Source organism: Salmo trutta, chromosome 23 (assembly GCF_901001165.1).
Source record: "Salmo trutta chromosome 23, fSalTru1.1, whole genome shotgun sequence".
NCBI classification, from domain to species: domain Eukaryota; kingdom Metazoa; phylum Chordata; class Actinopteri; order Salmoniformes; family Salmonidae; genus Salmo; species Salmo trutta.
The window spans coordinates 3752443-3896621 of NC_042979.1; the positions used below are offsets into that span (position 1 = coordinate 3752443).

Sequence of the window (144179 nt, forward strand, 5' to 3'; positions counted from 1 at the left end):
AGGTGGAGGCAGTGAGAGAGGAACGGTGATGATACAAGGAACTAGCACGGCAACGACGGAAGCACGAGAAGCAGCCCCCAAATTTGTTTGGGGGGGGCACACGGGTAGATTGGCAGAGTCAGGGTGGAGACCTGAGCCAACTCCCCGTGCTTACCGTGGGGAGCATGTAAACTATCAGGCACCGTGTTATGCTTTGATGCACACTGTATCTCCAGTGCGCATTCATAGCCCGGTGCGCTCTGTGCCTGCGCCCCGCATTTGCCGTGCTAGAGTGGGCATTCAGCCAGGACGGATTGTGCCAGCTCAGTGCTCCTGCTCTCCAGTATGCCTCCTCGGCCCAGGATATCCTGCGCCAGCTCTACGCACTGTGTCGCCAGTACGCCTTCACAGCCCAGTTCGTCCTGTGCCAGCGCCCCGCACTTGCCGGGCTAAACTGAGCATCCAGCCAGGACGGGTTGTGCCAGCCATACGCTCCAGACCTCCAGTGCGCCTCCACGGCCCAGTATATCCTGCGCCAGCTCTACGCACTGTGTCGCCAGTGCGTCTTCACAGCCCATTTCGTCCTGTGCCAGCGCCCCGCACTTGCAGGGCTAAACTGAGCATCCAGCCAGGACGGGTTGTGCCAGCCCTACGCTCCAGACCTCCAGTGCGTCTCCTCAGTCCAGTGAGACCTGTTCCGGCTCCACATACGAAGCCTCCAGTGATGCTCAATGGTCCGAAGCCTCCACTGATGATCCATGGCACGAAGCCTCCAGTGATGATCCATGGCCCAGAGCCTCCAGTGATGATCCATGGCACAAAGCCTCCAGTGATGATCCATGGCCCGGAGCCTCCAGTGATAATCCATGGCACGAAGCCTCCAGTGATGATCCATGGCCCAGAGCCTGTAGGGATGATCCATGGCATGAAGCCTCTAGTGATAATCCATGGCCCGGAGCCTCCAGTAATAAGCCATGGCCCAGAGCCTCCAGTGATGATCCATGGCCCGGAGCCTCCAGTGATGATCCATGGCCCGGAGCCTCCAGTGATGATCCATGGCAAGAAGCCTCCAGTGATGATCCATGGTGCGGAACCTGTAGCGATGATCCATGGCACGGAGTCTGCAGCGAGGGTTTCAAGTCCGGAGCCTCCAGCGACAGTCCCCCAGTCCGGAGCCTCCAGCGACAGTCCCCCAGTCCGGAGCCTCCAGCGACGGTCCCCCAGTCTGGAGCCTCCAGCGGCGGTCCGCAGTCCGGAGTCTCCAGCGGGGGTTCCCAGTTCGGAGTCTCCAGCGACGATCCACGGTCCGGTGATACAAAAGCGGAGGGATCAGCTGGCGGAGCGGGGGCTACGCCCTGAACCGGAGCCGCCACCAAGATTAGATGCCCATCCGGACCCTCCCCTATAGGTTCAGGTTTGTGGCCGGGAGTCCATACCTTTGGGGAGGGGGGGCGGGGGTGGTAATGTCACGCCCTGACCTTAGAGAGCCGTGTTTTTTCTCTATTTGGTTAGGTCAGGGTGTGGGGTGGGCATTCTATGCATTCTATTTCTTTGTTTTGGCCAAGTATGGTTTCCAATTAGAGGCAGCTGTCTCTCGTTGTCTCTGATTGGGAAACATACTTAGGCAGCCTTTTTCCCACCTGTGTTTGTGGGTAGTTGTTTTCCGTTTTGTTAGTGTACCTGACGGAACTGTTTGGCTTTTCGTTTTTGTTTGAGTGTTTATGTAAATAAAAATCATGAACACGTACCACGCTGCGTTTTGGTCCACTCCTTCTGAAGAAAGTCGTTACAGCTACAGATATACTGTAAAATTATAATGAATTTAACAGGATTGTGAAAGTGCACATGATGAACTTGATGCTCACATCTGGGCACTGACGTCAGTTCAACGTCTAGTTTTTATTTACATTTGGTTGACTTGTGTGAATTAAATGTGAAATCAACAAAAATTGTCATCGGATTTGGGTAAAAAGTTGAGTTGAAAAAAAATAAATAACACATTTCCCTTGCGCTGATTACTTCTTGCAAATCCAATCATTTTCCCACATTGATTCAAAGTCATCACAGATTTTTTTGGTTGAAATGATGTGGAAACAACGTTGATTTAACCCGTTTATGCCTAGTGGGTCATTTCCAATAAATCTTGAGGGTCTTATTCTAGTGAAATGATGATCAATGCTTGGCTGCCATTTGACAATTAAAAATAATCTTGCTCTTTTGTCCATAATCTTACCATGTAGGTAGCCTACCTGCACTGTATCTGCAAGCTGATGTCTAGAGCGTGCCAAGACCAGAGTGGGCACATTAGCTGTATAACACAACATATTTTGTGACAAAACGATCCGTAGAGTTGATAATGCGATGGAAACCCATTTAACTTATTTTGTATTTGGTACATGACAATTTAAGCGCAAAATATATTTTTATGTACGCTACCTCATCACGTACAGCAGTTAATCCACAAGTCAATTTGATGGAAACACATCTCTGGTAGGAAAATTAGCATATTGTTTTTATGCAGATTTTAGAATATTCGCATGAAAATCTGTTGCCAATTGGGTGGAAACCTACAGGTAAACTTGTAGTCATGACCAAATTACCGATCAGGCACACAGGCCACATGCCCAGGTTCCCTGACCTCCAAGGGGCCCCCATTTATTTTGTTAATTACTCTCAATCAGATATCATATTAACATGGTATAAGTCATGGCAAAATGTGTAGAATTGCAGGAAATTTGCTTTTAAAATGGCAAAAATGTCTCCCCACCCCATGGCAAAATGTGTGGAATTGAAGGAAATTAGATGTAAAACTGCTACAAAAACAAGTTATGTAAAGCAAACGTACACTACATGACCAAAAGTATGTGGACACCCACTCATCGAATGTCTCATTCCAAAATCATGGGCATTAATATGGAGTTGGTCCCTCATTCGCTACTATAACTCTTCTGGGAAGGCTTTCCACCGGCTGTTGGAACTGTAATGGGCGTCGTAAGGATTGGACCAAGGTGCAGCGAGAACATGTATACTCATCTTCTTTATTAATTTAAAAGAAGGAAAAACAAACAAATCACATATACAAAACAATGAACAACACTAAACAGTCCTGTCATGTGCACAGACACAAAACAGGAGACAACTACCCACAAATCCCATTACAAAAACACCCCTATACATAGGACCTTCAATCAGAGGCAACGAGGAACAGCTGCCTCCAATTGAAGGTCAATCCAATGAACTAAACAAAGAAATAGATAGACTAGACAGAACATAGAAATACACTAACATAGAACATAGACCAAAAAAAAACAGCACACATAAAACAAACACCCCTCTTACATAATACCATAGCCCAACAAACCCATAAAGACTGCCAGATGGTGAAGTATCACTACAGAGAACACGTTTCCACTGCTCCAGAGTCTAATGGTGGCAGCTTCACACCACTCCAGCCAACACTTGGCATTGCGCATGGTAATCTTAGGCTTGTGTGTGCCTGCTCGGCCATGGAATCCCACCATGAAGCTCCCAATGAAGAGTTATTGTGCTGACATTGCTTCCAGCGGCAGTTTGGAACTCAGTAATGAGTATTGCAACCAAGGACAGACAATTTTTATGCACTACATGCTTCAGCACTCACCGGTCCCGTTCTGTGAGCTTGTGTGGCCTACCTCTTCATGGCTGAGCCATTGTTGCACCTAGATGTTTCCACTTCACAATAGCAGCTCTTACAGTTGACCGGGGCTGCTCTAGCATGGCAGAAATATGCAGAACTGACTTGTTGGAAATGTGGCTTCCTATGGCAGTGCCATGTTGAAAGTCACTGAGCTCTTCAGTAAGGCCATTCTTCTTCAAATGTTTGTCTATGGAGATTGCAGTAGTGTGTGCTCAATTTTATACACCTGTCAGCAATGCGTGTGGCTGAAATATCCGAATCCACTAATTTGAAGGGGTGTCCACATACTATTGTATTTATCCCAGTCACAGCCGGTTGTGACACAGCCTGGGTCTGTAGTGACACGAACCCGGGTCTGCAGTGACGTCTCAAGCACTGGGATGCAGTGCCTTAGACCGCTGCGCCACTCGGGAGGCCCTGCCCACATCCTTTTGTATATATGGTGTATTTGTTCACCTTTTGTTAATAAATACTTTTTCTAATTATAGATCCTTCTAGTTAAAAATCCCCCCCCCCCCCAAAAAAAATCTGCTGTCTCTGAACAGCCCATCTGATTTTCAAAGGACCCTGTCAAGTGAGCGATAATATGTTGAAGCTCAGTGCCCTTGGCCTGCGGCCTCTGCTCTCTCTCTCTCTCTCTCTCTCTCTCTCTCTCTCGCTCTCTCTCTCTCTCTCACACACACTCTCACACTCTCTCTCGCTTTCTCTCTCTCTAAGTCCCTATCTCCACTCTTCTCATTCTCCCTGGTCCAGTCATTGGAGAGCAACACACATCAGGCATTCCTTCTACTCCTGTGGGAGAGCTCTAGTCTAGCTGCCTGCCATGACTGCTCCTCAGTCTCTCTGTCTCTAGGGGTCGTGAGTCTGCCGTTGGCTCCTCAGAAGTGGTGAGCTTCAGATTTTCCCACTCCTGATCCCACATGTCTTGAATATATTTTTTAGAGATTATGTTAGAACTGTGAAATAAAGTGCTTCCAAAATAGGCATTAGGAAATACTGAACTGAGAGTAAGACTGAGAGTAAGACTTTGACTTGGATGTACTAAGACAAGAGAGACCCAACTCTAAAGGAGTAACTCACTGACAAGCTACTGTCTTTTAACACTACAGTACAAGCATATCTTATTCTAAAACGCCTGAGGAGACATCTTTAATTTATATTATTTTTACATAGGCTTACATTACCCCACTGTTCCTGTATCACATGTGTGTATCCTGTACAGGACTGGTAGTCAAGCATTCCTCTGGGTTTGTGGTTTGGATCAGTTGAACTCAGTTCCCAGTTCTACAGAGTTGATGACCGAGATGTTAGTAGGTAAGTGAGAGAAGCCACCTAGCTAACAATTCTAGGGAGAGGGAACGTTTTTGCAATGTTACCTGTAATGTTCCTCTAATGTTTGGATGTCCAGTTTTCTGTTAGTTAGGGTAACATTAGTCTATGTTAGCAAAAACTTGCTCAGAACCTTTTTAGCATGTTTTGGCATTACAGATAGGAGAACATTCCCTTAATGTCAAACAAAACTTATCCAGAACGTGGTTACCATGTTCTCAGAATATACAATACCAATGTTCTAGACACATTTCATGGGACGTTGCAAGGACATTCCTGTGTCCAGTTTTCTGAGGGTTAGGATAATATTCCATCAACGTTCCACCAAACACACACAGAACATGGTTGCTAAGTTCTCAGAATATAAGATATTTATGTTCTAGACACATTTCATGGGACTTTGCAAGAACATTCCTACGTCTACTTTTCTGAGGGTTAAGAGAATATTCCATTAACGTCCCACCAGACATACACAGAACATGTCAGTTATCAGTTCATTTGACTGTTCTCTCGTCATTAAATTTGATTAACTTATTTCAGCAATTTAAGGGCTTTCTGCATAGTTGTCTATTGCTGATGGGGAATATTAACCTGTTCTAATGATACACCTGAATGACTATAATCAATAACAGTTGTCTTTTTTAGTGTACTTTTAACAGAGCTGAGATTTACTTCGAAGTGTATTCACCCTATTGCTTACAGCCTTACACCTATCAGATCTACAAAATGCTTCGTAAACAACAGGTGTAGACTAACAGTGAAATGCTTACTTCCCAACAATGCAGAGAATAAAAAAAATATATATATACACTGCTCAAAAAAATAAAGGGAACACTAAAATAACACATCCTAGATCTGAATGAATGAAATAATCTTATTAAATACTTTTTTTCTTTACATAGTTGAATGTGCTGACAACAAAATCACACAAAAATAATCAATGGAAATCCAATTTATCAACCCATGGAGGTCTGGATTTGGAGTCACACTCAAAATTAAAGTGGAAAACCACACTACAGGCTGAACCAACTTTGATGTTATGTCCTTAAAACAAGTCAAAATGAGGCTCAGTAGTGTGTGTGGCCTCCACGTGCCTGTATGACCTCCCTACAACGCCTGGGCATGCTCCTGATGAGGTGGCGGATGGTCTCCTGAGGGATCTCCTCCCAGACCTGGACTAAAGCATCCGCCAACTCCTGGACAGTCTGTGGTGCAACGTGGCGTTGGTGGATGGAGCGAGACATGATGTCCCAGATGTGCTCAATTGGATTCAGGTCTGGGGAACGGGCGGGCCAGTCCATAGCATCAATGCCTTCCTCTTGCAGGAACTGCTGACACTCCAGCCGCATTGTCTTGCATTAGGAGGAACCCAGGGCCAACCGCACCAGCATATGGTCTCACAAGGGGTCTGAGGATCTCATCTTGGTACCTAATGGCAGTCAGGCTACCTCTGGCGAGCACATGGAGGGCTGTGCGGCCCCCCAAAGAAATGCCACCCCACACCATGACTGACCCACCGCCAAACCGGTCATGCTGGAGGATGTTGCAGGCAGCAGAACGTTCTCCACGGCGTTTCCAGACTCTGTCACGTCTGTCACATGTGCTCAGTGTGAACCTGCTTTCATCTGTGAAGAGCACAGGGCGCCAGTGGCGAATTTGCCAATCTTGGTGTTCTCTGGCAAATGCCAAACGTCCTGCACGGTGTTGGGCTGTAAGCACAACCCCCACCTGTGGACGTCGGGCCCTCTACCACCCTCATGGAGTCTGTTTCTGACCGTTTGAGCAGACACATGCACATTCGTGGCCTGCTGGAGGTCATTTTGCAGGGCTCTGGCAGTGCTCCTCCTGCTCCTCCTTGCACAAAGGAGGAGGTAGCGGTCCTGCTGCTGGGTTGTTGCCCTCCTACGGCTTCCTCCACGTCTCCTGATGTACTGGCCTGTCTCCTGGTAGCGCCTCCATGCTCTGGACACTACGCTGACAGACACAGCAAACCTTCTTGCCACAGCTCGCATTGATGTGCCATCCTGGATGACCTGCACTACCTGAGCCACTTGTGTGGGTTGTAGACTCCGTCTCATGCTACCACTAGAGTGAAAGCACCGCCAGCATTCAAAAGTGGCCAAAACATCAGCCAGGAAGCATAGGAACTGAGAAGTGGTCTGTGGTCCCCACCTGCAGAACCACTCCTTTATTGGGGGTGTCTTGCTAATTGCCTATAATTTCCACCTGTTGTCTATTCCATTTGCACAACAGCATGTGAAATTTATTGTCAATCAGTGTTGCTTCCTAAGTGGACAGTTTGATTTCACAGAAGTGTGATTGACTTGGAGTTACATTGTGTTGTTTAAGTGTTCCCTTTATTTTTTTGAGCAGTGTATATATATATATATATATATATATATATATATATATATATATATATATATATATATATATATATATATATATATATAGATATATATATATATAGGAATAAAATACACAATGAGTAACGATAACTTGGCTATATAGACGGGGTACCAGTACTGAGCTGACGCACAGGGTATGAGATAATTGAGGTAGATATGTACATATAGGTAGGGATAAAGTGACTAGGCAACGGGATAGATAATAAACAGTAACAGCAACATATGTGATAAGTCAAAAGATCTAGTGCAAAAAGGGTCAATGCAAATTATTCTGTGTAGCTATTGGTTAGCTATTTAACTAACTATGTAGCAGTCTTATAGCTTGGGGTAGAAGCTGTTCAGGGTCCTGTTGGTTCCAGCCTTGGTGCATCGGTACCGCTTGCCGTGCGGTAGCAGAGAGAACACTCTATGACTAGGGTGGCTGGAGTCTTTGACAATTTTTAGGGCCTTCCTCTGACACTGCCTGTTATAGAGGTCCTGGTTGGCAGGGATATACTGATAAACTACCCTCTGTAGCGCCTTGCGGTCAGATGCCAAGCAGTTGCCATACCAAGCGGTGATGCAGCCAGTCAAGATGCTCTTAATTGTGCAGCTGTAGGACTTTTTGAGGATCTGAGGGCCCATGCCAAATCTTTTCAGCCTCTGAAGGGGAAAGAGGAGTTGTTGTGCCCTCTTCACGACTGTGTTGATGTGTGTGGACCGTGATAGTTCCTTAGTGATGTGGACACAGAGGAACTTGAAGCTCTCGACAAGTGCCTAGGGAGGTGGGATTAGGGTTTTTTCTGGACAGGGCCTAACTATACAGGCCCAATAAGTACATGTCCTAGGGATATCCCTTATTGGGACAGTGGTTAGGGTGTCCTTCATTGATGCTGGTGGCCTAGGTTTGAGACCCGCTATGAGATTCGCTGTTCTCTCACATTCTTAGCAAAACATGTTAAAAGGGGACTGCACTTCCTAATTTGGCATCGTTATGGATTTGGTTCATTAAGAAATTCTAGCAACCATTCCAACATGAGTTGGTTTCAAGTTGTGGTTTGATATGGGTGTTTCGTGTGTGTGTTCACAAGTGGGAAGAGTTAGAGAAATTATTTTGCCAATTAACTTCAGCCGGCTGGTGTACACTGTGGCAAAGTTAGTTTGACTTTGGATAGCCTACCTCCGGGGCTAGTTAGGGACCGTCAATAAATTACACAATGTAAATTAGACAATATTTTCATGTTGCACACCTTTTAGTTTTCTCATTAAATCCTTTCAATATATGCATATGAATTTCTACAATTTATAGTTGATTTGAGGTTTTTAAGTCATTGAAACTTGGAGCTATTGGAATTTTAACATATTGTCCCATGTACATTGTGTAATTTATAGATGCCAGCTGTGGGCATGTGGGTAGGATTGAAGCAAACCCAACCTTCATTTATGTTGTGATGCAGTCACGACCACAAGTCTCACAAACTCTGTTTTGGATAAGACTGACTTTATGACCAAAATTAACCAATTTACACTTTGTAGTACATTTTGACAGTAGAATAAATGTTTCGGACTCATATCGATGCCACATAGGCTGTTTTCAAAATTATACGTTTTTAGGGGCATTGGCTCTTTAATGTAATTATTTGGCAACAGTTACACAACACACCTATCTGATCTAACAAAATGAGTTTCTCATTGAAAGATGGGAATCCATAGGATTTCCCCTTGAGCACTAATTATGACCAAATTCAATTATCAGTATTTATTAATTGTATATAGCTGAGCATCTCAAAGAGAACACTATCGTCTTTTTGAAATCCACACCACATATATCATGTAGAACAAACGTGTCAATGAGAAATTAATTGTAATTAGATCAGATAGGTGTGTTTTAACTGTTGCCAAATAATTACATTAAGATTGCTAAAAATGCGAGAGTAGGGTGACTCCCCTAGCGGGTCTCAAACTCAGGCCACCAGCACCAATGACGAATGCCTTAACCACAGTCCCAATAAGGGATATACAGTATCTAGAGCATGTGCTTATTGGGCTAGTATAGTTATAGTTCATTGACTCGGCAACAGTAACAGGGCTTGATGTGTAATGAAACCTTTTTTTGGGGGGGGGAATGTTTCTTTGGGACCATCAGGCGACGTCCTGACAACTGATACACAGAAATGTTCTTGCAATGTTACTATGAAACGTGTCAAGAACATTCATATCTTATATTCTGGGAACATGGCATCCAAGTTCTGTGTATGTTTGGTGGGACGTTGATGGAATATTCTCCTAACCCAAGGAAAACTGGACACATTACTGTTCTTGCAACGTTCCCATGAAACGTGTCTAGAACATTCATATCTTAAAATCTCTCTCTATATTTTTTCTCCCTAATTGGTAGTTACAGTCTTGTCTCAACGCTGCAACTCCAACGGACTCAGGAGAGGCGAAGGTCGAGAGCCATGCGTCCTCCGAAATACGACCCAACCAAGCTGCGCTGCTTCTTGACACAATGCCCGCTTAACCCGGAAGACAGCCACACCAATGTGTCGGAGGAAACACCATACACCTGGCAACCGTGTCAGCGTGCATGCGCCCAGCCCGCCACAGGAGTCGCTTGAGCGCGATTGAACAAGGACATCCCTGCCGGCCAAACCCTCCCCTAACCCGGACGACGCTGGGCCAATTGTGCGCCACCCCATGGGTCTTCAGGTCGCAGCCGGCTGCAAAAGAAGCCTGGACTCGAACCAGGATCTCTAGTGGCACAGCTAGCAATTGCAATACAGTGCCTTAGACCACTGTGCCAATCGGGAGGCCCCATATCTTAAATTCTGAGAACATGGTAACAACGTTCTGGGTAAGTTCTATTTGACATTAAGGCAATGGTCTATTGGAAACATTCCCTTGTACCTCACAGGAACATTCTTATGCAAACATTAGTTAATGACCTACTGAGAATCTTAAGGGAACGTTTTCTAAAGTTGTGGGAACGTGTTGTTAGCTGGGCAGGTACTGGGTGGAAGGGTGGAACATAGAAGTTTGGACCACTGGGATTTCTTCTCACTCCGTAGCTATTTCCTGTGGACAAGCTGTTGTGACTATTATGAGCTGCTCTGAGGACTCTCTCTCCGTGGCAACCATCCAACAGGATAGCCTGTATAGAGGATGGTAAAATGAACAAGTTGTAGAGTAGAACATGTGTTGTCAACTTGGGGCAGGGACTGACATTGGCATGATAGTTCATCTAAAGGGTTCATAAAAACTCCTATGAAATCTTTATAAAAGACCTTCACTCATATCGAGACTTCCCTCATATCGATTATCACTATCAGATTGATTAGGTCACGTCAGTTTAATCTTTGACAGTGAAAGTAAACCATAGCTGTTTTAAGCAGACATCCTACTAGGTAGTTCTAGAACTACCCTGCCCTAGAACAGTTCATCTCTCTGGTAGCTACAGAACTGACAGTTGTCATTGTCTTTTTTTCTCTTCTCTGGCCACTTTCTCAGACCTATGGACCGATGAGGAGGGAGTCCCAGCCGCGAATATAGCCTGGCTTGGTCCGTTGGTTTCACAGTCTATCGAATGTCTGTCACATTATTTTATCTGTGACTGACGTGAGACAAGGGATTATGTAAGTAAAATGGCACCCTATCCCCTACATAGTGCACTACTTTGGACCAGAGCCCTATGGGCCCTGGTCAAAAGTAGTGCACTATATAGGGAATAGGGCGCCATTTGGGATGGCTTCTCCTTTGAACTTTCTCTTTGTCCTCTGCCACCAAGGGATGGGTGCATCACTCCACTAACAGACGATTGAAGATGCATAAAGACATTTGATCTAACAGAAGATTGCCACCGTCTATGACAGACACATTCAGACAAGCCGCATTGTAGGACCACATCTGCAGCAAGCAAACATATTTGATATTTATCCATTTCTCATTCTCAGGAATCATCCAAAATAATAATTATGACACTAACAAATGATTAGCAACCATGAGGGATGGGATGAGTAATAAATAATACATAAAGAATGAATGATAAAAAATGTTTGCATAGCAGTGATTTGTGAAACACTTTTGTATTATTTTATCTTTGAGAATCTCATCCACGCTGTACTTGAAAGCAAGCATTCATGTTTGTAATCTGCTTTCCCGGAAGCTTGCTTAGCTTCGAGCATTACAATTCATGACAGCTATTGGGATAGGCATACTAATAGATTTGGCCTGTACAAAGAATTGTTTTTAGAGTGTCAGTAACCTGAAACAATGGTTTAGTTTAGTTTATTAGGATCCCCATTAGCTACTGCTCATACAGTAGTTACTCTTCCTGGGGTCCACATAAAACATACAAATACATTACAAAGTACAGAACAATTATAGACAAGAACAACATAAAATATTACATTAAATTCAAAATAAAAAATGATTACGCGGATTGACCTGCGATTTCTGGGAATTTGTGACAGAGACACATAAACAGATATATCTGATTGGAAACAACAGACAAACAAAACGCAACTATAATCCCTGACATCAACAACAACAACAACTACAGAGTACCGTTATCTGATAACTTTATTAACAAGTTAAAAAAAGACAATGAGTTACAATATTTACAGAATATCCAGAGATAAAATGGAATACAATTGTAAACAATCATTCTAGGTAATATCACAACCCACCATCAGGAATCAGATTTTCACAGGAGAAAGGCAAGATGGAGAATCTAAGGTAGTCAAACAATAGAGAACAGTCTGAAGAGAAGAAGAGGAGAGAAACATCATGGAAACAAACTAAATATGTACATACAAGTATCCAGTGTGTTATGACGAGCAAGGGTTCAATTGGGAGGTGGGAGGAAGGGGTGAGACCAACAACCAACAAAGTCCCACCACCTTATGGTACAGTGGGACACTGAATACAGTGAGTATTTAACAGATGTCTATTAAAAATGGACAATGGAAAAGCAGCCAATTTGGGATACAGAGAGACAGGACAGTTCCGACCACCTCACAAAATCCCAAATTAACCCCACTTCAAAAAGCTTATTTCCTCAAACAAACATTTCTCTATGGGTTAATGTTTAAAAAGCTAAGCTAGTCCTTTTAAAGGATAGGAGGAGGAGGGGTAAAAGATTCAGCACCAAATCACCCCCATGTTGTTGTTTTTAAAGGTACAAAATAAAAGAAGACATATTTCTTATCAACCAGACGTTGTACAACAGCTTATTATAACATTTTGATTTGGGAGTCTGAAAAACAGCTCACTCCAAAGGTTTTTTTAATCTTTTTACTTGATCTTTTTGTTTTGTTTATTTGTTTAATATGAGACCAACACCTAAAGGAAAAAGGTAAACGTTTCCTTTCTGAAACACCACAGTTTCAAACACTTGACAAGTAGTTTGTTTTTCTATACACAACTGCATATCACATACGTACATGCATGACTCTCGGAATGCACCCTATAGGGGACTAGGATTTTACCAGAGCCATATATACATGTATTTATGTCTCTGGGTTCCGACCCCCTTTGCAACAATGGTTCGTTACTCAGGAAAGAACATTGTAGCAAACATAGCCAGCTAAATATTTTGGTACCAAGAGCACATTTCCATTTTTTGCGTTTCTCCTTTGATGGCTCGAAGGAGTCATATTACAGATACACTGTCAATCACTTTGTATTGGTTTGTATCGGTTCCAACCAACCAGTGTCGGAAAGAAAGCATTTCTATTGACGAAGCTTGAAATAATTGCTATTCATTATTCTAATAAGGCTTTGGGGTATTTGAGCAGCAACTTCTAACATATACAATCTCTGCCTTATTGGTCAAAACAGCGTAGTCTAAAAAGAAGCATACAGAAGAACAGACTCTTCAGAATCATCTTCATACACAATAATAGAATCATAGAATACAGCACTTTACACTGCAAAATGTAAGTTAAACACCTAAGTGTTGTACTTTCACATTGCTGGTCAGTCACATTTATAATCCGTTTCTCTAGCATACTTACACGCTCTCTTATAAATGCTGTCACAATTATCTGTTGATGAGGTGAATTATCTGCTTACGTCATGCCATTTCCCCCATGTTAATGTCAGAAAGAGAAACTATAGCTTCAGGATGTACAGTATTCTCTCTATGTTCTTCTGACATTGGTGACATGTACTGTCTCACAGACTACAGTGCAGGTTTTACAACAACATCTAACTTGTTATCGATAAACAAAAAATAACAAGGAAACCGATCGATGCCACAATAATAAACGTTATTGATTTAACTGCTGGTTATCATTTTGGGTGGACATTTGTGTCAGTTCACGTTCAAATTTACAACTGTCAGAAGATGGACAATAGACAATAAAAGCAGTATTAAAGAGTGGAAGTGCTGGGAATGCCTAAGGCTGAAGGCATATTGATCATATTCAAGGGTACTACTGTATATAACAATTTGCTATATATAAACTTTGGGGCAAAAGTCAAGTCAATATTCTAAAAATGTAACAAATCAACGTTTGAAATATACTATAGACAAATAAGGTGCAACTATTCCTCAAGGAATGATTCTACTTGATTAATAACACAAGGCTAAAAATTAACTAATGTAAAGTTATCATCCGGGTCAAATCACAGAAACCGTTCTACTGTATGTTTTACTGTATGTTTTACTGTATGTTTTACAGCTAGTATGGACGGGGTGGAGAGTGACAGTTGAGAAGACAGATCTAGGATCAGGCCCCCCCCCCTGTCCATATAATCATATTCAGTTTGGTCTAAAAGGCAAAACAGCTCTCCTACTCTGAAATGTTTTATGAATACAGGCCCAGATCACGGTGAGTCATCTCTCACACACAGCCTGTCTCTCAACATTACAACACTAGATGATGGGATTATAAGTATATTAGGATCTTGTTGGCAGCAGTGAGGTTAAAAGGGGGTCAGGGAACTAAATGTGGTAGCTCATACAGTAGGTTATCTATATTTATAGAACCCCTCGTTTGGAACTTCCAAGGGGTCAGTATATCTACGTATATCTAAAAAGAAAATTCCCCCAATTTCAAAAACGTTTTCCCAACATTTCTTCCCACAATTTCAAACACGTTTTTGGGAAATGTGACCCACTCTTTCGTTCTACAAAATATTGTAGTTAGTAGACATGAACTAGGACTTTGAACTGTAGAAACTGCAGATTTGACCATAATGTGTGCTTTACAGTAACATTCACTATTGGTTACCAATATATTAACATCTGTCCTATGGGACCATTGACTCATTTTAAGGTTCAGCCATTTAAAAAATGTAGGATGTAACACAACCTATAGTTTCCAATATGTAACACTTAAAATCTAACAATACTCCAAAAGGTGATAATTCTTTTTTTGTTCCCATAATTTTCTTTTCTTTCTTTAGCAGCCTATTTTTGATACCCAACCCAATATCAATATCAATCCAACCTAATGTATAGTCTCTAGCAAAGTGACTACAATGTTAGGCCCCAGTACTCTTCTCTTCCATCTTCTTATATGTCATTTTTTGGTTTCAAGCATTTCTTTGTTGTCTTCCTCATTCAGATTGTTACTACTCTGTAATAGGTCGGAGGCATATTCTTTCTCCACTTCCATGCCGTTGCTAGATAGGTCCACTCCTCTGTCCGTCATCGTCCCAGTGGTCGACGAGCCAATAGAAGGCAGAGCTGAGGCTGATGCGTCTATTGCTGGGGTGGTGCTAGTGTCTGTTCTGCTGTTGGTAACAGTCCTGTATTACGATGAGAGGGGGAAAGGTCAATGTCCATTACCACAGGAACATATTGGGGGAAAACATGCAGAAGAAAGAGGAAGGGAGGAAGAGGGGTAAGGAGAGAGAGATAGGGAGGGAGGGAGAGAGAAAGTATGTGTGTGAGGTAGAAGGAGAGACGAAGGTAGGAAGAGAGAGAGAGAAAGAGACTTACATGCCGTGTCGGAGGACGTGTCGTTCCCACTCTATGCTGTTAGTGAAGCAGCGACCACAGAACTCACAGGGGAAGCGCTTTTCAGCGGAGGCAGTCACACTGCTGCTGCTGGGGGAAACTACTGGGACGTCTGGGGAACAGACAGAGATCAGCATGATGAGAGGTGCGTATGATACGACATCAGCCCAGACAGATACAGCAGAGACCCAGTCATGTCAGATTACAAGGTTGGAGTGAATCCCATTTAAATTCAGGAAGTAACTGAATTGGAATTTCAGTTTACCTCTCTGAATTGACTGCATTGAAATGGGACTGAGCCCAACCCTTTTGGTAGCAGCCAACAGAGATGGATTTGGCATTGTTAGTCATATTGTTAGTAGTAAGTGCATGAGCCTTGGCTTCTGCGAGCCAGAATGGCTCATAGGGAAGGAAACGATTTCCTGTTTCTGTAGCGAGAGGCAGCTTTATGTACAAGTACACCCCCTGGACAGGACGCTAGTCTATCGCAGGGCCTTACCCCCAATATATCTCCTTAATGCTGAGATCCAAACGGAGACGCATCAGGTCCCATTTTTACAGTATTTGGTATGACTCGGCCAGGGATTGAACTCACAACCTTCCAATCTCAGGGCGGACACTAACCACAAGGCTGCTGAGTTGTTAGTTATATCAATAATGATGATGAAGATCCTTGTTTACCTTTTGGAGCTGGCTTTTCTGCCTCTTCCTCTTCAATCCTCTTCTCCTTCTGCTCTAGCTCTTCATCCATACTCTCCTCCATCTCCACTTCATCCTCCACAATCTCTTCCTCCATCGCTCCTAATCCATCCTCCTCTCTCTCCTCTTCCTCCTCGGCACTACTGTCCCTCTCCTTTATAGCATCCAGCTGATCCAGGTTGACCTGCCCCATCAACTCAAAGTTACGGATCACCTGATCAACAAAAAAAAACAGAGGTAGGATTGATTGATGAATTAATAATTGATTTATCAGTAGGATCAGTGTTGCAGTGGAAGGTTTTGAGTAAAAATGCATTGAAAGTATAGGAAGTGTTACTTTATTCACTGTGAATGGCAGTTTCTTTTTCTTCACTACATCACTGAGTATGAAGACCCCATTGGGTATTACTGGAACTGAACAGGTTGTAATGAAGTCATTTCAACCTGCTGCCCAATGGGACTGCCTCTGAACACACATTCTACAGGCAGTTCAAGTTGCTCATGTTTAGTGGTACTGTATATAATGCTATTATTCAACAATAAGTACATTTTTATTTTACAATCTATGAGCACTTCACCACACACTATGATTGACAGGTGTCATGTCAGATAGAGTTGCTATAATTGGCCAACAATGAGCACACAGTAAGAGCAACTTCTCTCTTCCTTCCCTTGAAAGGGAGTCTCCGTCTGTGCCCTTTTAAGTTTAATGTATACTTCAACCTCATGAAATGCCATGTGACCTCGCTCAGCATCTCATGCATTATCCCCATTATGGGACTAAGGGAAACGAAACCTATTATTTGTGATGTGCACTCAGAATAGATAGCAGGCAGCTTCTTCCTACCAAGCATATGTGTGTGGGATTTTAATCATCTGGCATGATCTACTTTGTACGACTACAGATCCTTTTATCAGTAAGCACATTTGATCTGCATGCCATGGAGGTATCATGATAAAGTACTGAAATAACTCATTAGACACTGATACTAAAGACACTAAAGACCAATTGAAGCCATTGTTTTACAATCAAGGTATCCGAGCCTTTTGGGTTAACGTGTGCCAAAACGGAAACTGTATACAAGTTGACGCGATCGCGGGATTGTCTCAGGATGACATCCTTAGAAAACATCCTGCTTTAAACAGTAAGTAGGTCATTTTGGATCAATTTTCTTTTAAAGCCGACCCATCCTGCCAAATGTTAGCTCTCCAGGTACTTGTATTAAAACGTAGGTTTGAGCCGGGGTGCATGCTGGGACTTGTAGTTCTGACCTACCTTGTGCTGGTCTCGGAGATGTGTCTCCAGCTGGTAGCGCTGCCTGCTGTCGTAGTAGCACAGCTGGCACTGGTAGGGTTTCATCTCGTCGTGCTTGGTGATGTGCATCTGCAGGCTCTGGTCGCTGGAGTGGAACACCCCGCCGGCCAGGTGGCGAGACAGCTTGTAGCGAGACACTTCCAGGGGCACCACACGCTCCTCTGGGGTAGGGAAGGAGGGGGTAGAGGGAGGGAGTGGGGGGGAGGAGGAAGAGATAAATATTGTGTCAACAGCATCATAGCACCTCCAACTGTGAAGTTGTAACTTAGTATAGCTAATAGCTAAGTATAGCTAATCGTTATGGTGTGCGACAATACAGCATGATGTCTAGCACTGCAATACTAGTACAGCTTTGACTTTTAGGAGGACTCAATGAGCTCCTTTCACCTGGCACTAACAGTTATTTCCTCTAAATTGTCTTAACAATATTTGAGCACAAAAAACAAGTAATCACAGGTTTTGGCTTGGCTTACCCCTGTGCAGGACGATGTGGTCGATCATATTGCTCTTGTATTTGGTGTGGTAGAGACAGAGGGGACAGCGTAGGTCTTTGGGACCCTCCTCAGGAAACACAGTGTGTCCTGCTTCCACATGCATGGTGAATGTCGACCTGAGAAGAACAGAATAGATGTAGTGAGGCCGAATGGACATAAGAAGAAACAACCCACGGTTCAGTTGTCAACCAACTATCGTAAAAAGAAGAAAAGGAAGACATAGGCTCTTTCCCAATTTGACTCTCCGTGATTTCTTACACCCACTCTCTTCTTCACTTTCTCAAAATGTTTTGGAGGAGAAGGTCCGAAACGAGGGACCTTGGATCCTCTCCTCCAATGCGGTTTGAGAAGGAGGAAAGAGGACGTGATTGAAATTGAAAAGGAGACCATCTTATGTTGTCACAGTAACATTCATTTCCTTACTTGGAGCAGGTGAAGAAGGAGCAGTCTTTGCACTTGAACAGCTTCTTGCCTCCGTGTCGGTCTCTGTAGTGGCGTCTCAGGCTCTGCATGTATCCCGAACTGAACTCACAGAACTCACAGGTCAGGATGCCGTCCGGCCGGGTGTCAGAGCTCGCAGCCTGGGGCCGGGCGGTGGGGCTGGAGGATGTCACATGACTACGAGACGCCACCTGGTAGTGACTGAGCTGCTGCCTCACGTCCGCTGTCTCATGCAGGTACCCAGCGTCTGAGAGAGAGAAGTGTGTCACTGTCAATATTGACAGTTCTGTAAGTCGCTTTGGATAAAAGTGTCTGCTAAATACTAATATCATATACAGTTGAAGTCGGAAGTTTACATACACTTAGGTTGGAGTCATTAAAACTCGTTTTTCAACAACTCCACAAATTTCTTGTTAACAAACTATAGTTTTGGCAAGTCGGTTAGGACATCTACTTTGTTCATAACACAAGTAATTTTTCCAACAATTGTTTACAGACATATTATTTCCCTTATAATTCACTGTATCACAATTCCAGTGGGTCAGAAGTTTACATACACTAAGTTGACCGTGTCTTTAAACAGCTTGGAAAATTCCAGAAAATTATGTCATGGCTTTAGAAGCTTCTGATAGGCTAATTGACATCATTTGAGTCAATTGGAGGTGTACCTGTGGATGTATTTCAAGGCCTACCTTCAAACTCAGTGCCTCTTTGATAGACATCATGGGAAAAATCAAAAGAAATCAGCCAAGACCTCAGAAAAACGCCTGAAGGTACCACGTTCATCTGTACAAACAATAGTACGCAAATATAAACACCATGGGACCACGCAGCCGTCATACCGCTCAGGAAGGAGACGCGTTCTGTCTCCTAGAGATGAACGTACTTTGGTGCGAAAAGTGCAAATCAATCCCAGAACAACAGCAAAGGACCTTGTGAAGATGTTGGAGGAAACTGGTACAAAAGTATCTATATCCACAGTAAAACGAGTCCTATATCGACATAACCTGAAAAGCCGCTCAGCAAGGAAGAAGCCACTGCTCCAAAACCGCCATAAAAAAGCCAGACTACGGTTTGCAACTGCACATGGGGACAAAGATCGTCCTTTTTGGAGAAATGTCCTCTGGTCTGATGAAACAAAAATAGAACTGTTTGGCCATAATGACCATTGTTATGTTTGGAGGAAAAAGGGGAGGCTTGCAAGCCAAAGAACACCATCCCAAAAGTGAAGCATGGGCGTGGCAGCATCATGTTGTGGGGGTGCTTTGCTGCAGGAGGGACTGGTGCTCTTCACAAAATAGATGGCATCATGAGGGAGGAAAATTACGTGGATATATTGAAGCAACATCTCAAGACATCAGTCAGGAAGTTAAAGCTTGGTTGCAAATGGGTCTTCCAAATGGACAATGACCCCAAGCATACTTCCAAAGATGTGGAAAAATGGCTTAAGGACAACAAAGTCAAGGTATTGGAGTGGCTATCACAAAACCCTGACCTCCATCCTATGGAAAATTTGTGGGCGGAACTGAAAATGCGTCTGCGAGCAAGGAGGCCTACAAACCTGACTCAGTTACACCAGCTCTGTCAGGAGGAATGGGCCAAAATTCACCCAACTTATTGTGGGAAGCTTGTGGAAGGCTACCCGAAACGTTTGGCCCAAGTTAAACAATTTAAGGGCAATGCTACCAAATACTAATTGAGTGTATGTAAACTTCTGACCCACTGGGAATGTGATGAAAAAAATAAAAGCTGAAATAAATCATTCTCTCTACTATTATTCTGACATTTCACATTCTTAAAATAAAGTGGTGATCCTAACTGACCTAAGACAGGGAATTGTTACTATGATTAAATGTCAGGAATTGTGAAAAACTAAATTTAAATGTATTTGGCTAAGTTGTATGTAAACTTCCGACTTCAACTGTAATTACAGAGAAGGGCCGAGTGTGGACATGGTGAATGATAATCATGAGGACATACTACCATTAACCAGGATACAGTAACTTCCTAACACCCCCCCAGAATCTGAGAAGTGTGAGGATTTACCCAAAGACCCAAATAAGTAAACATCGCTTCAGAATCAGAATGGATTTGAAGTGTGTAGGGTTTTGCTTCTAGAATTCCAGAGGATTCTGGAATGGAATTCACACCTCACCACAGCTCTACCATAACATCCCAGAACTGTGCCGGTGATTATCACCACAACCCCCACCCCCTCCCATTCCCAGTGTAGTGTATAATATCAATGAGCAACCTCATCTACTTGTCCTACTTCCAGAGTACACCACATCAATAAATAAAACCAAGTGCTGGTAAAAGGATGTCTGCATGTGAAAAATACTTCATTCAGCAATGGCAAGATGAAGCGAGCGCAGAAGACGGCAGAAAGACAGATTTTTTTCAAATGCATTTCTTACTTTCTTACTTGGGAAAGAGAACTGGGTCCCGCTTGAAATGACGTTCAGCTTACAAAGGCTTCATAAGGCTTTCATAAGCACTACATAAATGTGTTAAAGCATCTGTAACCATATGTCATGCTTTATAAAGGGTTCATAAACGTGTCATTACTGTGTGACATGATCACCAATGTCAAAAGGTGACATAACCCTCTATGTCGATATGATATAAACATGTGCTTTATAAAGGGTGACATGTTGTGCTGAAGGATGGCACGCTCTCTAAAGTGAAGTCAGTTAGTCACATTACACCTAATATTTTAATGAAGGCCAAAGTGAAGGCCAAGTTTGATGCATTGGTCCACCACGCGTGAAAGGTCTGGTGGACCAATGCATCAAACTTGGCCTTCATTTATTAGGGTTAAGTTTAAAATCCAATTTTAAGAAGAGAAATTATGAAAATGGACAGGGTTTAGCCATAATTATTACTTTGTGGCTGTGTTAAATAATGACAACCGGCAAACTCAGTAAAGTCACTCCCAGAGTGGGCGTGACCATAGAATTCTAAGACCAACATTGAATGGTTGATGTCTCAGGCTTAGATGTGCTGTGTGCGCAATAGCCTGGAGACGGCATTATACCAAAAAACACTTATCTTGATGAAAGCCCCCAACATAAGGAAATTGAAAGTGTTTCTTCTGGAACCAAATGACCTGTTCTTCAGTACACAAACACACACAAAACTATATAACGAGCCATACCGTGTATTGATGGACCTAGTCAGGTCTTTGACACATTCACCTTACTCCCCCGCTGAAAGATCAGCCACAACATGTTGGCACCATTGTAACAGATTACAATCAAGCCCTGGTCTCCAGCATGGGAACAGAAGACAAACACCTGGTGTGGTAGTCTCACATAAGACTACTTCAAATCATCTTGGCTCTGACACACACACACACACACACACACACACACACACAAAACCTTTGCAGGTCCGTCAACCCATTTAAATACCTCTCACACCCTACCTACACTAACCTGTGAATAATGAGATAACCTTCATTAATCAGCAGAACGTTAATAACCTATTTATTGACACTATGTAGTGTCCTGTAATACTTTGTTTGAAGTGAAACACCTTCGGTCATTCATAACACATCCATAAAAATGTATCATATGACACTGTACTTACTACACTAAACAAAAATTAAAGCGCAACATCCAACAAAGATTTTACTGAGCTACAGTTCATATAAGGAAATCAGTCAATCGAAATGAATTAATTAGGCCCTAATCTATGGATTTCATGACTGGGAATACAGATATGCATCTGTTGGTCACAGATAACTTAAAAAAAAAGATAAGGGTGTGGACCAGAAAACCAGTCAGTATCTGGTGTGACCACCATTTGTCTCATGCATCGTGACACATCTCCTTCACATAGAGTTGATCAGGCTGTTGATTGTGGCCTGTGGAATGTTGTCCCACTCCTCTTCAATGGCTGTGGGAAGTTGCTTGATATTGGCGGTAAGTGGAACACACTGTCGTACATGTCAATCTAGAGCATCCCAAACATGCTTAATGGGTGACATGTCTGGTGAGTTTGCAGGCCATGGGAAGAACTAGGACATTTTCAGCTTCCAGATATTGTGTACAGATCCTTGCGACATGAGGCCATGCATTATCATGCTGAAACAAGAGGTGATGGCGGCGGATGAATGGCACAACAATGGGCCTCAGGATCTCGACACGGTACCTCTGTGAATTCAAATTGCCATCGATAAAATGCAATTGTGTTTGTTGTCCGTAGCTTATGCCTGCTCATACCATAACCCCACCGCCACCATGGGGCACTCTGTTCACAACGTTGACATCAGGAAATCGCTCACCCACATACCTGTACGTACACACTGTCTTCCATCTTCCCGGGTACAGTTGAAACCGGGATTCATCCATGAAGAGCACACTTCTCCAGCGTGCCAGTGGCCATTGAAGGTGAGCATTTGCACACTGAAGTTACAACGCCGAACTGCAGTCAGGTCAAGACCCTGCTGAGGACGACGAGTACGCAGATGAGCTTCCCTGAGGAAGTTTCTGACAGTTTGTGTAGAAATTTGTGCAAACCTAGTTTCATCAGCTGTCTGGGTGGCTGGTCTCAGACAATCCCGAAGGTGAAGAAGCCGGATGTGGAGGTCCTGGGCTGGTGTGGTTACACGTGGTCTGCGGTTGTGAGGCTGGTTAGATGTACTGCCAAATTCTCTAAAACAACGTTGGAGGAGGCTTATGGTACAGAAATGTACATTCAATTCTCTGGCAGTAGCTCTGGTGGACATTCCTGCAGTTAGCATGCCAATTGCACACTCCCTCAAAATCTGAGACATCTGTGGCATTGTGTTGTGTGACAAAACTGCACAATTTAGAGTGGCCTTTTATTGTCCCCAGCACAAGGTGTACCTGTGTATTGATCATGCTGTTAAATCAGCTCCTTGATATGCCACAGCTGTCAGGTGAATGGATTATATTGGCAAAGGAGAAATGCTCACTAACAGGGATGTAAACAAATTTGTGCACCAATTTTGAACGAAATAAGCATTTTGGAAAATGTATGGGATCTTTTATTTCAGCTCATGAAACGTTGGACAGACACTTGTTCAGTATATCAAGTCAGACACTTTTGGTCATTCATGACACATACATAAAGGCTTAATGATGTAAACACAAATGGGGAATTATCACATAGGGAATTATCACTAACAGGTAACACATATAAACATTAAAGACATGGTTAAACCATACATTTCCTTTTATTTGTTTTAAACAATACACATACATTAAGTTTCCAAAAGTCCAGCAATGTAATTTTATACATTTCATTCATTTGCTGTGCATGACTGCCCTTTAAAGTGTCTCATCCTGTAGTCCAGCATTTTAGGGAAAGTTGAGGTCAGGTTCAATATTGGCGATGCACCCAAGAGAAAAAGAGGTTGGGCCATCCTAGAAATGGTTAGAGTAATATAAGATATGCAATTTAGCAGACACTTTTATCCAAAGCGACTTGCAGTCATGCGTGTGTAACAGTGTAGGTTCCGTCCCTCTCTTCGCCCCAACCCGGGCTCGAACCAGGGACCCCTGCACACATCAACAACTGACACCCCACGAAGCATCGTTACCCATCGCGCCACAAAAGCCGCGGCCCTTGCAACGCAAGGGGAAACCCTACTTCAAGTCTCAGAGCGTGTGACGTCACTGATTGAAACGCTATTAGCGCGCACCACCGCTAACTAACTAGCCATTTCACATCGGTTACACGTGGGTGCGTACATTTCCACATATGGGCTGTCCCGGGAATAGAACCCACTATCCTGGCATTGCAAGGCTCTACAAATATGCATGACAAGGTTATAAATTCTTTGTGAAGCCTCAATCTATTATGATTTATAAAGCCTTTATTAAGCGGTACTTAAAACACAGGTTTATGTAATATTTGACATAGTGGGTTATGTCGCATTTGACATTGGTGGTTATGTCACATTTATTAACCCTTCATAGAGCACGAAATACAACTATAGATGATATGTGACACATTTATGTAGTGTTTATTAAGGATTTATGAAGCCTTTACAAGCTGCACGTCATTTAAATTGGGTCCCGAAAAGGTCTTAAATCAAACAATGCCACACCTGATTCATAACAGCAATCTTTTCTCTGTAAAAGAGGAAAATATGTAGGTGGGATGGCAGGTACAATTTGAGAAAGTAGTAATCTGTCTTTTTAAATAGGAGTAGCAGAGCCAATACCTCTGTCCAAGAGATACATTACCAGTCAAACGTTTGGACACACCTACTCATTCAAAGGTTTTTCTTAATTTTTTTTACTATTTTCTACTTTGTAGAATAATAGTGAAGACATCAAAACTATGAAACAACACATATTGAATCATGTAGTAAGCAAACAAGTGTTAAACAAATCAAAACATATTTTAGATTCTTCAAAGTAGCCACCCTTTGCCTTGATGGCAGCTTTGCACACTCTTGGCATTCTCTCAACCAGCTTTACCTGGAATGCTTTTCCAACATTATTGAAGGAGTTCCCACATATACTGAGCACTTGTTGACTGCTTTTCCTTCACTCTGCAGTCTAACTCATCCCAAACCATCTCAATTGGGTTGAGGTGTCATGGTTGTCTGAAGGAGTGGACCAAGGTGCAGCGTGTTTGTAGTTCCACATTTTATTTATTCGTGAAACGTAATGCAATACACTAAATAACTGAATATACAAAAACAACAAACCGTGACGCAGAGAGAAACAAACACTACCGTAATTTCCGGACTATTGAGCGCACCTGAATGTAAGCCGCACTCACTGAATGAAAAAAAAATATATATTTTGAACATAAATAAGCCGCACATGTCTATAAACCGCAGGTGCCTACCGGGACATTGAAACAAATTAACTTTACACAGGCTTTAACGAAACACGGCTTGTAACAAAAATAAATAGGCTTTAACGAAGCACGGCTTGTAACAAAAATAAATAGGCTTTAACGAAACACGGCAGGTAAAAAAAAAAAAAAGAGCAGTAAACAGTAGCCTACCAAGAAAGTCGTTGGTCACTATCTTCCTCCTCCTGTGCACTGAAACCACTAAAGTCATCTCCTTCGGTGTCGGAGTTGAATAGCCTCAGAATTGCTTCATCTGATATTGGATCGTTTTCATTGTCGCTCTCGTCACTGTTTGACCTTAACGCGTTCGGCAATTTCATTGGTCTAATGAAAGCTTCATGCCTCCAAAAAACTGAGCACGTCACAGAATGTGTTTTAAAAAAAAAAAAAAATTGAAAGCGGGAAAAATCAATATATTAGCCGCGTCATTGTTTAAGCCGCGAGGTTCAAAGCGTGGGAAAAAAGTTGCAGCTTATAGTCCGGAATTTACGGTACTCAAAAGATAATAACCCACAAAACAGGAAGAGGAAAAACCCCTACTTAAATATGATCTCCAATCAGAGGCAACGAGGATCAGCTGCCTCCAATTGGAGATCAACCCAAACAACCCCAACATAGAAAAAGAAAAACTAGAACTTAAACATAGAATTAGAAAACATAGAAAAACCCAAAACACCCCCTGTCACACCCTGACCTACTCTACTATAAATTGCATCTTACTAGGGTCAGGACGTGACATGAGGTCAGGTGATTGTGGAGGCAAGGTCATCTGATGCAGCATTCCATCATTCTCCTTCTTGGTCAAATGGCCCTTACTGTCACGCCCCCGATCTGTTCCACCTGTCCTTGTGCTTGTCTCCACCCCCCTCCAGGTGTTGCCCATCTTCCCCATTATCCCCTGGGTACTTATACCTGTGTTCTCTGTTTGGCTGTTGCCAGTTCGTCTTGCTTGTCAAGTCAACCAGCGTTTTGTCTCAGCTCCTGTTTTGTCCAAGTCGCTCTTTTTCTCGCCCTCCTGGTTTTGACCCTTGCCTGTCCAGACTCTGAGCCCGCCTGCCTGACCACTCTGCCTGCCCCTGACCCTGCCTGCCGTCCTGTACCTTTGCCTCTATTCTGGATTATCGACCCCTGCCTACCTTGACCTGTCGTTTGCCTGTCCCTGTTGATGTAATAAACATTGTTACTTCTGCATTTGGGTCTTACCTGAAACCTTATAGTACGAACTGGCCATGACTGACCCAGCAGACTTGGACCAGCTCCGCAACGCCATCTCCTCCCAAGGAGCCACCATTGGTAGGCACGAGGAGTTGCTTCGGTCTGATGGAAGGGGTCCCAGCGGGTAGCAGCGCCGTCACCCCTATTTCCCGGTGTGACGACCCTCCCACTCTGTCTGCCGTATTCTCTCTTTGTTCTTGTTTCCTTATTAGGATGCCGGTGGGCGGAGTTGGGAGGGTCGTCAGCTACATGGGAAACACCTGGGCTCGGGTGTGTCCCAGGATAAAGGCACCTTTTCCACAGTCATTGGAAAGAATCTCTCCATGCAGACACCTTGCTGTTTTTGGTTGTGGAATCTAATAAATATATATTTTTGATATTTTTGCGAACTCTGAGCCGGTTCGTAACAAGTGGGGGCTCATCCGGGATTTTGAACGGATTGTGTTTGGGAGAAAACGTGGAGGTATGTTAAATTCTGTAGGTCCATTGTTTGTATATTTTGTTAGTTTGAGTTTGGCGCTCAGTACTGGTTGCCTTTGTTTGTTTGGTTTGTGTGCTGTGTTGGAGAGAGTACATTGGTTAGTTTCCAGGCCCTGCCTAGCCTGGAAATGCTTGTTCTACTCGCTGTTGGAACATTGGTCTGAGGAGGTGAGTACAATCAGCTGTGTACCTCAGTGGGAGATTTGGATAGGGTAGTGAAACTTACTACCCGGAGCTATAGCCTTTTTCCCCTGATAGGCTTAGCGACGTGTTTCATTTTGGAATATGTTGGGCATTGTTAATGTTTGTTATTTTTGTGTGGTGTCTGTGGACTGAGCAGTTGTCTCGGGGGCACATCCGTGGCTTGGTGGAATCTACCAGCGTGCTGGGGGGTTACTTCCTTGCCAGCGGGCTACAGTGCATAATTACCCACCGCAAATCTGCATGAAGACTAGGGTTGAGTTATTGTAGATTTTGGGGAAGCTCCATATCTCATCTCTTTTCTGTGGTGCCCGGTGTGATTGTATTTTCTCTTGTTGTGGTCTGGTGTGCTCAGCAGAACCGTTGGAGTGACTATGAACCGTTGGAGTGACTATGAACCGTTGAGGAGTGACTATGAACCGTTGAGGAGTGACTATGAACCGTTGAGGAGTGACTATGAACCGTTGAGGAGTGACAACCGTTGAGGAGTGACTGAACCGTTGAGAAGTGACTATGAACCGTTGGGAGATGTTGTTTGTAGCTGATGCGGTCTTGTGTGCCCTGTTCCTGAGTGTTATGTGACTGACCATTGTTTGGTTTTGTCATGTTCTAACTTTCCTGTCTGTTCCCTCCTGGTCTTGTGTTCTTCTTTCCTCTTAAACGTTGCTTCCTGTGCGCAAAGGTTGCTGAGGTCTGGGGAGAAGGAGGTTGGCTGGGGCAAGTGGAAGGTGAACATGTAACTTCCATCAATTTGGGACGCAGAGGCCTGTGTCAATTTGGGACGCAGAGGCCTGTGTCAATTTGGGACGCAGAGGCCTGTGTCAATTTGGGACGCAGAGGCCTGTGTCAATTTGGGACGCAGAGGCCTGTGTCAATTTGGGACGCAGAGGCCTGTGTCAATTTGGGACGCAGAGGCTGGTACGTTGTTCCGGGGCCCTTGTTGGTCCCCGGTTTTATGGGGGGGTGTGTGACGACCCTCCCACTCTGTCTGCTGTATTTCTCTCTTTGCTCTTGTTCCTTATTAGGATGCCGGTGGGCGGAGTTGGGAGGGTCGTCAGCTACATGGGAAACACCTGGGCTCGGGTGTGTCCCAGGATAAAGGCACCTTTTCCACAGTCATTGGAAAGTCTCTCTCCATGCAGACACCTTGTTGTTTTTGGTTGTGGAATCTAATAAATATATATTTTTGATACTCCTTGTCTCCACGTTGTCTCCCTTTTGTTGCGAACTCTGAGCCGGTTCGTAACACCGGGAACCCTGCTTACCTCCCCCGGAGCGTTACGATGGAGATTCCAGAACCTGCCGAGCCTTTCTCTCCCAGTGCTCCCTTGTTTTCGAGCTGCAGCCTTCTTCGTTCCCCTCAGACCGCTCGAGTATACGATGATGTCCGGGAGGGCACTCGCCTGGGCCACGGCGGTGTGGGAGCAACAATCCGCCGTCTGCCTCAGTCTGGAGGTATTCGTTGCAGAGGTGAGAAAGGTTTTCCGAGGCTCTGGTGTCCAGGAGAGAGGCTGCCCGGAAGTTGCTCCAGCTTCAGTAGGACTCCCTCAGTGTGGCAGACTATGCGGTGGATTTCCGTACGTTAGCAGCAGATGGTGCCTGGAACCCGGAAGCGCTGTTCGACATGTTCCTACACGGATTATCGGAGGAAGTAAAGGACGAGCTTGCAGCCCGGGAACTACCAACGGATCTCGACTCACTCATCGCTTTAACCATCCGGCTCGATGGACGGCTATGGTAACATTGGAGGGAGAAGAGGTCTGATTGCAGTTCCAATCACTCACTCAAGGATCCCACCTTGCATCTGATGAACTCCTGAAGTCCCTGGCATCTACGCCCCCGAGAGGATCCGAAGTCTGCTGATTTATCTCTTCCCAAGCCGATGCAGCTCGGCAGGGCTAGGCTTTTTCCAGCCGAATGCCTACGCAGACATAACACCCAGAGTTGTCTGTATTGCGGTACTGCCGGTCATTATGTGTCTACCTGTCCGTTCAAGAGTCCTTTGTAAGAATGAGTACTCTGGTGGGTCTTAAGGACAATTTTGCTTCTCCCCCTACTTGCCACCCTCTCCATGCCACCCTGCTGTGGGGCGACCAGTCCAAATCTATCCAGATACTCATCGACTCGGGGGCCGATATGAGTCTTATGGGCGTTACCCTGGCGTCCGAGCTGGGCATCCCCACTCAACCCCTCTCCATTCCCATGAGTGTTAGAGCGCTGGACGGGCGCTCTATAGGCCGGGTCACTCACCATACCACCCCCATCAACCTACGAGTGTCGGAACCACAGCAAGACGATCCAATTCCTGCTAATTGAGTCTCCGCAGGTTCCTGTGGTATTGAGATTCTCTTGGCTCCAGCGACACAATCCCTCGATTGACTGGTCTACTGGTGCTGTCGTAGGCTGGAGCCCGTAATGCCACACTCGTTGCCTGAAATCAGCTCTGCCTGCCCTGGGGCGTATTCCTGGGGGCTTGGAAATTGCCCCGAACCTCACCTCCAGTCCCGTGGAGTACCAGGACCTCCGGGAGAGGTTCAGTAAGGCCCGGGCCAATTCACTTCCGCAACACCGACTGGTACCCAAGGATGTGAAGGTGGATGTGCTGGCACGCCGCTATAGCCTTGCGGTTACACCCCCGGAAGCTGAGACCTTTCTCCACTGCTCCAAGATCATTAGCCCCTCTGCTGTTTGTCCTCTGTTGCCCCATACTCTCCCCATACTTCCTACTTTTCATGTGTCTAGATGTAAACCCATGTCTCACAGCCCTTTGTCTCCTGTTTCCAGGCCCACCCCTCTCCCCCGTATCATTGACGGCCAACCGGCGTACAGAGTGAGGCGTCTCCTGAAGGTTCGACCTCGGGGTAGGGGATTCCAATACCTGGTTGACTGGGAGGGTTATGGCTTGGAAGAGAGGTGCTGGGTCTCCACTAGGGACATCCTGGACCCAGGCCTCATCTCTGAATTCCAACGCCAGCACCCCACTCAACCAGGTATGGTATCCTTAGAGGGGGGGGTAGGGTACTGTCACGCTCTGATCTGTTCCACTTGTCCTTGTGCTTGTCTCCACCCCCCCACCCCCCCAGGTGTCGCCCATCTTCCCCATTATCCCCTGGGCACTTATACCTGTGAATAAGCTCCTGTTTTGTCCCAGTCTCTCTTTTTCTCGCCCTCCAGGTTTTGACCCTTGCCTGTCCTGACTCTGAGCCCGCCTGCCTGACCACTCTGCCTGCCCCTGACCCTGCCTCCCTCCCTGTACCTTTGCCTCTACTCTGGATTATCGGCCCCTGCCTGCCTTGACATGTCATTTGCCTGCCTCTGTTGCTGTAATAAATATTGTTACTTCAACACAGTCTGCATTTGGGTCTTACCTGAAATCTGATACTTACACAGCCTGGAGGTGTGTTGGGCCATTGTGCTGTTGAAAAAGAAATGATAGTCCCACTAAGAGCAAACCAGATGGTATCGCTGCAGAATGCTGTGGTAGACATGATGGCTTGAATTCTAAATAAATCACAGTGTCACCAGCAAAGCACCCCCACACTATCACACCTCCTCCTCCATGCTTCAGAGTGGGAACCACACATGCGGAGATCATCCGTTTACCTACTCTGCATCTCACAAAGACATAGCGGTTGGAACCAAAAATCTGAAATTTGGATTCATCAGACCAAAGGACAGATTTCCACTGGTCTAATGTCCATTGCTCATGTTTCTTGGCCCAACCAAGTCTCTTCCTCTTATTGGTGTCCTTTAGTAGTGGTTTCTTTGCAGCAATTAGACTAGGCCTGATTCACGCAGTTTCCTCTGAACAGTTGATGTTGAGATGTGTCTGTTATTTGAACTCTGAAGCATTTATTTGGGCTGCAATTTCTGAGTCTGGTAACTCTAATGAACTTATCCTCTGCAGCAGCGGTAACTCTGGTTCTTCCTTTCCTGTGGCGGTCCTCATGAGAACCAGCTTCATCATAGCGCTTGATGATTTTTGCGACTGCGCTTGAAGAAACTTTCAAAGGTCTTGAAATGTTCGGCATTGACAGACGTTAATGTCTTAAAGAAATGATGGACTGTCATTTCTCTTTGCTTATTTGAGCTGTTCTTGCCACCTCATGAAGTTGGTTGAGAGAATGCCAAGAGTGACAGCAAAGCTGTCATCAAGGAAAAGGGTGGTTACTTTGAAGAATCTAAAATATAAAAGATATTCTGATTTGTTTAACATTTGTTTGGGTAGTACATGATTCCACATGTGTTACTTCATAGTTTTGATGCCTTCACTATATTCTACAATGTAAACAATAGTAAAAATAATGAAAAACGCTGAAATTAGCTGGTGTGTCCAAACTTTAAACTGGTACTCTATTTAATAGTCCAAAACCACCATGGAGCAGAAAGTAGCAGAGTCGTTGGGTAGTTTAGAAGATCAGCCAAGGAGAGAAAGCAAGCCATCTTCAAAATGGAAATTATAAACTTCAGAAGCCCTTTAAAACTGACCATCCTACCGATCCTCGACTTTGGTGATGTCATCTATAAAATAGCCTCCAACACTCTACTCAACAAACTGGATGCAGTCTATCACAGTGCCATCCATTTTGTCACCAAAGCCCCATACACTACCCACCATCATACTCGTCGCCAAACCCACCGGCTACAGGTTATCTACAAGTCTCTGCTAGGTTAAAGCCCCGCCTTATCTCAGCTCACTGGTCACCATAGCAGCAACCACTCGTAGCACGCGCTCCAGCAGGTATATCTCACTGGTCACCCCCAAAGCCAATTCCTCCTTTGGTCGTCTTTCCTTCCAGTTCTCTGCTGCCAATGACTGGAACGAACTGCCAAAATCACTGAAGATGGAGACTCATATCTCCCTCACTAGCTTTAAGCACCAGCTGTCAGAGCAGCTCACAGATCACTGCACCTGTACATAGCCCATCTGTAAATAGCCCATCTATCTACCTACCTCATCCCCATACTGTATGTATTTATTTATCTTGCTCCTTTGCATCCCAGTATCTCTACTTGCACATTCATCTTCTGCACATCTACAATTCCAGTGTTTAATTGCTATATTGTAATTACTTCGCACCATGGTCTATTTATTGCCTTAACTCCCTTATCTTACCTCATTTACACTCACTGTATATATACTTTTTTTCTTTTGTTGTACTGTATTATTGACTGTCTGTTTTGTTTATTCCATGTGTAACTCTGTGTTGTTGTATGTGTCGAATTGCTATGCTTTATCTTGGCCAGGTCGCAGTTTCAAATGAGAACTTGTTCTCAACTAGCTTACCTGGTTAAATCAAGGTGAAATAAAATAAATAAATAAATAAAATAAAAAACTTCAAAGACACTACAAGTTTTTAAATGTGCTGCATTGCAGGAAAGTTCTACAGCAGGGTGATCAAATTAAAACTGTAGCAGCCTCCAGCACGATAGCTCGTCATCTTAAAAATCGTTTTACACTAGTATCATTACGATCACAGACAGTCAAGCAACAGACAAGATCGTTCATAGCTTAAAACTCTACACCTAACTAAAAGTTTAGCAAGCAATCCACCAGCTTTACCATGTTACCAAGCTACAAAGATTGAGAGTGAGAGAGAGATATTTGATAGGCTCTGGTCCTCCTCAATGCTTAATTTGTTTTCTGTAGCCAACGGTGACATGGCGGTGGCATTCCATAGTGCTTCTCTGCTCTGCTCTGTCTGTGTTCCATGTTTTGTGTTCCACTTCCACCTTAAAGGGAAAATTCCATAGTGCCAGCAGCAGATGACAGCTGCCAAGAACATTCTAGAACAGAGCGGACGGTCGGTTGGACACATGGAGAGCCGGGCACCTGACACGCTAGATTAACACCTTCTGGGAACCAGTCATGGGCACAAACAGAAGGATATATCCTGTTTGATCGGGTCTAACAACGTGAATTCTGTAATTTCAGTGGAAGACCATGCTTTTACTCCTACCACAATGTTTCCCAAAGCGGTGAAATTGGCTGCCCTGCTGAGTTCTGATGCTCTCCAGACTTGGTAGTAATTGAAAATGTGTATTGGTGTCAACAGTTCCTAAACGGCTCCTTCTGTCAATGGCTCCTAAACTGCATATCAGCGAATAAATTATAAATTATAAATTCTATCTAATTGTGACTTTCTTGGTAAATAAAGAATAAATAAATAAGAAATAAATAAGAAATAAATAAGACAAAAATAAATCAAACCAAAAACTCTAAGATCAATAAAAGTCGCCCAATCTGTTAGATGCTACAGATGGAGCTCTTACCGTCAAGGTCAGAGGTCAGGGGTGTCTGGTGAGGATCTGAGCCCAGCCTGAAGGGCCTGATCTGGGGGGCGTGGCCGGCCTGGGGAACCTGGGTGTGGGTGGTAGTGCCAGCGCGCAGCTTGGGGAGGGTCAGGGCCTGTCCATGGTCCCTCAGAGAGTGCTCCTTCAGTTGGCTGATAGTCATTGAGGAGAAGGGGCAGGACAAGCACTTATACGTGTTCTCGCCTGTAAGATAATAATAATAGAAGGGTTTTATAGAGCACTTTTTAAGGACCTAAAGACGCCTGTGTGTGTCAAGAGTAAACAGGAATGAAATCAATCTTTCATGAATCTCGCAGTTTTATTATGACCCCTTCGGACATGAATAATTATCGCCCGATGTCTAAATTACGTATATCTGCTGCTTCTTTGGTAATAAATTGACATTGTAAATAGCATTGACAAAAGGCAGCATTGTGCTGCCCTTTTTCTAGACCTGTCAAAGGCTTTCGACACTGTTGATGTTCCGTTATTCATTCTTAGACTGTCTAACATTGGCCTGAGTCAGGCAGAATGCAATTGGTTTGAAAATGACTTGATAGACAGGACACAATGGGTTTCTTCTGATGGTGTTAAGTCAGGTTTCTTTGACATTATGAAAGGTGTCCCGCAAGGGTGAATTTTAGGTCTTGTACGCTTTACTGTCTATATAAACAATATTTGTTTTTCTGCATTTTTTTTTTTTTTTTACATACTATACTCCTGTATGCAGATGACACTGTTGTGTATGCTATTGTCCCCACGGTCGGCCAGGCTCTTTCGGAGCTCCAGTCTGCCTTTGATGCCCTCCAGAAAGCCTTTGTTGAATTGAAATTGGTACTTAATGCAGGTGAAACCAAGTACACTATTTGTTATTTTCTAATTCACGTAAAAATGTATCTGATGATTTACGCATAATTATGTACATTTGATGGTGCCCTCATTGATCGTGTTATAAATATCTGGGCATCTGGATGACGAAAATCTTTCAGAAAGAATGTTAATGAGTTAAGAAATTAAGATTTCAAATGGGCTTATTTTATAGGAATATGTCATGCCTTTCGTTATATAGCAGAAAATAATAATTCAGTCGACATTTATTCCGGCTTTAGACTATGGTGGTATTGTCTATATGAATGCAGCTGCCACTGTATTTAACACAGTTTATCATAGTGCGCTACCTTTCGTTACACCAATAGGTTCAGTATACACCACTACATTCTTTATCAGAAAGTAGGATGGACCTCTCTTAAGTCTCATAGATCATTTCACTGCTCTGTTTTTGTTTACAAAGCCTTCTAGTGCAAACTTCCACGATACCTTACTTCGTTGTTAAATTACAGACATACGAGTTACCAGACCCAATAGCAGGGATGGCTAACTCTAGGGCCCGTTGATCACTAAAGAATTAGGAAATCTGCAAAGCCTTCTGCACTTTGATGGTCTGGTGTCTCTAGGGCAGTTCAAGTTGTTCATGAAGGACCTCATTGTGTTTGTTCTTAAATTGCTTGTAGTATTGTATGTTTTTATTATGTTTTAGGTTTGAATGCTGTACATTTAATGAATTGTGCTCATGCAGGGCTTGGTTTCAATGGGACTCCCTGCTAAAATGAAGTAAACAAATATATAATTATAATTTCGTTAAAGCCCAAGTCCCAGTTCAACCCAGTTAAAAAGAAAAAGACAGAGTGCAAAAGCAAGGACTATCTCTCTTTGGCAAAGGAGCATAAACTTTGGTCAGAGAGAAACTCTTTTGAGAGTGGCTTTATCCAACTTAGTATAGAGTTGAGCATGTCAGTCAGTGTTCAGACTTCGAGTAGCACAAGACACAAAAATCTGCCTCTGTCACCAATTTTCCTTTTTTTTTTTTACACTTTTTATGATGACCACCCTCAGTCCATTCAAGGGAAAATCGATTGGCTTGGTACTATATAGTAAGCCCAAAAGCTTTCAGCCAGACAGACAGAGCCAGCACCTGCCGACGGATCTGAAAAGAGGGGTGTTGACACTCATTTTCTGCTAATCTACCCTTGAATGACTTTCGCACCTTATCGAGAGAACCAGCATTCACATAACGCATGCTGCCCACTACGCTACCCACTGTGCACACCATGTCATTTCAACGTGGAGATGTTGGTAATATTTGGTTGAGATCAATGAGATTTCAATCTTTATTCACCCACTCACAAGGAGGGTAAGTAGTTTGTTGAATTCCCAATGTGTTATCACTATGCTTAAAACCATCTAAAAGAACAACCAAATTCCAATAAAAAAACAATGTTTGATTTTTGGTTTCGTTGTCTTCAAACACTGCGCTTTCAACTATTTAAAAGCCCAACAAAGGCCTAGGTCAGATCAAGCATTAACCGGCGATAGCCGACACCCGCATAGGTAGTGCTTTGGCGGTGTCTGAGGTAGAGCTGTCAAATCAGAGCGGCTGCTCCTGTGGTCATTGTCACGAAGCCACACCCGTCCCACTTGTGTTAGAAGTTTAGAATGAGAAAGTGTCGGCTAGCACGGATCTGATAGAATCTGGCCCAAGGTTCAAATGGGAATACAATGTCAGATATTCGGTATTCATACATCTTCACTGTACTTCTTCTAAGTAGTAGTACTGCTAGGTTTTACACAGGCAAATGTAACAAATAACTACATTTTCTATAAAAAAACGGTACAAATGATACATTTGTGACATCAATATATACGATATAAAATAATAAAAATTATTCAATACAATAATATGTATGTAAAACATTTACATTTGACATTTTTTTCATTTAGCAGATCTAAAATCTATGAAAAAAAATTCTGAGAACAGTAATATTTTACACAAACATGAAGGTACCCATAAGCAATAATTTCAGAAGAAAACAGACAAATGTAAAAAATTGGCGTAAATAGCATTTTGAAAATAAACTCTTCAAATACTGTTACAATAGTTTGCAAGATGGCATTTACATTAGACTACGTACTGTATTACAAAAGTAATAATGAATTGTGTTTGGTTGACAATGCAACCAAATATCAACATGAAGTGAATTTAAAGTTTGATTTGATTTATTCCTATCCTTTATCTTTGATTTTCGGCTGAGATGGAGACGTGAATCCAACATATTCCTTATTAACTTGAAGATTCAATCTGAAATCAACCTAAGCCTCAAGTCCTAGGCTTATATGTATTGTACATTTTTTTGTTCAACCCTGGGTTGAATTGAAACATTAGTTGTTACTAACTTCAAATGCCGTAAGCCTAAATAGTATCCTTGATGATATATCACTTATGGTTACATTTTATTTGCTCTGTTAAACCTACCCTTTGAAGGACTTCGATAGCAACAGTGAATATATTTAGTTATTAATAGATAGATTCAATAATCATTCTCACGATAGCACATTGGCAGAAGTCAGTGACAAATACAAAGCTAAGCAGGGCTGACCTTAGTTAAAACCCTGGATGGGAGACTAAATAGGTAACTGTACTGTAGATAGTTCAACTCTCCAGTAGATGGTGCGGCCCAGCTTATTATTTTTTTTCTGATAGTGGATATACCATTGAAAACCTGACGTTGTTTCAAAGGTACAAATTCAACATATTTTATACAAGGTTCGTCTATGTTGAAAATTGGTTACCGTGATGACATAATCCCGTGGTTGAAATTGTATCCTCCAAACAACAGTTTTGATTGCTTTTTGCAAATCCAATGTATTTTCCACGTAGACTCTACGTCACAATGAGTTGACAAATTACGTTGAAACAATGTTGATTCAACCAGTTTGTGCCCAATGGGTATGGATTCCACAGCATACACATTATGCATTACCAAGGCAGCAATCAAAACCCACAGGCAAATAAGTGGCTGGATGATTGTGAGATTGATACAATATACAACAGAAGCAGAAAACATGGTGTTTTGACACCACCGCCAACAGACCATGTCAGAACACTTTCAAAATGTAATCAGATTCTAAATGGCTCTGGTTCGGAAGTCGATTATCTGAATCAACTGTTGATTGTTGTTGACTCATCTTTCTGTGTTATTTTCCAATCATAACTGAGACAACATTCGCGACTAGTTTTTGTACTCTCATTGTCATTTGTGATGATTGACTATCTATTCCTCTGCTCGGGCGTTGGTTCACTGGCTGCATCTGCGGAATCAATTTCTGTAGACTACAGAATCCTTTGCAAAAATACAAAATATCTAATGAAAGAAACATAACATTGAACAGAGAAAATATACAGGCTGTGTCTGCAATGGCACCCTTTTCTCTAGGCACCCTTTTCTCTATATAGTGTACTACTTTTTGACCATTTTGGACTCAACCAAAGACTCGCATAGCTATGATATTCAATGGACTCAATCACAAGACAGTTTAAGATATTCCCATAGGGGACATCCTAAGGGAATGATAATATTAGTGTTGATTTAAGATCCTCAAACAGCTGTGGTAGTCAGACATTCAGACTAGCCCACAGCCCAATACACAGGTGTGGTCAATAACCCACTAGTCTGTTTCAGGATCAGTTTGTGCTGTTTAGCCAACTACAAGTAAAAATTATACTTACAGTGCCTTCAGAAAGTATTCATACACCTTGACTTTTTCCACATTTTGTTGTGTTTACAAGGTGGGATTAAAATGGATTCAATTGTCATTTCTTGTCAACGATCGACACAAAATACTCTATAACGTCAAAGCGAAAGAAAAACATTTGTAAAACATTTATGAAAAATAAAACACTAATATATCTTTATTACATAAGTATTAAACCAATACATATCAATACATGTTAGAATCAATTGATTACAGCTGTGAATATTTCTGGGTAAGTCTAAGAGCTTTGCACACCTGTATTATACAATATTTGTACATTATTCTTTAAGAATTTTTGTTCACACTCTGCCAAGTTGGTTGTTGATCCTTGCTAGACAGCCATTTTCAAGTCTTGCCACAGATTTTCAAGCCGATTTAAGTAAAAACTCAGGAACATTCAATGATGTATTGGTAAGCCACGCCAGCGTATATTTGGCTTTGTGATCTAGGTTATTATCCTGCTGAAAGGTGAATTTGTCTCCCAGTGTGTTGGAAAGCAGACTAAACCAGGTTTTCCTCAGATTCTTTTTATTTAAAAAACTCCCTAGTCCTTGCCAATGACAAGCATACCCATAACATGATGCAGCCACCACCATGCTTGAAAATATGAAGAGTGGTACTAAGTGATGTGTTGGATTTGCCCCAAACATAACACTTTTTTATTCAGGACATAAAGTTTCACTTTAGTGCCTTATTGCATACAGGATGCATGTTTTGGAATATGTTTTATTCTGTACTTCCTTCCTACTTTTCACTCTGTCATTTAGGTTAGTATTGTGGAGTAAGTACAATGTTGTTGATGGATCCTCAGTTTTCTCCTATTACAGCCATTAAACTCTCTAACTGTTTTAAAGTCACCATTGGCCTCAAGGTGAAATCCCTGAGCGGTTTCCTTCCTCTCTGGCAAATGAGTTAGGAAGGATGCCTGTATCTTTGTAGTGACTGGGTGTATTGATACACCATCCAAAGTGTAAGTAATAACTTCACCATGCTCAAAAGGATATTTAATGTCTGATTATTATTTTTTACCGATCTACCAATAGGGGCATTGGAAAACATTCCTGGTCTTTGTTGTTGAATTTGTGTTTGTAAATCACTGCTCGACTGAGGGACCGTACAGATAATTGACTTATTGACTCAAGACATTTCAGCTTCCATTTTTTTATTAATTTGTAAAAATGGCTAAAAACATAATTGTACTTTGACATTATGGGGTATTGTGTGTAGGCCAGTGACACAAAATCGAAATTTAATCCATTTTAAATTTAGGCTGTAACACAACAAAATGTGGAACAATTCAAGGGGTGTGAAAACTTTGAAGGCACTGGAAGTAGAAGTTTTGCCCCATAACAAACACTGACCACTCGTGAAGTCGTGGTGAGCACAGAGTAGTGAGGTGTGTGGTTTTTACCTGGGTGTGCTTTGTGCAGATGACTCTTCAATCGGCTCAGGTAAGCAGACTTAAAAGGACAGAGCTTGCATCTGAACGGCTTGTGGTGCCTGTGGTGAGACTGCACATGTTTGTCCAGACTGAGGAGAGAGACACAGACAAAGAGGAGAGAGAGTGAATGAGAAGAAAGGGAGGGAGACAGAGAGAGGGGGGGTCAGAGTGGGAGAGAAAGAGAGATATAGAGAAAGAAACGCCTACACCAGGTGTGGGCAAACTACAGCACATTCAAATCCAGCCCACAGGAGGTTTGATAATTACATTTTTTTTTAAACTCTTGAATGTCTAAAACCAGATAGAAAATATGTAGAAATTAGAATGGACTTTTCAAATAACTGCCCTTTTCCTGGCCTGCAAATTGATTTTTACAAACAAATCAATTACAAAAAATATGCGCGGCGCTTGAAATCCTGTGGCCCTTGAGCCAAAATGTTTGCCGACCCCTGGTCTGCACATATGTTTCAACACATCACAACAGAATACTTCCAAGGAAGCAGAGGGAATCTGATTGTACCTAACTTGATTTTCTGAACCACAACTAGCAGAGCATTTCCAATGACTATTGAGCAGAGGCCATAGCGGAAAACCATCTACCATGGTCCCAGTATCCCTAGTGTATCTCTGTGTGTCTGACTGCAAACCACATAGAAGGTATCTGGGGAATATGAATGTGTTTTCATCCCAGCCTCTTGGGTGGCATAGGAACACATTTACTTTCTGGGTCAGCAATACAGTGGGACTACACAAAGGAGCTGAGATGAGGTCTTTCAGCTTTGGATAAGAAGACAAATTACACTATCAAAATGTCTGCCATGTCTACAGTGTCTCAATGGATTCTACTGGAGTGAGTTTTGGAGGAAATGCGCATTCCATCTAGCCTGGTGCCAGATCTCTTTGGGCTCTTTTCTACCCCACTGCTCCGTCATTGTCAATCACAAACAGACTGGCACTTAGGCTACATTCCATCCAGAGTGTATGTCCGATATAAAGCACAGCTCAGATGACAGATGGCGTTCACAGATAGGGCTGCCGTGCTTCTAGCGCTTAGGAAACTTTGCAGTATATGTATTTTTTGTGTTATCTCTTACATTATTAACTCATAATTTTTTGTGTGTTATTACAGCCAGGAAGAACTGGCTTCAGAACGGCGGTAACTCACCAGCATTATCAGCACTACGACCAGGAATACGACTTTCCTGAATCTAATCCTTTGTTTGTACCTCCCAGGGCAATTGAACTGATTCCAGAGGCTGACCCAAAACACCACCGGAGGAGAGGTCCTTGGAGTGGACTTCTAGTCCTACTCAGGAGGCGCGCACACCACCCACCGCTTCCGAGTATATTACTTGCTAAAGTTCAGTCTCTGGATAACAAAGTTTACGAGCTCAAGGCGAGGATTTCCTTCCAGAGAGACTTCAGGGATAGTAACATACTCTTCAGGGATAGTAACATACTCTGTTTCATGTCTGAGTTCGTACAGCCAGTTAGGTTCTCAGTTCATCACGTAGAACAGGAAAAAATATCACTCCGGGAAGAAGAAGGGCAGGGGTGTATGTTCCATGATTAACTACTCATGGTGTGATTGTGATAACATACAGGAACTCAGGTCCTTTTGTTCACCTAACCTAGAATACCTCACAATCAAATGCCGACCGTATTACCTCCCAACAGAATTCTCTTCGGTTATAGTCACAGCCGTGTATATTCCCCCTCAAGCCGATACCACGACGGCCCTCAAAGAACTTCACTGGACTTTATGCAAACTGAAAACCACATATGCTGAGGCAGCATGCTGAGGCAGATTTTAACAAAGCAAATTTGAGGAAAACGCTACTGAAGTTCCATCAACACATTGACTGTAGTACTAGTGCAGCTAAAACACTCGACCACTGCTACTCCAACTTCTAGGATGCATACAAGACCCTCCCCCGCCCTCCCTTCGGCAAATCTGATCACGACTCCATTTTGCTCCTCCCTTCTTATGGGCAGGAACTTAAACAGGAAGTACCCATGTTAAGGACTATTCAACGCAGGTCTGACCAATCGGAATCCACGCTTCAAGATTGTTTTGATCACGCGGACTGGGATATGTTCCAGGTAGCCTCCGAGAATAACATTGATGAATACACTGATACGGTGACTGAGTTTATCAAGAAGTGTATAGGAGATGTTGTACCCACTGTGACAATAAAAAAACTACCCTAACCAGGAACCAAGGATAGATGGCAATATTTGAGCAAAACTGAAAGCTTGAACCATCGCATTTAACCATGGCAAGGTGACTGAGAATATGGCCAGAACACAAACAGTGTAGTTATTCCCTCCGTAAGGCAATCAAACAGGCAAAACGTCAATATAAAGACAAAGTGGAGTCGCAATTCAAAGGCTCAGACACGAGACGTACAGTAGAAGTCGGAAGTTTACATACACCTTAGCCAAATACATTTAATCTCAGTTTTTCACAATCCTAGTAAAAATTCCCTGTCTTACGTCAGTTAGGATCACCACTTTATTTTAAGAATGTGAAATGTCAGAATAATAGTAGAGAGAAAGATATATTTCAGCTTTTATTCCTTTCATCACATTCCTAGTGGGTCAGAAGTTTACATACACTCAATTAGTATTTGGTAGCATTGCCTTTAAATTGTTTAACTTGGGTCTTGCGTTTCGGGTAGCCTTCCCACAATAAGTTTTGGTTTGTAGGCCTCCTTGCTCGCACACGCTTTTTCAGTTCTGCCCACAAATGTTCTATAGGATTGAGGTCAGGGCTTTGTGATGGCAACTCGAATACCTTGACTTTGTTGTCCTTAAGCCATTTTGCCACAACTTTGGAAGTATTGTTTTCCTCCAAACATAACGATGGTCATTATGGCCAAACAGTTCTATTTTTGTTTCATCAGACCAGAGGACATTTCTCCAAAAAGTACGATCTTTGTCTCCATGTGCAGTTGCAAACCGTAGTCTGGCTTTTTTATGGCGGTTTTGGAGCAGTGGCTTCTTCCTTGCTGAGCGGCTTTTCAGGTTATGTCGATATAGGACTCGTTTTACTGTGGATATAGATTCTTTTGTACCTGTTTCCTCCAGCATCTTCACAAGGTCCTTTGCTGTTGTTCTGGGATTGATTTGCACTTTTCGCACCAAAGTACGTTCATCTCTAGGAGACAGAACGCGTTTATACTTGCATACTATTGTTTGTACAGATGAACGTGGTACCTTCAGGTGTTTGGAAATTGCTCCCAAGGATGAACAAGACTTGTGGAGGTCTACATTTCTTTTCTGAGGTCTTGGCTGATTTCTTTTGATGTTCCCATGATGTCAAGCAAAGAGGCACTGAGTTTGAAGGTAGGCCTTGAAATACATCCACACGTACACCTCCAATTGACTCAAATGATGTCAATTAGCCTATCAGAAGCTTCTAAAGCCATGACATCATTTTCGGAAATTTTCCAAGCTGTTTCAAGGCACAGTCAATTTAGTGTATCTAAACTGACCCACTGGAATTGTGATACAGTGAATTATAAGTGAAATAATCTGTCTGTAAACAATTGTTGGAAAAATTACTTGTGTCATGCACAAAGTAGATGTCCTAACCGACTTGTCAAAACTATAGTTTGTTAACAAGACATTTGTGGAATGGTTGAAAAACAAGTTTTAATGACTCCAACCTAAGTGTATGTAAACTTCCGACTTCAACTGTATACACTAAGTGTAGAAAACATTTGCAACCTAATACTGAGTTGCACTCCCTTTTGTCCTGAGAACAGCCTCAATTTGTTGGAGCATGGACTCTACAAGGTGTCGAAAGAGTTCCACAGGGATGCTGGGCCATTTTCCCACAGTCAAATTGGCTGATAGTGGATCTCTCCGAATAACTCATTCCAGATCATCCCAGAGATGCTCAATTGGATTGAGATTTGGTGACTGGGCAGGCCACTGCAGTAAGATGAATTCTCTGTCATGTTTGTGGAACCATTTCTGGACAATCCTAGCCTTGTGGCATGGGGCATTATCCTGCTGAAAGAAATCTATTTGCACTGCTGCCATGAAGGACTGCACCTGATTGGTAATGATGTTCAGATATCCTGTGACATTCAAACATTGCTCCACTTTTATTAAGGGGTCCAATGTGTGCCATGAAAACACCCTCAACACAATCACACCACCACCATCACCACCAGTGTGCAATGTTGAAACGCTGATGGATGCATATACTCATGGGGTTTTCTCCATACCCTAGTCCTCCCATCAGCGTGAAACAGCAGGAACCAGGATTCATCAGACCAGGCAATGTGTTTCCAATTCTCAAGGGTTCAGTGTTTTCGTTCCTTAGCCCACTGCAGCCGCAGTCTCTTGTTTTTTGCTGAAAGAAGTGGAACTGAAATACCACATTGTGTCAAGGTACGACGAGTTGTGCATTCTTTTATGTGTCTTTGGGCAGCAATGTTGTACTGGACTGTCAGTTGACTAACCGTAGCCAGTCTGTTGCTCTGCACAATTTGTGTCAGCCTTCTTTGTCCTCTTTCATCAATGGCCCGTTTTTGACCACTGGCTGGATATCCTTTTGGTGGTGGACCATTCTTTATACGCACGAGGAACTGTTGAGGGTGAAAAACCCAGCAGAGTTGCAGTTCTTGACACACTCAAACCGGAGTGCCTGGCACCTACTACCACACCCCATTCAAAGGCACTTACATATTTTTTCTTGCCTATTCACCCCCTGAATGGCAACATACACAATCCATGTCTCAAGGCTTAAAAATCCTTCTTTAACCTGTCTCCTTCCGTTCATCTACACTGATTGAAGTGGATTTAACAGATGACATCAATAAGGGATCATAGCCTTCACCTGGATTCACCTGGTCAGTCTATGTCATGGAAAGAGCAGGTGTTCCAAATGTTCTGTCCACTCACTGTAATATAATATATGCCATTTAGCAGAATATTTTATCCAAAGCAACTTACAGTCATGCGTGCATAAATTTTACATATGGATGGTCCCGGGAATCAAACCCACTAGCCTGGCGTTACAAGCGCCATGCTCTACCAACTGAGCTATAAGGACCATTATTCATCATAACAGTAACACACTCAATGTTAAACAATGCAGATGGCTAACGTCAGCGAACTCCAAATCCCAGAATGCCCCTGGTACATAAAGGTTATTTTCTGGATCAAAAAGGGGCTTAGGTGGTGCGTGTGGCATGGGGCATGGCAGGGTGCATAGCAATGGGCTGGATTTTAGATAACATTTTAGAGGCCCCCATCTTGCGGTGTAGAGAAATGTTTTAATATTTATTCCTGCAATTCTACAAATATCTCCATGGAGTTAAGAGAAAATGTAGTAGTTTTAAAGCTAATTTCCTGCGATTCTACATATTCTGCCATGGAGCAGAGAGAAAATTGTGCCGTTTTATGCATTTTGCCATGGCTTAATGCTGTGTTCTTTTGCTCAAACATAATAACAAAATCAATACCGCAAAATGCATTGTTTTGGGAATTTTAGCTTTTATTTTGGTGATTGTTAGTTCTCAAAGATTATATTATAAAAAAATATATAGGTCCATTGTCTTTTCTACATATTTAATATCTTTATATCTGGTTTTAGTCAGTTAAGTTTACAGTGAAAGTGTCTTTCCATCCCGAAAATGTATTTACAAAAAAAAAACATTTATATACAGTACCAGTCACACCTACTTGTTCCGGGGTTTTTCTTTATTTTTCCTATTTTCTACATTGTAGAATAATAGTGAAGACATCAAAACTATGAAATAACACACATGGAATCATGTAGTAACCCAAAAAGTGTTTAACAAATCAAAATAAGTGTTTTATTTTAGATTATTTAAAGTAGCCACCCTTTGCCTTGATGACAGCTTTGCACACTCTTGGCATTCTCTAAACCAGCTTCATGAGGTAGTCACCTGGAATTTCAATGAACAGGTGTGCATTGTTAAAAGTTAATTTGTGGAATTACTTTCCTTCCAATCAGTTGTGTTGTGACAAGGTAAAGGTGGTGTACAGAAGATATCCCTATTTGGTAAAATACATAGTCCATATTATGGCAAGAACAGCTCAAATAAGCAAAAAGAAACGACAGTCCATCATTACTTTAAAACATGAAGGTAAGTCAAAAGTTTCTTCAAGTGCAGTCGCAAAAACCATCAAGCGCTATGATGAAACTGCTGGTTCTCATGAGAAACGACACTGGAAAGAAAGAAGCAGTTACTTCTGCTGCAGAGGATAAGTTCATTAGAGTTACCAGCCTCAGAAATTGCAGCCCAAATAAATGCTTCACAGAGTTTAAGTAACAGACACATCAATACATCAACTGTTCAGAGGAGACTGTGTGAATCAGGCCTTCATGGTCGAATTGCTGCAAAGAAACCACTAATAAAGGACAGCAATAAGAAGAAGAGACATGGTTGGGCCAACATGAGCAATGGACATTAGACCAGTGGAAATCTGTCATTTGGTCTGATGAGTCCAAATTTTAGATTTTTGGATTCAACCGCCGTGTCTTTGTGAGACACAGAGTAGGTGAACGGATGATCTCCGCATGTGTGGTTCCCACCGTGAAGCATGGAGGAGGAGGTGTGATAGTGTGGGGGTGCTTTGCTGGTGACACTGTTGATGATTTATTTTGAATTCAAGGCACACTTAACCAGCATGGCTACCACAGCATTCTGCAGCAATACGCCATCCCATCTGGACTATCATTCGTTTTTCAATAGGACAATGACCCAACACACCTCCAGGCTGTGTAAGGGCTATTTGACCAAGAAGGAGAGTGATGGAGTGCTGCATCAGATGACCTGGCCTCCATAATCACCCGACCTCAACACAGTTGAGATAGTTTGGAGTTGAGTGAAGGAAAAGCAGGCAAAAAGTGCTCAGCATATTGTGGGAACTCCTTCAAGACTGCTGGAAAAGCATTCCAGGTAAAGCTGGTTGAGAGAATGCCAAGAGTGTGCTACTTTGAAGAATCTGAAATATAAAATATATTTTGAATGGTTTAAAACTTTGCATTGCGCATTATGATCTTAGGCTTGTGTGTGGCTGCTCGGCCATGGAAACCCATTTAACGAAGCTCCCGACTAACAGCTCTTCCAGAGCAGCTCTTCCATGCTTCCAGAGGCAGTTTGTAACTCGGTAGTGAGTGTTGCAACCGAGGACAATTTTTACACGCTACAGCACTCGGCAGTCCCGTTCTGTGAGCTTGTGTGGCCTACCACTTTGCGGCTGAGCTGTTGTTGCTCCTATACTTTTCCACTTCCCAATAACAGCACTTACATTTGACCAGGGCAATTCTAGTACGGCAGAAATGTGAAGAACTGACTTGTTGGAAAGGTGGCATTATATGACTTTGAACGTCACTGAGCTCTTTAGTAAGGCCATTCTACAGCCAATGTTTGTCTATGGAGATTGCATGTCTGTGTGCTCGATTTTATACAACTTTTGGCCACGTAGTGTAGAATGGTAGTCATCTTACATTTGGGAACTTGTACTTCACAGACCTATTGATCAAACAACCATGAAAAAAGTATGCTCTCTCCCTCAGTTGCCTATGTACATCAACAACAACAAGATCAACAACTAATGCTAGCCAGAGAGAGATGAGCTAAAATCTAACGAGGGAACACTAGATATACCCCCTCAAACTTTTTCAGCTAGTTGGCCGTCAAAATTGCACTGCTAAACGATGGGGAGTAGTAGCCTGCTCGTCCTTCTACAGGTTGTCTGCCAATGCATGCTTGTTCTAACCCACGTTTTGACAACTGAATGGGAACTTTCCTTCCTGCCTGCCAAATACATTGACGGACAACTAAGAGATATGCTAACTGTGGATAACAGTCGTTCAAGTTCAGCATAGCTAGCTAGCAACACGATTCACGTGTCTGTACACTTTCCTTCCGCTGCTCGCTGTAAACGGGACAAACAAAAGCAAAGCAATTGAAGTTGAATTCAATAATGCAAATGCATCAGCCTGTAATTTCATAAAGTAGAACTCAACTGTTGACTTGCTTGTGTGTCCTATTCGGCCCGCAGGCCTTGTGTTTGACACTTACGCTAGCCAATTAGCCAGGTTATGACTGACTTGTGATCATTGCCCTTGCTCGTTTGATTGTATTGACATTTCCAGCCTTAGTCACAGTAATCCGTTTTTGTTCAAAATATTGAGTCGTTGAAATTGAAACAGTGCATCCCGAATGAGTGGAGGCAGCAAAAAATGTCCCAGGCCAGCTGTGATTTACAACCTGATAGCAATATTTGTTGGACTACCAAGAAATGTATTGGTGAATTATATTAATCATGCATTGAACTGCATCCATCTATTCTCCCAACAATGCCTTAGTGTACGTCATGGAATGTTGAGTCAAATAGAACCTATTTGTAAAACCTCTTATAAAGTTGGTTTTGTAGCATAAACTAGGAATTTTATATTTTTTACTGATAATATGATTGTCTGTTTTGTTTCACATTTGCAAAGTAGTTAAAACACTGTCAGCTCCACTGTAAGTCTATATTATGTCCTCTTACTTGTGTCTGAAGGGGGAGACAAACTGGCAGTACTGGCAGCTGTACTTGTCCTCTCTGGTGAACATGGCCATGGCTGAGTGGCTCCTCTCGTGGGACCTCAGCCCCTGCATGGACATGAAGACACGGTCGCACTGGGCACACGGGTGTCCCCCCATAGGCCTCTCCTTCAACTGGTCAACGGGCAACACCGCCGCCCCAACCACCGGTGACATCCCAACTGCCATCTCTGCCGTTTCCATGGCAACAGCAGCCCCGGCGACCACCGGGCACATCGCAGCGGCCACCATCGTCAGGTCCTTGGGGACTGACTCCACGACAGAGTCGTTGGTCACCTCTTCCACCTCCCCGTTAGTGAGGCTGCTCTCAGCCGGGATGGTGGACAACGGCACATCTGCGACTTCCTGCTGTTGAAACATAAGATAAATATTTACTCTCAATTTCCATTTCACAAATATGCTCTGGCAGGTAACATGACATCCAGACTCATGCACTGTACTCCGAAATGTTGCCATTGTACGGGAGGTGAGTAACCTTGCCTGAGACATAGGCTTTAGCTCAGTGGGCTAAAACAGTCTTGATATTCAAAGAGGACCTGGAATCGAACTCAGTCAGTCACACCTTTGTGGCTATTATTAGATTCCTGAATTATTAGCCATAGAAAACTAACTTTGCCTTCCTGTAACTGTAGACATTAGCCCTGAAGAGGCCTCCTACCAGGCGACCAGAGACCACAGCCTGCCCTAAAAATGTTTTGCAACGGGAAACAGAAATGAACATTTCTTATTAGAGTCCAAGTCGTTTCAGTCTGTTTTCTTCCATTTCGTGCCTAATGAATACGACCCCAGGCTGCTCTGGTTTGTACGTCCCACTTCCTTGATCTGGGAAAGCACAAAGTGGTTCCTGTCCTGTTGTGCCCCTCTCTCGCTCCGTCTCTCTCTCGCTCTCTCACTCTCTCTCTCTCACACAGACAGGACAATTAACAGACAGCCAACCTGGCTTTTTATGACCTACGGGAAGCTCACTATTTCTGCTGAAGGACCTGACCCTGCACTTCATAGGACCATAAATAAGATGGGCGTCCACAGAGCTGCCCAGCCTTGTATCATCAGCCTATTCTCACCAAACTTTATGAGAGCGATGGGGACAGACCAGGGCCAGTCACAATGTAAATGGCAAGAGATCTAGTACAAATTAGCACAGAAACATCTAATAGCCTACATGTTCATATGAAACTAATATAGTATAATTATTCCCTTTCATTTGTATTTCTCTGGCAGACTTCATATCATCATATTAAAAACATTTCCAACACACTTATGGCCAAAACTCACCAAAGGCGAACATGCATGTGATTCATTTTAGAATGCATTGTTTTTAATTATAATGACCCAACCAGGCGGGTTGTCCGCTTTGACACCTCTCTCAATTAGAAGGTGTCTCTATTTTCGCATTTTATAGCTGATGCTGTAGTCACACAAAACAATACAAAAAATGTGTAATTATTCACTCTTTTTTTTTTTTTTTAATTGGAAGAGGTAGCCAAGTGTTGAGGCTTTACCATTCATACTTAATTAGACCAATTCGTCCACTTATGGAAACACAACATCGCCATCAGCAAAGATGATTGTAGATATGGACTATCCTGCTAGCATACAGTCTGGCTCGGATTAATTCAAAATACACCAGAGAACATAATTTAGCCACAGAGGATAAATCTTTTTTTATTTTTATTGTGGATTAAGTTTTATCACAAGCACATACAGGTAACTGCCAAAATAAAGGAAACACCAACATAAAGTGTCTTAAAAGTGTGTTAGGCCACCATGAGCTGCCAGAACAGCTTCAATGCTCCTTGGCATAGATTCTACAAGTGGACCTAAACCATGCCAGGAAAATGCACCCTACACACCATAACATAAACGTTGTATCCAGTGTTAGCTAGCTAGCTACATAGCTGTCTTTGCTGTCTTTGTATCTAAGATAATTGTGTAGTTTAGAGTAATTATCGAGGTTAGCTAGCCAGCCGCGACGCCGTTGTCCGTTGTCCAGACTCCAGACTTAGTCATCATCAAACCCACTGCTAGCTAGCCAACCGCTACCGACTAGCAGCGCTGTAGATACTAATACATTACAACGGAACGATTTGACTAGTGCAGTGTTAGCTAGCTAGCTACATAGTTGTCTTTGTCACAGCTTGATAATTGTGTAGTTTAGTAATTATCGAGGTTAGCTAGCCAGCTATTTCCGTCCCCCGCGACGCCATTTTTCCAAAAGTAGCCAACTATTACCGACGAGCAGCACTGTAGAAACTAAATACATTACAAAGGAACGTCTTGATTAGTGTTATGTTAGCTAGCTACAAAGTTGCTTTTGTATCATGACAAGGTGTAGTACTGAAACTATCGAGGTTACCTAGCCAGCTACACGTTCAAAGTCAACAACGCAGCCACTGCTAGCTAGCCTACTCCACCAGCCAGCAGTACTGTATCATCTTCGTCATTTTAGTCAATTTTTTGCAACGTAAGCTTAACTTTCTGAACATTCGAGACGTGTAGTCCACTTGTCATTCCAATCTCCTTTGCATTAGCGTAGCCTCTTCTGTAGCTTGTCAACTATGTGTCTGTCTATCCCTGTTCTCTCCCCTCTGCACAGGCCATACAAACACTTCACACCGCGTGGCCGCTGCCACTCTAACCTGGTGGTCCCAGCGCGCACAACACACGTGGAGTTCCAGGTCTCCGGCAGCCTCTGGAACTGCCGGTCTGCGGCCAACAAGGCTGAGTTCATCTCAGCCTATGCTACCCTCCAGTCCCTAGACTTCCTGGCGCTGACGGAAACATGGATTACCACAGAAAACACTGCTACTCCTACTGCTCTCCCCTCGTCTGCCCACGTGTTCTCGCATACCCCTAGAGCATCGAGCCAGCGGGGTGGTGGCACTGGAATCCTCATCTCTCCCAAGTGGACATTCTCTCTTTCTCCCCTGACCCATCTGTCTATCTCCTCATTTGAATTCCATGCTGTCACAGTTACCAGCCCTTTCAAGCTTAACATCCTTATCATTTATCGCCCTCCAGGTTCCCTTGGAGAGTTCATCAATGAGCTTGACGCCTTGATAAGTTCCTTTCCTGAGGATGGCTCACCTCTCACAGTTCTGGGTGACTTTAACCTCCCCACGTCTACCTTTGACTCATTCCTCTCTGCCTCCTTCTTTCCACTCCTCTCCTCTTTTGACCTCACCCTCTCACCTTCCCCCCCTACTCACAAGGCAGGCAATACGCTTGACCTCATCTTTACTAGATGCTGTTCTTCCACTAATCTCATTGCAACTCCCCTCCAAGTCTCCGACCACTACCTTGTATCCTTTTCCCTCTCGCTCTCATCCAACACTTCTCACTCTGCCCCTACTCGGATGGTATTGCGCCGTCCCAACCTTCGCTCTCTCTCTCCCGCTACTCTCTCCTCTTCCATCCTATCATCTCTTCCCTCTGCTCAAACCTTCTCCAACCTATCTCCTGATTCTGCCTCCTCAACCCTCCTCTCCTCCCTTTCTGCATCCTTTGATTTTCTCTGTCCCCTATCCTCCAGGCCGGCTCGGTCCTCCCCTCCTGCTCCGTGGCTCGACGACTCACTGCGAGCTCACAGAACAGGGCTCCGGGCAGCCGAGCGGAAATGGAGGAAAACTCGCCTCTCTGCGGACCTGGCATCCTTTCACTCTCTACATTCTCCTCTTCTGTCTCTGCTGCTAAAGCCACTTTCTACCACTCTAAATTCCAAGCATCTGCCTCTAACCCTAGGAAGCTCTTTGCTACCTTCTCCTCCCTCCTGAATCCTCCTCCTCCCCCCCCCCTCCTCCCTCTCTGCGGATGACTTTGTCACCCATTTTGAAAAGAAGGTTGACGATATCCGATCCTCGTTTGCTAAGTCAAACGAGACCGCTGGTCCTGCTCACACTGCCCTACCCTGTGCTTTGACCTCTTTCTCCCCTCTCTCTCCAGATGAAATCTCGCGTCTTGTGACGGCCGGCCGCCCAACAACCTGCCCACTATCCCTTCTTTCTTTTCTCTCCAAAACTCTTGAACGTGCCGTCCTTGGCCAGCTCTCCTGCTATCTCTCTCAGAATGACCTTCTTGATCCTAATCAGTCAGGTTTCAAGACTGGGCATTCAACTGAGACTGCTCTTCTCTGTGTCACGGAGGCTCTCCGCACTGCTAAAGCTAACTCTCTCTCCTCTGCTCTCATCCTTCTAGACCTATCTGCTGCCTTTGATACTGTGAACCATCAGATCCTCCTCTCCACCCTCTCCGAGTTGGGCATCTCCGGCGCGGCCCACGCTTGGATTGCGTCCTACCTGACAGGTCGCTCCTACCAGGTGGCGTGGCGAGAATCTGTCTCCGCACCACGCGCTCTCACCACTGGTGTCCCCCAGGGCTCTGTTCTAGGCCCTCTCCTATTCTCGCTATACACCAAGTCACTTGGCTCTGTCATATCCTCACATGGTCTCTCCTATCATTGCTATGCAGACGACACACAATTAATCTTCTCCTTTCCCCCTTCTGATAACCAGGCGGCGAATCGCATCTCTGCATGTCTGGCAGACATATCAGTGTGGATGACGGATCACCACATCAAGCTGAACCTCGGCAAGACGGAGCTGCTCTTCCTCCCGGGGAAGGACTGCCCGTTCCATGATCTCGCCATCACGGTTGACAACTCCCTTGTGTCCTCCTCCCAGAGTGCTAAGAACCTTGGCGTGATCCTGGACAACACCCTGTCGTTCTCCACTAACATCAAGGCGGTGACCCGATCCTGTAGGTTCATGCTCTACAACATTCGCAGAGTACGACCCTGCCTCACACAGGAAGCGGCGCAGGTCCTAATCCAGGCACTTGTCATCTCCCGTCTGGACTACTGCAACTCGCTGTTGGCTGGGCTCCCTGCCTGTGCCATTAAACCCCTACAACTCATCCAGAACGCCGCAGCCCGCCTGGTGTTCAACCTTCCCAAGTTCTCTCACGTCACCCCGCTCCTCCGCTCTCTCCACTGGCTTCCAGTTGAAGCTCGCATCCGCTACAAGACCATGGTGCTTGCCTACGGAGCTATGAGGGGAACGGCACCTCCGTACCTTCAGGCTCTGATCAGGCCCTACACCCAAACAAGGGCACTGCGTTCATCCACCTCTGGCCTGCTCGCCTCCCTACCTCTGAGGAAGCACAGTTCCCGCTCAGCCCAGTCAAAACTGTTCGCTGCTCTGGCACCCCAATGGTGGAACAAGCTCCCTCACGACGCCAGGACAGCGGAGTCAATCACCACCTTCCGGAGACACCTGAAACCACACCTCTTTAAGGAATACCTGAGATAGGATAAAGTAATCCTTCTAACCCCCCCCCTTAAAAGATTTAGATGCACTATTGTAAAGTGGTTGTTCCACTGGATATCATAAGGTGAATGCACCAATTTGTAAGTCACTCTGGATAAGAGCGTCTGCTAAATGACTTAAATGTAAATGTAATGTAAATGTATCCCTCATTTACTCAAGTGTTTCCTTTATTTCGGCAGTTATCGGTATGCCTACAGTCAGGAAGGCTGCAATTTGGGCAGCATTAGGGCTGTTGCGGTGACCGTATTACCGCCACACTGGCAGTCTTGAGTCATGACCGCAGTAAAATTTCACGTGAGTCACGGTAATCTCCTTTTATGCAGCCTGGACATGTGTTGGTAGGACCCAACTCCATCAGGTCGCTAATGGCCTTGTACTCAGGGCTCTATTGTCCTTCTAACCACTCTGACCTCAATGCAAATGCAATAGAAAATCCCATCAAACACTTATCATCGAAACAGTAGGTGTTTTTAAAACTCACCTCACTGTGATTGATCAATTTGAAGAAAGAAGTTCAGCAGGTTGAAACTGAGTGGAAAACATGGTCGTTGTGGATGTTGTTTCAAAGCCTAACACAATGAAATTGACTTTCTAATGATCAATTCAAAACCGCATATGCATTTTAGAGAAACCCTGAATTAAAATAATGATTGTGCTGTTATAATGATTGTGCCATTATAATGATTGTGCAATACATAGCCTACCGCATATTACCCACGGCAGAAAAACATTATTTAAAAAAATAACTGATTTAAGATGTCTTTGGTACATAATTGATCTTGCCTACCTCCGCAATTAAACAAATGAATGTGGACTGTATTACTATGCATACTGACTGGGCTGGTTACCTTATGCTACGATCCAATCTTTCTATTCATGAATCTGGGAGAGAATGTATAGGCCTAGGCGATGCTGTGGGTTCACTGACTATGCAGGGCGTCTAAGCCTACAATTATAGTTATTTTGTATTTGATATTGAATGGCCTAGTAATAGGGACTTTTTTATATTTTCCCAATTAAAAGGCTGACACGTTACCTTTAGCTACAGAATATCTCACCCCTGTGCGTTTCCATCTCCTCTCTCTCTTTCATTCCTTTCTCCAGCATGCTGAGAGAGGGGCTGTCAACAATTTAACGATATATGTTTTGTTGTGAATACATGTTACTATCGATGTTACCGAACAGATTTCACTAGGTTTCCCAAATTAAGCCCGGGGTAAATGCAAGAACAGGGTTGGAGAGCCCGTGGCATAGAGAGTTTGGGCGGAATAACACCTGCCGCGCAGTGGTTGATGAATGTATTTGAAATAACCGGAGTAGCCTGAAAAAGGAACCAGTGGAAAGTAGCAACCATTCACTATTTGAGTGCATATGGATGACATGTCTTTTGAACACATTTTACATATTAATAAAGACAAGATTAAATTGAGAATAGTAAAAATATGATCACTTGATGAGAGTGTGCAGCCTGAAGCAAGGAACATAGTGCAAGCTTTTTTTGCTACTTTCTCAAATCATCAATAGCCTATTGTTGTATCATGCAGCCCATATTTGTTTTGATTTCTAAGACATTCTAAGGTTTGTATCATTCACAACTAAAGTTGCCAAATAACTCTAAATCTAGCATATAGGAACTTATTCAAATGATCACTTTTACGCTCAATATAGCCACTTCATATATGCACTCGCTCCAAATGGGAAACATATATTTTATTCAGCTAAGATCAATTATATTGTTATTACTATAAAATCATATAATATAAAATAATGGCATGGGACTTATAAGCATATCTTCTCTACTAAATGATCTTATCCTTATCTCAGCTCACTGTTCACCATAGCAGCACCCACCCGTAGCATGCGCTCCAGCAGGTATATCTCACTGGTCACCCCAAAAGCCAATTCTTCCTTTGGCTGCCTTTCCTTCCAGGTCTCTGCTGCCAATGACTGGAATAAACTGCAAAAATCACTGATGATGGAGACTCATATCTCCCTCACTAGCTTTAAGCACCAGCTGTCACAGCAGCTCACAGATCACTGCACCTGTACATAGCCCATCTGTAAATAGCCCATCCAACTACCTCATCCCCATACTGTATTTATTTATTTATCTTGCTCCTTTGCACCCCAGTATCTCTACTTGCACATTCATCTTCTGCACATCTACCATTCCAGTGTTTAATTGCTATATTGTAATTACTTCACCACCATGGCCTATTTATTGCCTTACCTCCCTTATCCTACCTCATTTGTACATACTGTATATAGACTTTTTCTACTGTATTATTGACTGTATATGTCGAACTGCTTTGCTTTATCTTGGCAAGGTCGCAGTTGCAAATGAGAACTTGTTCTCAACTAGCCTACCTGGTTAAATAAAGGTGATTAATTTTTTTTTTTAAATGAACAAGCCTACAGTGTCATGTTGGTATGAAGAGATTCGGGAGAAATGCTCAGGAATTAGTAATATTTTTTTTTATTAAGCCCAAATTGCGGCGTGCCGTGTAAAGGCACGGGGAAAAAGACCAAACAAACACCTAGCAAAGCACAGGGTAGAAACCCAAAACAAAAGAGCGAGGGGTACCTTGAATAAATAACACACGTGCACAATGATTAACACACGGGACGAGACCCGTAATCATTTGCGCAATCCACAATGGCACGAAAGCCAAAACACACAGCACAGGTACTCACACGCACCAACGGACATAGTAACAATAATCGACCGCCCAATGGAAACCAAAGGGCACACTTATACAAGTACTAATCCGTGGGAATAGGGGACAGGTGTGTGTAATGAAATTTCCAGAGGGATCTATGATATACAGCCAATGGCATGGCACATAGCCAGATAACATACAGTAGGCCATCTCATATTCTGTTCTTCTGAAATAAAATGTCTTCCTATCATAATGTTTCTTTAGACCTGCCTAAAATAAATAATGGATTTATTGTGATGGTGTATATTAAATTGATTTATTAAACTTTTTTTTACGTAGACATTCCAAAGGTGCGCATAAGTGGCTTGTATGCAAGGAGACGCTAAACGTGTTTATGTTTAGTAACGGTCAATTACAGTGAGACCGGCACACTTTTTGCATGACAATAACCGTCTGACAAAATGTCATTACCGCCACAGCCCTAGGCAGCACGCGGAGGAGCTTGTTGCTTTGTGGCCATAGACATATAGCACATAGAAGGGTTTGAGAACCTCTTACTCTGGCGATTTGACTGTTAAAATCATGGATAAACTAACAATGGATTCCAGTCCTGAATTGACTGTAAACTGCCATCTATGGATTATATTTCTATAGTCAGTTGCGGCTGTAATTTTGCCTATAGCAAACTTCAAAATACAATTGTGGGAAGAATGTACAGTTTGGAAAGCAAATGCCTATTGTTGAAAAGAGAAGACTAATCTGTCTGTAGAAGCAATATAAAAATGTATTCCCAACTTTAAGCGAACAGCGAATTGTTTTTCCAAAGTAGCTTATCTTGAGCTAGGACATTGCCATGAGGAGCGCATCGGCCATCACCGGTAAGTCAGTGTGCCACTGGAAAGTTTATTTAGAAGCCTACGATGGCCTGTAATACATACAGTTGAAGTCGGAAGTTTACATACATCTTAGCCAAATACATGTAAACTCAGTTATTCACAATTCCTGACATTTAATCCTAGTAACAATTCCCTGTCTTAGGTCAGTCAGGATAACCACTTTATTTTAAGAATGTGAAATGTCAGAATGATTGTAGAGAGAATTATTTATTTTATCTTTTATTTCTTTCATCACAATCCCAGTGGGTCAGAAGTTTACATACCCTCAATTAGTATTTGGTAGCATTGCCTTTAAATTGTTTAACTTGGGTCTTGCATTTCGGGTAGCCTTCCACAAGCTTCCCACAATAAGTTGGGTGAATTTTGGCCCATTCCTCCTGACAGAGCTGGTGTAACTGAGTCAGGTTTGTAGACCTCCTTGCTCGCACACGCTTTTTCAGTTCCGCCCACAAGTTTTCTATGGGATTGAGGTCAAGGCTTTGTGATTGCCACTCCAATACCTTGACTTTGTTGTCCTTAAGCCATTTTGCCACAACTTTGGAAGTATGCTTGGGGTCATTGTCCATTTGGAAGACCCATTTGCGACCAAGCTTTAACTTCCTGACTGATGTCTTGAGATGTTGCTTCAATATATCCACATAATTTTCCTCCCTCATGATGCCATCTATTTTGTGAAGTGCACCAGTCCCTCCGCAGCAAAGCACCCCCACAACATGATGCTGCCACCCCCGTGCTTCGCTGTTGGGATGGTGTTCTTCGGCTTGCAAGCCTCCCCCTTTTTCCTCCAAACATAACATATCTCCAAAAAGTACGATCTTTGTCCCCATGTGCAGTTGCAAACCGTAGTCTGGCTTTTTTATGGCGGTTTTGGAGCAGTGGCTTCTTCCTTGCTGAGCGGCCTTTCAGGTTATGTCGATAAAGGACTCGTTTTACTGTGGATATAGATACTTTTGTACCTGTTTCCTCCAGCACCTTCACAAGGTTCTTTGCTGTTGTTCTGGGATTGATGTGCACTTTTCGCACCAAAGTACGTTCATCTCAAGTAGACAGAATGCGTCTCCTTCCTGGGCGGTATGACGGCTGCGTGGTCCTATGGTGTTTATACTTGCGTACTATTGTTTGTACAGATGAATGTGGTACCTTCAGGCATTTGGAAATTGTTCCCAACTTCAATGAGTCGGAGGAGAAAGACATATTGATTATCATCTCGGACCAGGCCCACACTCGTAGAAGGGGAAGACGGTGCTATAGAGGCCAGCGCGGGCACCTTGATGAGACTACGGCGGTGAGTGAAAAAAACGCCTCTACCCCTGTTCTATTGGCGAATGGTCAGTCACTGTTGAATAGACTGGATGAGCTCTGTTCGCGACTACCCTATCAACGGGACATTAAGAACTAATGTGCTTCTCGGAGTCATGGCTGAACAAGTACATGGATAATAAACAGTGCATTCGGAAAGCATTCACACCCCTTGACTTTTTACACATTTTGTTACGTTACAGCCTTATTCTAAAATTGATTAAATCGTTTTTTCCCCTCATCAATCTACACACAATATCCCATACTGACAAAGCAAAAACAGATTTGTAGAAATTTTTGCTAATTTCTTTAAAAAATACAACTGAAATATCACATTTACATGAGTGTTCAGACCCTTTACTCAGTACTTTGTTGAAGCACCTTTGGCAGAGATTACAGCTTCAAGTATTCTTGGGTATGACGCTACAAGCTTGGCACACCTGTATTTGGGGAGTTTCTCACATTCTTCTCTGCAGATCTTCTCAAGCTCTGTCAGGTTGGATGGGGAGCATCAATGCACAGCTATTTTCAGGTCTCTCCAGAGATGTTTGATCAGGTTCAAGTCCGGGCTCTGGCTGGGCCACTCAAGGACATTCAGAGACTTGTCCCGAAGCCACTCCTGCATTGTTTTGGCTGTGTGCTTAGGATTGTTGTCCTGTTGGAAAGTGAACCTTCGCCCCAGTCTGAGGTCATGAGCGCTCTGGAGCAGGTTTTCATCAAGAATCTCTCTGTACTTTGCTCCGTTCATCTTTCCCTCTATCCTGACTAGTATCCCTGTCCCTGCCGCTGAAAACCATCCCCACAGCATGATGCAGCATGCTTCACCGTAGGGATGGTGCCAGTTTCCTCCAGATTTGACGCTTGGCATTCAGGCCAAAGAGTTGAGTCTTGGTTTCATCAGACCAGAGAATCTTGTTTCTCATGGTCTGAGAGTCTTTAGGTGCCCTTTGGCAAATTCCAAGCGGGCTGTCATGTGCCTTTTACTGAGGAGTGGCTTCCTTCTGGCCACTCTACCATAAAGGCCTGATTGGTGGAGTGCTGCAGAGATGGTTGTCCTTCTGGAAGGTTCTCCCATCTCCACAGAAGAACTCTGGAGTGACCATCGTGTTCTTGGTCACCTCCCTGACCAAAGCCCTTCTCCCCCGATTGCTCAGTTTGGTTGGGCGGCCAGCTCTAGGAAGCGTCTTGGTGGTTCCAAACTTCTTGTATTTAAGAATGATGAAGGCCACTGTGTTCTTGGGGACCTTCAATACTGCAGATATTATTTGGTGCCCCTCCCCAGATCTGTGTCTCAACACAATCCTGTCTTGGAGCTCTACGGAAAATTCATGGCTTAGTTTTTGCTCTGACATGCACTGTCAACTGTGGGACCTTATATAGACGGGTGTGTGCCTTTCTAAATCATGTCCAATCAATTGAATTTACCACAGGTGGACTCCAATCAGGTTGTAGAAACATCTCAAGGATGATCAATGGAAACAGGATACACCTAAGCTCAATTTTGAGTCTCATAGCAAAGGGTCTGAATACTTATGTAAATAACTTATTTCTGTTTAAAAAAAATTATACAGTTGCAAACATTTCTAGAAACCTATTTTCACTTTGTCATTATGGGGTATGGTGTGTAGATTGATGAGGAAAAACATTCATTTAATCCATTTTAGAAGAAGAAATTGCTCATCGAGAGGCTGTGCTCTTAGTGGCCAGTGATTTTAATGCAGGAAAACTGAAATCTATTTTACCTCATTTCTAACAGTATGTCACCTGTGCAACTAAAGGTAAAAAACTCTAGATCACTTTTACTCCAAACACAGAGATACATACAAAGCTCTCTTTCGCTCTCCATTTGGCAAATCTGACCATAACAATATCCTCCTGATTCTAGCTTACAAGCAAAAACTCAAACAGGAAGTACTAGTGACACGCTCAATACAGAAGTGGTCTGATGAAGCGGATGCTAAGCTACAGGACTGTTTCGCCAGCACAAACTGGAATATGTTCCAGGATTCATAAGATGGCATTGAGGAGTTTACCACAGCAGTCACCGGCTTCATTAATAAGTGCATCGATGACGTCATCCCCACAGTGACCGTACGTACATATCCCAAACACAAGCCATGGATTACAGGAAACATCTGCACTGAGCGAAAGGCTAGAGCTGCCACTTTCAAGAAACGGGACACTAATCCAGACCCTTATAAGAAATCTCAGTACGCCCTCGGACGAACCATCAAACAGGCAAAGTGTCAATACAGGACTAAAATCGAATCCTACTACACCGGCTCTGAAGCTCGTCGGACGCGGCAGGGTTTGCAAACTATAACAGATTACAAAGGGCAACCTGGCCCGAGAGCTACTCAGTGACCATCCTACGAGACGAGCTAAATGCCTTCTATGCTCGCGTCGAGGCAAGCAACACTGAACCATTCGTGAGAGCACCTGCTGTTCCAGACGATTGTACGATCACGCCCTCCGTAGCCGATGTGAGTAAGACCTTTAAACAGGTCAACATTCACAAGGCCACAGGGCCAGATGGATTACCAGGACGTGCACTCAGAGCATGCGCTGACCAGCTGGCAAGTGTCCTCACTGACATTTTCAACCTCTCCCTGACCCAGTCTGTAATAGCTACGTTTCAAGCAAACCAGCATAGTCCTGTGCCCGAAAATGTTAAGGTTACCTGATTAAATGACTACCGCCTTGTATCACTCACATCTGTAGCCATGAAATGCTTTGAAAGGCTGATCATAGCTCACATCAACACCATCGTCTCAGAACCACTCAACCCACTCCAATTCGCATACCACCCCAACAGATCCACGGATGACGCAATCTCTATTGACCTCCACACTGCCCTTTCCACCTGGACAAAAGGAACCTACGTGAAAATGCTTTTCATTGACTACAGCTCAGCATTCAACACCAGAGTGCCCTCCAAGCTTATCACTAAACTAAGGACCCTGGGTATGAGCAGCTCACTCTGCAACTGGAACCCGCGCACGACTCCAACACCATCATTAAGTTTGCAGACGACATGACGGTGGTACGTCTGATCAACGACGATGAGGAGACAGCCTATAGGGAGGAGATCACAGACCTGGCAGTGTGGTGCCAGGACAACAACCTCTCCCTGAACGTGCACAACACAAAGGAGCTTATCGTGGAATACAAGAAACGGAGGGCCAAACACGCCACCATTCACACTGACGGGGCTGTAGTGGAGCAGGTCGAGAGCTTAAGGACCTATCATGGTCCAAACACACCAACACAATCGTGAAGAGACCATGACGATGCTTCTTCCACTTCAAGAGGCTGAAAAGATTTGGCATAGGCCCTCAAATCCTCAAAAAGTTATACAGCTGCATTAATGAGAGCATCATGACTGGCTGTATCACCGCTTGGTATGGCAACTGCTCGGGATCCGACCGCAAGGCGCTACAGAGTGTAGTGAGTACGGCCCAGTACATCACTGGGGCAGAACTCCCTGCCATCAAGGACCACTATACCAGGCGGTGAACCAAAAGGTACCTGAACAGCTTCTCCCCCGAGGCCATAAGACTGCTGAAGAGTTAATCAAATGGCTACCAGGACAATTTACATTGACCCCCTTAATTATTTATCTTTTCATCAAATTTATTTTGCACTGATATTCTTGCACTGGCTCTACGCACACTCACACTCTATACCCATGCACTCACACATACTGCACTGACACTGACACTCCAACACACACACACACACACACACACACACACACACACACACACACACACACACACACACACACACACACACACACACACACACACACACACACACACACACACACACACACACCTGCATATTGATGCCACATACTCACACATAGACACACTTTAACACTCTTCACATACAGTGCCTTCGGTAAGTGTTCAGACCAGTTGACTTTTTCCACACCTGTCTATATAAGGTCCCACGGTTGACAGTGCATGTCAGAGCAAAAAACCAAGCCATGAGGTTGAAGGAATTGTCTGTAGAGCTCCGAGACAGAATTATGTCGAGGCGCAGATCTGGGGAAGGGTACACCTTCCGACAGGACATAACCCTAAGCACACAGCCAAGACAACGCAGGAGTGGCTTCGGGACAAGTCTCTGAATGTCCTTGAGTGGCCAAGCCAGAGCCCGGACTTGAACCCGATCAAACATCTCTGGAGAGACCTGAAAATAACTGTGCAGCGACGCTCCCCATCCAACCTGACAGAGCTTGAGAGGATCTGCAGAGAAGAATGGGGGAAACTCCCCAAATACAGGTGTGCCAAGCTTGTAGCGTCATACCCAAGAAGAATCAAGGTTGTAATCGCTGCCAAAGGTGCTTCAACAAAGTACCAGGTAAAGGGTCTGAATACTTATGTAAATGTAATATTTCAGTTTTTTATTTTTAATACATCTGCAAAAATGTGCTTTGTCATTATGGGGTATTGTGTGTGGATTGATGAGGGAAAAAAACAATTTCATACATACATGTGGAAAAGGTCAAGAGGTCTGAATACTTTCCGTAGGCACTCTATTGATGCTGCTACTCTGTTTACTATATATCCTGATTGCCTAGTTTCTTTCATGTCTACCTACATATACATACTGTATAACCTCAATTACCTCAACTACCTCGTACCCCTGTACATTGAGTCGATACTGGTACTCCTTGTATATAGCTTTCTTTTATTAAGAGATTGTCAGTTGGATATGCTCTCTGCAAGATTTGTACATCGTACCTATCATATGAACATCCCTTTCTGACTCAAATAAGATTCCCTCATGGGTTGCTCTGATGATCAAAATATTTCAAATCGAAATTGTGTAATATGTAACTTTTGTGATATGTATTTCAAATGATCTACGTTGGTCAGTCCAAAATTACTTTTTCATTCTGTAATGGAAATGCGTGTATTTCATGTTACCAAGTCGTTTATGGTTTCTATGTCTTTAGATATCCAGGTTGTGTTTTTAGAGAGTGATATTGGTTCTTGTAGAATATGTGAAATCTTCTTCTATATTGTTAAAGTGTTCTTAACTATGAAGTTGTTCATGTTTTTAGCTTTATCCTTCGAAAATAGACACAAACAGATTCTGGGGATGAGCATGATCATCTTCAATATGTACCCATTGTTCCTCTTTAGTGCATTTAACTATATGTCTCAAGTAAAAGCCTTGGGTAGTGAGTTGATACACTTCCAAGTCTGGAAGGTTAAAACCACCCTCAGGCTTTCATATTGTTGAGTAATGGAATAACGTTATCTTTATATATTTGTTGTTTGTTGACACTTATTAAGCATCCTAAATATGACATTTTTAATAATCCACAAAGGATTGCTGTAGATTGTGAGTTATTCTTTTTATTTTTCCTATTGCCATTATTTTGTTTTTTCCCACGTTATTTTATAACCTGAGATTTTAGAGTATTCTGAAAAGGACTTCAGACATGCCATCTTCTGTATTCAGTATACAACTGCCTGGACTGGCCTGGCCCTGGTCTGCAGAACCAACAAGGCCTTAATTTGGCTTCTGTCTTGGGTGAGGCGTTAAATCCTCAGGCCTGCCGTCCCTTTGCCAAGTCCCTGGCAACCTCATCGGAATACTAATGTTGAAACGGTTACCCGCTGCCCTCAATGTGATGGCCTCTTTTCCCCTTGCCTGCCTGCAACGGTCAGGAGGGACTACCTCGCTTGTTTTCTCCAGGGGAAGTTGACAGACTGTCTACCCAGGGGTCTCCATTGCAATAAAAAAAAAACTGGAAACAGAACCCTGCCATCCGTATAAAACACTTCGGCAGTGTGGGGGCCTCTTAGGTCTGAGAGTCAAAAGTCAAGTCGGACTCTGTACTAAAGAGTTGGGAGACAGTTGGGAGTGGATTTTAGACAGAAGTTGTAGGGAAATTATATTATTTTCAAAGCAGCTTCAGAAGTAACCTTTCAGTTACAGCTGAAATAATTTACAATTCTATTTCCTGCTAAAATGAGTTATGGGATGAAAAAAACATAATAATACATCATCATTCTATTTGTAAGAAAGTAATTAACAATCTGAATGCATGCACATGAATAATATGCATATAAATCATTAACATTTACAGTGGCAAGAAAACGTATGTGAACTCTTTGGAATTACCTAGATTTCTGCATAAATTGGTCATCAAGTCACAACAATAGACAAACATGTGTGCTTAAACTAATAACACACAAATTATTGTATTTTTCTTGTCTATATTGAATACATCATTTAGACAATCACAGTTTAGGTCGAAAAAAGTATGTGAACCCCTAGGCTAATGACTTTTCCAAAAGCTAATTGAGTCCAATCCATGAGATGAGATTGGAGATGTTGGTTAGAGCTGCCTTGCCCTACAAAAAACACTCACAAAATTTGAGTTTGCTATTCACAAGAAGCATTGCCTGATGCGAACCATGCATCGGACAAAAGAGATCTCAGAAGACCTAAGATTAAGAATTGTTGACTTACATGAAGCAGGAATGGGTTAAAAAAGTATCTCTAAAAGCCTTGATGTTCATCAGTCCACAGTAAGACAAATTGTCTATAAACGGAGAAAGTTCAGCACTGTTGCTACTCTCCCTAGGAGTGGCCGTCCTGCAAAGATGACTGCAAGAGCACAGCGCAGAACGCTCAATGAGGTTAAGAAGAATCCTAGAGTGCCAGCTAAACACTTACAGAAATCTCTGGAACGTGCTAACATCTCTGTTGACGAGTCTACGATACGTAAAACACTTAACACGAATGGTGTTCATGGGAGGACACCACGGAAGAAGCCACTGCGGTCCCCCAAAAAATATTCTGTACGTCTGAAGTTTGCAAAAGTGCAACTTGATGTTCCACAGCGCTACTGGCAAAATATTCTGTGGACAGATGAAACTACAGTTGAGTTGTTAGGAAGGAACACACGACACTATGTGTGGAGAAAAAAAGGCACAGCACACCAACAACAAAACCTCCTCCCAACTGTAAAGTATGGTGGAGGGAGCATCATGGTTTGGGGCTGCTTTGCTGCCTCAGGGTCTGGACAGCTTGCTATCGTCAACGGAAAAATGTATTCCCAAGTTTATCGAGACATTTTGCAGTAGAATGTAAGGCTATCTGTGCGCCAATTGAAGCTCAACAGAAGTTGGGTGATGCAACAGGACAACGACCCAAATCACAGAAGTAAATCAACAACAGAATGGCTTCAACAGAAGAAAATATGCCTTCTGGAGTGGCCCAGTCAGAGTCCTGACCTCAACCCAATTGAGATGCTGTGGCATGACCTCAAGAGAGCAGTTCACACCAGACATTCCAAGAATATTGCTGAACTGAAACAGTTTTGTAAAGAGGAATGGTCCAAAAGTCCTCCTGACCATTGTGCAGGTCTGATCCGCAACTACAGAAAACGTTTGGTTGAGTGTATTGCTGCCAGAGGAGGGTCAACCAGTTATTAAATCCAAGAGTTCACATACTTTTCCCAACCTGCACTGTGAATGTTTACACGGTGTGTTCAATAAAGACTTGTTTGTGTATTAGAATTTTTTGTGTATTATTAGTTTAAGCAGACTGTTTGTCTATTGTTGTGACCTAGATGAAGATCAGATCAAATTTTATGATCAATTTATGCAGAAATCCTGGTATTTCCAAAGGGTTCACATACTTTTTCTTGCCACTGTTTAGGCACAAGATTTGTATGCGAAAGGAAATTAAATACACTAAATATACTAACTTAATTGACTAGTAAATGGTGTAAACAAATATGAAAAACTGGGTAAAACTTTACCAGCTGTTAGACATAACAGGACGATTCCAATGCCGGAATAAAAACTATTCTTATGAGAGGGCCATGAGCAGTACCCAGTAATGCTGTATACTGCTAGAAAGCTCAGATTTTCCCTTTTTTTGTTCCTCATTATTTATTTATTGTTGTATTCACTTTTCCAACCACAAGATGTAGTAAATAGTATTAATCGTATGGAAATATTATGATTTCATATGCTATGAACAACCTATTCATGAAAAACTTGCGAATATGGCCTGACATACATTATGTTTTGGGATAATCTACATATATTTACAATCAACTTTACAAATGACATCCTATAAGATTTTAGCTACCTTGTTACTGTAATAAATGATGATAAAACTTGTGGTTAGGGAAAAGTAGCCTTATTTTTGGGTCCCGGCTTTTACTCATTCTTGTGTCCCTCCCCTTCTGAAACTCACAAATGTTTTACGATCTCTGCTTTAATCTCCTCTAAAAGTTGTCCATCTGTGAAGGTTTATGTTTCACATCTACAAATATTTTTTTTTTTTTTTTTTTAACTTGATGTAAACCATTTGTGTTTGTTGTAGAACGATCCCACTGGGCACACAACATTTCAATGTGGATAATTGGGTAATATTTGGTTGAGGTGTTGATCAATGAGATTACAACCTATATTCACCCACTCAAATAGACAGCCAAAATTGTTTTAAACTTCCAATATGTTATCACTATGCTTTTTAACCATCTAAAACCACACCCAAATTCCAATGGAAAAACAATGTCTGATTTTTGGTTGAGTTGTCACACTTACCACTGCGCTTTCAACTATTTATAAGTTCAAATGAGAATACAATGTCAGATATGTTGTGTATTTATACAACAGATGAACGTGTTATCACTGTGCTTCGTCTAATAGCACAACCAAATGACGTGGATTGCAGTTGAGATTACATTTCAAGTATATAGCGCAAGTGATCAGTGCTGTTCGAGATTCTGCACAGATTATCATAGCAATTGTAAAGATCTCCACAGACCTATTCTTTAACTTAGATTTATGTTTGAGATGGGGACATAAATCCAACATATAAACTATTAATTTGTTGACAAACTGGAATTAAAGCCAGAATAAGTCAGTGGCACAGATGGAACTATCCAAGCAGAACTTATCCAATCTCCTTCAAATGTTGATATTTGGTTGCACAGACAACCAAACACAATTCAACATCCAGTTTGTCTACAACTTAATAATTGACATGTTGGATTCACATCTCCATCTCCACCAAATCTCAAAGTTAAAGAAAAGGACTAAATCTAATCCAATCAAACTTTAAATGCACTCCAAATAAAGGTTAATTTGATTTAGTCCCATTCTTTCAATGAATCCAACATATTCATAATTAACTTGAAGCCAAAACCTTATTGTCTATTTTCTGTGGAACCCTGGGTTGAACTGAAACAGCTCTTGATGACTTTGCAAAAGCACATAGGCCTAAATAGTATCATTGATGATATATCACTTATAAAGTATGGTCACATTTAATATTCTCTGTTAAACCTACCTTTGGAACGACTTCGAGAGCAACAGTGAATATGTTTAGGTATTCAGAGACCTCTCAATAATCATTCTCACGACAGCACATTGGTAATAGTCAGTGTCAACTATTAAAGCAAAGCAGGGAGACTAAATGAATAGCTGTAGATAGATCAACCCTCCAGTAGGAGATGCTGCCCAGCCTATAGTTTATTCTCTGATAATGAATTTTAAGTTGAAGATCTGACGTAGTTTCAAAGGTACAAATTCAACAATTCAACAAGGTTCCAGCTTCCAGTGGTTGTGGGTATGTAACCTGATACCTCAGGGTCTTCTGAGGCGAACTCAATTCAATGAAATAATAACGTAAATCCCAAGAATTGCGGAGTTTACGCTTAACCGGTTAAATCCTGAAGGTATAATGCATTATGATGTGGTTATAATACATTGTAAAAGCATGCGTGACCCCCAGTGCGTTACCAAACTCTTGGCTATTTGATCTTACCTTGACATGGCCCTCTTTGACCTCCCCGTACTGGACGTGTTTCCTCAGGTGGTTACAGATGGCTCTGAGAGTAGGGTGGACCTCCACACAGAAGTTACACCTGTAGCCGATCGGTGCTTTGTCAGCATTATTCACCAGCTAAAAGAAAAGAAAAAGGGAAGAAAAGGTGGTAAATCTAACAGCCTTACACTCATTCCACTGATATTCTCTATAACTGATTTAATTTCTAACAATACAACTTTAAACATCAATGTGTAACATTACTATGTTAGCCCAATACACTGAAAATGCTTCATATACTCTTGGTTATTATTCATAGTCTCATTCTACTCTGAGTCCAAAACAATGGCCACATCTAGTATTTTACTGAGATGATAAATCACCATCCTTTTGTAAACTTTTCTACTCACTTTCTCAGGCTTTGTTTCCGGTGGCTCGGACGACTTCTGCTTGCTAAGGAGCTGTTTCCTCCTCTCTTGCCGCATCGCCCTCTTCTGGAACTCCTCGTTATGGTTCATCAGGTGAGTGCTGAGGAGAGGAAGGCCCAGGAACTTCAACTCGCAGTGGGAACACTGATAGAGTTCCGTCTCCATCCCGTCTTCCGTGAGGCTGGGGTGGATGACAAAGTCCTGTTTGTGGTCCTTGCCACTGTGATGATCATTGTAGTGCATGGAGAGAAGTCTCACCGTGCTGAATAGCTGGAAGCATTTTAAACACTTGAAAGGCAGCCACTCGGCAACCTCTCCCTCTGGTTCGGGCTTCGGTTCAACCTCCACCACTTCTGTTACCTCTTCAACATGTTCAGGTTCTTTGGCATAGAGCACAGTGAAGTAGCGTCCGAGCTTGCTGGTGTGTTGCCGCTTGGGGAAGACTCCTGGATGGCGTTTGATGTAGTGTGAAACTATGCTCTTCCTGCTGAAGGCCTGGAACGCACAGAGCGAACACTCCCTCCTCTCCACGGCCAATCGTAGCTCCTCGCTCAGCTCCGACCCTTCAGCCTCCGATGCCACGGGCACCACCACTTTACTGGGCTTCTCCGTCAAAGTCTTGGAGGCTGCCAGGCAATGTGTGTAATAGGCATCAATGTCATGACGTTTCTGGTAATGTGCCGCCAGGCCTTTGCGAATTGGATTGGTGTATGAACAGAGAGCACACTTGAAGACGTTGTTCTTGCCTTCCGGTTGAGCTCTGACGTTGTTGTGCTTGATGCGGTAGTGTCGAGCTATGCCTTTTCTGGTTGAGCAGAAGTACTTGCAGAGCTGACACCTAAACACAGCATGGGTCTCTCCTTTGTTGATAGGGAACTGGGTGAGAGCAAGTTTGAATTCGCTAACCTCTTGTACCTCTGATGATACACTTGTGGCACTGCATTCAGCGACCACCTCATCTTTCACAGTGGAATATGGCACGAGGGAAGGCTTGAACATATCTGAAGCTGGTTGATTGTGATATTTTTCATAGTGAATTTTCAGTTTCTCCAATGTTCCATGAGTGTACGGACACATTTTGCATCTGTATGCTCCATAACCCTGTCTTTGGGTCTTGCACTTGTCATCCACTTCAGTTATATCTTTAACCTGCTCGATGTCATCCGCAAAGTCCTCAGCGGTGACTTTCACCAACGGATGCCTCTTCTGGTAATGAGTAAGAACTCCATGGATGCGTGAATTCACATATGGACAGTGTCGGCACTTGTAAACCGAACTTGGATTTATATCAGCTTCTTGTGCGAAGTCAGCCGCCTTGACTTTCATGCCTGGGTGTTTTTTGCCATAGTGTGTCAGAAGTCCATGTAGGCTGTTATACTCAGACAGACATACAGTGCACTGGTAGGGGTTGTTGGAGATCGAGTTGCTTGTGTGGGAGAGCCTGGGATGGTATTGGTGGTGTTGGTGCTCTTGAGGTGAGGTAGGGATATCCAGTGGTCCTTCATCGTGAGCAGTTGGAAGAAAAGTGAAAGGTGGTCCTTTAGCCATTGAGGGGTGGACTTTCTCTTGGGATCTTGGACCTTTGATTATGTCCAATAGCACAGACTCATCCCCTTTGACGGCCCAGGGGTGGACAGCTTGGTAGTGGTTGGTAATATCCCAGATGGAGCACGCCTCGAAGGCACAATCTCTGCATTGGTAGTGCTTACTGTCCGCAGCGTTCCCCCCTGGCTGGGAGGCGGTAGTATCAGGCCCAGCCCACAGCTTGCTGGCCATGTACGTGTAGTCAACATTGTGCTCTGGGTGGCGTCTTTGGTAATGCATTAGCAGCCCGTTGGGTTCCGCATGGGAGTAGATGCACCACTCACAGTGATAACCAGCCTCCAGGATGCCATCTTGGTACGCCCAGTGTAAAATGGTCATGGCTGTGGCTTTCACAGTAGGATGATCCTTCTTCAGGTGCTTCTTCAATGCGTACACGTATGGAGATGTATAAGAGCAGTGCCTGCACTTCAGTGAGCGAAGACATCCGGAGGATGCCTCGGTCTCGGTGGGAGCAGCAGGGGCTATGGCAGAGGCGGTAGTGCCTGACTGGCCCATCTGCGCTCGCTCTCTTTGACTGCGGACCACTGCAGTGTGCCGGCGTACAAGGTCAGCATTGGACTTTGCGTCCCTGTGCTTCTTCTGGTAGTGAATAAGCACTCCTTTTACAGTGCGGTTCCCGTAGTCACAGTGCTGACAGAAGAAAAGCATCTCTGCTTCTCCTTTCTCTGTGACAACTCTAGCGTGAGAATTGCTGGACCCATCAAATCCATTGTTGTTGAACTGTTTGAGAAACTGCTTTGGGGGTGCAATCTGAAGCTCATCCATTAGTTTCATCAACCCAGAGGTGGGAGCGGCGTGCTTGATGTATTTCGCAGTCACCTTTATTTCTGGATGTCTCTTTTGATAATGGACAAGAACTCCCACTACAGAGCGGTTGCTGTACACACAATGTTTACAGTAGTATATCTCCTCATCTGTACCAAATGGCATGGCGGCGCTTGGCGACTTAGCAGGGGTTGGTATATTGATGTTGTAAGAAGAGTTGCCTGCTGACTGTGGCCTATCGACTGTGGTAACTCTCATGGTTTTCTGAATGCGGAAATATGAGGCCTTTTGCTCTGGGTGCTTTTTCTGATAGTGAACCAATACAGAGTGCATGTTAGGGCTAGCAAAGGAGCATATGTCACAGTCATAGACCACAACATTACCAACCTCTTTCAGGGCCTCTGTCTCAGAGCTTGAATCTTGCGTCTTTGCAACACTTTTGAGCACAGGACTGGACGAAGACTTGGGTGTGGAAGTGGAGGAGCTACATGTGAAACTCTTGGGACCGGAATTTAAAATTTCTCTCAGCGTTTGAGATTCTGCTCCCTTGTGCTGTTGTTCCACCACGTAACTCGAGAAGATCATAGCGTTGTTTATTTTCACCTCAGGGTGCATTCTTTGGTAATGGGGCATCAAGCTTCTGACGTTTGGACTTGTGTACGAACAAAAGCGGCACATGTACACCAAATCTGGCTGGTTGAAGTTCAGCACATTGCTGGCTTCTGGGTGGTGATCCATGTAGTGCTCATGAAGGTTGTTGAAGTTGGTGTATTCGATGAAGCACTCCAGACAACGAAATACGGCACTTTGGTCCTCAGGGTCGAGGATGTATCTAAAGCTAAACTTAATGTAGGGGTGCATTCTCTGGTAGTGGGTGCTCACACTGCGGGCTGACTTGTTATGGTAGTCACAGTGCTTGCAATAGAATCGTGCCATCCCTGAGTCCTCTGTATAGTCGAGGTTCTCCTGGAAAGAAGTGTCCCGGCTGTCTTGGCTGCTCTGGTCTTGGAGATCCGCTTTAAGATCAACAGACTCCTTGTCCTCATCGTCAGAGAGTGTCATTGCGATGGGAATGTTTCTTAGCTTTGACGTGAGGGTTCTTTTTCTTTTACCCACCCGGCCTTCGTAAAGCTTGTTGTAAACGTAGCCATGATTTTTACTCTCGCTGTTGTTTTCCTCCTTGTCTCTGCCTGCATCTTCATTCATGTTGAGCTCTCCTTCCTCTTCATCATCCATTTCTTCCAGATTAATCACCAGATCCTCCTGTTGCTGACTGATCTTGCTCTGAAGGTTGTTGGCAATTTCATCAATCCTAGTTCTCTTCTTGACTGGGGACAGATCCAAAGGTAGATCATTGATGGACTTCCTTGCAGTTTTCCCAGTTAAGTGCTTTTTGGATCCAAGTCCTAGAATTGAAGTCTGTGTTTTTTGTACCTGGCTCGGAGAACTGGAGAATGTTTCCAATTCCGAGTCCTGCTGCTCATTTGTAGAGCCTTCCAAGCTGGCAGCTTGCATGTCGTCACAGTAGGAGTGCTTGTGTTGCTGGTGAACTCGCAGCCCTTTCAGCGTGGTTGTCGAGAAGCTACAGAGTGTACAGCGGTGAGGATTTTGCTGGTTTAGATCATTGCCCACATTACTTAGCTTTTTCCCATTAACTTTGGAAGCAGCAACGTTTCCTCCGTTCACTGATTCTGGTGTCTCGTTATTCTGAGGACCTGGGCTTTCACTGGTCAGGTCCATGGTGTCCCAGTCTGAGGAGTGACTTTGCTTGTGCGTGCCTAACTTGAGAGGGCTGGTGCAGATAAAGGGGCACTCATCACACTTGTATACCGTCGTCTTCCCAGATAGGTGTATGTTCTCAATGTGACGGGAGATGCTTCTGCGATGCATGGTGAGGAAAGAGCAGAAAGGACACTGGAACCTGTTCATGTACCTTCTGAATGGTATCCCTTTAGTCTCCAGCATCTTGTTATCTTCTTCGGACAGAAGCTGCTTGGCAGAATCCCCAGTTGACAAGGGATCGGTGTAATTGGGATCATCCTCATCACCCAGTTCCTCGTCATCTTCCTCAGAGGTGCTCCTGGAGTCGTCAAGCATGCTTAAATCCATCTCCATGGCACAGTTGGAAACATCGGACATGACGAAGGTGGACCTGTCAGACAAAATGGAGGATCCCGTGCTGTTGGGCGCTACCGATTGAATCTGTGAATACTGATAGGGTGATATCCCAGAGGCAGGCTTGTTGAGCTTGAAAACTGAGGAGTTGACTACAGAGGAGCCTTCATTGCCACTCAGGTCTTTGAAAACCATTTTGGAGTTAGGAGGGCTTCTGGGGGAGGAGGGGGAATCAGATTTAGATGAGCCTGCGCTTCCTTCTCCTTCTCCACCCGGCTGGATGGTTGAGATAATTTTCACCATGTTGCGGTGCTTTTTCATCATGTTGTCACACCACTCTCTTCGAAGCGCTTGGTTTCCCCTTGACTTCCCCAGAGGTTTAACCATGGACTCTAGGATACCACGCTCTACCACATCCTCTGCTAGTTCCTCACTGGGTTCCTCAGACGATAATGCCTCAGGGTCATCAACAGCCTCAGACAGAGATTCTGGGGGGTCCAGATTTCCTTTATGATACATCTTCTGGTGCTTCAGGATCCTGGCTTTGCGTGGAGACTTGTATGTACAATACTGGCAGGAGAACACTTTCCCAAGACTGTCATGGATAACGATGTTATAGTTGGACTGTTTGGATGTATGGGAGGCTGGTGAGTTCCCGCCACTTAGTGAGGTTCCATGTACCTTCTTGGTGTGTTCAGACAACAGAGATTTTGATCTGAAGTAACGAACACAGATTTTGCACTGGAATAACTGGTTTGCAGTTTTGTTGGGATGGTTTGCTGACTTGCTGTATGGCATTTGGTTCGAACTTGAAAAGTCTGTTTCAAAGGGGTGGCCAATGGAAAAAAAAGGAAAAAAGAGATGTTAAAACAGTCTTTCCTTAAATGTCTTTCCTCAATGTTAATATACTGTAAATATTAGAATGTATTCATACCCCTAGACTTATTCCACATTTTGTTGCGTTACAACCTGAATTCAAAATGGTTAAATAGATTTTTTCCTCATCCATCTACACACAATACCCCATAATGACAAAGTAAAAACATGTTTTTGGAAATATTTTACAGAAATATTTCATTCACATAAGAATTCACACCCTTCAGTCAATAATTTGTTGAAGCACCTTTGGCATAGATTACAGCTGTGAGTCTTTCTGGGTAAGTCTCTAAGAGCTTTCACACCTGGATTGTACAACATTTGCCCATTATTCTTTTCAAAATTCTTCAAGGTCTGTCAAATTGGATGTTAATCAATGCTAGACAACCATTTTCAGGTCTTGCCATAGATTTTGAGGTAGATTTAAGTCCAAACTGTGACTCGGACACTCAGGAACATTCACTGTCTTCTCGGTAAGCAACTCCATTGTTGATTTGGCCTTGTGTTTAGGTTATTGTCCTGCTAAAATGTGAATGAATCTCCCTGTGTATGGTGGAAAGCAGAATGAACCAGATTTTCCTCTAGGATTTTCCTGTGCTTAGCTCCTTTCTGTTTCATTTTTATCTTGAAAAACTACTAAGTATTGACTCAGGGGTGTGAATACTTGCAGTACCAGTCAAAAGGTTGGACACACCTACTAATTCAAGTATTTTGCTTTATTTTTAATATTTTATACATTGTAGAATAATAGTGAGGACATCAAAACTATGAAATAACACATGGAATCATGTAGTAACCAAAAAAGTGTTAAACAAATCAAAGAATATTTTATATTTCAGATTATTCAAAGTAGCCACCCTTTGCCTTGATGACAGCTTTGCACACTCTAGGCATTCTCTCAACCAGCTTCATTAGGAATGCTTTTCCAACAGTCTTGAAGGAGTTCCCACATATGCTGAGCACTTGTTGGCTGCTTTTCCTTCACTCTGTGGTTCAACTCATCCCAAACCATCTCATTTGGTTTGAGGTCAAGTGATTGTGGAGGCCAGGTCATCTTATGCAGCACTCCATCACTCTCCTTCTTGGTCAAATAGCCCTTACACAGCCTGGAGGTGTGTTGGGTCATTGTCCTGTTGAAAAACAAATTATAGTTCTACTAAGCACAAACCAGATACGATGACGTATCACTGCAGAATTCTGTGGTAGCCATGCTGGTTAAGTGTGCCATGAATTCTAAATAAATCACAGACAGTGTCACCAGCAAAGCACCATCACACCTCCTCCTCCATGCTTTAGGGTGGGAACCACACATGCGGAGATCATCCGTTAACATACTCTGCGTCTTACAAAGACCAAAAATCTCAAATTTGGACTCATCAGACGAAAGGACATATTTCCACCGGTCTAATGCCCATTGCTCATGTTTCTTGGCCCAAGCAAGTCTCTTCCTCTTATTGGTGTCCTTTAGTAGTGGTTTCTTTGCAGCAATTCGACCATGAAGACCTGATTCACGCAGTCTCCTCTGAACAGTTGATGTTGAGATGTGTCTGGTACTTGAACTCTGTGAAGCATTTATTTGGGCTGCAATCTGAGGTGCAGTTAACTCTAATGAACTGCAGCAGAGGTAACTCTGGGTCTTCCTTTCCTGTGGTGGTCCTCATGAGAGCCAGTTTAATCATTGCACTTGATGGTTGACTGACCTTCATGTCTTAAAGTAATGATGGACTGTCGTTTCACTTTGCTTATTTGAGCTGTTCTTGCCATATTATGGACTTGGTCTTTTACCAAATAGGGCTATCTTCTGTATACCACCCCTACCTTGTCACAACACAACTGATTGGCTCAAACGCATTAAGATGGAAAGAACTTCCACAAATTAACTTTAAACAAGGCACACCTGTTAATTGAAATGCATTCCAGGTGACTACCTCATGAAGCTGGTTTAGAGAATGCCAAGAGTGTGCAAAGCTGTCATCAAGGCAAAGGGTGGCTACTTTGAAGAATTTGTATAACACTTTTTTGGTTACTACATGATTCCATATGTGTTATTTCATAGTTGTATGTAGAAAATCAAAAATAGTAAAAATAATGAAAAACCTGGAATGAGTAAGTGTGTCCAAACGTTGGACTGGTAATGTATGTAAAATGAGATATTTCTGTATTTCATTTTCAATAAATTAGCTAAAATGTCAAAAAACATGTTTTCACTTTGTCATTATGGGGTGTTGTGTGTTGATGGGTGAGAAAATAAATCTAATTAATCCATTTTGAAATCAGGCTGTAACACAAAAAAATGTGGAATAAGTCAAGGGGGAAGAATACTTTCTGAAGGCACTGTATGCAAAGAACAAGACATATGCCTATACATATTATATCAATATCATAAATAATAATAACAAACATTATCTTTAAAATAATAATCATAACCTTAATCATAATAATTTCTCCATAAACATCACCGTTGATGCAGTTCCCTTACCCGTTTCAGTTTGTGGAGATTTATTCTGCTCTTCCTCCCCCTCTGTATGGTTGGGGGAGTTCAGAGAGTCTGACCTGGACTGGCAGGGACTCCCGTCCCCCTCTCCGTCTCCAACATCAGTGGGCTGCAGGAAGGCCGTGTGGACATCCTGGATGTGGGTCTTGAGGTCGTCGTACGACTCAGCACGGAAGTCACAGCCATCGCACTGTAGCACCTCCATCGCTGAGGACTCCCTGGAAAATCAGGGAAACCTGGTAAGAAAAAGACAAAAGAGAATGGGTGAGGCCTCAGTCTCAGTCTCACACAATAACATGTCCCATTTAGGCCTCAGGGGTGGAAACACAAAAGTCTGAGTCTTTAGGCCTGGCACCGGTGTAGGCTAAAAACCTGTGATAGAAATGTAACAGAGAGATTGAGAAAAGGCTGGATTCTTCAACTCTGACATTACTGCATTGCATACTAAGAAGAAGATCCGTTTTTTTTTGTTCCATGGTTCCAAGAACAATGGCGAGCTGAGGAGGGATTACTGAGTTGATTTGTTCCATTTTTATTACCTTGGGATAAGCCACAGCTGGAGTGCAGCACCGTCAGACTACATCCCAAAAGGCACCCTATTCCCTATGTAGTGCACTACTTTTGAAAAGAGCCCATAGTGCTCTGGTCAAAAGAAGTGCACTTTATAGGGACTAGGGTGCAATTTGGGATGCAGAATGCAGACCCATCAGACTGCATCCCAGTATCTACATCAAACATACAAACAATTCCCTCAGATTGCATCACGCCCTAGCTCCCTCTCAAATAAGATTGAATGAATCCCCTGAGAGAGAGAGGAAGGTTTGTGACTACAGTGCTATTCTGTTCCTTGATGAAACACACAACTGATGATAATGTCAACATCACTTCCGAGCTGGTATGACCTGTCACCTCTGACCTTGGCATTCTAACTAACCAATGGCATTGCTTGATAGTCAAACTGACTTCCAGTACTTACTCATAGCCACCAGATATATAGCCACCTCATTCATATTTCTGGTTCAAATGGATCGTTTTTCATGTAAACCAATGCCACAGATGTAGTGTTGTTGTGAAACAAACATAAATCCAGAACTTGTGTGGCAACCACAAACAATCCAAATGGTAACCTTTCCATTCTAAAATATATTTCAACAAATGCAGTACGTACAGTATGTTAAACAAATACATTTGTAAAATAAAACTGGCCAGTTTTTAGAGCATCAAACAAAAAAAAGACGGCCAATCTTAATTACCCATCTCAGTTTATATTCAGTGTCATTTAAAAAGGAAAAAACATATTTCAACGCATGAATAAAACTGACAGAGTGAAAAGTGACTGGGGCATAAAATGTCTGTTTATGTGGCAGTTATGACAGTTTTTTCATCAAATGGTTTTCTCCTCTTGTCCACCCTTTGTGCGATGACACAGAGAGACACATGGCATTACCTTGAAATGTAACTCATCAGCATTTAAACTGGTCATGTCGCGATGTGCACTCTCTTTTAATTTTTTTTAAATATTCTTTTATTGGATTTAACACTTTCTTTAAGCTTAACTAAAACACTAGGCCTAATTCTGCAGATAGCAGAAGCAGAGGCAATATTTAATACATTTTCCATCCATTTGCCCAGAGGTCATCTGTGCTGTGCATTTGTCTAGGCCAAGGACATGAATGCTTCACACTACTAGCAAAGCGTAGCCCGATGAAAAATCACAACATAACATTCTGAGGGTCATTTATTGGTAAGATGTCTATAAAATTTGACCAGCCCTTATGGCAATGGCCTATAAAATCACTACCAGACAGTTCCTTTTCAGAAAAAATAGAAAGTAGAGAGCTTACAAACTGTTGCATTGTAGAAATGCTGTTATTTGACTCGTGTTCCTATCTTACATAGCCATCCACCAGCATTCCCTTCCTAGGAGAAGCATTTCCTCTTTCACCACGAGCAGCTAACCGATCGCTGCAGGTGTACATAGCCCATCTGTAAATAGCCCACCCAATCTACCTACCTCATCCCCATATTGTTTTTATTTACTTTTCTGCTCTTTTGCACACCAGTATTTCTACTTGCACATCATCATCTGCTCATCTATCACTCCAGTGTTCATTTGCTAAACTGTAACTACTTCGCTACTATGGCCTATTTATTGCCTTACCTCCTCACACCATTTGCACACACTGTATATAGACTCTTTTTTTCCTATTGTATTATTGACTGTACGTTTGTTTATTCCATGTGTAACTCTGTGTTGTTGTATGTGTCGCACTGCTTTGCTTTATCTTGGCCAGGTCGCAGCTGTAAATGAGAACTTGTTCTCAACTAGCCTACCTGGTTAAATAAAGGTGAAAAAATACAAAATAAAAATAAGGCCTAGTATTTCCTGACTATTTGAAGCTCCTGCACCTGTGGCAAAATGGTGTCCTCTAAATGTAGCCTAGCAGTTTCACTATACAGAAGGTATCATTTGCTAAATAACAACCTGTCGCAGAGCTCCAAAGCCACATGACATCAGCCTTCCTCACCTATGGCTAACCAACAGACCTCTGGACAAAATGGTGTCCTCTAAATGGAAATTTGAGTTCAGCACAATCTCTCCCTTTGCCTGGTCCTGTACATGTTCACCATACAAAGGTTAAAAAAAGGATTAAACATGGTTAACAACCTGTTGCAGAGCTAAAAGAAAAGACACATAAATGAGCCCTCCACAACTATGCCAAACCAACAGAGCTCTGGTAGAAAGGGAAGAAACTGAGTCATATGTCAATTTGTTTTGGTATTACCCCCATCATAGGCATTTCTTTTTTGGCTGCAGATCTCTGGACTTAAACCATAACAGTTGACGTTCAGTAACCAGTCTACGTCCACTGGAACAACCCTTGCTGCCTGCCAGTGTGTCCCTGAGAAGACAGCCTACTCCCCATTGTTGTCCAGGGTCAGGTTACTGCGCCATGAAAGGCCCATCCCTGATCTGTTGGCAGCTCTCTTGTCAGAACACAGAACAAAGTTGCATTCTAAAGCCAGGTTCCTTGACATGGATATCAAGAAGAATCCTTTGAGGTAAAAAAGAAAGAAAGAAAGGAGAAAACAGCCTCAACCTAAAATTACTACTACTACTATTTCTCTTGGTGTCAGTTTAGTGACTCCATGACAGCCACACCAAGTTAATGGATGGTATTTGTAATGCTTTCATCTACTCTATCAGGGCTTTGACAGTCAGGCAATGAGCTGTGCGGCAGATCCTTTGAGCTTCAAGGGCAGCCATTTTAGGAGCCAGCCAGCTATGTGTGCTTAGGTGTTCAGCCAGTGCTCTCACTGCACAACATGGACCCGTGGATCAGATCCTCCTCACAGTTAGGCTGTGTCCCAAATGGCACCTTATCCTCTATGGGCCCTGGTCAAAAGTAGTGCACTACAATCAGGAAAAGGGGGTAATTTGTGATGGGGCCTGAGACAGCCCAGACAGTGACTGGAGAGCTGCTGACAGAAATCCATCTGCCCAATGTACTGTACCCAAGTCCTTCAGCCTGCCTGCCTCGGTACGGCACGCAAAGCTCAGCAAAACCACCTCGCACTTGCCAGCCATCCCGACTTAGCCCTTTCATTTATTGGGGACATTCTCTTTTATACTTTGGGATTTATAAAATGACTGTACCCAAATAATCGAGAGGGTCGGATGTTTGGAGTGACACCACACCATTTCTTTAACAATCAGGAAGAGAAAAAAATTTGCATTTTAGGAATTGTCATCTGAGCTCCTCAAGGGGTTTAACAATGCAAAGCATGCCTGGACTTCCTTTTCAGAGCAAAGAAAAAAATCTGCAGCCTTGGGTTTGAAGTGCCAGAGAGGAGGGGTGAGGAAAGGGGGGAGAAAGAGAGGAAAAGCATGCCAGCATGACCCGGCCACCTGGGAGACCTTCCTCTGAGCACAGAGGACAATGCCATCTGACTCGGCTCCCCAGATTCCAAAGTCTACTGACATTTGTTAATCACCAACCGGTCTCTCTGCATCGGCGAGGCCTGCCAGCAGTCACACCCTCTCCTCAAACTGGGCCCGGCCCGGCGGCAGCAGCTGCTCTGTCTGAAAGAGGGCCTTTGAATAAGCCAGCAATAAGCTGATTAAGAGTACAGAGGTTTTGTCCTTAACCGTTAGTCGGGCTGGTCGCTCCAGTCCACCATCTCATGTAGTATACAGGAGAGGGAGGCCACAGATTATATTATGTGACCACAGTGGGGACACAGAGTCATCTGATAACATGGATTGGGGGTATTGGACACATATTGTGAACGTGTAGAGATCCTCAATTATTCATGCTCGATTGATTGAGAACATCAACATTTTATAAACAAGTAATAATAACAGCCTCCAATCCGCCAGAAATCTATTCTTCTCCGTGAGAGATGACGCCCAACACACCATCAGAGAGAAATCAATAAATGTTCCTGTTATTCCATATTTGAAAAGGTTTAGGCTAGAAATGACTAACGTGAAACCAGATTTTGACTGTAACCCACAGGGACTATAGCCTACCTCTAGTCTTGTGCCAGTAGAAGTCATGGAGTAGAAAGCTTCTATTGTCCCAACAGCAGAGGGGTGGTTGCGTCACCAAGCAGTGAGCCTGTTCTGTTGGCCTCATGCACAAACAGAAGATAAAGGAGTGGGAGATAAAGATGGAAGCTCCCAACAGCTCTCGGGTCACTTTGTCTATGTTTTTGAAAAGTAAAAGGCGCAGCGCTCGCTCACCACTAAAAACAATATTTTATTTAAGCAGCTATTAAAAGCTTGACGTTTCGGCCTTAATCGTGGCTTTTAGAAAGAATATGAAGCAAACAAAACTAGACTACCAACTGAAAGCCAGTGCCTCATCATCAACGGAATGAAGTGGAATTATTTCCACCACGCTCTTACAATTAGCCAAGGTTGTCACTCAAATCTACTGGTATATATGTCTATTGCTGAAAATACACCTGTATAGAACAATGTCAAAATAATAGCTAATGTTTCTCATGATTGACTTTATAGCTAGTTAATTTTGTATAACAATAATCAGAGGAGGTGTTTGCTTACTGGTTTGCATGCTTTGAATACCTGATCACTTCAACTCCTACATCTACAATGACTGTATCGTGTTCTTCTCTTCTAAATAGGCTCACAGCATTCGTTCAGCTAAAACCCAGCATTCAGATACTGTGTGACCCTGTATCTCTACTAAGTACCATTAACACTAAGCAACAGGCCACCACAGCCCCGAGGGTCAGCACCAAGGACCACTGTTGAGTCACAACTTCATATCTCCATGGAATATTACTAGCCTGTTCTAGTGCACCTAGCAACTAAACTCTTTTAGAGGTATTCAAAGTTGACAAAACATCACCAAAATGAATAGCCTATGTTCTTGACCATAATAACTGTAAGAGTGTATTCCCACTGGGCACACAACATCATTTCAACATGGACATTTAGGTAATATTTGGTTGAGAGGTTGATCAATGAGATTTCAACCTTTAATCACCCACTCAAAAATACAGCCAGAAGTATGTTGAATTCCCAATGTGTTATCACTATGCTTTCAACCATCTAAAAGAACAACAAAATTCCAATTGATAATTTTTTCAGATTTTTTTATATTTTTTAAATCAGTTGCAATCTAAATGTGTTATCACTGCACTTTCACCATTTAAAATCACAACACATGGGAATTCAAACGGGAATACAATGTCAGATATTTTGTATTTATATAACAACTTAATGTGTTATCACTGTGCTTCAGCAAATAGCACAACCAAATGACCTGGATTGCAGTTGAGATTACATTAAAAACACATCGTGCAAGTGGTAAATGCTGTTAGAGATTATGCACAGATTATTATAGCAATTGTGAAGATCTCCACAGACCTGTGACTTTTGCATGCAATCTTGAAAATGCACGATTTCTATGATTACATAAGAATACATTTATAGTTACAGTAACCTCAAAATGTGACCATGGACGTTACTCATTTTAAAGGACAGGTTACACAATATATTCCCACAAAACGAACAACATAGATTGATGATATTCCATCTACTAAACGGCCTTTACACAAAAGTTGCTGAAAAAATGATTATACACTTCTATTTTCGCAATTTTAATTACATTTATCAAAAACTCATACACCCCCAATACAATGCGGATTTGACGTCAAGAGAGGAACTGCCTGGTGGTGGGGGAAGTGTACTGTTTACCTGCATGCATGTTTGGTCGAAATGCAAGTATACTGAACAAATACAGCACCAGTCAAAAGTTGGGGCACACCTACACAATCAAGGGTTTTTCTTTATTTTTACTATTTTCTATATTGTAGAATAATAGTGAAGACATCAAAACTATAAAACAACACATATGGAATCATGTAGTAACCAAAAAAGTGTTCAACAAATCAAAATATATTTTATATTTGAGATTCTTCAAAGTAGTCACCCTTTGCCTTGATGACAGATTTGCACACCCTTGGCATTCTCTCAACCAGGTTCATTAGGTAGTCACCTGGAATGCATTTCAATTAACAGGTGTGCCTTATTTAAAGGTAATTTGTGGAATTTCTTTCCTTCTTAATGCATTTGAGCCAATCAGCTGTGTTGTGACAAGGTAGGGGGGTATACAGAAGATAGCCCTATTTGGTAAAACACCAAGTCTATATTATGGCAAGAACAGCTCAAATAAGCAAAGAGAAAAAACAGTCCATCATTACTTTATGACACTTATTTGGTTACTACATGATTCCATATGTGTTATTTCATTGTTTTGATGTCTTCACTATTATTCTACAATGTAGAAATTAGTAAAAATAAAGAAAAATACTTGAATGAGTAGGTGTGTCCAAACGTTTGACTGGTACTGTATATAAACACAACATGTAAAGTGTTGATCCCATGTTTCATGAGCTGCAATAAAATAAATGTCCCATACGCACAAAAAGCTGATTTCTCACAAATTCTGTGCACAAATGTGTTTACATCCCTATTAGATAATCCATCCACCTGACAGGTGTGACATATCTAGAAGCTGATTAAACAGCATGATCATTACACAGGTGTAACTTGTGCTGAGGACAATAAAAGGCCACTCTAAAATGTGCAGTTTTGTCACACAACACAATGCCACAGATGTCTCAAGTTTTGAGGGAACGTGCAATTGGCATGCTTACTGCCGGAATGTCCACCAGAGCTGTTGCCAGATAATTGAATGTTACCTTTCTCTACCATAAGCCGCCTCCAACGTCATTTTTGAGAATTTGGCAGTAAGTCCAACCGGCCTCACAACCGCAGACCATGCCCTACCAGGCCCACCCATAGATTAGGGCCTAATTTATTTATTTCAATTGACTGATTTCCTTATATGAACTGTAACTCAGTAAAACCGTTGAAATTGTTGCATGTTGCGTTTATATTTTTGTTTGTGTAGTGCTCCTCTCATTATAGGGTGTCCAATTAAAAATGCATATTTTGACCAATAGGTAAAATAATATATTAATTGTGTAGATAATCATCTAAGAAAACCAATGGTCGAAACCTAGTTATTGGAGTTTTTACCCGTGTAGGGTGGCCAGAATGAGGGTGACATTAAAAAAAATCTGGAAAATTGCATTGCGTCAGCTAGGTTTCTTCTTTTTCTTTTTCTTCTTCTTCTTCTTCTTCTTCTGTGGGTTTTATGGCAGACTACAACCCAAAAAGGTGTATTGCCACCACCAACTGGATGGGGTTGAAAAAACAAGGTAAAAAGAAAATCCACACGTGATAGTGAAAACTAACTTAATACACCGCCCCCGAAAAATAATAGATCATTGACAAAAACAACAACAAAACTCCCACTTCATCCTTCCGTCAAAACTCCATAACTCCCTTCTCAGGCTCTATAACCTGAGAGGGAGGTATGGCTTGTAACAATACATGCAACTCTTCCCTGCCGAGAAGTCTTTCAGTCCCAGGAACCGCTCTGCCACATCCACAATGATCTATTTTCCTGGACTTCTTCTCCACCTTGGCAGTGCCTTCTTAACCTTTAAAATATCAAGGTCATGCTGGTGAAAGGCAACCCCTGCAGCCTGCAGTGAAGGCCTTTCCACCACCATGGACTCTTCAAGATCACCATTCGAACCCTCACCCCTTTTTAACAGCCGCTGCATATTAAATGCTCTGGACAGCCCTGACTTTGGCCGCCTCAATCTCTTTCACCGTTGTCCGTTATTCCAAAGGCATGGCTTCATTGTTCCCACCACAATTGCAACATGTCACACTTTCATCACTTTTAAAACATATATGATCTTTCCCACAACTTGGACATCTCGGCTTCTCCCTTCTGCAAATACTTGAAACATGACCAAAAGCTTTACAGTGATCACACTGCATTGGTCTTGGAATAACTGCTTTGACTCTGTAGTTTATACACCTCAACTGCACTTGAGCAGGGAGAGACTCCATATGAAAAAAAAAGAGCAGATAGATGCTTCACTTTTTCTTCATTCACCACACGATTCACCCAACGTGCATCAAGCACTCCAGGAATATTTTTCATATCTGCAACATCGACTTCCCACGAGACACCAGATATTACCCTCTTGAGGGGTGCCCTGTTCCAAAGAGACACACACGACACGTTAAACTTCTCAAATCGGGTGAGACACAACACAAGTTCCTTCTGATCAAAAAATCGAAAACAAGGCGGCGTCTCATGATCCCCACAGCCTTCACTTTACCCAGCACTCTCTACACCAGTTTGGATATCTCAAATGGATTTTTCAAGATTGGTAATCCGATCAACTGCTCCTCAATAACAAACCGTACTCCTACAAGATAAGAAGGGACATTCTCAGCACTGTACGCTACTTTGCTCCATTTTCCATTATTTTGGACAATAGTCCAATTCTCCTTGATTCCACCGTCATTAGATTCAAGATCCACATCAGCATTCACTTCCGCCAATAATCCCACTGGCTACCTGACAAGCTGACGTTACCGCTGAAGATGATGACCACAACGTGTAAAATCCTCAAATGTTGTTACGAGAAACCTGCACTGCTATGTCAACAATAATAATCATATTTGTCTTGGTAAAATGTATTTTATAACATAAGGAAGTGAAATTTCAACACCAAAGAGCGTTTTCACCCACTCTGGGCAGACTGGTTGGACACCCTACTCTTTACATCACTTTTCCGAATGCTTTTCCAACTTCGGTCAAATGAGGATAAAATAAAAATTTCTCCCAAAATAGAAATGTAAATTGTGATATGTTGTATTTGGACTTTTAGTTGGAAGGCTGAGGTCATTTGTACATGTAGGTGGGGGTGAAGTGACTATGCATAGATAATAAGCAGCAAGTAGCAGCAGTGTACAAAAGGGGGGGGGAATCAATGTAAATTGTCCGGTGGCGATTTTATTAATTGTTCAGCAATCTTATGGCTTGGGGGTAGAAGCTGTTGAGGAGCCTTTTGGTCCTAGACTTGGCGCTCCGGTACCGCTTGCCGTGCGGTAGCAGAGAAAACAATCTATAACTTGGGTGACTGGAGTCTCTGACAATTCTATGGGCTTTCCTCTGACACCGCCTATTGTATAGGTCCTGGATGGCAGGAAGCTTGGCCCCAGTGATGCTCTGGGCCATTCACACCACCCTCTGTAGCGCCTTACGGTCAGATGCCGAGCAGTTGCCATACCAAGTGGTGATGCAACCGGTCAGGATGCTCTCGATGGTGCAGCTGTAGAACCTTTTGAGGATATGGGGACCCATGCCAAATCTTTTCAGTCTCTTGAGGGGGAACTATATATATCGGTGAACATATCGGAATCGGCCAATATTAGCTAAAAATGCCAACATCGGTATCGGCCCGATGTCTAGTTTAACGGTGATGTTAAAAACTATATAACCTGGGTACAGGACGTAATGACGCCACGTAAAATGTTGCACTACACGGGCAACACAGCATTCCTAACCTAGCCCACAATGTCTGCTGTGTGGATTGAGTAGTCAACAAGTCGAGCAGTCACTTGAAAGAGTAAGAACATTTCAGCGAGACAATTCAAACGCGAAATTAAATCCAAGGTAATGGAATTCATTGCCCTTGAAAATCAACCAGTCTCTGCCGTGGGTGATGTTGGCTTTCGCCGACTGGTCGAGCACTGGCACACACTACCAAGTGCGCTATTTTTCAAACGTTTCCCTACGGGAGTTACACAGTAATAATGTTACTGCTATTAGCTTCACAACATGCATACTATGGAACGGCGTTTGGGACTTTGCATGTCAAAAAAGATACAGTAGCACTGTCAAAGCTGTACAAAAAAGTCTGCAAACAAGCAAACACCGTCCACGAACGATGTGTTTTCAATACCGCATTGGTAATGAAGCATCATTTGTTCGATCGCAACTTCTGGGGTAGCTAGCTTTAGCTTGGTACCTAGTTAGCACCAATACAACCAGCCTGAAAACAACGACCAGTAGAAACTGCAGTCATTTTCATTATTCTTAGCAATGATTTAGGAATCCTTGTGAGTAAGTATTAGCTAGGTTGCCACTTGTTGTTCGCCTACTGAAATTGAACTTCAGTTCATGAAAATAAATAGCTAGCCAGCTACTTAACCCTGTTGCCCACCTTATAAGCAGCCAGCTAGCTTCCTCTGGCTTGAGGCTCGACTGGACCGGGTTATGTGTTGTGAAGCTAGCCACAATCAGGATTAGGCACAACAGTGAATTTGCAGTTTGCCTTCAAAATAAAAGTATGTCTTTGACAACGATGCAAATTAGTGTTATTTGACATGTCAAATAGTGTTATTTGACGTGTATCTTTTTTGACAAGCAAAGACCCAAACGGCGTTCCATAGAAATCCTGGTTGAGAATGAAACGACTGAACAAAGAAACAGCACCACGAGACCCACGTCCGCATGCTCAAACAACGTATCGCCCTGCTGGAGGAGGAGAACTCACGGCCACACACCAATGAGACGTCCCTATGAGGTAGAATAAAGCGAAATAAATAGGTTTTGATTATGTTTTACTGGTAATGGGGACATGCGTAAATGCCAACAAAATAACTTTTTGGTCAGTGCGGTGTGTGTGTGTGTGTGTGTAACCTTTATTTAACTAGGCAAGTCAGTTAAGAGCAAATTCTTATTTACAATGGCGGCCCGGACGACGCTGTGCGCCGCCCTATGGGACTCCAAATCACGGCCGGATGTGATACAGCCTGGATTCGAACCAGGGACTGTAGTGACACCTTTTGCACTGAGATGCAGTGCCTTAGACCGCTTTGTCCATATGTGTGTGTTAACTATTTCACTGAACTAGAATGCTTAAAAGGCCGCAAAAATTTTCAATATCGGTTATCGGCCAAAAATGTCATATCGGTGCATCACTAATTGGAACTCAGACTGAGAGCCAGGCCTAATCGCCCAACATCAGTGCCTGACATCTAGTGGAAAGCCTTCACAGAAGAGTGGAGGCTGTTATAGCAGTAAAGGAGGGACCAACTCCATATTAATGCCTATGATTTTGGAATTGGTTGATTTCAAATGTAATCTACAAGTTAATAATTCATATGTTGGATTCACATTTAAATTGGATTCACGTTTAAATCAAGTTTGATTTGATTTAGTCCTATTCTTTAACTTTTATTTTTGGTTGAGATGGAGAAGTGAATCCAACATATGTGGGCTTAGTGGGCTCATTTCTGGATGTGGAAATTATATTTTAAATGGTGTCAGCATAATGTTATTTTAATTCATTTGGAGTAAAATGTCCTTTTAAAAAGTCACCAGAACTGAGCTTTCATTTCATTTTTGGTTGAGTCCTACATAAAAATGATCCTTGGGGGAATGACGACATAAACCTGTGTGTAACGGCTGTCTTCATGATTGGACCAAGGCGCAGCAGGTATGTGAATACTCATCTTTTAATTAAAAATAAGGAGTAAAGCATCCACTTAACAACACAAAAAAAGTGACAACAGTGACAGTTCTGCAGGCTATAAACGCAGTGCAAAAACAACCACCCACAACCCCAAAGAAAAACACACACACCTATATAGGACTTCCAATCAAAGGCAAAATACACACCTGCCTTCAATTGGAAGTCCCAATCATCCACCCAACATTTAACAAACACAAACATGCCACGTCCTGACCCCAAAACTAAAACACTAGCTCCATCTGCTGGTCAGGACGTGACAGTACCCCCCTCAAGGTGCAGACCCCGGAATGCACCTACCAACAAAAAACCCCAACACAAAACCCATAAACAATAACCCTAAAACAATAAGGGAGGGAAGGGAGGGTGGCTGCCGTCACCGACGGCACTGTGCTACACCCTCCCTCCCCAACCCACCTATCCTGGAGGTGGCTCAGGTGCAGGGCGTGGACCTTGCTCCACCGTCGGCGTAGCCCACTTCGGTGGCGCTGCTAGCTGCGCCGGGCAGATGGGCCCCTTGGGCTGACCCTGGCAGACGGACCACTCGTGCTGGGCCGGAGGACAGGAGGGCCACTCGTGCTGGGCCGGAGGGCAGGAGGGCCACTCGGGCTGGGCCGGAGGGCAGGAGGGCCACTCGGGCTGGGCCGGAGGGCAGGAGGGCCACTCGGGCTGGGCCGGAGGGCAGGAGGGCCACTCGGGCTGGGCAGGAGGGCCACTCGGGCTGGGCCGGAGGGCCGGAGGGCCACTCGGGCTGGGCCGGAGGGCCACTCGGGCTGGGCCGGAGGACCGGAGGGCCACTCGGGCTGGGCCGGAGGACCGGAGGGCCACTCTGGCAGTCCAGGGCAGTCTGGCCACTCTGGCAGTCCAGGGCAGTCTGGCAGTTCCGTCAGTCTGGCAGTTCCGGGCAGTCTGGCCACTCTGGCAGTTCCGGGCAGTCTGGCAGTTCCGGGCAGTCTGGCCATTCTGGCAGAACCGGGCAGTCTGGCCACTCTGGCAGAACCGGGCAGTCTGGCCACTCTGGCAGAACCGGGCAGTCTGGCCACTCTGGCAGAACCGGGCAGTCTGGCCACTCTGGCAGCTTCTGACTAGCGGGCAGCTCTGGCGACTTACGACTGGCGGGCAGCTCTGGCGACTGTTGACTGGCGGGCAGCTCTGGCGACTGTTGACTGGCAGGCAGCTCTGGCGACTGTTGACTGGCGGGCAGCTCTGGTGACTGGCGGGCAGCTCTGGTGACTGTTGACTGGCGGGCAGCTCTGGTGACTGTTGACTGGCGGGCAGCTCTGGTGACTGGCGGGCAGCTCTGGTGACTGGCGGGCAGCTCTGGTGACTGGCGGGCAGCTTTGGTGACTGGCGGGCAGCTCTGGTGACTGTTGACTGGCGGGCAGCTCTGGTGACTGTTGACTGGCGGGCAGCTCTGGTGACTGTTGACTGGCGGGCAGCTCTGGTGACTGTTGACTGGCGGGCAGCTCTGGTGACTGACACACTAGACTCCTGATGCGTGGGGCTGGTATAGGGCGAACTGGGCTGTGCGTCCGTATAGGCGAGATGGTGCGTACCACAGCGTAACATGGCGCCCTCCACCTCATATGCACCTCCCTGTAGTCACGGGTAGCTGGCTTACGGCTCTTCCCTGGCCTGGCCAAACTACCCGTGTGCCCCCCCCCAAAAAAAATCTTGGGGCTGCCTCTCGGGTTCCCTTAGCTCCCTTAACTTGTCCTCCCAGAATTGTCTCTCGTCTTGCCAGGTCCATTCCTCCATTTTCTTCTCCCGTGGCTTCCTCCTCTTCTGCTGCTTGGTCCTTTGGTGGGTGGTTCTGTAACGGCTGTCTTCATGAATGGACCAAGGCGCAGCAGGTATGTGAATACTCATCTTTTAATTAAAAATAAGGAGTAAAGCATCCACTTAACAACACAAAAAAAGTGACAACAGTGACAGTTCTGCAGGCTATAAACGCAGTGCAAAAACAACCACCCACAACCCCAAGGAAAACACACACACCTATATAGGACTTCCAATCAAAGGCAACTATACACACCTGCCTTCAATTGGAAGTCCCAATCATCCACCCAACATTTAACAAACACAAACATGCCACGTCCTGACCCCAAAACTAAAACACTAGCTCCATCTGCTGGTCAGGACGTGACACTGTGGTTGAAATTTTACCCACCCTCTACGTGTATTTTCCAAGTAGAATCAGTCACAATTTGTTGACAAATTAGGTTGAAACAACATTGATTCAAGCAGTTTGTGCCAAGTGGGTTGATACAGGCAACTCACAAAATAAAGGAAACACCCACATAAAGTGTCTAAATAAGGGTGTTGGGCCAACACAAGCTGCCGCTCCAGAATCTCCCATAAGATCTGGTGACTGAGACAGCCATGACAAATGGTTTACATCGTTTTCATGCTCATCAAAACATTCAGGCACCACTCGTGCCCTGTGGATGGGAGGCATTGTCATCCTGGAAGAGACCACTCCCATCATGATTACAAATGATTCATAGGTTGAAGGTGATCACTCTGAATGGCTGTGTATTATTTGGCCTTTACCTTGCACTCTAAGGGTTTGAGTGGACCAAAACCATGACAGGAAAATGTACCCCACACCATAACATAGATTTGTATCCCTCAATTACTCAAGATTTTCCTTTATTTTGGCTGTTACCTGTATGTTCTTTACCATAATAACTGTAAGAGCATGTTTTGACAGTGTAGCCTATATGTTCTTTACCATAATAAGTGTAAGTTATGTGTTCTGTCATTGTACTGGTAATGTCGTCACCAGTGGGAGTGTGTTCTTTTTCAGTGTATAGTTTAACTCCAGCTGCAAGAAATGGAAGCTTTGACATGATGACACAACTTGCTTTAAAAGTCCTTATGGGAACTGACCTCAACTCTGCTGTATTAAAAACTGAAATCAAATGGTTGTTAGGTTGTGTTGAAATGGTCAAACTGTACTAAACCTTTCCACACATAATATAGACCAGTGTTTCCCAACTCCAGTCCTCCAATACCCCCAACAGCAAATATTTTTGTTGTAGACCCGGACAAGCACACCTGTCAAACGCTCCCTAGGAGAGGTGGGTGTGAAGTCAGGCGCAGGAGAGTAAGAATATAGAGAAGGTGTTTATTGAAGAGTCCATCCATAGAACAGGCACAGGACCACAACAGCAGCCCACTAAATAATCCAGAACACAGTCCAGAAAATACACCTGTCTAACAGAACAAAATAAAACACACCCCCAAACCAACAACAGGTACACAAACAATCCCGCACGAAACCAAGCTGGTAGGGCGAGATTAAATACCCCACTAATTAACCTAAACTAGACACAGGTGAAACACAAGACAGACAAAACCAAACGAAAAGGAAAAAGGGATCGGTGGCAGCTAGTAGACCGGCGACAACGACCGCCGCCCGAACAGGAGAGGAGCCACCTTCGGTGGAAGTCGTGACAACACCTGATTCTCGAGGACTGGAGTTGGGAAACACTGATAGAAACATAAATACATAAAGTACAGTAGGATAATATGTTAGTAGGTAAATATGTAAGAATGTAGGCCTAAATACAATACATGACCAAAAGTATGTGGACACCTGCTCTTCAAACATCCCATTCCAAAATCATGGGCATTAATATGGAGGTGGTCCCCACTTTGCTGCTATAATAGCCTCCACTCTTCTGGGAAGGCTTTCCACTAGATGTTGGAACATTGCGGGGACTTGCTTCCATTCAGCCACAACAGCATTAGTGAGGTCGGGCACTGATGAGCGGTTAGTCCTGGCTCGCAGTCGGCGTTCTAATTCATCCCAAAGATGTTCGGTGGAGTTGAAGTCAGGGCTCTGTGCAGGCCAGCCAAGTTCTTCCACACTGATCTCGACAAACCATTGTCATGCTGAAACAAGAAAGGCCCTTCTCCAAACTGTTGCCATAAAGTGGGAAGCACAGAATCATCCAGAATTTCATTGTATGCTGTAGTGTTAAGATTTCCCCTCACTGGAACTAAGGGGCCTAGCTCAAACCATGAAAAACAGTCCCAGACCATTATTCCTCCTCCACCAAACTTTACAGTTGCACTATGCATTGGGGCAGGTAGTGTTCTCTTGGCATTCGCCAAACCCAGATTCATCCATCAGACTGCCAGATGGTGAAACGTGATTCATCACTCCAGAGAACGCTTTTCCACTGCTCCAGAGTCCAATGGTGGTAAGCTTTACACCACGGAAGCCGATGCTTGTCATTGCACATGGTGATCTTAGGCTTGTGTGCGGCTGCTCAACCATGGAAACCCCTTTCATGAAGCTCCCGACGAACAGCTTTGTGCTGATGTTGCTTCCAGAGGCAGTTTGGAACTCAGTAGTGAGTGTTGCAACCAAGGACAGATGACTTTTACGCACTACACGCTCTTCAGCACTCGGCGTTCCCGTTCTGGGAGCTCTTGTGGCCTAACACTTTGCGGTTGAGCCGTTGTTGCTCCTAGGCAGTTTCCACTTCACAACAGCAGCACTTACAGTTGACATGGGCAGCTCTAGCAGGGCAGAAATTTGGAAAACTCACTTGTTGGAAAGGTGGCATCCTATGACAGTGCCACGTTGAAAGTCACTGAGCTCTTCAGTGAGCCCATTCTACTGCCAATGTTTGTCTATGGAGATTGCATGGCTGTGTGCTCGATCCTATACACTTGTCAGCAACGGGTGTGGCTGAAATAGCTGAATCCACTAAATTTAAGAGGTGTCCACATACTTTTGTGTATATATATATATAAAGGCCCTGAAGTCACCAGTCTGTCAGTGAATCATCTCCAATATGTTGTGGCTTCGGATTACAAGTTTCATATTTGACCACTTATATTATTGATATAATTAGAATCACATTCCCATGTATTATTTATGTTGAACAGACCAGACTTCCAGACCTAGGGCTGCTCCTGTTGGTGCTGCTGCTCCAGCCTTAACCTCCAACCCAAGGCCACAATGTGGTAAAATAAGACAGTATAGATGGCTAAGCTTTCACACCTGGGTCAAATACAGTACATGTGAAATGCTTCGAAATACTTGAGGTGTGCTTTAACAGAAGTCCCATTGAGGTCTGAAGACCTCTTTCCCAAGGGAAGGCCTGGCCAAAAATGGCAGCTAATGCATCTTGGGCATGCAGGGTGAGTGGAGCTTGCATTACACTATTCCATTGGTTCCATTATAGCGGACAAGTTAAATCAAGCGCAGCTCAAATATTTGTTAGTATTTGATCCAGGTCTAGTAAAGGGAAAAGGGGGATACCTAGTCAGTTGTACAACTGAACGCATTAAACTGAAATGTGTCTTCCACATTTAACCCAACCCTTCTGAATCAGAGAGGTGCGGGTAGTAGCTATACAGGTCTCCACACAAAGTTCAAAGGAAGGCCTGTTACCTTAAAAGGATCTACAAAGACTTTCCTAATGCATGCTTTGGGAGTTATTTTCCTCTAAATTGTGACTGGTGCCCTCACTATGCACACAAAGGTTATGCAAGCAACCCAAATAACTATCTCTAGTTCAAAGTGATCTTTTCAGCTACATGCACTGTATACAACACAGTTGTCCAATTCGCCAACAGTTGGGGTTGGTTGTGTGGATTAGAACCTTTCTGTAGTCTAGTTGAACTTTTCGATCTGCTCGTAGTGGATGACATCAGCAGTTAAAGACGCAGTCTGGGATCTTAAGCACAACAAATTTGTAACATGTTGTACGAATGTGACTTGTAACATATAAGAATTGCAAGTAAATATATATACAGTGCCTTCAGAAAGTATTCATAGCCCTTGATTTATTCCACATTTTGTTGTGTTACAGCCTGAATTCAAAATGGATGAAATAACATTTTTTTTTTAAATGAAATACAGACATATATCATTTACATAAGTATTCACACCCCTGAGTAAAGACTTTGTAGAAGCTCCTTTGCCAGCGATTACAGCTGTCAGTCTTTCTGGGTATGTCTCTAAGAGCTTTCCACACCTGGATTGTGCAACATTTGCCCATTATTCTTTTCAACATTTTTGAAGATCTGTCAAATTGGCTGTACAACCATTCATTGCTAGACAACCATTCTCAGGTCTTGTCATAGATATTCATTGTAGATTTAAGTCAAAACTGTAACTCAGCCATTAAGGAACATTCCATGTCTTCTTCGTATGCTCCTCCAGTGTAGATTTGGCCTTGTATTTTAGGTTATTGTCCTGCTGAAAGGTGAATACATATCCCAGTGTCTGGTGGAAAGCAGACTGAACCAAGTTTTCTTCTAGGATTTTGCCTGTGTTTAGCTCCATTTCTTTTTTAATCCTGAAAAAATCACCAGTCCTTAACGATTAGAAACATACCCATAACATGATGCAGCCACCACTATGCTTGAATATATGGAGAGTTGTATTCAGTAACGTGTTGTATTGGATTTTTCCAAACATAACACTGTGTATTCAAGACAAAAAGTGAATTGCTTTGCCACATTCTTTGCATTATTACTTTAGTGCCTTGTTGCAAACAGGATGCATGTCTGGAATATTTTTTATTCTGAACAATTAGGTTAGTATTGTGGAGTAAGTACAATGTTGTTGATCCATCCTCAGTTTCCTCTTATCACAGTCAATAAACTCTGTAACTGTTTTAAAGTCACCATTGGCCTCATGCTGAAATCCATGAGAGGTTCCCTTCCTCTCCGGCAACTGAGTTAGGAAGGATGCCTGTATCTTTGCAGTGACTGTGGTATTGCTACACAATCCAAAGTGTAATTTATAACTTTACCACGCTCAAAGGGAAATTCAATGTCTGCTCTTACAGAAAATTGTATGTGTGGGGTATAGAGATGAGGTAGTCATTCAACAATTAGTTCCTGCAACTATTATGTGACTTGTTAAGAAAATGTTTACTCCTGAACTTATTTAGGCTTGCCATAACAAAAGGGTAGAATACTTACTGACTCAACACATAAAAATGTCTAAAAACATAATTCCGCTTTGACATTATGGGGTATTGTGTGTAGGCAAGTGACAAAAAATGTAATCCATTTTCAATTCAGGCTGTAACACAACAAAATGTGGAAAATGTCAAGAATGTGAATACTTTCTGAAGGCACTGTATATACAGTTGAAGTCGGAAGTTTACATACACTTAGGTTGGAGTCATTAAAACTCGTTTTCAACCACTCCACAAATTTCTTGTCAACAAACTATAGCTTTGGCAAGTCGGTTAGGACATCTACTTTGTGCATCGTTATGTTTAGAGGAAAAAGGGGGAAGCTTGCAAGCCGAAGAACACCATCCCAACCGTGAAGCACGGGGGTGGCAGCATCATGTTGTTGGGGTGCTTTGCGGCTGGAGGGATTGGTGCACTGCACAAAATAGATGGCATCATGAGGCAGGAAGATTATGTAGATATATTGAAGCAACATCTTAAGACATCAGTCAGGAAGTGCAAGCTTGGTCACAAATGGGTCTTCCAAATGGACAATATCCCCAAGCATACTTCCAAAGTTGTGGCAAAATGGCTTAAGGACAATGTGTTGGACGTGTTGGAGTGGCCATCACAAAGCCCTGACCTCAATCCCATAGAAAATGTGTGGGCAGAACTGAAAAAGTGTGTGCGAGCAAGGCGACTTACAAACCTGACTCAGTTACACCAGCTCTGTCAGGAGGAATGGGTCAAAATTCACCCAATTTATTGTGGGAAGCTTGCAGAAGGCTACCCAAAACGTTTGACCCAAGTTAAACAATTTAAAGGCAATGCCACCAAATACTAATTGAGGGTATGAAAACGTCTGACCCACTGGGAATGTGATGAAAGAAATAAAAGCTGAAATAAATCACTCTCTCGACTATTATTCTGACATTTCACATTCTTAAAATAAAGTGGAGATCCTAACTGACCTAATACAGGGAATTTTTTTACAAGGATTAAACATCAGGAATTGTGAAAAAGTGAGTTCAAATGTATTTGGCTAAGGTGTATGTAAACTTACGACTTCAACTGTATGTATATAGATATATATATTTACCCCCAAAATATAAGGCTGATTGGAAATGATTCAGACAATTACATTGATGGAAGCAACAACCTATACTCAATATTAAAGCTGATCCACCCCCTAACATTTTTTTAATTACTTTTTAAAAATAAAACAAGGACAGCATCTGGACAGGGGAAAATATAAAGACATCAATGCTGACACGGGGAACAAACTGAGGAGCAGACAGATATAGATGGGCAATCAACAAAGTAATTGAGTCCAGGTGAGTCCAATATTATGCGCAATAAGATGCGCGTAATGATGGTGACAAGTGTGCTGGGCCTTGCGCTCTCTAGCACCAGGGAGGGGGAACGGGAGCAGGCTTGACAGTACCCCCACCCACCCCCAGGGGCGCCACCCGGTGTCCCACCTGGGCAAGCCCGATGGGCCAGCTGAGGCGTGGAAGCCCGACAAGCCGGTTGAAGCGCGGAAGCCTGACGAGCCGGCTGAGGCATGGGAGCCTGACGAGCCGGCGGAAGCGTGGAAGCCTGACAAGCCGGCGGAACCGTGGGAGCCTGACGAGCCGGCTGAGGCATAACTTGGGATGGGAGCCTGATGAGCCGGCTGAGGCATGGGAGCCCGACGACCCAGTTGAGGCATGACGTGGGATGGGAGCCTGATGAGCCGGCTGAGGCATGGGAGCCCGACGACCCAGTTGAGGCATGACGTGGGATGGGAGCCTGATGAGTCGGCTGAGGCGTGGGAGCCCAAAGAGCCAGCTGAGGCACCCCTGCTTCCTCCGGCAGCAGCACCCAGACCCGACGTCACCAACAAAAACATAAAACAAAAAACTTCCTGAAGCTTCAAATTGTGGTGTCAGCATTCTGTAAGGACAGACGCTGGGAGACGAGAAGCAAGTACAGGGAGTGAACATTTAATGGATAACAGACAAGAAACAAACAAGAACAGCATCTGGGCAGGGGAAAACGTAACAACATCAATGCTGACACGGGGAACAAACTGAGGAGCAGACAGATATAGAGGGGCAATCAACAAAGTAATGGAGTCCAGGTGGGTCCAATATTGTGCTGATGCGCGTAATGATGATGACAAGTGTGCGTAATGATGGACCGCCTGGAGGGAGCGGGAGCAGGCGTGACATCGTGACATTATTTGATTGTGTGGCTCTACTCATTTGAGCAGGTTTCTAAAAACACAGCGATTAAATCACTGATTCCACCTGGCTGATCGATGAGTCAAATTCAAAACAGAGGACATAAATCAATAGTCTGCCGTTAGAATAGGTACAATATCATAAGATTAATCAGATATCAACTGGTATGTGTCTGAAATGGCACTCTACACACAATACCACATAATGACAGTGAAATCAAGTTTTTAGAAATGTTTGCAAATTTATTCATTTTTTTTATATATATATATATATATATATATATATACACATATACACTGCTCAAAAAAATAAAGGGAACACTTAAACAACACAATGTAACTCCAAGTCAATCACACTTCTGTGAAATCAAACTGTCCACTTAGGAAGCAGCACTGATTGACAATAAATTTCACATGCTGTTGGGCAAAATCAATTAGACAACAGGTAGAAATTATAGGCAATTAGCAAGACACCCCCAATAAAGGAGTGGTTCTGCAGGTGGGGACCACAGACCACTTCTCAGTTCCTATGCTTCCTGGCTGATGTTTTGGTGACTTTTGAATGCTGGTGGTGCTTTCACTCTAGTGGTAGCATGAGACGGAGTCTACAACCCACACAAGTGGCTCAGGTAGTGCAGCTCATCCAGGATGGCACATCAATGCGAGCTGTGGCAAGAAGGTTTGCTGTGTCTGTCAGCGTAGTGTCCAGAGCATGGAGGCGCTACCAGGAGACAGGCCAGTACATCAGGAGACGTGGAGGAGGCCGTAGGAGGGCAACAACCCAGCAGCAGGACCGCTACCTCCGCCTTTGTGCAAGGAGGAGCAGGAGAAGCACTGCCAGAGCCCTGCAAAATGACCTCCAGCAGGCCACAAATGTGCATGTGTCTGCTCAAACGGTCAGAAACAGACTCCATGAGGGTGGTATGAGGGCCCGACGTCCACAGGTGGGGGTTGTGCTTACAGCCCAACACCGTGCAGGATGTTTGGCATTTGCCAGAGAAACCGGACACCATCCCTACGGTGAAGCATGGTGGTAGCAGCGTCATGCTGTGGGGATGTTTTTCAGCGGCAGGGTCAGGGAGACTAGTCAGGATCGAGGAAAGGATTAACGGAGCAAAGTACAGAGACATCATTGATGAAAACCTGCTCCAGAGCGCTCAGGACCTCAGACAGGGGCAAAGGTTCACCTTCCAATGACTCTAAGCACACAGCCAAGACAACGCAGGAGTGTCTTCGGGACAAGTCTTTGAATTCCTTGAGTGGCCCTGACAGAGCCCGGACTTGAACCCAATCGAACATTTCTGGAGAAACCTGAAAATATCTGTGCAGCAACGCTCCCCATCCAACCTGATCTACAGAGAAGAATGGGAGAAACTTCCCAAATACAGGTGTGCCAAGCTTGTAGCGTCATACCCAAGAAGACTCAAGGCTGTAATCGCTGCCAATGGTGCTTCAACAAAGTACTGAGAAAGGGTCTGAATACTTAAGTAAATATGATATAAGTTTTTTATTTTTAATACATTTGCAAAAATGTCTAAAAACCTGTTTTTGCTTCGTCATCATGGGGTATTGTGTGTAGATTGATGAGCACATTTTTAGAATAAGGCTGTAACGTAACAAAATATGGAAAATGTCAAGGAGCCTGAATACTTTCCGAATGCACTGTAGAGGGTGTGAAGCAATTGCGGAGCCTCCGGATGCATGCAGAGGCCAAATTGCACTCCGTACTGCATCGCCGTACGCCTCCCGAATTTTTAACAATGCAGAGGGCTCCATATAGCTCCATTTAGCTGATTGATTGACGGTAGGTAGGGGGCGGAAGGTCTTGTATAACCACAAACTCACTTCCTTGATAACTTACTTCACAACAGCTCTGCTGAACAGGTCTGCGCTGCGAAGCGCAAGAAGTATGAATGCCCTCTGACTTCTGCAGAGGCCGTATCATCGTAAATGCTGCACGGCCAATGCAGACGTCAGATTGACCATGCAGCGCCTTTATGTCTGTGTTTAGACCAATGACTGTATATATGAATGGACAAAGCCATCGATCACGTGACACCATTCATTCCTATGTGAAGACTCAATAGCGCATTGAAGTCAAATAAAGCCGGTTAAGATTGCCTCTCATGGAGACATGACATGCGCAATTTGAGCTACTCTAGGAAGTGATGTTGCAGGCTAGCTCAGCGCTGCTCCCGCTCATTGAGTAGGAACTCAAATTGAAAGGCCGACCGAGGTACTGCAGGCTGCCGTTAGCAACCAAATGATGCTTCTGTCTGCGATTTTAAAAGAATCGGTTCAGTGTCGTGGTGGGCCTTGAACTTCTGTGGCTTCAATGAGAGGGGAATCATTCTCCCCTGGTTTAGACAGGCAGCCCAGTTCTGATCTTGTTTTCACTAATTGGTCTTTTGACCACTCAGATCTGAAAATGAAAAGATCTGATGTGATTGGTCAAAAGACCAATCAGTGGGAAAAAGAATCTGCTGGTATAATTTGACCAGAGCTCTGTGGCCAAAGAAGTGCACTACATAGAGAATAGGGTGCCATATGGCTCTGGTCAAAAGTAGTGCACTTTAGGGAACAGAGTGTCATTTCAGACACAGCCCTGGTATCATGGGTCGGGCCCTGGTCAAAAGTAGTGCACTGCATAGGGAATAGGGTGCCATTTCAGAGGCCATATGAGGTTACAGACAGTCATCTTCCAGTGAGTCCCTGCCCAGCAGGCTGCTGCTAGGCATGGTGAGTGGTGACATCAACACAGGCTGGGAGTATGAGATATCTCCTCAGTTTAAAATGGTGGTGACATACACGACATATACAAAAGTATGTGGACACCCCTTCAAATGAGTGGATTCGGCTATTTCAGCCACACCCGTTGCTGACAGGTGTATAAAATTGAGCAAACAGACATGCAATCTCCACAGACTAACATTAGCAATAGAATGGCCTTACTAAAGAGCTCAGTGACTTTCAACGTGGCATCGTCATAGGATGCCACCTTTCCAACAAGTCAATTCATCAGATTTCTGCCCTGCAACTGTAAGTGCTGTTATTGTGAAGTGGAAATGTCTAGGAGCAACAACGGCTCAACTGCAAAGTGGTAGGCCACACAAGTTCACAGAATGGGACCAGCAGAGTGCTGAAGAGCGTAGCATGTAAAAATCGTCTGTCCTCGGTTGCAACACTCGCTACCGAGTTCCAAACTGCCTCTGGAAGCAATGTCAGCACAATAACTGTCCATTCATGAAATGGGTTAACGCTACAGCATACAATGACATTCTAGATGATTCTGTGCTTCCAACTTTGTGGCAACAGTTTGGGAAAGGCCCTTTCCTGTTTCAGCATAACAATGCCCCCGTGCACAAAGCACAAAAAATGGTTTGTTGAGATCGGTGTGGAAGGGCTGCACAGAGCCCTGACCTCAACCCTATCGAACACCTTTGAGATGAATTGGAACGCCGACTGCGAGCCAGGCCTAATCGCCCAACATCAGTGCCCAACCTCACTAATACTCTTGTGGCTAAATGGAAGCAAGTCCCCGCAGCAATGTTCCTAATCTACATTTCAACTCTATATCTGGTACAGGTGTCTTCTTTATTTAACCCATAACCATGTGGGTTAGGCGTATACTTTTGTTTCAAAGTACATTTGTTTAAGACTACCAAGAAACACTATGTGACCCTGATTTAGCCCACTGCAGACCACTGTGAAGATGGTGAATCAATCAATCAGCATGGATGGATCAGGATTCTGATAATCCAATATTTTACAATGTTTTCAAAATGAGTTGCAACATCTTTTAATATTATGACACCTTGGCTTGAAACATTACTAAATGAGATGATTGGAGAAGATTACTGTAATGTACAATCTCCACCGCCAAAAAAAAAAAAAAGTGCTTTTATTTTAGATGAAATGTGTTCCAGGAAGCATATGGCAGCCGAGTTGAACTAGGTCAACCATTATAACCAACTAACACGAAGCTTCTCAGACAGAGAACACCTAACGCCCGACTAAAGCCCCGCTTCTACACAGGCAGATCTTTCACTGTGTGACGGACCGTCGTTAATATCACAATCCGACTGAGGGGGTGGAGATACAGACTGGTGACAGCAGGACCCATCTGAATCATGGGTATTCACAGAAAATGGCCGTGTTCACTATAGAGATGCAAACGTGGTAGCAACAGCTTCTCCTCTGAAATAATTATCTTCAACATCTCCATTTTAATAGCTCTCTGAGTAATAATGAGCTAATTAATTCATTAACAATGGAAACGCTTATAATATGACTATCCTTGTCGACAAAAAAAAAAAACGCTTGTTAAACACTTGTCGTGTTACATGTCATACTAAACCTGTATGGCTTCAGTACTAATAGAGCAAGAGGAGGATTTTGATCTTTGGACCTCAAAGACTTGTAATGTTGAATGAGAGCTTGAAGCAAGACTTCACTTCAAAAAACACCATTAGGACAGCTAAGCACAGTTTTATGCTAATCCACAGTGAGAAATTATAATTTGCTATTGATGTTTGGGAATCCATAGGAATCCCTGCAAATTCAGAAAGGAGCCTTGTCCAACAGTCATTATCAGATGGCAGACATCTGACATCAACCGAGCTAGCTACCGCTCACTAGCGTTTAATACTTAATATCGCAACATTTCTTTTTCTTTATGCGGTCTGAGCTGCCCGCCCGCCTGCCAACCAAACCATTTCCCATTTCCTCTTCCCATCAAAGCCACTCCATGGTTCAGAGGGTTGAATCAAAAGAGCGCGTCATGGCACAGTACAACCTTGCTCCGAGGGTAGCATTTGTCTCTTATAGAAAGCTTCTATTGTTGCTACACTGCTTCTAAAAAAAGGGTGCTTGTGACACAGAGCACTCAAGAGCAACGGCCCCCTCTTGCACAAGCAGAAGATAATGGAGCTGCAGATCAAGAAAGAAAAGTGCTCCTCCATAGTTGTCCCTCTCGTGTCATTTAGCTAGCTATGCATTTAATCATGGTATAATGCCTCAAAGGCAAGGCTGCTACGATCTACTCATAGATCAATGTGCTCGTATAGTATTATCCTAACATTAACGTTGCCTGCTGAAGCAAACATACACAACATTCAATATTAATAACAAACATTGCTGGATTAATCCAAAGGGAAGCCATTATCATTTCACCAACTGGCTGTGTGACCTTCAAACTGCAAAAAGCAATCAACAAAAGCAACAAAACATGGCTTAGTAAATCCTTAAAACCCTAGTAGGTTTGGTCTGATGGCAGCTAGGCTAGATAAAAGTCTCAGTACTCTGGATCCTTCCTGCCATGCATGGCTGGGGTTCAGTGATGTCTCATCAGACTATTGCTCAACCTGTTTTAAGCAGAGTCACCTCACTTGGCTTGCTGTTCCCTCTGGCCTGACAGAATTATCTTCTGCATCACAGAGGGCAGCAGAGCAGAGGCTGGGTGAAGAGCTAGCTACACAGAGACAGAACAGAGCTAGCTACACGGTGACAGAGAGAGCGCTCCATTTCACAGCCGAGTCCCAGCCCACTGCAGAGCAGAAGAGAGAGAACAGGGAAGTATCAGTGGCTCAGCGGCATTGGACGGTCACCCACCATTTTGTGAATCCTCAAGGTCTGCATTGGCAACCCATTCCCTCTCCATACCCTGCTACCTGCCTTTACCCTGCTATCTTGTTACACAGATGGGACTGTTTAGCTAAGAGCACAGACCTGGACCAATTTCTTTTCTCATTTTCTGCTGTCATAGCTGCCAGGGAAAGGAGAAGTTGTTTTCTGGTCGGTGGATGCATGATCACCACAAGGTCTTCTTCAGACAGACAGATCTCAAGAGATTTGAGGATCACAGTGCACACCGCCAACAAATATGGAACTTGTGAAGGGCCATGAGAGGCCACGTTTTGTGTTTAATGAACCACATTTGCAGTGCTTCACAATTAGTTCATTTGTTTCTATTTCTGATCGAAACTGACAAAACTCTTGCTCTTAGGCTCACAGCAACAAGGTTAATTAAATATGGCACCCTCCAAAATGATTAAGCGCACAGACTAATTGCAAGCCTTGAGCATGATTATTTTATTGTTAACAAAATAAGTGGAGGTATTTCTCGCCAGGTTTCTCTGCCTTTTGGGTTGGAGTATTCTCCATGGTCTGAGCTGAGAAACTTCTCAGATGACGCAAACCCTCGCTTTACTTTGACGTTGCTCCTGCTCAAAACACCTGCTCTTGAGTGTTAAAGTGCAACGGAAAGGAATCAACATATGTACAGGTAGGCTAAGCACCAACAAGATGTGTTCAATTATATTTTGTTCAAAATGTCATTCATTTAATGTAATCTTTGAGGCCATATCCTGCCAATGCTTTGCTTTGCTTTGGCATAGTGTCAGGACTTCATCATTTGTATCCATTTTCTCAACGCTCTCACTAGCTACAGCAGTTGCTTGAAATTCATTAATATGTAGTAAAGGGAAAACGGTGTGCACTAGAGTCACAGAAAAACATCCGACACACCAACTGCCTCTAGAAACAACTATTCTGCAATCATTCAGAACAATATCTGCCTCCCATATCTAAAACCATTACCGTAAAACCATCACTTTAGTACTCAATTAAATGGTCATCTCACATTGTGGAATTTCCATTATCCTACACAAATGACAGCTGTTCAGCACCACAAGGCTGTGGAAATGACCATTATAAGTCATAAGAAATCTCTCAAAATCCAGAAATCTCAATCAAATGGTGTGATTGTCGAAAGGCCTCAAGGTCGAGGACCCAGGCCAAAAGGTTAGCGTGAAAACAAACAAGCTGAGCAAACGGCAACACTTATGTTCCCATTTACAAATGTATGAGAACTTTAAATGATGACTAGTAATCACCGACCTTAAAACAAGATTCTAGATTTAGTGGCCAATTGAGAGGAGACTCAAAGTCAAACCCTCGGTCTGGTTGAAGCAAAACTCAAACTCAAGCAAAAGTCAAGTTATGGCTCTTCTTTCAAAATGGCTTGGTTTTGTATTTACCAAAGGGAATGTGCTGGGTCAAGGATTAATAAGTGGAGTTAAAGAAACAAAAAACTGAAGAAGGATGTCCAAGGACAGTCTTGCAGGAAGTGTTTTTCCACAAGGACAATTACTTCAGGAAAGAAAACTATGTCTGTGTCTCAAATGGTACCCTATTCCCTATATAGTGCACTACTTTTGACCAGGGCCCATACCTCACGATGCATTCAGCATTCCACAATACAACCATGCAGCCAGTCCATAACCCATCTCTGTTTGGCACCGTTTACCAATGTTACAAAGCCGATCTCAATCTACAAAGCCAATCTGAATCTACCAATGTGTCCGATTCAAAGTAGATTTGAGGCATATGGATTTCATTTCTCCCTTGAGGGATCACACATAGTACACAAAGCGTGACTATCATTGGTCTCTGTTGACAGACACCCACATAGGTATGAAACAAAGGTTGTGAATAGGTTGTAACAAGATTAGCCCACTACACGATTACTATAAAATTACATCAGCTCACTCTCTCTCTCTCGATGTGTTGGGGTTTGCCCACTACGTTCAGAGCTGTCATCTGAAGAAGCAAACCATTCAATAAGTGCATGGCTCTTCTACCTTGCTTCAGTGATGGTCAACACCAGAAGTATTTTGAAGGCTGTCCTCTATTTTTAGACTTGGGTTTTTCTTTAATCCTTTAATATAGCTGTTAAATTTAAAGATAAACAAGAACATGACTAATCTTAAAACATTATTGCTTTTTATGAGGTGTAGGCCAAATTTCTCTAAATGACCGTCTCTCTGTACGTCTGCCAAAACATTCACCATTACCGTCATCTTCCTTGTAACCTTGACATAGCAGATACTACAGTTACAATGTTTGGTGAGGTTACAAACTGGTCCAGAGGTCTTGATATGACCGGAGAGGGACATAGACATAGATCCTACTGGTGGAAACTGGAAAGCCTAAAAGAAGAATGACTTTCTAGACTGGATCTTTTGAAACGTCTTTTAAACCTTTTCAGCTTTTTGTGTCTCTCTTATTTGTAGAGGAGACGTAGCCAAAAGTTCCCTTTTCAGGTCAGCCAAACCACCCTCTTGAAGAGCAACACAAATTGTGATGGAAAGATGAGAGACCCATTAATATTAACTGACCAGTGGGACCTCCATTCCAACTCCATTAAATATTTCATCGCCGTTGGACAGCTTCATTGCTCCGTAGGCTGAGGCCAGTGGATCCTCTCTACAAGACCACTCCTGTTCCCTCTCAAAGACGGCCTTGTGCCCTGCCACCCGACTGCCTCAGGAACAGGCATCTCCACGCGTCTCTCTCTTTCCACCACAGGCAGCTCGGAAGTAGCTCAGAGTTAACTGACAGGGTTAGTAATACTGTGTCTTGTTTGAGAAGCTTATGAAGCATTGTGGATGAGACTAACCAGACTAGCTGACCTATGACCTAAAGCTAAAGCTGGTGGCTAGCGTATAGCAGTCTGATTAAATATGGTAACTTGTTAGAAGACTTGGCATCGACACACACATTGGGTCTTCTTCCATTTGGGTCAAAATAGGCCTAGATGTGTCATGATGAGCCCTGGACATTGTGTCTTGTTTCCATGTCTCATCATTTCAAAATATAAGTGTAAGTGCAGTCGTCACACACTGTAAAGCCAAATGCTTAAAACATTTCACACAATATGATATATAGTGTCAAAAGTTTCTACAGATAGAACACATAAGCTCCTTCCACAAGCTGGCGTAACTTGGAAAAACTCCCTGGCCCTAATGTATTTTATAATGCAAAGTAAAAATGACCAAATATTTAAACAAAACTGTTAAGCAAAGTTATTTCATAACCACTTCCAAAGTTAGCGTACAGGGTAAGATGACGCCATTGGCACTGAAGTGAAACATGGCAACAGTAACCAGTATGTCATTTCCACAAGAAAACCACTTCATTATCCAGTTTAATTTATTCCACCATGACCTGTGCCCATTCATCGAAAGACAAAATCAAGTTCAGAATAGAAATAGCTGTAACGTGAGCTAGTGTTTGAATAAAATGAAAGTTAATTGGCAAGCAGGAAGCTGTGTTTTGAGTCAAAACGCATTCAATGGCCAATATTGACACATAGGGGCCCTTCTGAAATAGGGCCAAGTAGCCTACTATATAAAAATGTGAGCCAATGCATCATGTCAAGAAAGAAACATCATTCTACCTCTTGTGCGAGCTCCATTTCCTACCTCCTCCACTAACTATTCATTATGTTGTCTAATTCTTCCCCTTTTAAAAAAATACACTGAACAAAAATAGAAACGCAACGATTTCAAAGATTTGACTGAGTTACAGTTCATATAAGGAATAAGTCAATTGAAATAAATTCATTAGGCCCTAATCTATGGATTTCACATGACTGGGAATACAGATATTGTACCTGTTGGTCACAGATATGGGGGGGAAAAGTAGGGGTGCTGATCAGAAAACCAGTCAGTATCTACTATGACCACTATTTGCCTTATGTAGCGCGACATATCTACTTTGCATATAGTTCATCAAGCTGTTGATTGTGGCCTTTGAAATGTTGTCCCACTCTTCTTCAATGGCTGTGCGAAGTTGCTGGATATTGGCGGGAACTGGAACTTTGATGTCTGGTCTTTGATGTCGATCCAGAGCATCCCAAACATACTCAATGGTTGACATGTCTGGTGAGTATGCAGGCCATGGAAGAACTGAGACATTTTCAGCTTCCAGCAATTGAGTACAGATCCTTGCGACATTGGGCCGTGCATTATCATGCTGAAACATGAGGTGATGGCGGTGGATGAATGGCATGACAATGGGCCTCAGGATCTCGTCACAGTATCTCTGTGCATTTAAATTGCCATCGATAAAATGCGCTTGTGTTCATTGTCCGTAGCTTATGCTTGCCCATACTATAACCCCACCGCCCCCATGGTGCACTCTGTTCACAAGGTCGACATCCGCAAACCGCTTGCCCACACAACGCCATACACGCTGTCTGCCATCTGGCTAGTACAGTTGAAACCAGGATTAATCCGTGAAGTGCACACGTCCCCATTATGCCAGTGGCCACCGAAGGTGAGCATTTGCCCACTGAAGTCAGTTACAATGCTAAACTGCAGTCAGGTCAAGGTCAGGTCAAGACTCTGGTGAGGACGACGAGCACTCAGATGAGCTTCCCTGAGACGTTTTCTGACAGTTTGTGCGAAATTCTACAGTTGTGCAAACCCGCAGTTTCATCAGCTGTCCGGGTTGCTGGTCTCAGACGATCCCGCAGGTGAAGAAGCCGGATGTGGAGATCCAGGGTGGCATGGTTACACGTGGTCTGCGGTTGTGAGGCCAGTTGTACATACTGCCAAATTTTCTAAAACGACGTTGGAGGCAGCTTATGGAAGCGAAATGAACATTAAATTCTCTGGCAACAGCTCTGGTGGACACTCCTGCAGTCAGGACACTCCTGGCAACAGCTCTGGTGGACACTCCTGCACGCTCCCTCAAAACTTGTTGTGTGACCAAACTGCATTTTAGAGTGGCCTTTTATTGTCCCCAGCACAAGGTGCACCTGTGTAATAATCATGCTGTTTATCGGCTTCTTGATATGCCACACCTGTTAGTTGGATGGATTATTTTGGCACTATCAGGGGTGTAAACACATTTGTGCACACAATTTTTGAGAAATAAGCTGTTTGTGAGCATGGAACATTTCTGGGATCTTTTATTTCAGCTCATGAAACATGGGAATAACACTTTACATGTTGTGTTTATATTTTTGTTCAGTATACAGTGAGGGAAAAAAGTCACCAAGAAAACAATTGGTAACACACTACGCCGTGAAGGACTGAAATCCTGCAGCGCCCGCAAGGTCCCCCTGCTCAAGAAAGCACATATACATGCCCGTCTGAAGTTTGCCAATGAACATCTGAATGATTCAGAGGACAACTGGGTGAAAGTGTGAAAGTGTTGTGGTCAGATGAGACCAAAATGGAGCTCTTTGGCATCAACTCAACTCGCCGTGTTTGGAGGAGGAGGAATGCTGCCTATGACCCCAAGAGCACCATCCCCACCGTCAAACATGGAGGTGGAAACATTATGCTTTGGGGGTGTTTTTCTGCTAAGGGGACAGGACAACTTCACCGCATCAAAGGGATGATGGACGGGGCCATGTACCGTCAAATCTTGGGTGAGAACCTCCTTCCCTCAGCCAGGGCATTGAAAATGGGTCGTGGATGGGTATTCCAGAATGACAATGACCCAAAACACACAGCCAAGGCAACAAAGGAGTGGCTCAAAAAGAAGCACATTAAGGTCCTGGAGTGGCCTAGCCAGTCTCCAGACAATAATCCCTAGAAAATCTGAGGAGGGAGCTGAAGGTTCGAGTTGCCAAATGTCAGCCTCGAAACCTTAATGACTTGGAGAAGATCTGCAAAGAGGAGTGGGACAAAATCCCTCCTGAGATGTGTGCAAACCTGGTGGCCAACTACAAGAAACGTCTGACCTCTGTGATTGCCAACAAGGGTTTTGCCACCAAATACTAAGTCATGTTTTGCAGAGGGGTCAAATACTTATTTCCCTCATTAAAATGCAAATCATTTTATAACATTTTTGACATGTGTTTTTCTGGATTTTTTGTTGTTGTTATTCTGTCTCTCACTGTTCAAATAAACCTACCATTAAAATTATAGACTCATCATTTCTTTGTCAGTGGGCAAACGTACAAAATCAGCAGGGGATCAAATACTTTTTCCCCCTCACTGTAAATGGAGGCTTTCTGACGTAATCCTTAAATACCTAACCTTCAAATCCTGCTGTGCAATTTTTCAAAGTTTCTGAGCTGTTCTCTAACGTCCCTCTTTATGTTGCATATCTGATTGTTATAAGAACTGGACTAATGTTCACAACAGTAGATCCCTTACAACCAGAGCCATGTGTTTAGAAAGTTGGGACAATGAGGTTTCTGCATTATGATGCATTTACATGACACTACATTCCATGGCAGCCATGTTGACCAATAGCAGTTCACTGAATGTAACCAATGCTACGCACAAGATTCCAATAAAGCAATTGTACACGAGGGGGCGTGCTAAACAATTTCTCTAGCACGGCTGTGCTGCGGTCCGCAGAGTACCGTAGGTCAGCACAACCGTGCTATAAAAAGTTGTGGGTTACCAATTAAATAAAAAATGTTATTTTGATAAATGTATTCATAGGCTACTATTTCATCCCTCAATGAAAATATAGGCCTAGTCCCGACACATTTATGGTTGCTAGCCAAGCCGGCTGGCTGTTCATTCTATCAGTTTGGTTGCCGGAGACGCGACCCAGTCGCAAAGTCTTTTTGTTCTGTATCTATGGACGTGACCCAGTCGTTCGTTGTAAATGTTCTGTTGCCATGCTGGCTGGCAACGCACTTATCCCTTGCTTGCTAGCTAGCCAACTATGGCTAACACGGTCAGGTCAAACAGTGCAGTTAGAATAACAGCAAAGTAGCTGAATTTCATTTCTTTGCATACGTCCACAAAAATGATGCTTATTCATGATTTCCCCTGGCTGAGAAAAGATGTCCTGACACGTCGATTCTCAATAGGACACTGGAGATCGAATTTCAACATTGAAACAATGTTGCAAATGTCGAGAGACAGACAGCAAGGTTTGTACAAACCCCCTGGAAGCGCAGAGATTTCTCAAATGGAACAGAAAACAAGATTCCCATTATGGCGTCGTAGGCTTAGGGGTTAACTGGTTTATTTAGTATGGCTTTGAACACATCTCAGTAAAGAACAAGAAGGCCTGCACACTCTTTAAGCTCCCAATTCACTGCTTTATTGACAACGTTTTGATCCGAAACGGATCTTTGTCAGGTCAAACAAACGAGTCTCAATCTATCAATGCTTGTAATTTTATTTTATTTCACCTTTATTTAACCAGGTAGGCCAGTTGAGAACAAGTTCTCATTTACAACTGCGACCTGGCCAAGATAAAGCAAAGCAGTGTGACACAAACAACACAGAGTTACACATGGAATAAACAAACAGTCAATAACACAATGGAAACATCTACGTACAGTGTGCGGGTTTTGACCAACCCGTCGTAGAAATACTGATAATGAATGGATGAATGGAATGCTTAAAGGTGCGAACACGGCGGCTGTTCTAAAAGTTGCCCGAACTCTCTAAATAAATGTCTCTGCTTCCAACTAGATGGGGATAAAACATCGACGTAATATCAATATTTGTATAGGAACTAAAAGTCACCTTGTTTAATTTGGAGAGACTTTGTAGCGCTTTCTGCGGCTTAATCCTGATCCTTGCTACAGCAGTCGACAAATATTTGAACTAAACATTGCACTATTAGTAATGAGTACAATGACGAACAAAATATACCAATATTAACGCTGAAGTAAAACAAAAATACCCTTCAATAATGCCATGCCCTCTGACCTCTATAGTAAACGAATCACACAACCTGTGGAGGTCTTGAACAAACCACCAGTTGGGCTAGTAGTAGCATTGTATAACAAAGTGAGTAAAAAATAGACATGAAGTTCACTTCAAAGAGATGTTTTATCAGTTAGTCTTTGTATTGTAGACCAGGAAGAAGATCTTATTTAAAGAAAAGTCGAAAATACAGATGTTTTTTCATCTATTAGATTTTAGTTATTGTGGAAATCCAAGAATAATCTAGCGGGAGTAATACTAAGAAAACATTTTGTTAGTGGACTGAAATGACAAGTTGTTTAGCACAGTGATGAATTGTGATCATAGTGTATTATAACGCAGGTAACTTAGGCTGTTACAGTATCCTTCAGAGAGGAAGCAATTATGCATTGCACAAGATGTATGTGTAAAATATCACACAGGAGCTACAGTAGGAAGTCTAACAAGATCTAGTAAGAACATAATTTCCCAGCAAACACAAGAACCTGCTCTGAAGCTACCTGAGAAACACATTTCTCAGCCACAAGCCTTCATATTTTCAGTCCAAACATCCAGCTAGCTCCACCTTGAGAAACTGCTTCCCTTGACATGACATGAGAGACCGAGACTAGCGCCACCATTTTGATTGCCTCCTAGCCCACAGTTGTCGCAGAGTGTGTCTAGCTCTGTCTCCTTGTCAGCAAGATTTCACCGTGGCCAGAGTGAGTGAGTCTGTAGGAGAGCATGAGCACGCACGCAGGCACACAAGGCAGGCAGACGCACATGGAGGAGCACACCTTGTTTTCTTCTGACTGAGTGACAAGGAACGCCATTCCTTCAGTGATAGGTTAGACAGAGTATACATCACAGTTAAACTGAGGTTGAAGAGTACTACATTTACTTTACATGCTGAGAACAAGTACATAAATAACAAATCAATGAACAAACTACTAATAGCCCAAGTATCACCTTGTATTCAAACTCTAAATCTCAAAACATGTGTAATGCATTTGTAATCAACTTTAAATCTCAAAACAATATGTGTAATAAAGCATGTAACTTGTTACCTTTTGGAGAGCTCTGCCTATGTAATTTACTGTAGCCTAAATTGTAGAATAACCAGAGCCTGCAATGTGAGATGGTTGAGATGTAGCAAACTGCTTTTCAAAGGTGTCTACTTTACTCTCAGGAACTTTCCTGAGTTAGCCCAACTTCATACTCCTCATCGTGTGTGGGGGGTGGGGGGAGGGGGGGGCATTAAAATCCCCATTTCATCTATGTGTGTCTGACTGTCCTCTCACCATCTCATTGTCAGCTCCAAGCCATCACTGACTGTCCTACCACTGGGACCCAATAATAACACTCCTTTAACACCCTCCAATTCTCCCTAACATCAATGGCAATAATGTAACAGGTGGAAAAGGAAAATAAATAAAATAGCTGAAGGTTGAAAAAACAAAACAAACTTCCCCTTTACTAGTTCTCATAAATCACGACAAATAAAACGAAAACATTTGGAAGTCTCCAAAAAAGACTTTCAAACTACTGAATATAACAACCCAAAACTGGCTGCTGTACAGGGCAACAACAAAAAAGTCAACCTTTGTTCTTCCGTGAGGGCTCCTGTCTGACTCCAGGCTCTCCTCTGAGAGTCATCTGCCTTCCTCCATTTTATGGTGAAGCCCCACAATGACATACCTGACTTCAGAGCCCTGGCTGACAGCATACGCATCCAAAACAGCCCGGGTGATCAGACTCAAATCATTCATTTCAACAAAAAGTCTAAACTGAAAATTTTAAAAAAGGTGGCAATTCATCCATGAAGCTGCCCTGTAGCTTGATAGATCAAATCATAAGGAGAACCATATGAAATCCCCAGCAGATTAGATTTTAATTGAGGGAACAAGCTATGGCTTTTTAGTGAGTGTCTGGAAGTGTACCAGCGGCTATGCCAGCCAGACTGTCGCTAATGGAGGCTGGACTCTCTCTCTCTCTTGGCTCTGGCTGGCTGGTTTGCTGGCTGTGCTAGAAGAGGAGGTAGAGCAATCCGTGCAATGGCTTCTTCTTGAAGCAATCGCACAACACAGACGGGGGACCGACGCTAAATCCCCTGGCCAGACATGCCAAAATAAAACTCTCCCGACCTAGTGCTGAAACACGCAGCTCACAACCTCGGTTCTCTTTTTTTCCCCCTCCTCGTCCAGTTTGACTAGTTCAACAAAACGAATAACGAAAGACGGATAGATAGAAAGCTAAACGAATGGAAGGTTGGGAGTATATATATAGGTAGAAGAACCTAGATGACTTTGAATACAATGGGTGCCAGCGCCAGCTCAAGCGTTATTTCGTTCGTTCACCCGTTTATTCTCGCTCGCACCGGCTGGCTATCTCAAATTCACCACGTCTGGTCCTACACTAAGAAAATGAGATGAGCTCTTTGCAGGTCATTCACGAGGCGCTCGCTTCTGTATTTCATCTACCAAACAACGACGTGCTCCTGAACCATGAAGCCAAGCGAGCCGTGATCTTGAACAAACTGGTAAATGACGTTATAAACTCACAGGTATGTCTTCTTCTGGTGGAGAAGCGATCTTCTTCCTAAAAGTTGTCCTGTATTTCATGCGTGCGTCCGGTCTAATGGATGATCGCCATCTTTCCTGCTTCTCCGTTGCTGCAGCTGCAGATGACCTGAGATCCGCCTGTCTCTGAATAATGAGCAACCACAGAGACAAGGAAGACAATCTGCAAAGCAGGCAACACAAATAAGTTTTGGAGACTAGCAAGCACCAGAGGGTGCACAAGAGTTTGCTATAAGACGACAGGAAAGGAGCAGGAACAGCAAGATGATGATCAACGTGTGTATCCCCAGAGGAACTCATCCTCCATTGAGTCAATTTAAACCCATGTAGGCTACAGTCAGATTGAATGGACGTCGTTAACATCTCGACTGCGTCGATATAGAAGTATTATATCCATATGCACACGTCATTAGGGTTATCTGCAGTTCACAGACTGAACCTTGGTAATGATGCTGTGTACTCTATCATCCAACCTGACAAACATACATACTAGACAGACCAGACAAAGGGACAGACAGAAAGACGTGAGAATAGAATAGACAGGCAGAATATAGTACAATATTGGCTTCCCCATCACCATCTCGTTTTGTAATAAAGTACTGGTTTAATAAACAGATTCAAGAGAAAATGTAAAAGTCACAGCAGATAGATTATGACTAATGAGGTCTGTGATGATACCCATAGCCTAGTAGTGTACTCCCTGGCTATCTAGTCAATGCTGCTCCATCAAGATGGAAACAAATGTAAAGCCCAGGGGAGATTCTCAGTTGGATGCTCAACTCCTAGCATCCTCTTCTCTGTCCTCTCCTCGCCTGCTTTTGAAAAAGGTAATCGAGGAATGGAGACAAGGAGAGGAAACGTGGAAACAAATTTGCTTGTATGGAAGGAAACTCTCCTCCACTTGCGCATCATAAGGCATTTTTACATTTACAGTGGTGGAATCCCCAAATAAATGTGTAAAGTAAGCAAAACAGTTAGTTGCGCGAGACATTTTACAGATAGAAGGATGAGTAGCGTATCATTTTTAAATGTGTAAATGCTTTTGTCCTTTGAGAAAACTGCTGATTCAAAAGGGGTGTTGGGGATCTTTAAAAACTTCTGCGCCAGCCGCCGGGAGGGTACTCTTGTGCATCCTCTGTCGAAGTAGGTAATCGAAGAGGGGAGCACACTCCTCTGTTCGCCTACAAACGAACTGACACGCTCCTCAACCTCTTCACGGTTTCTGGGTCATGAGAAGAGGAGGACAGAGGAGTCAAGAGGAGGACAGAGGAGTCGAGGAGAGGACATACTTTTTTTTTTGAATTGAGAATCTCCCCAGGACAAAAGTATTGGGACATCCTGTTGTGATTCTATATAAGTGGAGAGAGAGAGAGAGAGAGAGAGAGAGAAGGAGGGGGAACTACGTCCCCAGTTGAAGGGAACGTAAACAAAAGTGAAACTCATCTAAGTAAATTTGTCCTGCTCTTTTATTGCTTCAGTTACAGTATCATGTTCCAAGTTGTGTCAGAGCCCCCAGATATGAATATAAATGTACAGTCATAGTGTAGCAAGCAGTTAAATATCAATATAATAAACAACAAACGCCTAAAACAATGATGTTCCTGCTAATTGTGGGTTATTTATTTTTCTCATTATGTAATAAATTATTTGATTTACTTGTTACTATGCATAGAGCATGTGCATAAAATTATGTTGGTTAAGTTGAAAATTATTTTATGATGGATAATATCAAGAGATTATTTGACACAGACCTGACACAAAGAAATACAACATTAAATAATAGTTGCAAGCAGCAATGCCGGGGCCCACTAGGATGAGCGACTTCTGTAGTCCTTACCACGCTTGCCAAATATCAGAACTCAAGGCTCTAGTTCAAACAATAATAAGCCAATGAGGTTGCATGAATGTTTTTTTCGTGTCCAACAGTACCACCATGAAGCCAAACAGAACCACAGGTAAGGTAGTCTCACTTCACTGAGCATGTGTGCCAAATTCCATGACTGAGTCTAACAGATCAATATATATAAATATGTGCCTGTTATTGCACCACATTGTGGTGGATCTGATTGTTCTTGCATATGTTAAGTCTTGACAGTGTTTGGAACCTGTGTATCAAGTTTTGTTTCAATACAAATAACCGTGTCTGATTTATATGCATTTATGTGCCAGACCAATCCCACGTTAATGTTTATTGGTCAGTAACAGCCATGTTGTTTGAGATGCTAGCCTGGAAAAACATCATTTATGAGCGCTTGGTCCATAGATGCCATGTATCGAGTTTTCTGCAGATCGGTCATTCGGTGCCAGAGGAGTAGCGTTTTAAGTGTTTTTCACAAAATCCAAAATTGCAGAAAATCCTTAATGGTCCTTCAGGCAAATGTGTTCCGTGTGAGGAGAGAGACCTATGTACCACATTTCAGGACTATAGCTCACACATTGTAAGGGGCGTGACCTTTCAAAGTTAGCATGTTCAATTGCTTGTTATAGTTCCACTATGTGGCCAAATAGCATAGCATGGCATTGGATGATAGGGTGTGAGCCCTTGGCCCTTTACTATCGTGCAAAGTTTCACCCTCGTGGGCCTTACCATCTCACAGTAGTTTGCATTTTTGTCACCAAATCGCCGGAAGGAGAATAATAATAACACCAAACAAATATGATAATGTTTCACCCAGCTTCGCTGCTTGAACCTCTCATTAATTACGCTTGGTTTGAAATGTGTTCATGTCATTCATGAGTTTTGAAATATGCCGTGCATACGGTATTTTGTATACAGAATAGAATTGAATGATTCAGACTGGAAATCATATTTCCGTCTGTCGCTCACTTGGTGCATCATTCAATATGCTATTTGTGTCATGTTACAGAGCCTGACTGGATTAAATGCAAGATGATGTCATAAAATCCAGTGACTAATAAATGGTACCTTGACAGCTGAAACTCAGATACAAGAGTAGGAGATGTTTTCTTCTCCTATCTATCAGGTGACAGGTGGGATCTGATTGTAACCCACAAGGTGTATAAGGGGCGGCAGGTAGCCTAGTGGTTAGAGTGTTGGGCCAGTAACTGAAAGGTTGCTAGATTGAATCCCTGAGCTGACAAGGTAAAAATCTGTCGTTCTGCCCCTGAACAAGACAGTTAACCCACTGTTCCCAGGCCATTATTGTAAATGAGAGTTTGTTCTTAACTGACTTGCCTGATTAAATAAGCAAAAATATGATTCCTTGGGTGAGTCTCAGTTGTCTTTTCTTGATTCCTCATGTCCTCTCTCCTCGCCTCCTTCATAAAATGCATTGGAGGAGAAGATCTGAGATTCTCCTCCAATATGTTTGGACATGAAGGCAAGGAGAGAGGACATAAGGAATCAAGAAAATAAGGTTTAGATTCACCCATTGAGATGTGTATAGGCTGTGGGCTCCGCTTTGGGCACTCCCTAGCCACACCCATAGTCACTATCTGGTTTGACTTGATATAGGGAGTGGGTATGCCAGGAAATGGGGGGATCTATCTTGACTCCATCTTATAAAAAAGACAATTGTGACCTAAGCTGCATTCATAATAAGTGGAAACTCTGAAAATACCACTTGTAAACTGGGAGAAAAGAGTTGTGTGCATTCACATGCTTTAAACCCGTTGAGAACACTGCTCGGGTAATGGCAAAAAGGCTATGTCAACCATAAACATAAATTATAGCTATCATGCTTGTAAACAAACAATAGTGTTCAAAATACATATTAATAGATTGTTTTCCTATAAATAATGTTTTGTTGTTGCATTTTCCTGCCAAAAATGTGTTATCAGGGTCATTTCCTTAGTATGTGACATCGGAGTTCAGCATGTGGGAGAAATCGGGGCTCATAGATGATAGACGAGTTTCCCACTAGTAATTACCAGTTGGAGAGGCATTCAAATGGATTTTTCAGAGTCAAATGCAGTTATTTAGTCAATGTTATGAACGCAGATTAGGAAACGTTGATAGTTTAAAGGGGCAGTGCAGTTACTAATGTGGTTTTCCTGTTTTTTATTTCCATACTATGAAGTCAAAAATATGAAAAGGATCATATTTTTGTGTGTAAGAGCTGTTGAAAAAAAAGTCTGGAATTTCAGTCTGTTCAGGTGGGATGGAGTTTTCGGCCCAGATCATGACATCACAATCTGATCTGATTATAATAGACCAATGACCGTTCATCTGGGTAAGGGGGTGGGCTCTAGACCATCATATCAGCCAATCAGGGCTGTGTATGTAAATATCTTCACATGAGCAGTTCAATGGCCAAAGAGGCTCAGGGAAATAAATGATAAACTCCCAAGTGGTAACTCCTGAGTAAGGCGCAGCAGTCTAAGGCATTGCATCTCAGTACTAGAGGCGTCACTACAGACCTTGGTTCGATCCCAGGCTGTATCACGACCGGCCGTGATCGGGAATCCCATAGGGCGGCGCACAATTGGGCCAGCATCGTCCGGGTTAGAGGAGGGTTTGGCAGGGGTAGGTCGTCGTTGCAAAATAAGAATTTGTTCTTAACTGACTTGCCTGGTTAAATAAAACCGATATTTTCGAGTTATTTTCATTAAATACACACTCACACAGTGATTTATTTTGGATTCTGTATGCCTTGTGGTTTATTTGTGAATATCTTCCTTTACGTGACATTTGTACCCTACCTTGTATTTCTATTAGTGGCATTGAATTTAATGCTAATTGACTGTTATAAGAGATATAATAATATGAACTAGGTATATCTCTCACTATATCTTTCTAAACTATGTTTTTCCTATCGATGGGGTGAAATTACATCAGATGACAGATGGAGAACAGATAATACATGACTTGTACGTACTGTATCAACACACACACACACACACACACACACACACACACACACACACACACACACGCAGTAACAACTGATCCTGCCCAACTAATCTGTAGCTCTCTGTATTTACTGTAGCCAACGCAACATTCTGGAATCCATACAGTCCAAAGCAACGATGAGGGCACCAAGATTGTTGTTGTTGTGAAAGTGAGTGATCATCACTTTTGAGCTCTCTGTGATTTTAGTTCTTGAGTGTACCTTTTTCTTCTTCACCTTTACCACAGAGAAGAAGAGCGTTCCAGAGCCCTCATGCAGGCCTAAGATAGCCCATAACCTTCACTGTAGCATAGGAATGTGTCTGGATTTGGAAGGAGATCCTTGTGAAAGACACACGCAGCCAGGCCAGGTTTGTGAGCTGGTTGTGGTTGGGTCTATCACGCTGCTACGACATATGGCTGCTGAGGAAAATCTGATTAATATGGGAGGACCAGGGCTGTGTCCCAAATGGCACCCTATTACCTATACAGTGCACTACTTTTGACCAGAGCCCTATGGGCCCTGATCAAAAGTAGTGCACTATATAGAGGAAAGGGTGACATTTGAGATGCAACCCGGGAGAGACTGCACCGGGAAACACCAACCGTTTCCACGTCCCCTCCGTGCCTCAGTGCCAGGCCTTCCTCCAGAGCATGTAGCTAAAAACAGACAGACGTCAGGGATTCATATAGTTCCACCATGGGAGGGTGGGAGGTACATACAACAGTAGGAGGGGAGGGGGGAGGAGAGGGAAGGTACAGATTTGGAAGATGAGAATATGGTCCTCCTTGTGGATCCAAATGGTTAATACTGTGTAATCCTTTTCCGTGTATAATTGATCGGGATGATTGAATTCACTTATTTGATTAGATCAAATGGATCGATTCATTTATGTGAAACTTTTTTGAAAAAAATAAGGATATGCCATGAGTGTCCACAGCTTATGATACAACGTTCCAGTAAACATCCTGTGTTGGTATTGATACTCAGGACAGATGTACTGTATTGTGAACAATTGAAGAGGCCTCCTCAGTTAGCATTGTTGTCCATTCCATGAGCTACCTTCTTTAGCAGTGTGTCAGTATCTCACGACCTGTTCAATCAAATCCGCGACAGACAGACAGACAGACAGACAGACAGACAGACAGACAGACAGACAGACAGACAGACAGACAGACAGACAGACAGACAGACAGACAGACAGACAGACAGACAGACAGACAGACAGACAGAGACACCAGAATGAAAGCAGGCTGTTCAAAGTGTGTACAAACGTTGACAATGTCTGCAAGATTCTTGGTCTTATCTGAGAGTGCTTAGAGGGCTATTTGTTGAGTTTGTCAAAGCCTTTAGTCTTTCATTAAGTTTTTGATCTTCAGAAAGACATTTTCAAGTCAAATTCTTGCCAAAATCGAAACTAGAAAGACTGCTTTGAGGACACACTTAGACATAAATACAAAAAAGCAACCATGAACTGAACAATGGCTGTGCCTGCTGTGTAATTTGAATGCAATTTTGAGTGACGAAAAAGCAGTTCTTTTCAAGGGAGGCTCTATTGATGTGTTTTGACAAACACAGAAGCACCAGACTATCAAGGGCAATTTTAAAAAGAAAATATTGTAGTACAAATATACATAAATGCAGCCTCCAAGCATATGTGATGAGGGCTCTTCAACACTGTAGGCTGATTATTTCTCTGCAAACATAAATAATCTATTTTTTGGCCAAATCACACTCCCTTTTCTACATGTAGCTGAAAGACGATCAAAAACAAGGAGGAAAGGGAAATAACATCGATTATAGATTGATCAAGTATGATCAATAACTGTTTCTGTGAATTTGAAAAATGCTAAGAAAAACCTTGGCTAAGAAAAACCTTGGTCAAGCCATGAAACCTCCACATCAACCATGGGTGATAAGAGTGGTGGTCATCCCACCCATAAACCAGCAAGAAAGATGGTCGAAATAACATCCTTACAACTACAGCTGGTTGAAATCTGACTGTAATGACATTGTTTCAACCTTCTTTGCCCACTGAGAACACACGTCATCAAACCATGTAGACTTAAGTAACACATGCAGATACATGTACATCTCCCTGGCATTAGCTCACCGCCATCGGTATTAGAAACTGTGGAGCTGATGCTGAAGAACGATCCCTCCCTCTCTGTCCTCTTTGTCAGAGGCTGCCTCTTCTGCTGCCTATGCAGAATGCATTCCACATTTGCATAGCACTTACACACCTCATTTGGCTATGATATTTTAATCAGGAGGTGTTGTCACATCTCCCATGGCCTGGGCCAGGCTGAAGGATTGCCCTGTCACTCTTGTTTATCTCTGTTCTCCCTCATGACACCTCATGATGTCCTGTGCTGCTGTATGACGTGTACGAAATGGCACCCTTTAATTCCCTGCATAGGGCTCTGGTCAAAGGTAGTGCACTATGTAGGGAATACGGTGCCATTTTGGACACAGACCAAGAGAAAGGAGAAAGGCTCTACTCAACAGTCTAACAGGTTGCCCATAGCTGCCCTCTCCATCGCATGAAACAACAATGGCTCAACAATACATGTGCAGTATATCTGTCCTTAAGTGTGTTAATATGGGATTAGAATACAGATTTCTATTCTTGCCCTCCTCACCAGCTCTATAATCCTAGTCTGGGTTATAGGACAATGGCAAAGGTATCATACAGTATGAGGACAATATTGTACTCTTAAATCCTCCTTTTGATTATGTTAGATTTAATATTGTAATACAGCTTTCACAGAACAGTACCTACTATTGACAAGACAATGTCACCTATTTTTGTGGATGTCCTTTTTGTTGCGATATAAGGATTTCAGTATAGAATGTATCCTTTTCATGGATATGCTCAGGATCTGTGGCTTTGTGGTACAGATATGACATATCCATGACACACATATTGCACAGTTAGACAGTGTAGATCATCATTCTCCCACCAGTGACTGGGTCAATACTGCCAGTCGATGGGTAGAAATGTTTGATTCTAGAGTGATGGGGTGAATATCAAAGATTCCAAATAAGAAAATGATCTCGTCAACTTCTGTCTCCAGGCAAAACGCAACCACATTTAGCAACTGTCTGGACGATCTCAGTTAAGGTGTATACATTTGGGGCAATTTGGGATAGTACGGTTCGATATTGTAGATGTGGTTCTGTCCTTTGGTTATATATAAAATAATAAACAAGACACTAGTAACAATATTCAACCTCAACATTAAAATAATGTTTTAAAATGAGAAGCCAGATTAACTCAGTGTGCCTACATAAAGGTTTTCAGTTCATTAATCCAGTGTTCTAAGGCTCCTGGATGCTTTGATGTGCTGCTGTTGGTCTACTCTAGTTCCTGCTTTCCTCCTCAGCTTTGGGAAGTCACGAGATGTTACATGAATACAATAATTCAAAATGCAATGAGGGGATTCTTTCTCCTATTTTTCTAAATGTCATTGTTTCATGCTGCACCACTACCAGATTGACACCGCAAAGCCTGGAGACATCTTCAGGTCCATCTTGTGTGGCATAAACTAGCTGTTTGGTAAGATAAACGTGATCCTTCATGGAGACAAAGAGGTCCCAGGTGAGAGGATGAGCGAAGACGAACCAAGACCACCAATCAGACCGATGACCAACGGACCGTACAGTACAGATGACATCAGCTAGCGAGCGCCATGCACTCTGAGGATTAGAAACTGCTGCATCCACTGCTTCTCCTGCTCTATTGATGGATGGATAAAGCCTTGGACTTTACCTTATTGAAATAGGAGAAAGTGCCGGGGGAGCCATGAAATCCATAGACCCTGCTTAAATGGGTTTGTAAGAGGCTTTTGCCAAGTGGACCATGGATGTGTCCCAAATGACACCCTATTCCCTATATAGTGCACTTTTCTTTTTCTTTTTTTACCAGTGCCCATAGGAAAACCAATAGGGCTCTGGCCAAAAGGAGTGCGCTATATAGGGAATAAGGGGCCATTTGAGATGCAGAACCATGGCTGAGAGAGAGAGACCCTTAAACATAGCCAGTGACTACCCAGGCAGATTCCAAGACCATCACGCACAGCCACGTGTGAGACATTTGCGCCTTTGGTCTGCTCCAGGGGGACCCTGTCAATAATAACATGGCCTTTTTAAAATGTATTTCTTTATTTAACCTTTATTTAACTAGGCAAGTCAGTTAAGAATACATTCTCATTTACAATGACGGCCTACCAAAAGGCAAAAGACTTCCTGCATGGACGGGGGCTGTGATTTTTTAAAATAAATAAATAAATAATATAGGACAAAACACACATCACGACAAGAAAGACAACACAACACTACATAGAGACTTAAGACAACAACATAGCAAGGCAGCAACACATGACAACACAGCATGGTAGCAACACAACATGACAACAACATGGTAGCAACACAACATGGGAGCAGCACAAAACATGGTACAAACACTATTGGGCACAGACAACAGCACGAAGGGCAAGAAGGTAGAGACAACAATACATCACGTAAAGCAGCCACAACTGTCAGTAAGAGTGTCCATGATTGAGTCTTTGAATGACGAGATTGAGATAAAACTGTCCAGTTTGAGTGTTTGTTGCAGCTCGTTCCAGTCGCTAGCTGCAGCGAACTGAAAATACGAGCGACCCAGGGATGTGTGTGCTTTGGGGACCTTTAACAGCATGTGACTGGCAGAACGAGTGTTGCATGTGGAGGATGATGGCTGCAGTAGATATCTCAGATAGGGGGGAGTGAGGCCTAAGAGGGTTATAAATAAGCATCAACCAGTGGGTCGTGCGATGGGTATACGGGCCTTACTCCTCTCTCCTCCTCCTTTTCTACTTCTTCTCCCTCTTTCTCACCATCGGTCTCTGTTTCTCTCACTCTCTCTCTCTCTCTGTCTTTCTTTTTCTCTCTGTCTTTCACACTTTCTCTCTCCCTCTTTCTAGCTCTCTTTCTCACCTTCTTTCTCTCTATCCCCAGAAACCTTCAGCAGCAGACCCCCCCACCACTACCTCCAAGCATGTTTCACTTTGACAGGCGAGAGGTGAGTGGGTTTGCTATGTTTTGTTTTGATTTTGTAGTTGTAATTTGTTGTTTCGTGGTTGTCTAATGGTGCCTGTTTCTCTGGTTTAATCATTAATTAACCTACACTCATTAAGGTGCATTGTAATGGGCATTAACAACATGTAATGAGGTAGTAGTGCCCTTAGGAACCATGTAAAACGCCTTTAGAGATTGTCACATTTGAATGTGATTTCATCATAACCAAAAAATCATGACTAAACATGTAATATGTAATTTGCACCATATTTTTTATTTAACACTAACTAAACCAGGTAGTCCAATTGAGGTACCGAGTTGCGCAGTGGTCTAAGGCACTGCATCTCAGTGCTAGTGGCATCACTACAGACCCTGGTTTGATTCCAGGCTGTATCACAACCGGCCGTGATTGGGAGTCCCATAGGGCGGTGCACAATTGGCCCAGCGTCGTTACGGTTTGGCCGTGGTAGGCCGTCATTGTAAATAAGAATTTGTTCTTAATTGACTTGCCTAGTTAAATAAAGGTAAAATAAAGGTCAGAAGACCTCTTTCTCAAGGTAGACCTGGCCAAGAAAAGCAACTCAATAGAAAGTGCCAGTGAACACACTATGCTCCAAAACAAACATTTAATTTCGACATAGCTACAGTACAAAACATTCCAGTGACTATGTCACCACCAAGGCTTTACCTCTGGGAGAGTATATGATTAAAATCAATAAACGCAATAATGGTACAGAATGAACAAAACATGACTTGTTGTTGTTCGGAATGTGGTGGTGACAGACAACAAAACAACACAGAAGATTACTAGAGAACGTATTCCAGTTCAAAAGAGACATTTCCCTTGTCAGATCATCAGCTTGAGCCCTCCCCTGTTCCTGTTCTGTTCCACTCCTGTAGGAACTTTGCGAAGGGTAGGAATCAGGGAGAGGAGAAGAAATGAACCCTGCCCTGTTCCTCCGTAGGTATGCAGCAGCCTCAGAGCCCTTTGTGTGGCGACTGAGGATGGAATGCTGTGTAGATTTGAATATCAATGTGCCAGGGGAGTCCGTAAGAGGAGCAAGGAACAGTGAAGGAGAGGGAGAGGGGCCCCTCTGGCAGGACAGTGAGAGATGTGTCATTTGCTCTTCGTTCCACCTGCTCCCCTGTCATGCATCCTGCCCGAAAAAACACATTCCTTCCCTGACGTCTGTCTGACAGAAGAAGTGCTGCGGGGAGAGGAGAAGGGAGAAATATATGCATGCCATTGCGCATTCTGGGGGCCTAAGATGCAGTATTTAGCAACAGGGGCTGGCAGGTATGCAAATAGGAGGGATGTAGCAGTCAGCCACCAGATTATATTCTAGCACATTTGCTATTCATAATTTGCAAGGTGACTCACTTCAGACAAAGCAGGTGATCAAGAGCTTTCTCTCTCTCTCTCTCTCTCTCTCTCTCTCTCTCTCTCTCTCTCTCTCGCTGTCTCTCTCTCTCCGCCTCTCTCTCTTTCTCCCTCTGCCCCTCTCTCGCTCTCTCTCCCTCCCTCCCTCCCCCTCTCTCTCTCTCTCTCTATCTCTCCTTACTTCTCTTTCTCTCTCCCTCGATCCATCCATCCGTGAGGCAGAGAAGATGAGAGGGAAAAGGCGTGATTGATCCAAAGCTTCAGCAGAAGTCATAAGCCATGCAAATGCCGGAGCGACAATTGCACGCCACAGATTTGATATGTATTCCGTCAGCAAACCCCAGTTAATAAATTGAGCTGTCAGGGCCCTTTAAAAAGTCCCTCAAATAAGACAAGAGTTTAGCGGGAAGAAAACAGGCACTCTACACGGATGTGTTATAACCACCGGTGTTTACAAATTTGAAGTATTTTCTTAGAATTGTTCCTGCATTACAAACCCGCTGGCTGGTTAAAGATGGACATAAATAACCAGTGGTTTAAGTGATGAACAAATGACCGTGTGAATATGAACACTTCCTACAGTACCATTTACAACAGGCCCTAATGTGTAGAACCACATAACAGGTTGGTAATTGATGTACATTGCGAGCATGTTGGAAGGACGTCAGCTTGCCCCTGCTGTTAGTTTAATGAAGGCCACTGAAATAGGACAAATCAAAGCTTATAGTGCTCTCTGCATACAAATGACATGAACCATACACCACCCTGCCTGCCCTGACCAAAATGAATATGTTACTTGGATAGAAGGCTATAGATACAGATACATGTATTTAGGAGATGGCAGTGTGTCCTAGATACCAGCTCCTTCACACAGATACCAACCACTGCGGGCAAGCCTTGGAAAATGAGATATTTCTCTGCCTTCTATTTTTATTATTGCAACCTTCAGCTACTAACTAACACACTCCAGAGATCCAGTAACATGAAATGTGGACTAACCCTTTAGATTTCCATCTCAAATCATCACATTCATTGCATGATGCCACTAGAGAACGACAATATCAACCCAGAGCATATCGGACTGCTTTTCTCCACCATATCTCCGGATTCCTTCCGCAAGCTCTGGACCTTTACTCCGGATCATCGCAGTTAACTAGCTGCTATCCGAGTGGCTACTCCTGGTTAACATCTCTGTCCCGAAGAAAGCACCAGTTAGCCTGGAGCTAGCCTCGAACTAGGCCCAAGAGATAGCTAGCCGAAGAGATCCATCAAGCAATTCCTGGGATTCAATTACCTCTTTTGCCATTTGGCCTGGACCCTTTGCTGCCGACACGGAGCCCCGCCGATCCATCACGACTGGTCTACCGACATAACCGTCCGAGGGGGTTTCTGTTCTGAAACAAGCACCAGTTAGCCTGGAGCTAGCCTGGAGCTAGGCCCACCTCCCGGCTAGCCGAAGAAATCCATCAGATAATCCCTGGGCTTCAATACCTCTTTTGCCAATTGGCCTGGACCCTTTGCTGCCGACACGGAGCCCCGTCAATCCATCCCGACTGGTCTGCCGACATAACCATCCGAGGAGATTTCAACAGGCTCTCCCATTGCGACGTCCCCCTGAGGCCCATCTGCTAGCCTGCTGCTAGCCCCGGCCTGCTAGCTGTCTGAATCTCCGTGCCTCCAGCTCGTTTAGCTACTCACTGGACCCTATGATCACTCGGCTACACATGCCTCTCCCTAGTGTCAGTATGCCTTGTTTATTGCTGTTTTGGTTAGTAATTCTTGTCTTATTTCACTGTAGAGCCTCCAGCCCTGCTCAATATGCCTTAGCCAGCCCTGTTGTTCCACCCCTCACACATGCAGTGACCGCACCTGGCTTAAATGGTGCCTCTAGAGACAAAACCTCTCTCATCGTCACTCAATGCCTAGGCTTACCTCCACTGTACTCACATCCTACTATACCCTTGTCTGTACATTATGCCTTGAATCTATTCTTCCGTGCCCAGAAACCTGCTCCTTTTACGCTCTGTTCCGAACGCACTAGACGACCAGTTATTTTAGCCTTTAGCCGTACTCTTATCCTACTCCTCCTCTGTTCCTCTGGTGATGTAGAGGTTAATCCAGGCCCTGCAGCCCCCAGCATCACTCCCATTCCCCAGGCGCTCTCATTTTTTACTTCTGTAACCGTAAAAGCCTTGGTTTCATGCATGTTAGCATTAGAAGCCTCCTCCCTATGTTTGTTTTATTCACTGCTTTAAGACACTCCTCCAACCCGGATGTCCTAGCCGTGTCTGAATCTTGGCTTAGGAAGGTCCCTTCAGCGCCCAGCTGTGCCCTGGACACCATATGTGAATTGATCGCACCCCATCTATCTTCAGAGTTCGTACTGTTAGGTGACCTAAACTGGGACATGCTTAACACTCCGGCCATCCTACAATCTAAGCTAGATGACCTCAATCTCACACACATTATCAAGGAACCTACCAAGTACAACCCTGAATCCATAACCATGGGCACCCTCTTAGATATCATCCTGACCAACTTGCCCTCTAAATACACCTCTGCTGTTTTCAACCAGGATCGCAGCAATCACTGCCTCATTGCCTGCATGCGTAATGGGTCCACGGTCAAACGACCACCCCTCATCACTGTCAAACACTCCCTAAAACACTTCAGCGAACAGGCTTTTCTAATCGACCTGGCCCGGGTATCCTGGAAGGATACTGACCTCGTCCCGTCAGTAGAGGATGCCTGGTTGCTCTTCAAAAGTGCTTTCCTCTCCATCTTAAATAAGCATGCTCCATTCAAAAAATGTAGAACTAAGAACAGATATAGCCCTTGGTTCACCCCAGACTTGACTGCCCTTGACCAGCACAAAAACATAATGTGGTGTTCTGCATTAGCATCGAATAGCCCCTGCGATATGCACCTTTTCAGGGAAGTCAGGAACCAATATACTCAGTCAATTAGGAAAGCTAAGGCTAGCTTTTTCAAACAGAAATTTGCTTCCTGTTGCACTAATTCCAAAATGTTTTGGGACACTGTAAAGTCCATGGAGAATAAGAGAACCTCCTCCCAGCTGCTCACTGCACTGAGGATAGGAAACACTGCCACCACCGATAAACCGATCATTTCAATAAGCATTTTTCCACGGCTGGCCATGCTTTCCACCTGGCTACCCCTACCCCTAGCCAAAATCTCAGCACCCCCTGCACCAACTTGCCCCCCCCCCCCCCCGCTTCTCCTTCACCCAAATCCAAACAGTTGATGTTATGAAAGAGCTGCAAAATCTGGATCCCTACAAATCAGCTGGGCTAGACAATCTGGACCCTCTCTTTCTAAAATTATCCACTTAAATTGTTGCAACCCCTATTACTAGCCTATTCAACCTCTCTTGCGTATCGTCTGAGATCCCCAAATATTGGAAAGCTGCTGCGGTCATCCCCCTCTTTAAAGGGAGAGACACTCTAGACCCAAACTGTTATAGACCAATATCCATCCTGCCCTGCCTTTCTAAAATCTTCGAAAGCCAAGTTAATAAACAGATCACCGACCATTTCGAATCCCACCGTACCTTCTCCACTATGCAATGTGGTTCCGAGCTGGTCATGGGTGCACCTCAGCCACGCTCAAGGTCCTAAACGATATCATGACCGCCATCGATAAAAGACAGTACTGTGCAGCCATCTTCATCGACCTGGACAAGGCTTTCGACTCTGTCAATCACCGCATTCTTATCGGCAGACTCAATAGCCTTGGCTTCTCAAATGACTGCCTCGCCTGGTTCACCAACTACTTCTCAGATAGAGTTCAGTGTGTCAAATCAGAGGGCCTGTTGTCCAGAGCTCGAGCAGTCTCTATGGGGGTGCTACAGGGTTCAATTCTCGGGCCGACTCTTTTCTCTGTATATATCAGTGATGTCGCTCTTGCTGCTGGTGATTCTCTGATCCACCTCTATGCAGACGACACCATTCTGTATACATCTGGCCCTTCTTTTGACACTGTGCTAACAAACCTCCAAATGAGCTTCAACGCCATACAACACTCCTTCCGTGGCCTGCTGCTTTTAAATGCTAGTAAAACTAAGTGCATGATCTTCAACCGATTTCTGCCCTCACCCTCCCGCCCGACTAGCATCACTACTCTGGACGGTTCTGACCTAGAATATGTGGACAACTACAAATATCTAGGTGTCTGGTTAGACTGTAAACTCTCCTTCCAGACTCATATTAAGCATCTCCAATCCAAAATTAAATCTAGAATCGGCTTCCTATTTTGCAACAAAGCCTCCTTCACTCATGCTGCCAAACACACCCTCTTAAAACTGACTATCCTACCGATCCTTGACTTTGGCAATGTCATTTACAAAATAGCCCCCAACACTCTACTCAGCAAACTGGATGTAGTCTATCACAGTGCCATCCGTTTTATCACCAAAGCCCCATATACTACCCACCACTGCGACCTATATGCTCTCTTAGGCTGGCCCTCACCACATATCCGTCGCCAAACCCACTGGCTCCAGGTCGTCTATAAGTCTTTGCTAGGTATAGCCCCGCCTTATCTCAGCTCACTGGTCACTATAGCAACACCCACCCGTAGCACGCACTCCAGCAGGTATATTGCACTGGTTATCCCTAAAGCCAACACTTTCTTTGGCCGCCTTTCCTTCAAGGTCTCTGCTACAAATGACCGGAATGAAATGCAAAAATCTCTGAAGCTGCAGTCTTATATCTCCCTCTCCATCTTTAAGCATCAGCTGTCAGAGCAGCTTAACGATCACTGTACCTGTACACAGCCAATCTGTAAATAGCACACCCGACTACCTCATCCCCATATTATTACTTACCCTCTTGCTCTTTTGCACCCCAGTATCTCTACTTGCACATCATCATCTGCACATCTATCACTCCAGTATTAATGCCACATTTTCATAATTTTTGCCTCTATGGACTACTTATTGCCTACCTCCCTACTCTTCTACATTTGCACACACTGATCTTTCTATTTTTCTTTCTTTTGTGTTAATGACTGTACGTTTGTTTATGTGTAACTCTGTGTTGTTGTTTTTATCGCACTGCTATGCTTTACCAGGTCAGGTCGCAGTTGTAAATGAGAACTTGTTCTCAACTGGCCTACCTGGTTAAATAAAGGTTAAATAAATAAAAATAAATAAATAAAGTTATATACAGTACTATATATACATATGGCTCTGGATACCACCTTAGTTTGGTGTAAATTTCCATACCATATTACATTTCACTTGGACAGTATTTGGATAGGTGAGTGTAAGGTAGACTCGCAGTGTCCTGTTTGTCTTTGGATCACCAGAAAGATGAGGACAGAGACAATAGAGAGACACTTAATTGGGTTCAGTACCCTCTAAAGAGCTGTTTATGACTCCACTCTGATTGCTTTCTCTTGATGAAACGCCTGCATGATGTATTGAAGAGGAGAGGGAATGTACTACTACCTTCAGCCCAGAAGGGACAACGTTAGGCAATCGATAATAGCATTTTATCCGGTTCAAATAGGTACAAACATACAACGTGTAACACCAGTAAATAATAGTTGCAAAGCAAACTATTATCACTATCAGGTGTAATACCACTCTAACCAGAGGTTGTACCGTTAGTAACAGGTCAGATTGATCAATAAAAGATATGAAAGTGGGAAAATAAATATTATGGCAGCAAAAGAGAAACTAATGAGAGGAGGAGAAGTTGTTGCCATTTCATTTAATATGAGTTCTTTGTTGAGATTTGAGACTGAGACAGGGCCTTGGTGTCAGCAGATTCCTCCCGGCAACAGCAGCAGCACTAGGACTGCGTCCCAAATGGAACCCCATTTCCTATTTAGGTGCACTACTTTTGACCAGGGCCCATCAAACTCATAGGGCTCTGGTCGAAAGTAGGGCACTAAACAGGGACTAGGGTGCCATTTGGGACACAGAGCATAATTCACGAGACAAGTGACCGAGTCAGCGTTTTCTCCCACAGCCACTGTATTAAGGAACATCACAGTTGTCAGCCTCACCAAGCAAAACTTTTAAGGACAGATAAAGCTGCCTGTCTAGTAGTCTGCAGACTGCACCTCGCTCCACAAGATGAGGAGGAATTTCAAAGAGGAGGATAGGATTCCCCATTGGATATATTGTAAGAGATGTCTCATGGTTTGACAAAGAGACATACTATCCATATATTGTGCGTGTGTATATGTGTGAGGGGGTGGAGGTGTGTGTGTGTGTACGTGCGTGCTTGCGTGCGTGCGTGCGTGCTCATGTGTGTATTTATACACATGTGCACGTACAGCTGTTAGTGTGACTGTAGGGCAGAGACCATCAGACTATATCATTTGCATTTGGTTTATAGAGGAGAGGTGAGTAAGGGGTTGGGATTTACTGTCTGACAGGTATTGGTTCTGGTCTCAGTTCATTAGAGACAAAGTAATACCACGATAATCCCTCCTATCCACTTGTCATTCTCCATGAAACCTGCAAAACTCCTCTCATTAAAAAGTTTTAATTTTACATTCACTTGATCATAACAACTACAACAGCCCCCTTCCTTCCCACGTTTTGAACCTAAGACAGAGAGAGACACACTGATGATAAGAGTTGATGATGTAACACAGAGTAAAGGAAGAAGGTATGGTGGAATAGCAGTTTAAGATTCAGCTCAGGAAGACTTGAATGAAAGACAAATAATTAACAGACCCATCCCCGTCTGAATATAGTTAGTTAGTAGTTAGTTAGTTAGTTAGTTAGTTAGTTAGTTAGTTAGTTAGTTAGTTACCTTCCTAGGGGCTTTACAAGCCAACGTGACATTTAGAGATCTTGAACCAGAACCCTGCTGGGCATCATGGAACCTAATTAGGAACATGCGTGATCCCAACGTTCTGATCCCCAACACTCTGAGCCCCACATCCACATAGGACCTCATTATAATCCTCGATCCAGACACTACTGAACCCGTTTAAACACTGGAGACTAGTAACTTTACTGTATGACTGAACATGCTCATCATTGAGTACTTATAGTGAAATAACACATTTATTCTGATACAGAATTTATCATGTATTACTGTCTGTTGACAAAGTGAAATATTCTTAATCAGTGAATGGCGAAACTTCTTTGATTGACAGTGCTTTTTGTTTAATAAAAACTACAGTATGTGCATTCATTTCTCAAAGTCATGCCTTGTACAGTCTTGTTTGTGAGGTGGAGGAATACCACACCTTATTTACATATCTCTTAGGCACTAGATCAGTCATCCCTATTCAATAAATACCAGAAATTCCTTATTCACATAAGTATTCAAACCATTTGCTATGAGACTCGAAATTGAGCTCAGGTGCATCCTGTTTCCATTGATCATCCTTGAGATGTTTCTACAACTTTATTGGAGTCAGCCTGTGCTAAATGTAACTGATTGGACATGATTTGGAAAGGCACACACCTGTCTATATAAGGTCCTTTAGTTGACAGTGCATGTCAGAGCAAAAACCATGAGGTCGAAGGAATTGTCCGAAGACAGGATTGTCTCGAGGTGCAGATCTGGGGAAGGGTACCAAAAAAGGTCTGCAGCATTGAAGGTCCCCAAGAATACAGTGGCCTCCATCTTTCTTAAATGGAAGAAGCTTCCTAGAGCTGGGCACCCGGCCAAGCTGAGCAATCGGGGGAGAAGGACCTTGGTTAGGGAGGTGACCAAAAACCTGATGGTCCCTCTGAGTTCCTTTGAGGAGATGGAAAAACCTTCCAGAAGGACAACCATCTCTGCAGCACTACACCAATCAGGCCTTTATGGTAGAGTGGCTAGACGGAACCTGCTTGGAGTTTTCCAAAAGGCACTTAAAGGACTTTCAGCCCATGAGAAACAACATTCTTTGGCCTGATGAAACTAAGATTGAACTTGTTGGCCTGAATGCCAAGCGTCATGTCTGGAGAACACCTGTCACCATCCCTACAGCATCATGCAGTGGGGATGTTTGTCAGCGGCTGTGACGATCGTCATAAGGAGAAGACCAAGGTGCAGCGTGGTAAGTGTTCATGTTTCTATTTTATTTAACTCAGAACACTAAATCAAAAATAATAGGCAACGAAAAACAAAGGTCACGTTCTGCAGGCTTACTGAGCTGTACAAAGGAGGGAAAAAGGGCTGCCTAAGTATGATTCCCAATCAGAGACAGCGATAGACAGCTGCCTCTGATTGGAAACCATACTAGGCCATTCAAAGGAAAAAAACAATATAGAAATATAACACATAGAATGCCCACCCCACACCCTGACCTAACAAAATGGAGAAATAAAACATCTCTCTCAGGTCAGGGCGTGACAGCGGCAGGGACTCTGAGACTAGTCAGGATCGATGGAAAGATGAACTGAGCAAAGTACAGAGAGATCCTTGATGAAAACCTGCTCCAGAGCGCTTAGGACCTCAGACTGGGGTGAGAGTTCACCTTCCAACAAGACAACGACCCGAAGCACAAAGCCAAGACAGCGCAGGAGTGGCGTCGAGATACGTCTCTGAATGTCCTTGAGTGGCCCTGCCAGAGCCCGGACTTGAACTCGATCAAACATCTCTGGAGAGACCTGAAAATAGCTGTGCAGCGACGCTCCCCACCCAACCTGACAGAGCTTGAGAGGATCTGCAGAGAAGAATGGGAGAAGCTCCACAAGTACAGGTGTGCCAAGCTTGTAGCGTCATACCCAAGTAGATTTGATGCTGTATTCGCTGCCAAAAGTTCTTCAACAAAGTACTGAGTAAAGTTTTGGCAAGTCGGTTAGGAGATCTACTTTGTGCATGACACAAGTCATTTTTCCTACAATTGTTTACAGACAGATTATTTCACTTATAATTCACTGTATCACAATTCCAGTGGGTCAGAAGTTTACATACACTAAGTTGACTGTGCCTTTAAACAGCTCTGAAAATTCCAGAAAATGATGTCATAGCTTTAGAACCTTCTGATAGGCTAATTGACATCATTTGAGTCAATTGGAGGTGTACCTGTGGATGTATTTCAAGGCCTACCTTCAAACGCAGTCCCTCTTTGCTTGACATCATGGAAAAATCAAAAGAAATCAGCCAAGACCTCAGAAAAAAATTGTAAACCTCCACAAGTCTGGTTCATCCTTGGGAGCAATTTCCAAATGCCTGAAGATACCACATTCATCTGTAGAAACAATAGTATGCAAGTATAAACACCATGGGACCACGCAGCAGTCATACCGTTCAGGAAGGAGACGCGTTCTGTCTCCTAGAGATGAACGTACTCTGGTGCGAAAAGTGCAAATCAATCCCAGAACAACAGCAAAGGACCTTGTGAAGATGCTGGAGGAAACAGGCACAAAAGTATCTATATCCACAGTAAAACGAGTCCTATATCGACATAACGTGAAAGACCGCTCAGCAAGGAAGAAGCTACTGCTCCAAAACCGCCATAAAAAAGCTAGACTACGGTTTGTAATTGTACATGGAGACAAAGGTTGTACTTTTTGGAGAAATGTCCTCTGGTCTGATGAAACAAAAATAGAACTGTTTGGCCATAATGACCATTGTTATGTTTGGAGGAAAAAGGGGGAGGCTTGCAGGAGGGACTGGTGCACTTCACAAATAGATGGCTTCCTGAGGGAGGAAAATTATGTGGATATATTGAAGCAACATCTCAAGACATCAGTCAGGAAGTTAAAGCTTGGTCGCAAATGGGTCTTCCAAATGGACAATGACCCCAAGCATACTTCCAAAGTTGTGGCAAAATGGCTTAAGGACAACAAAGTCAAGGTATTGGAGTGGCCATCACAAAGCCCTGACCTTAATCGTATAGACAATTTGTGGGCAGAACTGAAAAAGTGTGTGTGAGCAAGGAGGACTACAAACCAGCTCTACACCAGCTCTGTCAGGAGGAATGGGCCAAAATTCACCCAACTTATTGTGGGAAGCTTGTGGAAGGCTACCCAAAATGTTTGACCCAAGTTAAACAATTTAAAGGCAATGCTACCAAATATTAATTGAATTTATGTAAACTTTTGACCCACTGGGAATGTGATGAAAGAAATTAAAGCTGAAATAAATCCTTCTCTCTACTATTATTCTGACATTTCACATTCTTAAAATAAAGTGGTGATCCTAACTGACCTAAGACAGGGAATTCTTACTAGGATTAAATGTCAGGAATTGTGAAAAAGTGAGTTTAAATGTATTTGGCTAAGGTGTATGTAAACTTCCAACTTCAACTGTAAATGTGATAATTCATTTTTTTTGTAAATTTGCAAACATTTCTAAAAAACAGTTTTTGCTTTGTCATTATGGGATATTGTGTGTAGATTGATGAGGGGAAAAAAACATTGGCTGTAGCGTACCAAAATGTGTTAGAAGTCAAGGTGTATGAATGCACTGTATGTTGGCTCTAATTCAACCTGTCTTGTTTAATCTCATGATAGTGTAAACCAGTAGCCAGGAATAGGTTTTAGATTGAAGTTCATCATCATTATTGAGTAAGTAAACAAATATAAATACAGTACCAGTCAAAAGTTTGGACACACCTGATCATTCAAGGGTTTTTCTTAATTTTTTACTATGTTCTGCATTGGAAAGGGAACCTTCACCTCAACCCAATTGAGATGGTTTGGGATAGACCGCAGAGTTAAGGAAAAGCAGCCAACAAGTGCTCAGCACATGTTGGAACTCCTTCAAGACTGTTGAAAAAGCATTCCAGGTGAAGCTGGTTGAGAGAATACCAAGAGTTTGCAAATCAAAGTGTGGCTATTTTGAAAAATCTCAAATATAAAATATACTTTGATTTGTTTAACACTTTTTTGGTTACTACGTAATTCCATATGTGTTATTTCATAGTTTTGATGTCTTCACTATTATTCTACAATGTAGAAAAGAGTAAAAATAATGAAAAACCCTTGAATGAGTAGGTGTAGTACTTTGACTAGTACTGTATATATTTTACAGTTAAGGAACTTCTCAAACAAGGCAGTAAAAAAAACATCTGCTATCAACACATTTTGTATAATCTCTCATCTGAAAACAAATTGGAATACATAATCAAAGACATTACCTCAGGAGATCTGCTGCACTGCATCCCAAATGTCACCGTATTTCCTATATAGAGCACTACCATTGACCAGGCCCATAGTGCTCTGTTCAAAAGTAGTGATCTAATCAAATCAAATCAAAGTTTATTGGTTGCGTACACAGATCTGCAGATGTTATCACAGGTACAGCTAAATGCTTGTGTTTATAGCTCCAACAGTGCAGTAATAGCTAGCAATAAAAAAATAACAATACAGAATTTTATTTAAAATGTTATATAGGATGAGGCATTAGTAGATGTACATACATATAAAGTGGATGAAACAGTATGTTAACATTATTAAAGTGACCAGTGTTCAATGACTCTCTGTACATAGGGCAGCAGTCTCTAAGGTGCAGGGTAGAGCACCGGGTGATAGCAAGCTAGTAACAGTGACTAAGGTTCAGGGCAGGGTACTGGGTGGAGGCTAGCTAGCGGTGACTGTTTAACAGTCTGATGGACTGGGGATAGAAGCTGTTTCCACCTTCTAGATGGTAGCGGGGGGGGAGCAGGCCGGGGGGAGCAGGCCGGGGCTCAGGTGGCCTTGATGATCTTCTCGGCCTTTCTGTGACACAGGGTGCTGTTGATGTCCTGGAAGGCAGGAAGTGTACCCTCCGGTGATATGTTGGGCTGACCACACCAGCCTGTCGAGAATAGGTTGCCATTTGTGCGATAGCTCAGTTTATGTGCAGCGAGCTCATTACAGCTATGATAATAATGAGCTACGTCTTTGAAAGTGTGGGCGGACTCATTTCTTCACAGCAAACCGGTTGCTGATTTATTTCAGTACGTTGTTTTTGTTGCCATTTGTTTCTGATGGTGATGGATGCATATTACAGAAGTAGTTCAAGACATAGTTAGTGATAATGGTCACATCTCTGGTGGGAAGAGAGACAGTGAGTGAATGGGAGTTGAGTTTTATTTGTGTTCTTTCGCATATTAAATACCTCTCTATCCTAGAAGTGAATCCCTGTAGATTTAGATAATCAGGTTAGATTTTTGCATTTAAATGACTTATGACTACATTATTTTTTACATTTTGATACAGTTCGTAGTGTTTGTGTTAGATGCTTGACAGACTTGCTGCCATGGGAATTTGATGGCGTTGTAATACGTATAAAAATGTCTGTGTTACCTCAAGAAGAACTACATTCAACAAAATTGGAATAATCCTCTTTAATCGTCAAATTATTCACATCTCACTGTTGTTAACAATAGGTTGAATTTGGGATTTGATATTCACTTTCTTTGTAATCACCATGATTACACTGTTATTGCAGCAGCCGTATACATAACAAAAAAGACATGTATAGCACAACAAAGAAATGAGGCTTCTCTGAGGCATGGTGTATAGATTCAGTCAGGTCACATCACATTCCTCTGAAGTCGAGCTCAATGCAGGCCTACAGATGTTGTATCATAATTGGATTACCCTGTTGTTGCAGGAATGTTCCTGCACAGTAGGAAAAGCAAACTTGTAGTGTTTTCAAAGTTCTAAAAGGCTTCTAAAGTTTGTAATTTCCACTTTAAAAGTTCAGACATGATAAACCCTAATGATAAATGTATTAACCCCTGCAAAAATGCCTGTTAATTATAATCCACATAATAATTCACATTTCCTGTTGCTGTAGGATTATTTTCATGCTGTTGCAAACTGTCTCAAATTAAGATCCTACATATGTAGTACATCAAACACCTGATACCGGCCCCTGCTCATTTGTTGTTAGTAACATCTTGTCTCTGAAGGCGAGAGGACTGAAGCTCGTAATTCTGAAGGAGTATTTCAAGAGAGCCGCACGTTGCCAATCTTGTTCTAGTGCACTCCCCAGTGATTGCATTCAGCAGTGACTTTTTGGCTGCCAACTTAAGAGACAGACACATCGCATCTCAAATATGTCCCTAAAACCTTTTTTTCTATGCTGTCAAAGATGTTTTTCAGTCAATGGCCTTTATCCCTCAGTGACCTCTTAGGGAGGGATTATGTTCTTTTTACAGAGACAGTCAGTTACCTTTTGGCCTTTTTTTGTTGTTGGTACAAACCACTATAGAACATGTGGATAGAGGACTTCAATGTTGTCACACTCATGGGTGGGATTTTCCATAGCCTTGTGAGTTTCCTGGATGTGTTCCTGATGCACCACAGCTTGCTTTGTTGCATTGTTTGTTTTTGAACAATAGAGGAGCTATTTTCTACAAACTTCCATTTGTCATCCATGAGTGACTGAATTCCTCTCATATGCAATTTGTTCTTCTGTTCATGAACTTTGGTTGGACTGTGAGGTAGCAACAGTATGTTTTCCCTTAGCACTGATGTAGCACAGAGACCCAGTCAGGTGGAAGCACACTATTTCCTGTTTCCTGTGTGAGGTCGGGGTTAGGTTGGCCCTGTGATCTTACGGTTGGTTGGAGGAGATGCTGCTAAGCTGTTTAGATTGCGAGCAAGCCTTGCTAGCTAAAACCTCCTCCTTAAAAGCTATGATTAAAACCTTCCTCCAAACATGCATCCTTTACCTAAAATTGGCTTCATCCAATCACAGACCAGAATGTTGAAGTAAAAAAAAATCTTTACACCCCACCATTACCCACCTCCCAGTCACGGATCCAGAGGAATCTGTTTCAAACTGAGCTACAGTACATCTGCAGGATAAGAAAGCATGCCCTCCTGGCACTCACCCAAGCAGCTTATTGACGGCCAGATTTAACCCTCAGTAATTTCACTGAGATTCCTTTATCAAGCCACCATGTCACGCACATGTCATTTTAGTTGGTTGATTAAAAGTGTGAAACTGAAAAGTCCACAAGTCAAGCAGGTCAGATGTAGCTACTTTAAAAGAAGACGAATTGAGTTGTTAGAATAATAATGCGAAAGACTGAATAAAATAAGTGAAGTGTTGATATGGGCAATGCGGTCTCCTTCTCAAACTGCTTCCAGAAGGACAGCATCCTTTTAGCATAATAAATAATGCCAATATTCATATCTGGTTTCTCCACTGCTGTCTGCTGTTCTGACAAAATTGTCACTATTCGCACCTGGCAGACATGATCTGTGTCAGAGTACAGGCCTGTGTGTGTGTGTGTGTGTGTGCGTGCATATGCGCCTGCACGTGTGTGTGTGTGTGTGTGTGTGTGTGTGTGTGTGTGTGTGTGTGTGTGTGTGTGTGTGTGTGTGTGTGTGTGTGTGTGTGTGCGCCTGTCTGTCCATGTGCATTTTGCCTGTGTCTGTGCATGTCACTGCAGACTGCTGTCATCTCTTGTGCCAGGGCTTCTCATGTATCCTCTGGCTCTGTGGCAGACACATACCACCATGTTACTCATTCCACCTATCACGCCAGGGTGATTGAGGCCACGCCACGTTTTATCTCAGACCATCTCTCCTCTCTGAACAGAAAAACAACCTCAAGGTCTCCCTATTATTTTACACTTCTATCTGTATGGATTCCCCCTTTTTGTTTTTGTTCCTCAAAAGGATCTACCTTCGTGCTGCTCATCCTCCTCTTTAAAAAAATCCCCTCTCCGCCCTCCCTCTCTTTCCCAAGTCCTCAACAACAACTAATAACCTTGTGACTAGTTTAGTGCCACCCCATAATAACCTTGGTACTTGTGTGTAGTTGCCACCACCTTTTCCTTCTGTCATCTGCTACCTGGGAATCGTCCTTCTCGCTGCATGTCACTCATGCATTTCATTATTTGGGGGAGAGCCGAGAGAGAGAAAGAGAACATTCCAACGCAACACAAAAAAGAGAGGGACAGACTCCCACTGTGATTGTCTTTCTTCTCAAGCAGGAAATAGCATGTCTCACGCTCCTGTCGCATGGAGAAATCAAAATGCAGGAACAAAGGAAGCGTGAAGGTTGAGGAGAGATTCATCAGAGGGACTCGGTAGATTTCCCTCAAGGGGGGATAGATTAATTGAAAAACAAAAACAGGTGATTATAATAGAATTTGTTACCAGCCAACCACAGATCTAATACAGCACAAAGAGGTCTTGTGGGGGCAACAGAAAATTCTCTGTTCACATTGTTTCTGCCGTAGAGCTCCACCTCAAAACAATTAGATTTCACACAAACGGACCATGTTTTCCATTTATACTGGATCTCTACGGATGTGGTTGATTTTCCAGCTACTGAGGAGCTTGTGTACCTGATACTGTAGGCCTTCAGAGGCAGGGGGAAAATACAGTATGTTGTTCCCCCATAGCAGAGTTTGATTGCCATACTTGTTCTTAGACTACAGAACTGCTCACGATTGGTATTCAACGAAGACATCAAATATTATCTGGCCACAATCCGAATAGAGAAATATGAGGGATTCAGGATATGATGTGTTTTGCAGCCTTGGGTTAAGAGACTAATAGAGTGTCAATCAGTCAACAGATAACAAGGAAGTCGCCTCCAGTTCCTTTAACTGGACACAGTAGTAATAGTCTCACTGAGGAGATATGAGAACCAGCTGACCAAACATACATAGTTTACAGTCAGAATGATCTCAGAACATTTGGTTTATATGGAGCAGCGCAGCGGCAAAGAGAAACGGTGGTATTATTTGTGTGATGTCATTCAAAACCGGAATGGAGTGACACTTCAATTAACTGACCATCTTCTCTACTAAGAGATTCTAGCCATCGCTATATTCATTTCCCTGGTTTAACCAATCATTTTTACAATCTCGTGCCGTCATAATGCAGCATTCCTGTGGAGGTGGGGAAGAGGAGACAGGACTTTCCCTCTCCCTCAGTCTCAGGCCAAATACGGCTGTAAATGCTTTTTGCTTCCTCAGAACTCTTCTGTAGATGCATTTCTTTATTTTACTTCTTTGTAGGTTACAGTATGTTTCCTCAATGTTGCATTTGCCACATGAGTTATAATCCTATTTTAGAATGAAAATCCCCTCCTAATCTTGAAAAGAATACAGTGCTCTTCACAGAGGACGCTACTGATGTAGTGGTATAAGAAGCGACCTTTTGGGTGTTGCTTCATTAATATTGCGTGTTCTTCAAAAGATTCCATGTCATTCATTTCAGCTGTATGGATCAGCTGAGTAAGAGAGTCCACCATGGCACCAGACAGGATGTCAGAGGAACATCTACCTATCGGAGTGCATAACCCCATGGCCCTCCTGTCTTCTCACCAACACCTCAACGGTCTTGTGTAAGTCAGTCTGCGGGAGAAAATGATTTGATATTCCATCTGAAATCTGACTACTAATGCCATGGTGTAGGGCGCTGTGGACGATGAAGTGATGGGCAGACTGAATGAAAGACGACGACACAGAGCGGCGTTGCTTTGAGTCAATTTTACTCAAAGCCTCCGCAAGCCAACATCTCTACTGATTTATTATCTTTACTGTCAAAGACAGCCAATCTCAAAGTGACAGTGTAACTCATCCCATCCCTCCTCCTCTCATCCCCCTCTCCCCTCATCACTTCATCTCATTCAACAACAAACAATCTCCCCTACGCCCAGGTAGCTGGGAGTCCCAAGATCAAACACCCCAGACACACAGAGATCCAATCTGCATTTGTCTTTGTTCATTTAAATGTCAAAGTGTCATTCAACATGTCAGACTGTAATAAAACGTGCTCCCTCAACAGCCATGGTGTGGTACTGTGTTTCTTATTGTACTGTAGCTATGGTCTGTTGTTAATCTTTCATTGCCAAATAGTCAAGTACCGCTGCTTTGTGTGTGTGTGCCTACGTACAGTATGGCTATTATCACACAGCAGCTTTATGAACGCTGGGTGAATAATGAACGAATAAAAGGTGTGGACCCGTTATTCATTAGTCACGTTGAAACTTGCTGTTGGACCTGATCTAGTTTGACTGAACTGAAGAGGACAATGGTCTCTAATGCCCTGCCAAGTCCTCAGCAGGCAGTCCCTCCCCCTAATTGACACTGTACAAGTCATTCCCCCTAACTAACACGGTAGCAATATGAGCCTGTGTTCACACAGTCAGTAGAAGTCAGCTGGCCAAGCTAAATGACAGTTTGTCGGATGTCTTTTACAGACATTACAGAACATTCAGATAGAAAAGTGTATCCTGTAGGACCGATATGATTGTCTGTCTGATAGAATAGGGAATTGTGTCAGCTCTATTCATTCTATTTCTACATGCAATGTTCAGAACCCTGTTGTCTTGTCCGTTGTTTTCTTTTCCCCTTTGTTTCCCATCACAGCGGAAGGCACATCCTCACAACACAAGGTGAGCTGTTTAAAATTACTTTTATTGACTATTAATCCTTATGGAGCTACGAGCTTCATAATGCCCTTGACCTTGGCTTCCTAATGTAATGACCTGTGTCATTATACAGCCCTTTTAGCAGCTCTTAACACCAGGGGAGAAAGATAAACACGGCCCAGTGAACCCCTCCTCCATCATCTTTCTGTAATGCCAGTTACCTTGGCGCTGTCAGATGTATCATCATAATCATGAAGGGGATTTAAAGGGGAAGCAAGGAGGGACATACACCTCTCACACAACCCTCTGGTGTAAACAAACACAACGCCCTCTGATGGTGACGAGAATAAACGCCCAATCTGTTAAAAGGGGAGTTTTTTACGAGTACTTTAAAAATTTGAAAAAAATGTGACTTTTATGAATTTTTTGAGTAATTTGAAGATGATTATTAGAGAATGACGGTAATTGAGATTCACTGTCAAAGTATACTATGATTTCAAATATGCAATGTTATTGTATTTATCTCCTTGGTGTCTGTGAGACGGCGTCCTCAGTGGTTGAGACTCGGGCAGCACCTCTCAGGTTTATAGAGCAATAAGATCTCTCCAAGGCCCCGCCACATGTTCTGAGATTGACAGAGTACAGACGTTCTTCTCTCAGCGCTCCGTTCTGTTAGCACAGCACGTGTTCTATGGTCTACAGAGCTCTGCGTTCTCTCCTAGTACTCCTTTACACAGCACATGTTCTCTAGTCTCTGACCAGTCAGCCCACATCCTTCCTGTTATTCTCTGTTTTCTCCGCCAATCATGAATCACCATCTATTTAGTCATCCTCACACACTGTCTTGCTCTACTCAACACACCCTGTGAACATACGTACAGTCTTGACTTACTTGACTGGACTTATCCCTTTTTAGCTCCTAGTGGAGCAACGGGCCTCTAGATTGGAGATACAGTATATCCCCATTTTACCATTGAAACAACAACAACATTTTGAACAGTTCAAGTTCTCAAAGAGTGGATAGAGCTTTCTTTCTTTCTCGCTCTCTTTCGCTCTCTTTCGCTCTCTTTCGCTCTCTTTCGCTCTCTCTCTCTCTCTCTGTTTCTTGTTTTGGTTTTAGTGGGTTGTTCAGTTGGCTGTTTCCTGGTTAATGTATTCTCTACCTACCCTGTAGTGGCCTCTAGCCAGACAGGCTCTTGTGCAGTTCAACAATGGGGAGGAGGTCAATGACTCTCCATTCTACCCCCTGGGCAGCACTCTCTCTCTCTCTCTCATTTTCCCTCTCTCTTTCTCCCTGCTCTCTTTCTCGCTCTCTCCCCCCTCTCTCGCTCTCTCTTTCTTTTCTCTCTCTTTCGTTGCTCTCTGTCTTTCTCTCTCTCTCTCTCCCTCTCTATGTGTGTCTCTCCTTCTCACTCTTATTTCCCCCCTCTCTCTCTCTCTCTCTCTCTCTCTCACTGTCCCTCTTTCTCACCCCCCCCTCCTCCTTTCTCTCTCTGGAGACCGTGGAATGTTTCAGGTTGCACCCCAGTGAGTTGTGACTTCCTTTTCCTAAGAAACCCGCAAATCAAAAACCCACTTGTAGTAGGCAACAGTAACTGTTGCTGACACCATGTGGAGAGAATCATCATGGGGACCTTAGAATTAGATGTTTAGATGTCAGGAAATGTTACAAATATGTTTTCAATAGTTATATATTCTATGAATATGAATGCATGAATATTGTAAAATAGTACAGAACGAAAGCCACAAGGAAATCTTCACCTATCATAAATGATGCATTACTACTCCCACTGACTGAGTGTCAGATGCAAAGAAGAGTCAAAACCTGAATCATTTACAACATTGAGCTGCTGGTTTCTGTTGTTGCGTCACCATGACATCATCAAGAGAAGAGAAATCTCTCAAGCAGTCACTCAATCATTGTATCATTGTATCATTATATACTACATAGTAGAGTAGATTCATCTCCCTTCCCTTGCTTTTTATGAGTCTCTCCTCTCCTCTCCTGTCCTCCTTCCTGTCCTTAGTATATCTCTCTCTTCCATGTCCTTGATGCTTTACCTGAGTATCTTTTCTCCTGTCCTTCATGCCTTCTAGCATTTCAGAGCCGCAAGCTACTCCTCCTCCTCCCCACCACACCCCACACCAGGTCCAGTCAGGCCATCTAGTGGCTGTGGAGCTTCCTCTCCCCACTCATACCCAGGCTGAGGACAGCTACCACCTAGTGGCTGTGGAGCTCCCCCTCCCAGTCCCATGGTTAGCTAACGGCTGTGGCTGTGGA

At 43.3% G+C, this 144179-nt stretch overlaps 1 protein-coding gene across 3 annotated transcripts; it reads right to left on the reverse strand.

Annotated features, from left to right (window-relative positions):
• Window positions 1-11931: 11931 nt before the first annotated feature.
• znf462 (zinc finger protein 462) lies at window positions 11932-113532 on the reverse strand. 3 transcript variants are annotated; one of them, XM_029708529.1, is made up of 13 exons: window positions 113337-113532; window positions 76208-76458; window positions 68350-73670; window positions 67940-68077; window positions 47892-48292; window positions 39318-39436; window positions 33296-33520; window positions 18269-18533; window positions 17825-17961; window positions 17313-17512; window positions 16019-16250; window positions 15320-15449; window positions 11932-15126 (listed from the first exon to the last, which is right to left on the reverse strand). In XM_029708529.1, exons 2-13 carry the CDS (start codon window positions 76425-76427, stop codon window positions 14898-14900), a joined length of 7617 nt encoding a protein of 2538 aa, XP_029564389.1. In that variant the 5' UTR covers window positions 76428-76458; window positions 113337-113532; the 3' UTR covers window positions 11932-14897. The 3 variants fall into 3 exon arrangements, with proteins under 3 accessions (XP_029564389.1, XP_029564387.1, XP_029564390.1); XM_029708527.1 differs by having other exon boundaries at window positions 47892-48295; XM_029708530.1 differs by lacking the exon at window positions 33296-33520 and having other exon boundaries at window positions 47892-48295.
• Between the last annotated feature and the right edge of the window lie 30647 nt (window positions 113533-144179).

What these genes read in the sequence shown, in the direction of transcription:
- znf462 (XM_029708527.1), bottom strand. Translation starts at nt 76,427, where the DNA reads ATGGAGGTGCTACAGTGCGATGGCTGTGACTTCCGTGCTGAGTCGTAC. An exon ending in TCTGCACAAAGCACACCCAG is followed by an intron (nt 33,521 to 39,317) that starts GTAAAAACCACA and finishes ATTATCTTACAG; the next exon opens with GCGAGAACACGTATAAGTGC. An exon ending in TCCTTCTTCACCTGCTCCAA is followed by an intron (nt 17,962 to 18,268) that starts GTAAGGAAATGA and finishes TGTTCTTCTCAG; the next exon opens with GTCGACATTCACCATGCATG.